We start from the raw sequence: 119,944 nt of genomic DNA, 5'->3' as shown, positions 1-119,944 counted from the left end.
AAGACCATATTTTTCTTTTTCTCTTTCTTTGGTATCATAGATTAAACCCAGAATGCTTTACAATGAGCCACATCCCCTTTTTATTTTTTATTTTGAGAGAAGGACCCAGTTGCTTAGAGCCTCACTAAATTGCCCAGGCTGGCCTCAAACGTGTAATCCTCCTGTCTCAGCCTCCCAAGTTGCTAGGATCACAGGCTTGTGCCTCCACACCCAGTTTTACATCATATTTCAAATTTAGATTATATGAACAACTGCCTGAAGCAAAAGGGAGTGACAAAGTTTTAAAACTTAGGTCTTTTCAACTTTAGGTGTTTTTCACTTTGTTAACATTTAAAACATGGTCAGACAATGTTCTGCAAATATAAATCTTCCAAATGGGTTTTAGTTCTGTATGGGAAGGAATTCAATATTCACCTCCAATTCTTTTAACATGGCTTTTCTGTTTCTGTATTCTTTTTTTTTTAAAAGGGAAAGAGAGAGAGAGAGAGAGAGAGAGAGAGAGAGAGAGAGAGAGAATTTTTAATATTTATTTTTTAGTTCTCGGCGGACACAACATCTTTTGTATGTGGTGCTAAGGATAGAACCCGGGTCGCATGCATGCCAGGCGAGCATGCTACCGCTTGAGCCACATCCCCAGCCTTGTTTCTGTATTCTTTATTTGGGTTCATTGAAAAAATGGTTGGCCAAATTTTATTGTGTAAGTTTTTTTGAAGGTCTGGGGAGTACACTATTTCCAGGGTGTAGAGTCTGGTCTAGATGGAGCACAATATGTTAAATGGGAATAATTATATATTATTATTAAGAATGGGGCTGGGGTTGTGGCTCAGAGGTAGAGTGCTCACCTAGCGTGCATGAGGCACTGGGTTTGATCCTCAGCACCACATAAAGTAAATTAAAGACATTGTGTCCACGTAGAACTAAAAAAATAAATATTAAAAAAAGAAGAATGACCGACTGCCTGTGTAGCTCCCTGGTAGATCATGTCCATATGTGTGAGACCTGGGTTCAATTCCTAGCATCCTGCCATTCTCCTGGTGGTGGTAAGGGCTGAAAATGACCAGCTATGATAAAGAGTGACTAGCTATAAGACATAAGAGAACTCTCGTGGTGCATGCCTGTAATCCTGGAGACTCAGGAGGCTGAGGCAGGAGGATTGCAAATTTAAGGCCAGCCTGGGCAACTTAGCAAGATACTGTTTAAAAGCCAAAAAATAAAAGGAGCAAAAGATATAAGGGAATTCTCTATGGTGCTGAAGGAGAGAACCCAAGGAAGGGCAAACTTGGAACATGTTCAGATCTCTTTGGGGAAGGTATTGGAAGTTCTAGTTCTCTAGAAATTCTCTAGTTTAGCCAGGCAGGAGCTGGCATCAAACTGCGGGGCAGATATTCCAAGTGCAGGTCAGGGTCAGGTGATTAGTAATTGCAAGTGAAAGGCAGATGATCTCCCTCACAGGATGTGGTTCTCCTGTGGGGAGGACATGGCTTCTTGATGTGTGTGACCCTCCAGGCCACAGGCAACCAAGCACAGACCAGCATGGGGGCTTTAGTTTCCATGTTTGAGATGCTGCAGAGATTTCACCAGGATGAAGCTACAATAGGGTCACAGTTCTATAGCAAGATAGCAAGTCCTCTTACTCACATAGCTCTTTCTCTTGTGCCAGAAATTGCAAGAAACTTCTACCTTCTGCAATGCCCCTTCAGACCTCTCTCCTGGGAAGGCTTAGTATTGCAGTCACTTCAAAGGAGAAAAAAAAAATGCTTAAAAGAATTCTTTTGGTTCTCAGGGAGCCTGTATTGAAGGGTGTATTTGGAGATGTGTCTCAATAAATGGAGTCACACACTGAGATTCTATTAGTCAGTTTTCTGTCACTATACCTGAGACAGTCAACTTATAAAGAGAAAAGGTATATTTTGATTATGTTTTGGAGGGTCCAGTTCATGATCAGGTAGATCATTGCTTTTAGACCTTGGTGGGGTGCTGGGTGGCAATGATGGGGGAGCACATGGTGGAGTAAACTGCTCACCTTATGGCCAGGAAGCAAAGAGAGAAAGAAGAAGGGGTTGAAGTCCTGTTATTCCCTTTGAGGACGCGTTCCCAATGACCTAAAGACCTCCCCCTAGGCCTTACCTCTTCAAGGTTCTACCAATTCTGGAGACCAAGTTTTTAGCCCATGAGCCTTTGGGGGCTATTCACTATCCAAGCCACAGAAGGTTCCTTCATGTTTGGGATCTTTGTGTGCCATTTGAGTGCTTCATTGGCCTTTTGGAATATAACCTCTGGTTATAACTGAGGAGTATGGCTTCTGGTTAAAAAACCTATGTGTGACCCTTGATCCCTGACCATGGTCAATGGCAGGCTTTCCCCGGGGGACCGTAGGGCGTTCTGCCCTCTGCATACACACTCGTCCCACTGCACTGAAGGAGCTGTGGTCAGGACTCAGGTGCCCCACTTGATCAGCCATGCTCTCTACACAAGAGCATCATTCTTTGGTCTCTTCCTCTTTATTGAGGAGAGGAGGAAGAAACTTTGGAAACACATTCCCTTCTCTGACTTACTACCCAGGACTTTTTCACTCTGAGTTTTCCTTCCTATCCTCTGCATCCCTGGGTTCATAAAACTACTGGAGCCTTTTGTTAAGGCTCCTTTCCCAATGAGACACCCCAGGACCATCTTGATTTACCTGACCCTTGATCATGTACCATTCCTTTAAGGACAAGGAAGAAGTGGGGAGTCAAAGCTTTCTCTGGTTTTAGCCACTTGTTTACACTGTTGGAGCAACGGATTATGGGCTTCCCTCTCCTGTTTGTGGTCTGCTGCTTTAAATCAGGAACTCGGACACCTAGCAGCTCACGTCTCTCCCAGCTCAGCTGAGTTTCTCACCCTAACATTCTTGGTCCACCCTAGTCCTCAGGGCTTTGTGGTAGGGCCTTGTGACATGAAATGTGGCTACGAAGAGGGCTAAGGGAAGCCTGTTTTTTTTTTTTTCCTCCCTTTGTACTGAATGTTTAGTTTGGAGAGGTGTGTTGTCAGCTTTTTTTATTCCTGTGATCAAAATACCTGACAAGAGCCACTCGGAGGAGGAAAAATTTATTTTGGCACACATTTTCACACTTGTCCACGGGGCTGACTTTGGGCCCAAGGTGAGGCAGAACATCATGGAGGCAGGGTGTGGCAGAGGGAAGGGGCTTGGTTCATGGTGACTCTGAAGCAGAGGCTGAGAGGGGAAGGCTCTGCTGGGAAGAGGAATCCCTCTAGGGCAGGCCCCTAGTGACACACCCTACAGCCATGATGTTCCACCTGCCTGCAGTTACTACCCAGTCAGTCCATCAAACCAGGTCACAATCAGGTCACAGCTTCCGTGATTTAATCATTTCACCTCCAAACATTCCCGCATTAACACGGGAGCATTCAGGGGACACCTCATATCCAAACCATAACAATAGGTGAAGAAATTTTACCAGGCTCTGTTCCTGTTGTTCTGTACAAATTTTCTATTCTAAATCTTTCTGGTGTGTGGTCTGCCCTTCACATCCACAATTCATTTGTTTCGAGGACTTTTTCATGGAAAAATAATTTTTCATATCCACGGGGGCTCCTCTTTTTCAGAGACACCAATTGTCCTTATTTTGGATCATCCTTATCTTTATTCCTTATGTATCATTTCTTGCAGGTTACATGAATATCTTTTTTCTTTTTTTAACCCTTGCATTCACTGTGATGTTTTCAAGTCATTCCTTCACGTTTTTAATTTTATTTCTATTCTACACCTGTTCATCCTATTTCTTGGTAAATTTATTAGGACTAGAGTGGAGTTCTTTTTCTTCTCTCTCTCTCTCTCTCTTTCTATCTGGGATTGAACTCAGAGGTGCTTAACCACTGAGCCATGTCCTGAGCCATTTTTATTTTTTAGTTTTGACGTGGGGTCTCACTAAGTTGCTTAAGGCCTTGCTAAATTGCTGAGGCTGGCCTTGAACTTGCAATCTTTCTGCCTCAGCTTCCTGAGTTGCTGAGATAACAGGTATGTACCATTATGACTAACTCTAATGGAGTTCTTTGGATGTCAATTATATCCATTCATCTCCTTTTCTGTTCTTCCTGTCACTTGATCCCTTGTCATATTCTCTCTCTTTTTTTTTTTTTTTTTTAACTTTATTTATTTTTCGGCAGTGCTGGGGATTGAACCCAGGGCTTTGTGCATGTGAGGCAGACACTCTACCAACTGAGCTACATCCCCAGCCCTCATTTATTTATTTATACATACTGGGAATGGAACCAGGGCCTGGCACGTGCTAGACAAGTACTCTATATCACTGAACTATATCCACAGCCCTTTTTAAAATTAAATTAAGTTTATTTATTTATTTATTGGTACTGCAAATCGAACCCAAGGGCATTTTGCCATTGAGCTACATACCCAGTCCTTTTTATTTTTTAATTTGAGACAGGATCTTCCTAAATTGCTGAAGTTGTTGCTAAAATGCTGAGGCTCGTTTTGAACTTGTGATCCTCTTGCCTCGGCCTCAATACGTCACGGATCACAGCTCTTTTTATTTTGAGACACAGTCTCCCTAAGTTGCTGAGGCTGGCTTTGGACTTCTGATCCTCCTGCCTTAGCCTCCTGAGTCACTGGGGTTAGAGGTGTGGGCCCCTGTGCTTGGCTTTTTTTTCCCTAGTCAGAGCACTTTTAAGGAATTTTTGGCTCTTCATTGGTTTTTTTTCTTTTTGTTTTGTTTGTTTGAATTTTGAGGTTTGGGTCTAATCATACACAAGCCCCCAGACTGTGTGGCTGAGCCATTTCTCTTTATCTTGCTCTAAGTTACTTTGGGCAACTTTCCAATTCATCTCTCCTGGGGCCTCGCCACATCCCCTTTCCTTCCATGTGAGGGAGAGATTCTTTCAGCATCTTGAGCCCTGAGAGGGACGGCTGTAAGTCCTGCTTCCTCATGGAACCTCAAACTTCTGTGCCTCCCTCGTATAGGAAGTCTTCCTCTCTCTCCCCCACTTCTCCCATTTATGCCCCTGAAATCCTGGGTTATTTAGCCTTTCGTCACTGTAACAAATACCTAAGATAATAAGCTTATAAAGAGAAAAGGTTTTTTAGCTCCCGGTTCTAGGGGTTTCAGTTCAAGGCCCATTGGTTTCCATCTGTGGTGTGGTATCGTGGCAGAGAGTGTGGGGTAGAGCAAGACCTCTTACCTCATGACCAGGAAACAAAAGAGAGAAAGAGGAAGGGGCTGGGGTCCCAACAAGCATACCTCCAGGGACCTGAAGATCTGCCACTGGGCCCCATCTCTTAAAAGATTCCATACCTCCCCATAGCACCACTCTGGGGACTAAGCCTTTAACACGTGGGCCTTTGGGAACATTCCAGATCCAAATATAGTGAGCCCTGACCTTCGTCCCCTGTAGATTCCTATCATAAGCTCCTACACGAGATTCATATGTCAATAAGAGAGAGTCCCTTCTAGCTTTGAGCCTCAGAAACTTCCCTGAGGGGATTCAAAGGGACTGGCTTCCCTCTGAGAAGTGTCTCGATGGGCAAACGTGCAACTTAGGCCGTCGAGGGGGAGAAATAAAGAATGTCTACGTGCTTGTGCCCTTTTCGATGCTTTATTCACTCAAATCACCCAATACAATTTCACTCTGTAGGTTCTTAATCAAGAAAATGTCAATCCTTAATGCTAGGCACTGCAATAGACACAATTAATCCACAGCAAAAAATTCTAAGTTAACTCTAAGCATTGCAAACACTCTTAATCATGATGGGCTCATGACAGACATTCCCTCTGCATGCTAAGCTCAAGTGTCAATCTCAAGTCTCAAGCCTTGGGTTCTAAGGCCAGCAGATGCACATTCACTCAGACCCCGGGGGTCAGGTCAGGGACCAATGGCAGCTTCTCCTGGGGTGGAGCTGACGGCCAGTGGAGGAGAGGGAAACGTCACCGTTCTCACTAGGGTCAAGATGTGACTCTAGAGTTTGAGAGTGGTGAGGATCATGCAGAGGATCAGGCAGATGATGAGAAGAGCTGGAATGTCAATCTAGGTCCTCGTCAGGCTCTCCGGCACGTGGCCGTCAGTGTCGGCTGGCTGAATGTCTGTTCATTGGCTCTATCATTTATGCTTAATCTTGGATCTTCTACTCACCCTTTCAATCCCTATCAGCCATTTCTGGGCTTCTCAGTGACGTCTTTAATTCTGGGGTCAGGACATCTGGTCTGGTGGTTTCTGCCCTGATCTGTCACCTCTGCCTTTATCAGGATGAAGGCGAGTGGCAGTGACTTCACTCTGAGTTTTATCAGGGTTGTGGAAAATGACTTATTTTTTTTTTTTCAGGCTAAGCCTGATGACAATATTGGAGGGCTCTGTAGGCGTGCCTGGTGGGGACTGCCGTTTTATTTTAAAATGGAGTTACTTAGGCTAAGGCCCTTCTTAAGTTAAGGGTGTGGGAGTGTTGAGAAGAAAACATAGACCATATCGTCTTCAGTTAGGGGAGATTTCAGGTTTTAGCGATCACAGGAAGTAGCAGTTGCAGGGATTGCAGAGATGGCCCAGGACCCTGCTGGAGCAACTGGGCAGGTGAGGAACCCTTAAGGAGATGGAGGGAGAGTGAGTTTTATCTGGGCTTCAGTAGATCTGAGGAATGTCCAGGGGGTGTATCCCAGGAAGCTCTACAGCAGATTTGTAGGGGTGCCAGTGGCTGTCAGGACAGTGGAGGTGGTTCCTGAGCTGTTACCCATGTCCCCAACCCAACCCCCAGAACAGCAGGCTTGGGTACAAGTGGCCTCTTCTGCTTTTCCTCAGGACACTTACCTGGGCAGGACTTAGGACCCTAGGTCTGGGACAGGGTGGGGCTCTTCTAGCAGGCTCTCTCAGCCCTGGAAGAATCTGATTCTCCAGAATTAATCTTTTCTTTATTTTTTTCCCCTTGATTAATGCAGATACATTTTTTTTAAAATTTTTAATATTTATTTTTTAGTTTTCGGCGGACACAACATCTTTGTTTGTATGTGGTGCTGGGGATCGAACCCAGGTCGCATGCATGCCAGGCAAGCACGCTACAGCTTGAGCCACATCTCCAGCCCCGCAGATACATTTTTGTTGATCCTTTCAAAAAACTGATTTTGTGTTTCAATTATTTTTTTTTATTTTTTTTGGAGAGGGGTGTGTGCTAGGGATTGAACTCAGGGACACTCAACCATGGAGCCACATCCCCAGCTTTATTTTGTATTTTATTTTATTTTTTAATATTTATTTTTTAAAATTGTAGTTGGACACAATACCTTTGTCGTCTTTACTTATTTTTTTATGTGGCGCTGAGGATTGAACCCAGGGCCTCGCACATTCTAGGCAAGTGCTCTATCGCCGAGCCACAACCCCAGCCCCTATTTTGTATTTTATTTAGAGACAGGATCTCATTGAGTTGCTTAGCACCTCTCTTTTGCTGAGGCCACTGACTCTGAACTCCTGATCCTCCTACCTCAGCCTCCAGAGCCACTGGGATTACAGGTGTGTGCTACCATGCCCTGCTCAATTATTTTCTTTATTTTCTACTCTTGACTTCTTAATTTCTGGCCTACTCTTTACTCTTTCTTTTATTCTTCTTGCTTTTAGTTTTTTTTTTTTTTTTTTTTTTTTGCTTGCTCTTTTCCTAGTGGAAAACTAGGTTATTGATTTGATTGTTTTCTTTTTTCCTAATGTAGGCATTCACAGATATGAATGGCCTTCTAAGTACCACTTTAACTGCATCCAATCATTTTGGGCTTCTTCTGTTTTCATTTTTATTTACCTCCAAGTCTTGTATGATTTCTCTTTTAATTTCCTCTATGATATATTGATTATCTAGGACTGTGTTATTTAATTACCGTGTATTTGTGAGTTTCATAGATGTTTTCCTGCCATTGATTTTTTATTTTTTTTAAAGACAGAGAGAGAGAGAGAGAGAGAGAGAGAGAGAGAGAGAGAGATAGGGAGAGAGAGAGAAGAGAGAGAATTTTTTAATATTTAGTTTTCATTTTTTGGTGGACACATCTTTATTTTATTTTTATGTGGTGCTGAGGATCAAACCCAGCGCCCCGCACATGCCAGGCGAGCGTGCTACTGCTTGAGCCACATCCCCAGACCCACCATTGATTTTTTATTTCATTTCATTGTGATTGGAGAACACATTTTGTATTATTTTTGTCTTTTTAGTTTGTTAAGGTTTTATGAACAGAGTGGTGCATGCCCGTAATCCCATCTACTCTGGAGGCTGATACGAGGATCATAAGGCTAAGACTAGTCTCAGCAATTTAGCAAGACACTGTCTCAAAATTAAAAAAAAACAAATTGCAGGGTAGTGGTGGTGGTGAGGGGGAGCTCAATGATACGGTACCCCTGAATCACAATAAATTTTTTGGTACAGATTTGTTTTATGGACTAGCATATTATCTATTATAAAAAATGTTTCATGTGTCCTTGAAAAGAATTCTTTTATTGTTGGGTGTTCCATAGATGCCTGTTACATATAATTGGTTTATAGTGTTAAGTCTTCTATCTCTTAATTGATTTTTTATATAATTGTCCTAACCATTTTGTAAATGAGTCATTGATGTCTCCAACTCTTTTTGTTGGATTGTCTTATTTCTTCCTTCATTCCTTTCAGTTTTACTTCATGAATATTTGTGCTCTGCTCTTAGGTGGATATTTATTTAAAATTGTATGTATTCATAATAGAATGTCCCTTTAATCATTATAAAATATCCCTCCTCATCAAGAGCAACATTTTTTGTTGTTGTTGAATATCTATTTTGTGTGATATCACTATAACCAGTCCAGTTCTCTTGTGGTGTTGTAATATTCCATTTATTTGTATCCTTGAATCTAACGGGTATCTCACCTAGAGAACAGTTTGATCTTTTTAAAAATTCCAGTCTGAGCCAGGCACAGTGACACATGCCTGTCATTCCAGTGGCTTGGGAGGCTGAGGCAGGAGAATCGAAAGTTCAAAGCCAGCCTCAGCAACTTATCAAAGCACTAAGCAACTCAGTGAGACCGTCTCTAAATAAAATACAAAAAAGAATTTGGGATGTGACTCAGTGGTTAAGTATCCCTGAATCCCTGAGTTCAATCCCCAGTACAAAAAAAAAAAATCTAGTCTGAATAGTTTCTGCCTTTTGACTGTATTACTTAATCCATTAACATTTAATGTTATTATTGATGTAGTTAGATTTGTCTAGCACTTTACTTCCTGCTTTCAATGTCTCATGTCCTTTTTGCTTTTCGATTCTTCCTTTATGGCTTTGTTTTGCATTAAGTGAATATTTTTTTCTTTTCTTTTTTTTTAATTCAATAACATTTATGAAGATCATTTTTTTCTATTTTGTGCAGCAATTAAAAAATATAGTGTTTTTCTTTAATTTTTTTAATTGATTTTTTAAAAAAATAAATGACAGCGGAATGCATTACAATTCTTATTACACATATACAGCACAATTTTTCATATATATAAAGTATATAAAGTATGGTTGACACCAATTCATGTCTTCATACATGTACTTTGAATAATGATGTCCATCACATTCCACCATCCTTACTAACCCCCTGCCGCTCCCTTTCCTTCCCACCCCTTTGCCCTATCTAGAGTTCACTTATTCCTCCCATTCTCCCACTCCCTACCTCACTATGAATCAGCCTCCTTATATCAGAGAAAACATTTGGTATTTGGGATTGGCTAACTTCCTTTTTTTAAAAATATTTTTTACTTAAATCCACAGTTATATATATATATATATTTTTTTTTAATTAATTAATTAATTTATTTATTTTTAAGTGTAGATGGACACAACACAATGCCTTTATTTTTATGTGGTGCTGAGGATTGAACCCCGGTCCCGCCTGCGCTAGGCGAGTGCTCTACTGCTGAGCCACAATCCCAGCCAGGCTAACTTCTTAAGTGAATATTTTTCAATGTAGCATTTTGATTCTGTTGGTGTTTTTTTTTTTTTTTAGTTACTTTTTCTTTTTAGTTTTATTTTTTTTAACCGTTGCTCTGGTTGCTTTTATATCTTATCTGAAACACCTCTTTTTTAATGTTAGTTTTTTAAAAAATAACTTTTTATTTATTATTATTATTATTATTATTATTATTTTAATGTGGTACTGAGGGTTGAACTCAGTACCTCACATGTACTAAGCAAGCACTCTACTACCGAGCCACAACCCCAGTCCTTGAAACAACTTCTGATTTGTATTAGCCCAACTCCAGTGACACAAAGAAATCGCTCTTCTATACAGCTATGTCCCTTCTACTTCTTTTTGTGGTATTATTGCAAGCATAGTTCTGTTTACAGATAGATAGAAACTAACAAGTACATTGTTACAAACCTAACAAGACATTGTGATAATTGTTTTTTTTTTTTTAAGAGAGAGAGAGAGAGAAGAGAGAAAGAGAGAGAGAATTTTTAATATTTATTTTTTAGTTTTCAGCGGACACAACATCTTTGTTTGTATGTGGTGCTGAGCGCGCTACCGCTTGAGCCACATCCCCAGCCCTGTGATAATTGTTATTTACCCTCTGGATTCATTTTCTTAGCCCTATTTGCTTTCTCCTATTTCCTTTGTGCCGTTATTGGCAAATGTATTACAGTTTTACCTGTTAAAGGCCCAACAATATGTGTGTATATGAATATAAATAAGTATGATATATAATAAGATATATATTTAATTTTACATATTTGCTGTGTGAATCAGTAGAAGAAGGGAGAAAAATATACACTTCCATTGCATTTTATAATTGTATAATTTCCTTTACCAGTGTTCTTTGTTTCTTCTTAACTTTTTGATGTGAATTCACCCTTGCATTTAAGATCACTTGCTTTGAGCCTGAAGTGCTTCCTTCGGTATTTCCTGTAGAGTCAGTCTGAAAGCAGCAGATTCTCTCGCTTTTTGTTTGTCTGTAAATGTCTTTATTTCATCTTCATTCCCAAGGGACAGCTTTATCGGGCATAGGCTTCTTGATGTCCCCCCACCTCCCACAGCCACTTGCCACCCACCAGATTAGCGCTTGAAATATGTCATCCCACTGCATTCTCCTTCAGAGTTTCTGTTGAGAAGTCAAATGTTTGTCTTACTCAGGTTCCTTGGTTAGTAAGAAGCCTTTTTTTTTTTTTTCCTCTTGCTACTTTCAATTTTTTCTTTGCGCATTTTGATTGTCATGTCTGTTTGGGGCTTGCTTCCTGTTTATCTTATTTGGAGTTTGTTGATCTTCCTGGATGTGGAAGTTACAGTTTTTCCAACAGTTTTCTGCCATCATTTCTTTGAATTTTCCCCCTCTTTCTCCGGCTAGGAGTTCTATTAGAAATCCTATGTTGTGTTTTGGTGTCCCATATTGCTCTGAAGCTCTTTTTATTTTTGATCATGTTTTTCTGTTTTTCAACTCACATGATCTCTACTATTCTTTCTTTCTTCCTTCCTTCTTTGCTCTTTTTTTTTTTCTTTCTTTCTTGCAAGGTCTTGCTAGGGGTCTTGAATCCTTGGGATCAAGGAATCCTCCTGCCTCAGCCTTCCCCTCCGTGCTGGGACTATAGATGTGTGCACCTGGCTCATCAATCTGCCTTCAGTCTACTTATTCTTTCTCCTGCCTGACAAATTTACTTTCCAACCCTTATAGGGAAAGAAAAAAAAAAAAATATATATATATATATATTGTACTGGGGATTGAACCCAGGGATGCTCCATTGAACTACTTTATTTTTATCTTTTATTTTGAGATAAGTTCTTGCTGAGTCTGGCCTTGAATTTGTGTTTCTTCTACCTTTGTCCCCCTACTTCCTAAATTGCTGGGATTATAGACATGTGCCAGCATGCTTGGCCCTCTTGGTGAATTTTTAAATTTTAGTTGTTGCACGTCTCAACAGCATAGCTTTCATATATGTCTCTTTTTAAAATTTCTCTATTTTTGTGGCTATTTGCTATTCGGTACAACATTGTCATTGTAAATTCCTTTACCTATTTATTCGTGGTTTTAGTTCTGAGATCATGTATACGATGGCTACTTGCTTGTATTTTATTTTCTCACTATGTTTCCCAGGTTGGCTTTGAACTTGAGATTCTCAGCCTCCTGAGTAGCTGGATGATAGTCCCATGCCACTGTACCTGGATAATGGGCTACTAAAGTCTTTTCCTGCTAAATCTTTGGTCTCTCTCAAAGGCAGTTTGTATTACCTTCTCCCTACCCCTACCCCCAGGGTATAGGTTATGTTTTCCTGTTTTTTTTTCTTTTCTGTTTTTTTTTGGATAATGTTGGAAACCAGACATTTTTAGATAATATACTATAGCAATTCTAATTTTGGACATGATTCTTCCCACTCTAGGACAGGTTATTATTTTCTAGTGTGTTTCTTTAGTGACTGGCTGGATCATTTTAGTGAGTCTATAGTGTGAGCTTCTCAGGCTGTTCCTCAGACAGGCATAGCTTTGGGTTTGTCCAAGTCATGCATATGGCAGGGATATTGGTAAGGCTCTCTTTGTTCCCTGACCACACCCAATAGTTAAGCTCCACTAATTGCTAACCGATTGCTATCATTTTCTAGAACACCTTACTCTTCAAACAAATCCAATCAAGTCTGCCTTCTTTGAAGAAATGATGTGTGAGGGCCATATTTGGTTTCTTCTTTTTTGAATATTTATTTTTTTTTTTAGGTGTAGATGGACACAACACAATGCCTTTATTTTTATGTGGTGCTGAGGATGGAACCCGGGTCCCGCTTGTGCTAGGCGAGTGCTCTACCGCTGAGCCACAATCCAGGCATCCTTTTTTTTTTCTTTTTGCAGAACTGGAGACTGAATCTAGGGGTGCTCTACCATCGAGTTACATAGTAAGCCCTTTTTATTTGGAGATGAGTCTTGATCAGTTGTTAGGCTGGCCTTCAACTTCTGATCCTCCTGTTTTGGCTTCCGGAGTAGCTGGGCTTACAGGTGTGCACCACCGTGCCTAGTTACATCAATAATTTTGACACAGTAAATTTTGGCTGCATGAGTCAGTAATAAGGATGGCATCTGTCCAAGTTTAGACAGGAAGTTTTCGGACAGATTTCTTTTCAGAAATAGTTTTTGTCTAAGTTTGCAGTGGCCTTTGTGGAAGGTCGTGGTGCCAACAGAGTCTTTGAGATCTTTCTTACCATCAGGCATGAGATCACCTTCTTCATAGCTCCCTGGCTGGCTGGTTGTCTTTCCTTTCTTTTTCTTTTTTTTTTTTTAATTTTTAATTTATATGTGGTGCTGAGAATCGAACCCAGTGCCTCACACGTGTTAGGCTATAGGGTAAGGATTCTACCACTGAGCTACTGGCCACCGCCTGACTTTCTTTGTTTCTCTCTCTCTCTCTCTCTCTCTCTCTCTCTCTCTCGCTTTCAGTTTGCTGAAAGTGACCTCTTTTTGATTCTGACAATGTTCACATGCTCTAGAACCTGCACATGTACTGGGTGAGGCTGTCTGGCTGAGGAACCTCCTTGTCAGCAGCAAGGTAGAGATGATCAGGGCTACACTTCTCACAGCATCCCGTCCCCAAGGCAGATCCCCCATCCTATCAGGGATCTTTGGAAGAAGGCTTTTCCACTTTTGTCTTTACTCATTCAGGACTTAGCTTCAGCAACAAGTAGCTGAGGGCAGGATGGGAAGAATTCGCATCCTGTTCTTCCTGGAAAGAAAATGCTCCTACCTGGAAACGATTTTCTTGGTCCCTGCGGGGAGAGTGGGCCCATGTTCTTGGCTGCTGCTTCCTGGGATAAAGTCTGGGCTGCACTGGGCTGGGTGGAGGGATATCGGTTCACAGATGCCAGTTTTGGTTTTTGCAACGCTGGGAATGAACCCAGGGCTGAATGAATGCTCTGCCACGGAGCTACGTCCCCAGCCCTTTTGATTTTGTTTTGAGACGGGTTCTTGCTAAGTTTCCCAGTCTGACCTTGAACTTGCAATCTTCCTGCCTTGGCCTCCTCATTGGGAGCAGCTGAGATTACAGGCCTGCACCACAGTGACTGGCATAGCTGTCCTACGTCCCTGACTGGCAATGGTTTGACTTACAATTTTTCAACTTTACAACGAAGTGAAAGCAACATGCGTTTAGTAGAAACCACACTTTGAATTTGGATCTTTTTCTGGACTAGCTGAACGCTGAATGACACACCCTCTGTTTTCTGAGCAGTGAGCCGCAGCGCCCACATATCAGCCTTGTCATCATGATCATGAGGTTCAACAACTGACGCTCTACAGGGTGCTGTGTGGCCACTATCTTTTGGATACAGATATTCAATAACCATGAGATATATTTGACACTTTATTATAAAAGATATATTTGACACTTTATTATAAAGTTGGATTTGTGCTAGTTGATTTTGATTTTTTTCCAATTTTGAGACAGGGTCTTTCTGAGGCTAAAGTGAGCTTCTGCCTGTGGAACTTCAGCAAGGCTTAGCTTTAAGATTTTTTTGGTAGCTTAGTGGATTAAGTGTATTTTTTTAAAAATTCTTGTTGTTTACATATGACAGTAGAATGTATTTTGACGTATTTTACATACATGGAGTATGGCCTCTCATTCTTCTTCTTGCACATAAATGTAGTTTTGACTTACAATATTTTCAACTTACAAATGGATCTATTTGTACATGACCCCATAGTAAATTGTGGAGCATCTATAGTGGTCTCTTTATTTTCTTTTCACAATCAAGACCATTTCCTGAGGCTTTAAATGGTTGTGTTTACACCAGTTTCAGTGGGCAACTGATTATGGAGACCTGCCAGAAGTTGACCTCTAAAGACAGAGATTTAGTCTCCCCCTGCCTTTCTTTCTTTCTTTTCTTTCTTGGGGCTGAGGGTTGAGCCCATGGGGTGCTCTACCACTGATATACACGCCCAGCCCTTTCTATTTTTTTTTCCCAATATTGAGACACGGTCTTTCTGAGTTGATGAGGCTGGCCTCCAACTTATTATCCTCCTGCTTCAGCCTCCTTAGTATCTGGGACCACAAGCATACGTCACTGATACCCAGCTTTTTATTTTTCTTTTCACTGTTATATACACAAAACCTCATGTAAAGACTGGCATAGAGGGGCTGGGGTTGTGGCTTAGTGGTAGAGCACTTGCCTAGCATGTGTGAGGCTCTGGGTTCGATCTTCAGCACCACATATAAATAAAGGTATTGTGTGCAACTACAACTAAAAAATAAATAAATATTAAAAAAAGACTGGCATAGAATTTATGTTCAAAAAATATTTATTTAATAAATGAGTAGCAGAAAACATCTTGACTTTTCTTCCCATTGTCTTTTTAACTTTCCCTGACAGCTGGACAAACACCTGTAATTTTAGCAGCTCCAGGGGCTGAGGCAGGAGAATCACAAGTTCAAAAACAGCCTCAGTGGGCTGGGGATGTGGCTCAAGCGGCAGCGCGCTCGCCTGGCATGCATGCGGCCCGGGTTCGATGATTCTCAGAACCACATACAAAGATGTTGTGTCCGCCGAAAACTAAAGAATAAATATTAAAAAAAAAAAAAAGACAGCCTCAGCAACTTAGTGAGGCCTAGGTAACTTAGCAAGAAACCTCGTCTCAAAATAAAAAACAATTGGGTTGGGAGATGTAGTTCAGTGGTTAAGTGCCTCTGGATTCAATTGTTGGTACCAAACAAAAACAACCCCCCCCCCAAAAAAAAAAAAAAAAAAAAACCAAACCTTTTCCTGACAAATGTGCCCTTTCTTGCTCCTCAATAGAAACTCTGGAGACCCATCAAATGGTTCAGATAAGCTGAACCCCCCACCCCCCCACCAGCCTCTTTAGAAAGCTCAAGCATCTAATAATGACAGAACTCCAAGCTTCACTGATATGGCAGTCCCCTCTCCTCCAGCTCCTGTTGCTGCTATAACAAAGTGCCACAAACCTAACATCTTGTAACACGGTACAGTCTTTCTCTAGAGTTCAGGACTGCAAAATCAGTTTCCCTGGGGTTGGTCAATGTGAGAGTGGGTTCCCTGCTTTCCTCGGCTCCTGACCCCTTCCTGCAGCTTCAAAGTCAGACCGTCTTGCTTCTGTGGCCTCCCTCTTATGAGTGATAAGGGCGGGCTGCCTAGTATCACAGACACCAGCACGATGGCACTGGGCTTTTGCAAGTAGGAAATGTTTTTCTGAGCAGCCAATCAGCAAAGAGGCCTAGAGGTCTTAGCCCAAATCTGCCCCCTTGATCAGTTGGCAGTAGGGGAATTTGTAGGAAGGGAAAGAGAAGTTGCCTCATTGATAAGATATGAGAAGGTGGAGCTGCAGCGTTCTTTTGTGCAGGAATAAATGGTTATCGTGCCTCTTTGTGATTACATGTTTCTTTGGGGGGAGGTTATGTTTTGCACAAGGAAATTTTTTTCCTAATTCAAATCTTTTTCTGTTTGTTCTAATTAGTTATACATGACAGTAGAATGCATTTTGACACACCATACATAAATGGAGTATAACTTCTCATTCGTCTGGTTGTACATGATGTAGAATTGTGCTGGTCATATAATCACGTATAGGGTCATAATGTTCCATTCATTCTACTATCTCTCCTACTCCCCTCCCCCCCTCCCCCTACACTTCCCTCTGCCTAGTCCAAAGTACCTCTATTCTTCCCAACTCCCTCACTATTGTGAATTAGCACCCGCATATCAGAGAAAATATTTGACCTTCGTTTTTTTGGGAATTGGCTTATTTTGCTTAGCATGCTATATTCTCCAGCTCCACCCATTTGCCTGTAAATGATATCATTTTATTCTTCTTTAAGGCTGAGTAATACTTGATTGTGTACATACCACATTTTCTTTATCCATTCATCTGTTGAAGGGCATCTAGTTTGGCTATGGTGAATTGAGCTGCTATAAAGGGGATGTGGCTATATTACTACGGTATGACGATTTAAAGTCCATTGGGTATAAACCAAGAATTGAGATAGTTGGGTCAATTGGTGTTCCATTCCAAGTTTTCTGAGTAATCTCAATACTGCTTCCCATAGTGGTTGCACCAATTTGCAGTCCCACCAGTAATGTATGAGTGTACCTTTCCTCCCACATCCTTGCCAACATTTATTGTTGCTTATATTCTTTTTTTTTTTAATTATATTTTTTAAAGTTATAGATGGACACAATACCTTTATTTTATTTATTTTATGTGATTCTGAGGATCGAACCCAGTGCTTCATACATGCTAGGCAAGCACTCAGCCACTGAGCTACAGCCCCAGCCCCAACTTTTTTTCTTAATATTTATTTTTTAGTTTTAATTGGACACAATATCTTTATTTTATTTTTATGTGGTGCGCTCTACCACTTGAACCACATCCCCAGCAGCCCCCCCCCCCACCTCCCGTGTCCATTCTTGAAAAGCCGGTTCCAAACCATCCTTGAGTGGATTCTGGAGGCTTTTCCTGAAAGACAACTTCAGCACTTTGCTATTCAAGGAATTTATGTCCAGTTGTGTCCAAGTCTTGTCAATTTCATGAGCACCCATCTGATTACATTTAGGGTCCCAAATTATCTCCCCTCTCAAGACCCGTAACAGAATCACATCAGCAAAATTCCTTTGGTTATGGGGCTGGGGATGTGGCTCAAGTGGTAGCGCGCTCGCCTGGCATCCGTGCGGCCCGGGTTCGATTCTCACACCACGTACAAACAAAGATGTTGTGTCCGCCAATAACTAAAAAATAAATATTAAAAAATTCTCTCTCTCTCTCTCCTCTCTCACTCTCTCTTTAAAAAAAAAAATTCCTTTGGTTATGTAAAGGAAATGTCACAGGAAGTAGGGATCAGGGTGCAGATGTCTTGGGGGTCATTTTTCAGCCTCCCACAGGGGGGTAGGGTTGAGCACTGGGACGTTGGCTAATTCTGCAGGGATATGGCAAGACTGTGGCCAACACTGGTATTTTTCTTCTGCGGGCAGGTTTTGAGGCCTGTTACTCTCCAATTTCTGGGTAATCTGTAAATCTGAGTTTGTACACTGTTAGCCCACCACTCCATAGATTAAGCAAAGAGAGATACCATACTTCCAGAAAACTGTAATTTAGGGAACTTTACAGTATTATCAGTATCATCTACTGATCAGATAATGGAGACCACGTTTAGGATCCTAAAAACAACCAGACTACCAGAAACTGCCTTGAGATCACCAGACTGATGTCATCCCCATCTACCTTCCCACACCCACCCCTCACCAATCTTTTTAAAAGAAGAACCAGAAGGCCAGGCATGGGTGGTGCCTGCCTGTAATCCCAGCAGCTCGGGAGGCTGAGGCAGGAGGATCGAAAGTTCACAGCCAGCCTCAGCAACTTAGCAAGGACCTAAGCGACTTAGCAAGACCCTATCTCAAAAAATTAAAAAATAAAATAAAATAAAATAAAAACGGCGGATGGAGTGGACTCCGTGGTTAAGCACCCCTGGGTTCAATCCCTGGTACCCAAAATAAATAAATAAATAAATAAAAGAAGAGCCAGGATCTCTAAAAAACACATCTCCTGCTCTCGAGATGGCCACGTTCTCCCTTGAATGTGTATTCTTTGCTTTCCTATGTTAAGGACTTGGCCCATAATAAATAAATAAATATATATATATATATATATATATATATATATATATATATATATATATATTTTTTTTTTTTTTTAAATCAAGAAATAAAACAGTTGTTTGGCTCCCATGCTCCAGGGGACCCATGCTCAGATTTCTAAGGGGGAGCCCCTCCCTCAGGCTCAGGGTGGGGTGGGTGGGTGGACGCCAGGCCTCTCACTGCTGGGTTCTCAGACTGAAACCTCAGCTGAAACCGAGGCGGAAAGAGGCGCCTTAGAACTTCCTGCCTTCCTCTGGGTCTGGGGCAGGCGGAAGGCAGGGAGGGGCTAGAAGAGAGGTGGCATGGAGTCCTGGGATGGGTCAGGGGTCTGAGGCCTCCAGAGCCGGCCATTCATTGGCTTGTTCTCTTCTCTTCTTTCCCTTCAACTATGATTTTTAAAAGGACATCTAACTTTTTTTTTAAAGTGATGGGGAGGGAACCCAGGGTCTCATGCATGCCAGGCAAGATCTCTACCCCGAGTCACATCACCAGCCCAAACCTTGTATTTTGGGATAACTATTTTACATAACATCTCAACTTTTTTTAAAAAAAAAAATATTTATTTTTTAGTTATAGGTGGACGCAATATCTTTATTTTACTTTTATGTGGTGCTGAGGATCGAACCCAGTGCCTCACGCACACCAGGCGAGCGCTCTACCTCTGAGCTTCAGCCCCAGCCCACATCTCAACTTTTTTATATAGAAAAAAAATTCAAAACTTCAGAAAAAGCGATGAAATGACACAAAACCACCCATCCACCCTTCAACGACAGTCACTGATTCATATTTGATTGAATTCATGTTTTTTAGTTTATTTTCCATCCACATCTACATTGACAAGTAAATATAGATATGTGGAAATGCTCTGTCTACTAGAAAATATGTATTGAAAAACTCATTTCAGGGCTGGGGTTGTAGCTCAGCGGTAGAGCACTCGCCTAGCACGTGCGGGGCCCTGGGTTCGATCCTCAGCACCACATAATAATAAATAAATAAGGGTATTATGTTCAACTACAACTAAAAAGAATAAATATTTAAAAGAAGGACTGACTCATTTCAGGGCCTGGGGGTGTAGCTTTGTGGTAATTGCTTGCCTAATATGCATGAAGCCCTGGTTTCAATCCCCAGCACTAAAAAAAAAAAAAAAAAAAAAAAAAAAAAGGAATATAGTTAGAAAGTCAGGATGTGTTCATGTCAGTTTGAAGGGATCCTATTGACCAAATTAGGAACAATTTGACCATTAAAATAAATAATAGGGCTGGGGATATAGCTCAGCTGGTAGAGTGCTTGCCTTGCATGCACAGGCCCTGGGTTCACAAAATAATAATAATTAATAATAATAATAAAAATATAATCAGTTCATGAAAATATGAAACCCTAAATCCATGTCAATATTTGTGAAGGAAGAAAGAAACTTCTTCTTTTTTTTTTTTTTTTTTTTTTTTGTACTGGGGATTTAATTCAGGGGTGCTTTACCACTGAGCCACAACCTCTGCCCTTTTTATTTTTTATTTTGAGACAAGATCTCACTAAGTTACTGAGTTTGGCTTTGAACTTGTGATCCTCCCGTCTCAGCCTCCGGAGTTGCTGGGGTTACAGGCTGGCACCATCATGCCCACCTAAGGAACAGTCTTTCTGCAGCGCTGGGGATTGAACCACCACTGATCGACATTCCCAGACCTTTTTTTAAAAAAAAAAAAAACAAAAAACAGGGCATCACTAAATTGCCTAGGCTTGCCTCAAATTTACAATCTTCCTGCCTCAGACTCCTGAGCTGCTGGAATTACAGGCATGTGCCACTGAACTCAGTTTATTTGCACTTCTTTTTGACCTTACAAAGCACAGATACACAGCACAGATAGTGCCCAGTGTTTAAAGCAGAAGACGTTCCTTTTGAGTTGTTGTTGTTGTTGTTTTTTAAATTTTTTTTGGATGTTGATGGGCCTTTATTTTGCTCGTTTATGCGGTGCTGAGAATCGAACCCAGGGCCTCACACAGGCTAGGCAAGCGCTCTACCCCTGAGCCACCACCCCAGCTCCTGAGTTGGGTTTTCATGGATGAATAAGAGGAGTCCTCTGGGAACCGAGGAGAGGAACAGCAGGCAGGGGGGTGGTGTGCAGAAGCCTGGAGAATGGAATGAAAGTGTGGTGCGTCACCTACTGTGGCCGGAGGAGCCCCGGGCCGAAGGATGAGTGTGAAAGCTACAGGTGGTTGTGATTCACAGGTGGCTTGCCTGTCAGATAAGGAGATTGGCCTTAATGGGGCAGGTGCCAAAGAACTATGGGGGCCCAAGGTTTTAGAAAACAGGAGGTGACAAGACACAGTGCAAGACGGATCTGTGGGATTTATCCTGTTTGATCATGTGTGTGACGTGGGTACAAAGGTACCCCATTTCCAGGCTGCAGGGGGATGTTCCTCCGGGGCTGCACCTGGCCACGGGGGTTAGAGGCAGCGACTGGGTGGCTCACACATCCTCCCTGCTCGGTGACATGTCTCTGCTTCCTGTTTCTCCCCCATCAAGGGCAGTTTCGGTCTCAGCTTCAAAGAACAAACACACACTCAAAACAAAGGAAGACAGTCCTTGACTGCAGAGGAAGCAGGAAGCTGCCGGCCCGGCTCGGAGGGAGCCCAGCTGCTGGAGCCCGGGGACAGCGGGATGGAGTCCGTGGCCCTGTACAGTTTCCAGGCCACGGAGAGCGACGAGCTGGCCTTCAACAAGGGGGACACACTCAAGGTACGGTGGTGGGGGGCTGGAGCCAGGCTGAGGTGGCCCTGCATGGGGTGGGGGGGTGGGCTGGGGCACTGGGTCCCCAGGACAGCCCCCCCGCCGGCAGGTCTCTGGAGGACGGGTTTGGCTTCTCTAGTTACAGACCAGGTGATTCGGGATAAGCTACCCGCCTCCCTTGGAGCCTCAATTTCCCCATCTAGGAAATGGGGAGATCGTTAGTGAGTCCCCCTTTGGTGGGGGGGACTGTTGTGAGTCTCCAAGGAGGTGTTATTAGAGTGGCTGCCAGGGGTTGTTGGTTCAACCCCTCGCTCTCCAGGGAAAAGAAATTTGAAAGAATTGTGGAGAGAACAAGAGATTCAGCTAGAGAAACGAAGAGACAAAATGGGGGTGAGAGAGCGAGGGGGCGCAGGCGCCGTGCACACACCAGAGGAGGTGTTAGGAAAGAAAGATCACCTAGTGGGGCTAACATAGCTGACTTCACTGTCAAGGATGAGCTTCCCGGCAGTGTGGAGAAAAGGGAAAACGGACTCATCCTCAATCCATTTCTCTTTGTTTGGGCTCCTTTTGAAGGAGATGGTAGGCTTCAAGATGTCGTGACAGATGGGTCTGTGGACTCTCTGTCTCTCTGGGGATGTTCTTGCTTATCTGTTTGAATCTGACAACAAGAACCCAGAAGCCAGGTTTCATGCCAAGATTTGGACACTGGAGCTGCCAGGGTCCGTACTCATCCTAAGAAGTTAGAGCCCTTTCCTGGGCCTGGAGCAGTGGATATTAGATTGGATGCCCCTCCATTCTGGGCCGTTGGCCATGTTCTTGGCTGCAAGCTCCAAGCATGAGAAGGGGCAGGAAATCTCTTTTTGCTCCTGGGCCCATACACTCTGCAGTGTAACCAATAGCCCCTTTAAGTCATTGGGGTGTAGAGGACTTGCACCCTCATTTTGTGAAACTGAGGCCACGGGAAGTGCTCGGTGTGGGGTCAGATTCGAACCTATAAATCCCTTTGACTCTGCGACCCACATCCAGTCCCCTGAGACACGGCACAGGCTGGGCTGGGAGCTGGGGAGGTTAGCGTTGGGGTCTAAGAGGTCCAGGAAGGACTAGCTGGAGGTGGATGTGAGCAGATCTGTGGGGTCCCCCCAGGCAATTGCTGAAAAGACTGGGGCATCTTTCCTTCTCTCCCAGATTCCTGCGCCCTCCACCTCCAGCCCTAGATTAGTCAGGTTTCCCACTCACCTTCGCTAAGTGTTACCGGATCCTGGTGGGTTTCTGCTAAGGAAGGAGTGAGGTCCTGGGCTCCCTTCTCTGACTGTAAGCCCCAGGAGGGCAGGGGCCATGCTGGAGCAGCAGGACCCGGCACACAGAAAGCTTCCAATAAGATATGGGAAATGTGGATGGGAAAGAAGAGGCAGGAGGAAGACATTAGCTGACATTGGGTATTAACCCTACCAGGGCACTTGTATCCTTAGAGAGAGGTGGTAACTGGGGTAACTGCAGGCTCAAGGGGGGATGGCGGAGTGACAGGCAGTGGGAGGAGCCGTCTTTTCCTTCATGCATTTCACAAACCCTGAGCTACTGAGCACCCACAAGGCTTCAAGCTAAGTGCTGAGAGTATACACAGGGAGATGGCTGTAGAGTAACAGTGGGTAGGAGAAGGGACAGAGGCCGCTTTAGGTGGGCTGGTCAGAGCAGTTTCTTAAAAGAGGTGCTACCTCGGTTGAATCCCAAAGGATGAGCAAGAACTGACCACGCAAAGAGCCGGGGGGAAGAGAACGGCAGACTGGGGAGAGAGTGGTCAGAGGCTCTGAGGAGGGGCTGTACTAATATGTTTGAAGATTTGGGGAAAAAAAAAAAAAAAAAAGACTGTGTCTGAGAAGGAGGGCATAAGGCTGAGGTGGGGAGGCACGGAGGTGGGCAGGAGTCAGGGCCTGTTGCAACGACAGGTGAGAAATGAAAGTAGCTCCGAAGAATTTAAAAACTTACATCAGCCCAGCATGTAATCCCAGCAACTCAGGAGGCTGAGGCAGGAGGATTGCAAACTCAAGGACAGCCTCAGCAACTTGGTAAGGCCCTAAGCAAGTGTTCTATCACTGAGCTACAACCCCAGCCCCAGCAAAATGTAATTTTAACGAGAACCTGTCTTTAAATAAAATATAAAAAGGGGCTGTGGATGTGGCTCAGTGGTTAAGTGTACCTGAGTTCAGTCCCTGGTACCACACCAACATCACTACCACCACCACCACCACCACCAACAGCAACAAACTTATAATAAATATTAATGTCTTTGATATGTAAATAGATGGTATAAATCAAACGAAAATCGCAAATAGCATAATGGAAAAGCGGACAAAGGATAGGAACAGGAAAATTGCATGAGCAATGTGAGCAATTTTATCCACAGAAATGACTATCTTAAGACAAGTAACTCTTTTCCATTTGTCCAATTAGCAAAATTTAATTAAATTTTAATATAATTTAAATTTAAATTTTAAATTTAATTTAATTAAAAAATTTTTTTTTGAGTTGTAGGTGGACACAATACCTTTATTTTATTTATTTATTGTTGTGTGGTGCTGAGGATGGAACCCAGTGCCTCACAGGTGCAAGACCAGTGCTCTACCACTTAGCCTCAGCAACATGTAATTTTAAAAAGAGTCTCTAAGGTTGTTGAGATTGTGGGGAAATGTGTACTTTCACATGTGGATGGTGAACAGGTAGAGTCGTGCAATCATTTTGAAGGGCATCTGGGAAATATATAAAGAACCTTAAAAACATTATCCAGGCATAGTGATATGCGTCTGTAGAGGTGGCTTCCGAGACTTTTGTATTTTCTTCTTTATTCTTTCTTTATTCCCCAGATGTTCTGCAATAATCAAGTACAGTTGGTCCTCCATAGCCACAGGTTCTGTATCTGGGGATCCAACCAACCTCAAATGGAAAATATTTGGGGAAAAAAAATTTGCTTCCATACCAAACATGTGCAGAACTCTTTTTCCTCCTCATTCTCTAAACAGTACATTATAGTAACTACTTACATTTTATTAGGTATTGTAAGCAATCTAGAAACAATTTAAAGTATTCGTGAGGATATGTGTAGGTTATATGCAAATTCTACACATTTTATTACAAAGACACTTGGGCATCTATGGTTGGCTGTCTGTGGGGTGGAGGTGGGGTCCTAGAATCAGATCTCCCTGACACCAAGGGGCAATTGAATTCCCTCCAGGGAGCCAGGATCTTGGTGAGGCAGAGGATCTCATTCTCTCAGGTCTGTGCAAGTACAAGGTCAAATTTCGTCATTATTTAAATCTTTTTTTTTTTTTAAGTGTAGTTCCTCCCCCCCATCCCCCCTCCCATTCCCCCCCCCCATTCCCCTCCCCTTGCTAGGGTTGAAACCCAGGGCCTTGCACATGGGAGGCAAGTGGCTCTTCAACTAAGCTACATCCTCAGCCCTTTATTTAAGATTTTGATGGAATTTTTGTATTAAATTTTTTTATTAGATTTACAGAAAAATGGAGACAACAGCCTAGTGGGATTCCCACGTGCATGTTCCAATATCTAGCTTTCCCCTTTATTAACATCTTACATGAGCATCGTGGTACGTTTCTCACCAGGAGTGAACTAATACGGATACACTATTATTAACTAACGCCCACACATAGTTTTGTGTTCATTTTTATTTTTTAACATACTGCCTTAAAACATTATTTATCTTGATTCCTGGGGTTTTTTTCGGCATCCTTTTAAATTATGCTAGAGAACTCACCTGCCTCTTGTAAATCACCCACTTTTTTTTTTTTTTTGGTACCAGGGATGGAACTCAGAGGTACTTAACCACTCAGCCACATCCCCAGCCCCCTTTTTTAGTATTTTATTTAAAGACAGGGTCTCTCTGATTGGTTTCAGGTCTCTATGTTGCTGAGGCTAACTTTGAACTCGTGACCCTCCTGCCTCAGCCTCCCTAGCCACTGGGATAACCCGTGTGCCCCCGGGTCCAACACTACCGCCCACTTTTCTAGAACCATTTTGCCCTATTAATGTTCCTGCTTTGTTCGCGGCACAACAAAGCCTAGGGTCACAGTGAGTGGCTGGTGGCCAGCCCTTCCCCCACTGGGGTCTGGGGGAGGTTGCGAATTCCTGCAAGGGTCCTGGTCTCTGATCCAACCAATGCCTCCTGAGTGCCCCCCATGGGCCAGGCCCTGCTCCTGCAGCATCAGCCATGCAAGTCAAGTCCCACTCCAGCGCCCTGCAAGGAAGTGGGGTTGTTCCCATTGGAACCTTGGTGGCAGATGGACTCCCTCTGGACACATGAACGTCACTTCCTGGGACAAGGCCTCCCTCTTTGAAAGGTGAGGCATTTTTAGGGGGACAGGACCCCACTGCTTTTCACTTAACTGGGAAGTGCACTCAGAGCCCGCCCCTCCCAACTCTAGACCTACTGGTCTCTTTTCAATTCAGGCCCAGACCTGGTTCCACCTCAGGGCCTTTGCACTGGCTATTTCCCTCCGCCTTGTACTCTGCTCCCCACATCTTCTCACTGCTGCTTCCTTCTTATAATTCAGGGCTCAGTCCACATGTCACTTCCCCAGAGAGGCCTTTCTTGACCACTATAGCTGTTGACACTCTCCCTGCCTCCACCCGACGTTTTCCACACGTGTCATCCCGGTGTACAATGTTCCCGAGCACTTACCCCTACACTAAACCACCTGTTTACTCGTTCCTTTCCTTATTGATGTCTGCCTCTGCCCTCTACAGCGCAAGCTCCCGGTTCCTGTTGCATCGCCAGGGCTCGGCACAGCGCCAGGTTCACAATAGGTGCTCAGTAAAGAGCTGTTGAGTCAACTCCACGAGTCAGGGAACAGTGAGGAAGGAAGGTCACCTGGGCGGGAGGCCCCTGCCGGGGCAGGTCAAAACCTGAATCATCATGGGTAGTGATATTTCATTAGCATGGAGCCAGTCCCTCTCTTGTGGGAATTCCCGCGTCTCCAACTTTGGAGCCATGTTGGCAGAAAGAACTGAGCTCCCATCACCATAAGAACATTCCTGGGTCCTCTGAGGTGACAGGAAAACAAGACAACATAAGACAGGGATACATATAAGACCTAGACCTATGACATTCCTGTGTCCACACAGGGTGTTGTAGCCCCTGAGAGATTGCCATGTCCACTGTAGGCCATGGATGTGGCCATTTAACAGAAGAAGAAACGCAGGCCATGGCTACAGAGGGCGTCAGAAGCAGATAGAGATGCAGATAGGTCCCTGATTCCTGGCTCCACTCCATCTTTCTTAGAAGCCATGGTCGGGGCAAGTGGTGCACAGGCCCTGATTTTCTCGTATGGTCGGGGAAAATCATTTTGTTTTGCTTTGAGGGAAAGTTTTCCTGAGCCAGCCACCTGCTTCCGTCTGTCTCTGGGGCTGCCACCTTGTTCAACCCCAGGGCAGGAAGGAAGGGCTCACCCTGGCTTGGTGGCCCGACAGGCCTCAGGCCTGAGCTGAGGGAGTGAATCCCGGCTCCTCCTGGCAGAATTTCACTAAGTTAGGACCCTTGCATTGGCCTGGCTGCCCTTGGGTGTATGATTAGAAGTGGGTTCGTGGAAAAGTCCCTGCTATTGTATTTGAATGTAGAAGAGCTGAGACTGGTGTAGGTCCTTCCATGGCTGATGGTAGTCATGGGTGGAGACCAAACTGAGCTGATTTTTTCCAGTCTAACAAAGAGAAAGAGATCAGGTCTAAAATTAGTTCTGATATTTGTGGAGAGCTGGGGTGGCTCCGTGGTAGAGCCCTTGCTCAGCATGCCCAGACCCTGGGTTCAATTCCCAGGACCACAGGAAAGAAATGGAAAAATCAGTATTTGTTGAAACTCTCATGTGTTAAATGTATATTACTAGTAGAACAAATCCCATACCCCCAATTCAATTATATAAGATACTCGAAGAACCTTTGTTTTGCATCTGATTGACCCAATCATCATACAATTAATAAGAATGATGTCATACCTACTTCTTCCCGGCTAACAAGGAGTTGAAATAAATCGTTGGCTGTGACCAGAATTTGCATAGTGATAAGGAATATAAGTTGACTTATATTGGGATCTGAGTGCATACATCCTAGAGAAAATTCTCTAATAGATCATGTGATAAAAAGTGATACTGGGGGTGCTGGGGTTGTGGCTCAGCGGTAGAGCGCTCACCTAGCACGTGCGAGGCCCTGGGTTCCATCCTCAGCACCACATAAAAATAAATAAATAAAATAAAGGTATTGTGTCCAACTACAACCAAAAAATAAATATTTTTTTTAAAAGAGTGACACTGGTATCAATATTATTGAGAAGTAATTTAGTTTGAAATTTAAACCAAAGAGTAAGTCAGGTGTGGAGGCATGTCTGTAATCCCAGGTATTCAGGAGACTGAAGCAGGAGGAGCACAGGTTCAAAGTCAACCTCAGCAACTCAGGAGACCCTGTCTCAAAATAAAAAATAAAAAGGCTGGGGATGCCGGGCCCGGTGGCATGCACCTATAATCCCAGCAGCTCAGGAGGCTGAGGCAGGAGGATCGTGAATTCAAAGCCTGACTCCCCCACAGCAAGGCGCTAAGCAACTCAGCAAGACCTTATCTCTAAATAAAATACAAAATAGGGCTGGGGATGTGCCTCATGGTTCAGTGCCCCTGAGTTCAATCCCTGGTAAACCCCCCCGCCCCCCCCCCAGCCAAAAAAAAAAACAAAAAAACGCTGGGGATGTAGCTCAGTGGTAGGGCTCCCTGGTACAGTTTCTGTTTCTCAAACAAACACCTAAGAACAAGATTAAAGGTTTGAATAGTTATTCAGTGTCAATTGGAGATGATAATTTGTATCCAGTGAAGGAATAAGGCTAACTGTGAAAGCAGAAAAGATAAAAAATGTCTACGTAGTGTGAGTGCAAATGATTTTCATGTAAATTAGTAAAAGTTATGATAATGGGAATGTATGAATAAGGAATGATACTAAAATAAAAGAGGAGAATATGTACCCAGTGTTTGAAGCCTGCTCCAAACAGGAGCAGGAAAGTTGTACCCTTTGTCCAGAGACAAAGTGGGAGGTAGAGTGGGGATAAAAACTGGTAGGCCAGGGGCTGTGGTGGTGGCTCAGTGGTAGAGTGCTTGCCTAGCATGTGTGAGGCACTGGGTTCGATTCTCAGCACCGCATATAAATAAATAAAATAAAGGTCCATTGACAACTAAAAACTATTAAAGGAACAAAAACAAAACAAAGCAAAAAAAACTGTAGGCCAGGGTCCCCCTAGACCAACAGAACCCAAAGCCACAGGCTGACCATAGAGGTTCTGCCTATCCCCTGCTGTGTGGCCTTGGCTGAGTTACTTCCCTTTCTGGGCTCATCCATAAAATAGCATTTTAGGTAAAGGTTGCTTGGGAATTGGAGTGACCCATGGAAATTGTGCCTAGGAAATGTAGGCAGGAACCCCAATTTCATGTGGTCACCCTCCCAGGCCCAGGCCTGCTCCTCCCCTCTGCCCCTTGGTTGTTCACCCCCAGCGACTCGCCACCCCCACTCTGGTGGTTTCAGTTCCTCTCTGGCCACCTGTGAGGCAAAGGAGGCTTCTGGGGCCTGAAGAGGAGCCCGTGGGACCCAGCAACCAGCTTGTGCAGCACACAAACCTTGTTCATTTGTGTCGCAGTGCCTGTCCCTCCCCGTCCTTGCCCCTGAGCTTGAACCGTAGAGCGTTTGACATGTCAGTCCCCCTGGGTAGCCACTCAACCCCCTGCCCTCCTCTGTGAATGGGCTCACAGGCTGGTCCAGATGAAGCCCCACCTGGAACCTTGCAAGTCGAGGGTGACAGCCATTTCTTCTCAGTGACTGAGGGGCTGTGTCTGTTCCCCTTGCAGATCCTGAACATGGAAGACGACCAGAACTGGTACAAGGCTGAGCTCCGGGGTGCTGAGGGTTTCATCCCCAAGAACTACATCCGGGTCAAGCCCCACCCGTGAGTAGCCTCCACCCCTGACCCTGAGCCTCTGCCAGGAAAGGCCTTGGACATCCTGAGGGGATGTGGACACTGGCTGAGCAGAATCTGGGGCCTGGGGCAGAGTGGGAGTTGTGTCTGGGCCCTAGGTACCCCGGTGCCTGGCACCTACTGGCCCCTGGGAAGTCCTAGGTCAGGTTCCCGGCAGGTAGCACCCAACATCGCTGCCCTTAGAATACTCGGGGCAGAGTCCAGCCCAGAACAGCCCAGGGAGTTGAGAAATCTCTGGGAAAACAAACAAACAAACAAACAACAAAAAAAAAACAAGTGGAAATGCTTTAAGAAACAGTCATTCAGCAGACATGGCCCTAGCTCCTGGAGACATAGAGGTCAGAAGAGCCCTGCTCCATGGGAGACACAGGACACGAAGGACACAGCACATGGGAGGGTGACTAAACAGGCAACGCTTCTCAGGAGAGGTGGCAGTGAGTGGGATGTTGAAGGATGGGTAGGAGTTGGTTACGTAGAAGAAGCACCCACCCTTGGGTAAAGGTCAGAGGGAGAATCCATGGTGTGTGGGTCGGGCAGGAGGCCCTCAAACGCCAGGCCAGGTAGCAGAGAGTCACAGAGGTACTCAAGGAAGGAAGAATGCAGTCAGAAGTGACTGCGGTGACGAGGCTGGTGGGACAGTTGGGGAGCTCTGGTGTGTAGCTGGGGGTGGAGGATAAAGGAGGTGCAGGGCCAGGGTGGAGCCCCAGGGGTATTTCCTCTTTATCTTCTTTTGAGTTATTTTTCCAAAGCTGCCACCACCTCCGCGCTTCCTGTGCTGGGCACAGCCCCAACCCGCCCAGGTCCCCAGGCACCCCGCCCCCAGCTATAGGCATTCCCGGCCTCCCTCCCCGGCAGAGCTGCAGCCTCCAGTCAAGGGAGGGGACAGGTGGTGCGCGAGGAGGGAGAGGGGGTGAGGACTCCACCAGGGCCCGAGTCCGGGCCAGAGGAGCCCCCAAAACAAGGACAGGGGCCCGGTGATTGCCCTGGGCCAAGTGTCAGGCTTCAGGTGGAGGCTAAGGCCTGGCCGAGTTGGGAGGCGGAAGGCCTCACGCTGCTGAGAAGCCCTGAGCAGAGGGTTCCACTTGCTCAGGTGAGGGACAAAGGATGAGAGGAGGCCATGCTGCTGAGGCACCACGGAGGGATCCAGCCTCCCCTGGGGTCAGCTCAGGCTACTTGTGCCTGGGACAGAGCCGGGCTGGGGTCAGGCTCCGGAGGCCCAGGGCTGGTCTCAGCCTGGCTAACCTGAGCACCTGCTTGGTCCCCAGATAGCTCTGGAAACGCTCTAGCTCTGTCCCTGAGTCAGCCATGATGGCCTTAGTGGGGAAGATGGGGACCTGCAAGGCCTTGTGCCTGTGACAAGTCCTCTCTTTCCTTGAGCACCCAGCGTCACCCCCACCTCCCCCCCCCAGGAGACCATGATGCAGACCCAAATGCTCCCAGAGCCGGCCACGTAGGTCAGGGAGGCCCCTGACCTGGCTGAGTGGCCAGTGGGGGCAGGGAGGGCTTTCCTGAGGAAGACCATGGTCCACTGGGCCAGCTGAAGGGCATGGGGGAGGAGGGGCCTGAACTACTTGGTCACCAAGTAGTGGCAGCGAGCACCTGCGGGCAGCCGCCATTTATCCTCCCAGGCCTCTAGGAGGTGCGTACTATCAAAATGGTCTCACAGGCCGGGAGACAGGGGCGCAGAAAAGTTGAGTGACTTGTGTAAGGTCACACAGTAGATGGAATTGCAGATGGGGTAAGTATGGGACCAGGGTGGGGCCGGCCAGGAGGCGGGCTGGGAAAGCTTGTCAGAGCAGCTGCAGGGCTGGGGAAAGTGCCCGACGTGAACCTGTGGGGCAGCCTCTGGGAGGGGCATCTCTCTGAGCCTCTGAGTTGGTTTCCACATCAATGAAAGGGGGACAAGGGCTGGGGTGGTGGCTCGGTGGCAGAGAGCGCTGGCCTAGCACGTGTGAGGCACTGGGTTCCATCCCCGGCACCACATAGAAATAAATAAAGGTGTCCACCTACAACTAAAAAAAATTATTGAAAGGGAGTGGTGTTGGCGTGGAGAGAGGAGCTGAGCTCTGGGGCCCTTGAACTCCTTCCTTTAAGCTGCCACGGGGGGGGGGGGGGGGGGCAGGGCTGGCGGGGGGTGTGGGGCCTCCCTGGGGTGTGACACCCTCTGAGGGCGATGGCCGCCTACGCCCTGACGTCTCCTGTGGGGGTTTTGAGGGTTCTTCAGAGACATCTGGCCCCCATGGGAAACTCCCATCCAGCCACCGTTGGAGGAGGGGCTGTGGCACCTCCCCTCCCTGGTCACCCTGACCTTGGGCCCGCCCCTTCCCCATCCTCTAAGACTTGCCCAGGCAGGAGATGGCTGGCAGACTCCAGCCTCCGGGTTTCCCCGCCAGTAGGGGGACAACCGTGACCTAGAAGCTCGTATCTGGAGGTGTGGGCTCCCCTACAAGTAGCCCCTGAGAGGCCACGTGGGGAGCAGGGATGCAGACAGGGACGGGAAGGAGCCCCTTGCTGCTGGGCAGCTGGAATCCCATCCCCTTGTGGACGTCAGGGAGATGTGTAGAACGTGCTCCTAGGAGTCACCCCCCCCACACACACACACCCAGGGGCAGGGAGCTGGGTGTCCACCCCGCTGCTCCAGACCGTCATCACTTGAGAATGTTCCAGGGCCTCAGCCTGCCCTGCACATGGCAGGCCAACTTTGCTCCTGACAGACAGAAGCCCCGGCACGTGCCCGGCAGCCTTCACTGAGTGGAGGCAAGAGCAGGGACACGGGCAGGACCCAGAGTAGTACCCTGGCAGCCCTCCCGCCCTCGGCTCTCATCTTTGAGGCCTCAACATCTGGAGACGGCAGGAAAGGTCGCACCTTGCATCTCCACCCATGCCAAACGTGCCCTGGCTCAGGAGATCCTCATGGAAGGAGGCAAGAGGCTCAACACGAGGGGACAGAGGCTCTGGACCCTGCCCTGGCCTACCGTGGTCCCACCATGAGACCTCCAGCTGATCTGGACCCCCAGTTTCCCCATGTGAACAACAAAGGGGTCGGAACTAAGGCTGGGCTAAGGTCCAGGAGTCAGGAAGCCGGTGGGGACCCTCTAGCCTCCCTGTGCTGGGTGTCTTTGATTGGGCTGCTGTATGGGAAGACCAGACTGGGCGGCTGGTAAACAACAGCTGTTTATTTCTCACTGTTCTGGGGACCAGGAAGTCTAAGATCAGGGCTGGCAGGTTCAGTGTCCGGGGAGGGCCATTTCCTGGTTCATAGATGGCCATCTGGTAGCCATGTCGTTATGTTGTGAAGGGACAAATGAGCTCTCTGGGGTCTTTATTTTTCCCCCTTCATCCATTTTTTTTTTGTGGCTATAACAAAATACCTGACTCTGGGTAATTTATAAAGCATAGGGGTTTATTTAGCTCATGGAAGCTGTGAAGTTCAAGTGCATGGTGCTAGTATCCACTTGGCATTTGGTGAGGGGCTTCTTAACAAGGCAGAGGGCATCACAGAGCAAGTGAGCTTGAAAACATTCACTTTTATAACCAAGCCACTTCCTCAATAATCCACTGATCCATGAGTGGATTAATCTATTAATGAGGGCAGAGCCTTCATGACCCAGTCACCTCCCGGTTGTCCCAAGTCTCAGCAGTGCTATGTTGGAGGCTGTTTCTAACACTTGAGCTTTGTGGGGACATATTCAAATCAGGCAGGCACTAATCCTACTCCTGTGGGCTCCTCTTCACCTCCCAATGGCTCTACTTTTAAATGCCATCTCATTGAGGAATGGATTTTAGTATATGAAAGGTGGGGAATGCAAGTTGTCAGTCTATACCCGCGGGTGAGACTCAAAGAGGGCAGGGGAGGCTGGGTGAGTAGGGCACGCCTGCTTTCCCAGTAATCTGGGAGGCCGAGGCAGGAGGATTGTAGGTTTGAGGCCAGCCTCAGCAATTTAGTGAGGCCCCTAAGCAACTTGGCGAGACCCTGTCTCAAAATAAAAAATAAAATGGGCTGGGGATGTGGCTCAGTAGTAAAGCACCTCTGGGTTCAATCCCCAGTATTAATAATAATCATAATAAAGTGGGGGGGGGCAGGGCTGCCTGGAACCGTCTTAGGGGGAACTGAAAGAGAAGTTAGATTCCGGTTTCCCTGGGGATCTTCAAGAGACTAGGCATTTATGAGACACCTTCTCTATACTCTTGAATCCATCATCACCGGCATGGTGCTTGTGGTTCATGGGAATTTAATTTTTTTTTTGCTCATCTGGGTGCATATATACCTGTAGGAAAGGTTGGTGAGATTCGGGTGCCAAAGTACCGGGGCTGTATCCCAGCTCCTGCCTGCTTCAGCTGGCTTTGCTGCTCTGGGCCTCGGTTTCCCTATCTGTGAAATGGGAACAACCCCGTCTCCCACATCTTGGGACCGTCTTGAGGATCAGCGACATTGAGCACCTCACCATCGTGCAGTGTATGGGGACGCCTGGCCTGCCACACTGCCTTCACCAGGCCCCTTTCTCCACAGGTGGTACTCGGGCAGGATTTCCCGGCAGCTGGCGGAGGAGATTCTGAGGAAGCGGAACCATCTGGGAGCCTTCCTGATCCGGGAGAGTGAGAGCTCCCCTGGGGAGTTCTCCATCTCTGTGAAGTGAGCTTGCACCTTTGGGGGCGTGCCCCGGAGGTTGAGCCTCCGAGCCTGGGACGGGCTGCAGAGTGAGAAGGGTGGGGAGGGCATCTCTGTAGGGGTGACCCCAGTGGAGCACCCCCGGGTGCAGCCCAGAGCAGATTCAGGCCAGCTGTGCAAAACCTTGAAGGTGGAGAGTTCCAGATGTTACCCCCCGAGCAGTAAGGAGCCCTCAAAGCTTCTTTGGGAGGAGAAAGGAGGATGTCATTGGGCAGGGTGGTGAGAGATGGCGCACGGCAGAGAGCACTGAGGTGCCCAGGGCGGGTGTCTCGAGGGTGCTCTGGACAGGATCCCACCCATACGGTGATGTTGAATGGATGAACCCTGAGGCCAGGCTGGCGGCCTGGGTTCTCATTCTGGCGGTGACAACTTGCTGGCTCTGTGACTTTGCGCCAGTCGCTTAATCTCTCTGTGCCTGTTTCCTCACATGTAAAATCGGTTATTTTGAGAATGAATGAGGCTGGGAGGCGGAGGCAGGAGGATGGCAAGTTCAAGGTTAACCCGGGCAGTTTAGGAGACCCTGTCTCAAAATAAAATAATAATTTTTTTAAAAAAGATCCAGAGAGGGGCTGGGGATGTGGCTCAAGTGGTAGCGCGCTCGCCTGGCATGCATGGGGCACTGGGTTTGATCCTCAGTACCATATAAAAATAAAAATAAAGATATTGTGTCCATCTAAAACTAAATATTGAAAAAAAAAAAAGATCCAGAGAGCCTGGCACAGTGGCGCACGCCTGTAATCCCAGCGGCTTGGGAGGCTGAGACAGAAACATCAGCTAAGCAACTCAGGGAGACCCTGTCTCTAAATAAAATACAAAATAGGGCTGGGGATGTGGCTCAGTGGTTGAGTGACCCTGAGTTCAATCCCCATTACCCACCTCCCAAAAAAGATCCAGGGATGTGGTTCAGCAGTAGAGTATTCCTTGCTTCAATCCCCAGCATTAAAAACAAAACAACCCTCCCCAAAAGAAAAAGAATGACTAAATGAATCAAAGTGGTTAGAGGTGAGGGCTTCCACAGGCTCAAGCAGGGGAGAAAATATTTTACCCTATTTAGAATAGTGGCATTGCGGCAGGTGGGCGTGATAGGGATTATTTGGAATAGTGGCAGGGTGGCTTCTCTGTCCTGGCATGGTGTGGTGGGAATAGAGGTGGAGGTGATGGGGTCAGGCTCCTGGCCGGTCTCTGTCCTTCCTACTCCCAGGGCCCGGAAGAGCATGGTCTAGATGCACAAATCCAAGGACTAGTTACTGAGCCCAGAGCCCTGGTGTGCCAGGCTACTCGGGAGCCGGGGAGACAGCATTAAAGAAGACACAGCTGTTGTCCTTAAGGATCTAAGTCTTGGCAAGGGAGACAGAGAAAAGAAAACAAATAAATGCAGAATGAACCGAGGGTGGTCAGGGGAGGACTCTGAAGAGGTGGCAGCAGCATTTGAGCCAAGAGCTGAAAGAGGAGGTGGAGGCTGCTCAGGTGCCTTCGAAGGTGGACCTGGGAGGAGAGGCTTCCAGATGGAGGAACAAGCAATGCAAAGGCCCTGAGGTGAGCAGGCAAGAAGGCCCGGGGAGGTGATGTCTGAGTGAGGCTCTGAAGCATTAGTAGGAGTTTGGTGCCCAAGGAGAGGGGAGGATATTTCAGGCACAGGAAACAGCATGTGCAAAGACCCAGAGATGGGGCAGTGAAGGGTGTGTTTGGAGCCAGAGTGAGCAAGGGCTAGGAACCTAGGGGTTCGTCAAAGAGACAAGCAGGCCAGATGGCAGAGGGCTGGTGATCCCCAGGGACTGACTGGGTGGCCCTCTCTGAGCCTGTTTCCCCATCTGAAAAGCAGGGCGCTGTCAGCACGTCTGTGCGGTGGGGAACGGAAGGGGGAGTCCTGCGAGTAGGTCCTCGGGGCCAGCCGGGATGGCTGTGGGCGTCTGGAGGCCTCGCAGGTTCCCAGTCCCCACGCCCCCGCCAGGCTCCCTGCAGACCCCGGGGAGTCGCTGCTTCCTCAAAGGCAGGAAATGGCAATTTCCCAAGTGGTGGCTGTCCGGGGGCCTGGTCATCTCCAGGGTATGGCGCCCGCCAGGCGGGCTAGTCTGGATTCGAGTGACTGCTGGAACCCCCCCCCCACACACACACACCCAAGCCCAAGGTCACCCAGCAAAACAGGGGCTCAGGGGACTCAAACTGCTCCTGGCGCCTGAGCCAAGCGGGAGGCATTGGCCATTGGCTCGTGCTGCCCTCTTCTGGCGGTGCTCTGTAACTGCAGCCCCAGCCGGGGTCGGGGGTGGGACCAGAACATCTCAGCCTGGGAATTCTTCCTCACCACACCCCCCCCTTTTATTTTTTTATTTTTTTCTTGGTACCGGGGATTGGACCCAGGGGTGCTTAACCACTGAGCCACATCCCTTGCTACTATCAGAGCCAGTATTTATATTTTATTTAGAGACAGGGTCTCCCTGAGTTTGCCTAGGGCCTTGCAAAATTGCTGAGGCTGGCTTTGAACTGGCGATCTTCCTGACTCAGCCTTCCCAGCCGCAGGGATTACAGTCCACCCTCTTTTATTTTAGCATTGGCTGCGTGTGCGGGAGAGGAGTCCGATGGGATGGGAAATAGACACCCTTGCCCAGAGGGTTTCTGTGACAAACAGATGAATACAGGAAATGCAATGTCAGTAGACATGCTCTGCAAGAAGGCCCGGGGAGGTGATGTCTGAGTGGGGCTCTGAAGCATTAGTAGGAGTTTGGTGCCCAAGGAGAGGGGAGGATATTTCAGGCACAGGAAACAGCATGTGCAAAGACCCAGAGATGAAGCCGTGAAGGGTGTGTTTGGACAGCAGGTCCCACCAGGAGGGGAGACGGGCAGTGGTAGGGAGCGATTCTTGAGTAGGGGAACCAGACCAGTGTGTCCTGGGAAGACCGCTGAGAGCATAACTCAGAGAAATCTTGGCACATGGCCCCGGCTTCTCTCTCAGGGCACCCTGACTAGGTGCCCCAAGATCAGAACCAGCAGGAGCTTCCCAGGCTGGATGGCGGAGGTTTGTGCACAGCACCACCAGGTGACGATCCCGACCCTCAGTTCCTCGCAGGCTGGGCTCAGGTTTCTTGGGTCCCGCTCCTCCTCAGTACCTCCTCTGTCTTGGAGCTTTTTGTGTTCTTTGGAGGGCCACAGGCAAGGGGGTCAGTGAAGGCACCTGAGATTTCAAGGGGACTTGTAGTTAGGAATGTGAGATTTCCAATACCTACTTTTAATGCTGGGCAAGTTATCCTCTGGGCCTGTTTCCTCGTCTACAAAATGGACATCTATAGGAAGAGATTAGTATGATGAGAAGTATATAGTAAGTGTTCAATTAAACACCATTCAAAACCCTCAAGGGCCGTACCATGTGCTGGCAGCGGGGAGTTGGGAGTCCCTTCTGACCTGGAAGGCGGCTCCCCCTCCTCTCTCTGCCCACGAATCCAGGGCTATCGGAGGAGAGACAGTGACCTGGGGAGCCAGGGAGCCCAGGTCCCCTGCTGACTTTTCCCTGGACCTGTTGTGTGACCTCAGGCAGGCTCTGGCCCTCTCTTGTCTCTAACAGCCTCACCTATGACATGGAGAAGACCATGATCCCCGATGCTGTGAAGTCTGGTAACTCAGTGGCCATCCAGGAAAGTCTGGCAGATTGCCCGGCAGATTGGGTTGTGAGGAGTCCTCTGCCCTCGCTGGCTTGGTACTCGGGAACTCTGACCCTGCTACGTGTGGCATCTCCCGCACACTCATGACAAGCCCTATAAAACTGTAAGAGACGAGGTTTATGAGCCTCACGCTGCCTCGCAGAGCAAAAGGGACCATAGCTAGCTGCCCTTTATGAGTTTTCAAAGGATTGGTCCCCCCGCCACCTTCAAGGAGCACATGTGAGCTGGCAGCTAGTGGGGGCCGAGGCTGCCATGTAATGTCTGAGCTCCTATCCAGGTCCCAGGGAATCTCCGGTGTTCAATGACAGATTGTCTGCAAGTGAGTGTTTTGCTTCCTTTTTTCGGTCAGCAGTGCCCTGGAGTCAACGGATGTGTGTTTGCCCTGCACGTCCAGCCACTGAGCACCAGCTGCGTGCCAGGCCCTGTCCTAGGTCGTAGCTGCTAGCAACTCAGCCCCCTAGAAAACAGGCTAAAGCTTCATGACCTCGATCGAGGCACTTGTGTTCTGCTGGGGTGATCTTGGATGATGATAGAGGCTCCAGAGGAAAGGAAGCAGGGAAGTCGGGGGTGCCCTTTTAGACATGGAGGGACTGGCTGCATGCACAGATAGGGAAGAAGGGAGGGAATGTATTTGATTCCTGGGAGCTTAGTTTGTAGGGAAGGAAATGAAGCTCAGAAGGATGCAGTAATTTGCCCAGGGTCACACAGCAAAGAATGGCAGAACTGGTGCCTACTGACTTTCTGTGCCCTGACAGACGCTTTCCCTGAAACCTAAACACCCGGCCGGGGTCTATCTCTGTTAGCTAGCTGTGCCTCCACTCCCTCTCAAGGTCAGCTGGATTCCATTTCCTGTCTGCTGCAGTCCTTTTTCACAGATGGGCAAACTGAGGCCAGAGAGACCACGTCCCATGGAAATCCTCCACTGGGCAGTTAGCACCCAGAACTCTGCCCCGTTGGACCCACAGCCCTGGTTGGCAAGGGCGGGGGGCGTCCTGGACTCCTACCCCCACCCACTCAGTCTGGTTTTCCCAATCTAGGCTGCCACAGTCATTTTTTTTGCTTCTGCTGCTGCCACTAGGCCAGAAAAACCCGCTGGGCAGGACCGGCTGCCCCAGCATTAGACCTGACTTGGTCCCTGGGGTTTTCCTGACGGTCAGGGCTTCAGCCCAGACCCTTGTCCCTTTGGGTAAGTGGGTGTCAGGGTCACAGGCAGAGACAAACGTACCCATGACTGCTCCTTAAGGGACCCACGCATGCAGTCACTCCCCCGGGGCAGGAGACAGGCAGAGACACAGGCCTGAAGCACACACCCTGAAGGTGCTCCGTGGAGACTCAGGAAGCCCAGCACGGCCCACTGCAGGGGTTCACACTCACCCCAGGCCCTGCTCAGGCTCCTGTGGCCTCCCTTCCTATTCCAGCTGCCCAGGGCTCACTGCCCAGAGCCATCTGCACCCCAGACAGACCAACAGGGCCACGGTCACCTGCACTCAGATCCCCTAACTCCTGTAGGCTCTGAAGTACCCCTGGGTCCTGGGGCGGGGTTCTCCAGAGAGCAGCTGTGGTCCAAGAGGTCCTTAGATGCCTCGATCCTGGCCTGGAAGTATGTATGACGAAGGCCGAGACCAGGCAGAGGAAAGGGATGAGGCATTATGTCTGGTGAAGGTATGAAGAGTCAGGTCAGGCTGGGAGAGAGAACTCTCAGTTGCTGAGCGTGGGGGAGTGGGATGGAGGCAGCCCTGCCTGGCCTCCTCTACTGCCAACATGGCTGCCCATGTGGCTGCCCATGTGGCTGTGGGCCAGCTGCTCCGCCCTCTGGGCCTCCCTCTGCTCAGCTGTATTTAGGAAGTGTGAACAAGGTGGGGGGAGAGGACAGGATCTGCCAGTTGTTGACAACCTACTGTGTGCTGTGCACAGGCCAGGGGCTGGCGTGTTCCCCAGATTTGAGAAGTTCTGAATTCTCAGGTTGGAAAGTTCTAGAATTCCCAGGTTTCTTGGCTCTCCGCCTTATCTCATTTCCTGTTCTCTACTCCCTGACCTTCCTATGTGATCAGAATATGCTTAGTTCTGGCTAATTCTCCAGGCCACTGAGGATGACTTTCAAACTCCAAAATGCTCCCAGTCGTGGTTATATTTGGGTCGAGATCTCATTCAAACCTGCTTACCCCTTTTGTTTCCTTACTCCGTGGGGGGCCTCCTCTACCTCAGCCTCCTCCTTAAGGCCTGCACAGAGTCAGGCCTTCTGCCTCTGAACTGGGCGCCCCAGACAGAGTCATTAGTTCCCTATTTCCTGACCAGCCTTAGAGGGACAGCCCTCCCCGTGTACCCTAGCCAAAGTCCAGGAAAACCCCCAGCTCTTCCCGAGCACCATGTTGAGGAGCCGTTGGGCTCACAGGCTGCCTTCGGGCAGCACACGGCCTCTGGGAGGCTACAGCAGGCCAGACAGGGTGGGGCCCCCGTCCCCGTCTGCCTTCCTCAGCATCCCGGGCACATGGATACACGTCCCACGCCCGGGACAGCACCACCAGCTTAGTCACCAGGAACAATGCTCAGTGATGCCACCGAAGAGACTTTGCCTCCGGTTTGGGGACCATTGCTCCACCTGCTCCAGAGCCTCTGCTCCCACAGGGAGAACTGGCTCCTTTTGAGGGGAGCTGCCCTAAATGTTGGGTACATCAGAGGGGGGTTGGGCCTGCTTCAGGGCACCTGCTTCTGGGTCACGGTGCCTGGCATCTGGAACCCCAGTTCAGAACCTCCAGAAGCAGGTTTGAAGAAAAATGTCTTCTGCTGGGCACGGTGGTCCATGCCTGTGATCCCAGCAACTTGGGAGGCTGAGGCTGGAGGATCCAGAGCTTTGAGGCCAGCCTGTGCAATTTAGTGAGACCTTATCTTGTTTTGTTTTGTTTTTCCTCTTCTCTATTCAGCAGCAGTATCCATTGGTCAAACACCTGATGTGGCTCATTTTGGGGGGTGGAAAATGGCCTTTCTCTCTCTCTCTCTCTCTCTAAGATCCTGTCTTAGCACTCTTGGGGAATGAAGCTTAGGTAGGGATGCTCCATTCCCAGAGTTCCACCTAGAAGGGACCCCAGGGCCTACTCTGCCTCCCTGTCCTTTCAGAGCCCAGTCTGCAAGCCATCGGGAACAGTGTGTCACAAAAAGGCTGCAGGAGGTGCTTAGGAACCTGAGGAACCTCCCGTCTGGAGGTGCTGAGAGGTCCTCCCCTTGACTCTGGCCAGGTGGCGGGAACCCGAGGGTACCTTAGAAGCATCTCTGTCTTCTCCTTCTCCCCGTGGTGCTGGGATTGAACCCAGGGCCTCATACATGAGAGGCAAGTGCCCTACCACCAAGCTATCCCCACAGGCCTCCATTTTTATCTCAGATCTTTCCTCTTAAACCTGTAACAAGGCAGCACACGGGCCCCAGGGCTGAGAGGTGTAGATACTGAACAGAAGGCAAAGGCAGGACTGAGCGAGCACGGGTCCAGGTAGCTGAGGGACTCCGCACTCAGGCCCAGGAAGACTGTAGACCTGAAGGAGAGAACCCCATCTTGTAAACGCAGTGCATCTGGATTGTTTAGCAGAATTGTGATTCAGAACCCGGGAGGCATTTTGTTGTAACCCATCAAGTCTCTGTACAGAGAGTTGGATCTCACTCATTTTAGCCCCAAATGAGAACAAAACAAGGCGCACGCAGCCCATGGCTCAGGAGGCAGAGGGGGTCAACTCCCTCATAGTGGCCGTACTGCGCATTCCCAAGTGGCCTTGTCCCAGCACCCACAACTCTCAACCACACCAGCCACCTGCACAGTACACCTGCCCTCCGGCCTTCCCCTGGACAAAGCTGTTCTGGGTTTTCTCTCCAGCCCCCAGCTGGGGCCCAGGACAGCCATGGCAGTGGCCTTGCCTGGCCCTGGTCCCAGGCTACCCTCCCCTCCCCTGTGAGGTGTGTGGCTAGGATCTAGGTTTGTTAGGGGAGGACATCACGGTCCATAGAGGCAGCTGTGGAGGCCAGGGAGGGACAGTTCAGGTTTGGCCTGGCAGAGAGAACGAGGGAGGGCGGGCCTGCCTCTGGGGGGCACAGCCCAGGGAGCAACATGGCACAGCAGAATTGGACTGGGAATTCTTCTATCTAGGACATTATTAATATCATAATTGGAATAATGATCGCTATTGTTCTGTGATGCTAATCAATCAGGAAGCACGTTGGAGCCAGTGTGAGTTCCGACATGGCCCCAGCCCTGGCCTTCCTCGCTCTGTAGCTCTAGGCAGGTTGTGACTTGTGACTGAACTTGGGGGCCTTCGTTTCCCCATTGTGCAAAGGGCCTGACCCCCCACCTCCTGGGTAGCGAGGCAGGCCCTGCTCTGACCCTGCGTTACGGAAGGAAATCACAACCCACGTCAGCACCATCCTCAGTCCCGGCCCTGCGCGGCCCATCCTGGAGTACAGATGTGCCAAGTGTAGGAGGCTTGGGGCAGGTCCCTCTGCCCTGTCACTGCCAGATGGGCTGTGTCCTTCTGACAGTTTGGAGGACAGGGTATCTGCCCAGCTGGGCTGGAAGGGACTCAGTAGTGGGCTGGGAAACTTGGAGATGAGAAAGGAGCCTATTGGCTGCATCATAGAAGACATGAAGGAAAAGAGGCTGGATATGTAACCAGAGCCAGATCTTGAGTCTGAAGGTGCTAAGACTTAATCCTGAGGGAAATGAGGAGCCACAGAAGGTTCTTGGGAGAGGGAGAGGGACAAAAAATATCCAGTATACCTGAGATCCTCTCCTAGTAGTAGATGATGAGTAGTAGATGAGTCGGGATGATCTTAGGATTCACTCCTCAAGGGACTGCAGGGACTTGGAATGGGCAAGGGAGGGAGAAGAATGTCACATCTGTGGGGGATAGTGAAGAGCTGTGAGAGAGAGAGTATCTGTTCCGAATGCTCTCAGAGGTGGCCATTTAATGTTGCCAATCAACCACAGCCATTTTCTGCTCACTTACCCTAAGTGAAGTGCTGTCACTAAGAGGAAACTGAGGTTCAGAGAAGTTCAGGACTAGCCTAAAGACTCAGCAAGAAAGCGGCTTGGTCCAGAGCCCACCCCCTTCACCCCAGAGTCCGCTGCTGAGGGGGTGGGAGACACACTCCTGGGCTCTCCCACGGAGCCAGGTCAGTGAGCTCTTCCCCATCTGTATTTCCCTGGCTCCAGGTCTCTCCCTGAGAAAGGCCAGGTTCTGGGTGGGGCTGAGTGGAGGGTGGAGGGCGTCAGGATTGAAACCGCTGTGGCCCTCTTTGCTAGCTACGGGGACCAGGTGCAGCACTTCAAGGTGCTGCGGGAGGCCTCCGGGAAGTACTTCTTGTGGGAAGAGAAGTTCAACTCCCTAAACGAGCTGGTTGACTTCTACCGCACCACCACTATTGCCAAGAGGCGGCAGATCTTCCTGCGAGATGAGGAGCCACTTCTCAAGGTAGGGGTCAGGAGGCAGGGTGGGGTGGGGGCAGGGAGCAGGGGGCAGGGGGTAGGGGGCGGGGTTTGAGTAGGGGAGAGATTGGGGTAGGGGTTGGGGTTGGGGGCGAGGTTGGGGTGGGAGGTTAGGGCGGGGCCGGGGCGGGTCAAGGGCGGTGCCAGGGTCGGGGTGGGGGGGGCAGGATGGGGTTGAGGCGGTGCGGGTCGGGGTGTTCTTCCTGCCCTCTGTGTCAGAGAAGATGCCCACCATGTGCAGCACACAGGCCTGGCCTCCCTTCCCACTCCAGCCTGAGGAGGGGGCAACCCAGGTTCCAAAGGGACCTTCTGGTGGCAGCTGAAACAAGCAAATAGGGAAAAGGGGAAAGACGAGGGACGCCAGGTAAAGCCCATGGGACAAACGGCAGTCTGGCTTGTTGTCAGCTCCTAGAATGGTCTGCTGCTTACAGCTGGTGCTCAATAAATGTTTGTCGAGTGAATGAGGTGAGCCTACTGAGTGCCACACACCCCGTCAATCCCATTATGCACATGAGGAAACTGAGGCCACATACCCAGAAGGCTCAGTCCTGGTTTCTGCTCCCCAAGGAGGAGGTGGCCTTGGACAGGGTGTCGGGCAGTATGAGCACTTGTGGGCGAGGACCTGGCTGGGCACAGAGTGTGTGTGTGTGGGGGGGGGGGGGCCCATCACACCTTGTCCTCACAATAACAGCAATTTGCCAGCCAGCCCTTTCATCAAGGGGCCCCAAGGACTAGCTGTCACTCTCATTAGGATGACAACACCAGCCAACGGGGTTATTAGCCCTGACATGCTGTTTTTCTTGGAAATAGGGGTGTTGGCAAAGCCTGGGGCAGGAGGTCAAGACATGAGGACATTTGAACTTGGGCTCTGCAGAGTATATATGGAGAGCATAGGCAGGGCCTGGGGAGGGGACCGAGCCAGCCCTGCAGAGAAGTTCCAGTCCTGCAGTTCCCAGCCCCCTCAAAGGCCTTGCCGTGTGACCTGAGGGCCAACTCAGCCCTCAGTTTCCCCTCTGCCCAATAGGATGAACTGAAGGGCTTCTCTGCCTGACCCTGAAGAATGCCCAACAGTGAGCTCCCAGCCCGGGGATTCCTCTCTAGCTGGGGCTCTTGCTCCCAGCTATCCCTCCTGCTCACTGCTTGGATCAGCTCTATCTTGGGAGCAGGATGGAGGTGAGGGGCCTGCTGAGGCTCCGGAGCACCCACAACCTTGCTCTGGCTTGGACCCCATCTGGGGGTGAGTGCAGAGCTGGCTTAGTTCCCTGGTACCCAGGACACCTCCTCCTCCCTGGGCAGAGAACCGCTAATTAGAGTCTCTGCTGATCCTATCACCCATCCTGGATGAGATTCTGTAGGCTGAGATGAGATCCTGGTGGGACAGGCAGGGCCAGGGTGCTGGATGCCATAATCATGGCACCAAAAAGATGTATTGTAGAGAGCTCCTGTCTGCTGCTCTTCCAGAAATGAGGCCCACAGAGGACAGGGATGTGCCCAAGGTCATATTTGGGGCAGGACTGAACCAGACCTGAGAGCTGGGAACAGCGTAAAGGGGCAATCATATTCCTCAGAGTCTGACCAAGGGCAATAGTAGTAAAGACCACTCTTAGCTGGACATCATTTTGCAGTTTATAAGGCCCCACCTGTGGTTTCCTGCCTGGAATCAAAAAATTTTTTTCTTTTCTTTTTTATTTTTCTTTTCTTTTTTTTTTTTTTTGGTATTGGGAATTGAACCAGCACTTAATCACTGAGTCACAACCCCAGTGCCTTTTTTTTTGTATTTTATTAGAGACATGGTTTCGCTGAGTTGCTTAGGGCCTTGCTAAATTGCTGAGGCTGACTTTGAACTCATGATCCTCCTGCCTCAGCCTCTCCAAGCCTCTGGGATTACAGGTTGTGACACCTCCCCTGGCTAGAATCAAAATTTCATGTCTGTTGTAGAGACGGGGAAATGAGGCCAGAGTAAGGCAGGTAGGGACCCTCTCCACCCTAGGACTTAGCTGCCCTCCCCCACCAGCCCTGTGGTCACAGAAAAGTTGGGTCAGTCTTTGTTGAAGAAGGGTCTGTGAAGCAGGCAGGCCATCAGGGGTCTGACCCAAGTGGAACACCCATTGGGTGGGCTGGTCACCCATCTGGCTTCAGTCAAGATCTGGACGTAGTCGACTGGGATGCTGCCCCAGCCTGCAGAGCCCACTCACTTATGGGGACCCTCCTGGGGAGAGTCTCCATCAGGACAGCTGGGTCTCAGAGCTTCAGAAAACACCCCACTAACCTCTTCTTCCCCTCACAGTCGCCCCGGGCCTGCTTTGCCCAGGCCCAGTTCGACTTCTCAGCCCAGGACCCTTCACAGCTCAGCTTCCGCCGGGGTGACATCATCGAGATCCTGGAGCGCCCAGACCCGCACTGGTGGAGGGGCCAGTCCTGTGGGCGTGTTGGCTTCTTCCCACGGAGCTACGTCCAGCCGGTGCATCTGTGACCTCATGGGCGGCGGCAGAGCCGGCAGCCCCCTCGGCCAAGAGGTCTTTTTGCAGGAACTGGGGTCCAGAGAGAGGACGTGGACAACCCCACTCCAGGTCACACTGGGCTCAGCGGGAAGCCTTGCATTGAACTTGGCCTCCTAACTGCCTTGTGCCTCTTCATACAGATTGGGGCAGGCTCCCAGCACCCCAGAACTAACGACTGTGCTTAGAGACCAGGTTGTTCTTGAGGACTTCCTATTGGCTGCCAGTTGTGTGGCATCAGGGGGTGGGGGTCTCTGGAGGCCCCACCCACATGCTACTGTCAATGGCTCAATTCCTAGGTTGCACAGACTGGGGGCTCAACCCAGAGAACCCTAGGCTTGGTGCATGGGTTCACCTCGGGCAGACCACTGCTGGGCCTGTCTACCCCTCCCTCAAAAGGCACTTGGATTTGTACAGGTGGCTCAGCCCAGAGCACCTGGAGTTACTAGGTAAACAAGAGCTTCTCTGCAGCCCCATGACTTTGGGCTCCACCTGGGGCATCCAGCCCCCAAAGATGCTTGGGGGTGGTACGAGAGGACCTGAGGACACGGGAAGCAGCTGGAGGAGGTAAAAGAAAAGAAGTAGGTCCTCTTCAGTTGGCCTTGTGCACACAGACAAGCTCTGAAGAGCCAGGCCCTGGGCCCAGCCACATGGGACACCTGGACTGCACAGGATTATGTTTGCACAGGTTCTGCCTGGACCAGGGCCCCTGGAACCCTGGGAAGGCAGGGCAACCTGCAGGCCAGATGGGGTGTTGGGATTTTTTTTTTTTTTTTTTTTGATGCCCTACAGGACCAGAGTTGGCAGGCAGCCTAGGTAGGGGCCAGCCTGAGTGAAGATGGAATGGGCAGCCAGCAAGGCGTCCCAAGTAGAGCCTGCACAGAGCCTGGGCACCTTTGGGAGCAGGAAAATTGAAGTGGGACTTAGGAAGGCCCTGAATCCCAGGCTGATGGAGGCACCATGAGCAGGGGAGGAAGAGAGGAGGTTCCTTCCATTCCCTGGAAGCAAGCGGAGGGAGGAGCCCTGAGGGAGGGGTGCCCCCCCCCCCGCCCCGTGTTGTAGGCAGGTGGGGTTCTCCCTCCCTCCAGGGCTGGTCCAAGACCCTTCAAGCCCAAGACCCTGGCAAACCCCACTGCTCCTGACCTGGACCTGTGTATTCAACATAAAAACCATGAAACCAATATAAGAATGTCCATCAGAAATCTCATTTTCTTTCCAATTATGACTATTTGGGTGCTATTTTTGAAATATCATGTTCTTTTATCCCCCTAATTTTTCAGGGCACCTACTTTGCTAGCCCCAGAGAGTCACTGAGCACTGATGCACAGGGTAGCCATGAGGGGAGTCCGTCCCCTTCTGGGGTCAGCGTTCACTTTGAGAGGGGGTGGCCCTGAGGACTCTGGGCCCCCACCTTCCTACCTAGGGTGGCACTATCAGGCAAAATAGGCATAAAAGAAGATGTTGACGCACATGAGCAGGATGGCGTTGAAGCCACACACACGGGCCCAAAAGGTTCGTTTCTGGTGTGGTTGGCTGTCACCTGGAGGGGTTTGTGGAGGGACAGGTGAGCAACACAAGGCTTCCTCAGGCACCAGGCCTCTCTCTGTGGTGCTGAGGGTCACCCATTTACCTGCTTTGGCTGCCAGGGACAGATCCCGAGCCAGGGTCCACCAGGTAAGATTCTCAATCTGCAAGGAATGAGTGGGGATTGGGGGGTGTGGCAAGGGCAAGGGCAAGCCCCAGGCCAGTCAGGGGTCAGAGACAGAAAGATGAAAGTCGAGTTCAAAAAGGCCACAGAGGAGCAGGGTGCAGCGGCTCAGGAGGCTGGGGCAGGAAGATTGCAAGTTCAAAGCCAGCCTCAGCAACTTAGTGAGGCCCTGTCTCAAATAAAAAAAAATAAAAATAGCTGGGGATGTGCTTAGTTAGTTAAACGCCCCCTCCAAGTGTCCCCCTACCCCCGCCCCCATAAAAGGCACAGAGGTCAGGGCCATCCAGGGGTAGGGATCAAAGGCTAGAAAATTCTGGAGTCAGTGAGGATCAGGGATCGGAATAGGACCAGAGTCAGAAATTGTTAGGCGTCAGGTCAGGGATGACCTGTGGGGCTCAGGGGTCAAGGCAGGCTCACCTGGACAGTCTGCGGGGGTGAGGTCAGTAGGCTTGCGACTGCCACGACAGCACTCGTGAGCACAAACAGGGCAATGGCGAAGTGCAGGTAGTGGATGCTGCTGAGGATGGCTGGCCGCGTGTCGGGGTCACCACAGGGGGGCACTGGGTTCAGGAATTCTAGCACCAGTCTCAAAGCACCCAGCACCAGCCCTGCCATCAGGCCCCAGAAGGCCCCCTGGGGAGGAGGGAAGCAGGGCTTGTGGGAGGAAGACCAAACCCCCACCTCCTGCCCCAGGCAGCCAGCAGAGATCTGAAGGGACTCTAGCCCATCTGCAGGCGGGCGGGAGGTCTCCTGGCTGAGCCTGCTGGCCTGCATCCTGTCCTTCCCACCCACCTGCTCATTGGCACGTGGCCAGAAGATGCCCAGGATGAAGACTGCAGTCACTGGGGGGGCCAGGGAGCTGGTCACAGACTGCATGTAGATGAAGAGCTGCCCGCTGTTGGAACCCTGAAGGATGGGAATCCAGGCCACGCTCACACCGATTAGCACCACGATGACCAGCCTGCGGGCAGCAACAGGTGGCTCCGGATACCCTTCCTTAGTCCCTCCATCTGCCCCTGGTCACTAAGACTCTTCCTTCTGTGCCCTGAGGCCCAGCTCCTGGCCGCTGGCCTGTTCTACCAGGAACAGGGTTTGTTCGGCCCCTGTTCCCCACCTTCTATGGTTTCCTGCACCTGTAGGTCCAGTCCCTGGGTCTCTGCTGAGTCAGTCCTTAGGGCTCCCTTGTGCCCGGGGGACTCCCACAAAGCACCTGTTCCACTTTCATGTGCACATCAACCTGGGTAACCCCTTGTGTCCCGACTGGAAGCCCCAGGAGGGCAGGAGGCCCTTCTCTTTTGTTCGTGACTAAATATTTGGGGACTGCAGGAATGAGCTGCTCCCCTCACCATTGGGCCAGACTGACCTCATGGTGGTTCCTGAACACAGCATGTTCGCTCCAGCTGCCTGGCCTTTGCAGAAGCCCAGCCTTCCAGCATATTCCTCACCCCCTGCAGCTCTATGCGGCAGACCCCCACCCACCGTAGGACAACTTCCATCCTAGGAACATAAGGGTTGAAGCCAGACGGCCTGGGCTGGGGCTGGGGCTGGAGCCTGGACTCCTCAGATTTGAAGCTTAAGTCCTTTTGAATGGCCCGTGGGAACCCTGTCCCCTCCCTGGTAGCAGCCACTCTCCCTGTTCGTCCAAGCACCCCTTCACTGCCAGGCTTCATTCCTTCCCTGGACAAAACGCTTGGGAGCACAGCACCTTACCAGGAGCCCTGACTCAGCAGGGAATGGTGCCTGGCTTTGGCCGAGTGCTCAGACCAGCAGAGAAAACCATCAACGATGCAACCCAGCAGAAGCAGTAATCCAGGAGGGCTTCCAAGAGGGGCATGCCCAGAGCCTTGAAGGGGTGTGGGACCCGCTAAGGAGACAAGCAGAGGCGCTGCGTCCCACCTGCTCCTTCCTGGCTGAGCCACCCCTCAACCCTATGTCCTGAGCCAGTTGGCACACAAGGTGGGAGGTGGTGGGACTTGCTGGATTCCCCAGCAGGACAGCAGGGTGTCAGGGGCTGAGTGTGCATCTGGGATGCTGCTTCTCTGTGGCTGTTGGCCTACCTGCCTGACTTCCTTTTTTCCCCTTCTAAGCCTGAGGGAGAGGGTGGAGGAAGGAGGTGCCATCTTGATTAAGGCTAATTAACCCTCACCCTGGCAGGGCAGGTGCTACCTACCCTCTTCAAAGGCCCAGGCGGACATCCATTAACACGGCCGCCCCACCCTCTCACACAAGGCTCAGCAGCTGAGGGCCCTGGGCCTCTGCAGCCAACGGGCTGGGCCTGGGCCCTCCCCTTTCTCTTGTCCTCCAGAGTTTCTGATTCAGCCACCAGCATCAGCAGCCAGCGGGACCCCCAAACCCAGAGGCTGGAATGCCTCTCTCCCACTTCTCCTTAGTCAACCCTCCTCGGCTCCACATGGGACTCTCCCTACCCATCCCATCGACAGGAGGAATGGGTCCCTCCATCACACTCCCTGGGGGATGCTGCCTCGAAGTCACAGGGAAGGTCTTCAAGGCAGCCGGGTGGGAGCTGAGTTCTCAGAGTCCTCCACAGTGCCCAGCTGGACACAGGATCCCAGGAAGGGGGGACAGAAGGGGAGGGCAGGGGAGGGAAGGGAAAGAACGGAGGTTCTGTGGGAGGGGGGCAGGAAGAGATGGGAAGGAAGGCCAAGGGCAGGGTTGGAGGGAGTGAGCCGACACAATCAGAGACCAGGTTGGGACTCTGGCTTCAGGCTCAGCAGGGACAGGACCATCCCGGGCCACATAGCAGCTGAAGAACCACAGGAGGAACAGGGACCCAGAAGGGGAGAGGCAGGCAAGGGGGCTGGTGCCCAGGATGAAGGGACACGGAGGACCCTGCACCAGGGAGAAGAGAGTCCGCCTGTCTGCAGAGGTGCGTGCTCACACTCGCCCGCCGTCTGACAGGTCCCAGCAGGCCCTTCTGACAGAAGCCCGTCTGTTTTGCATCACTGGGACAACCGCCTGAAGCTCTGGGGGAAGATCCCACCCCAGGGACAGGCACCCTGAGCTCCTGGATAGAGGCTGCTCTGTTGACAAGGGTAGTGCCCGAAGGATGCCACCCCCCCCCCCGCACCCCTGCTAGCAGGTCGGGTTTGCAGGCTTGGAGGGATAGGAACAATGGAGCCAGAGGGGTGGAGAGGGTCCAGACAGGCAGGTGTGCACCCTTAGAGACCCCTAACCCAAGACCAAGTACCTCCCTACAGGATTTCCAAGGACCCAGCTGGGCATGAGGATATGGGGATGGGCCAGACACTGAGCCTGTCCTCACAGAACACCCCGTGCCCCCATGGGGAGGAGGTTTGGGAAGGTCATTTGGTCTTAGAAAGACCCCATGTGCTGTGGCAAGAATCTGGTAACAGCCCCCGCGGGAATGGGAAGAGGGCTCGTTCCTTGGATGGGGATATCAGAGTGGGCTCCGTGGAGGAGGGGTATGGAGGCCAGGGGGAGCCCTGTGGCTTGAGTATGGGCATCCTGAGTGCTAGATCAGGGACCCTCTTTGAAGCAGCTAAAAACCATCAGGAGGGGTAAGGGGCCCATATTTGGGGGGGGACAGAGAGACCTCTAGTATGGTTGGGGGAGGTAGTTCACCCCAGCAGATAGGGTGAGAGGTGCATCCCAGATGAGAGCCGTGACCCTGAGAGGCTGGACAGAAGAGCCACATGGGAGTTGGGATGGAGACACTATCCTCCTCTTCTCTCCCCTCCCTCCCAGCCATCTCTTTCCTCCACCAGGCAAACTCCTACACATCCCTCAAAGCCCTCCTCTGGGGGTGGGGGGGGGCTCGTGAGCTGGTCACGTGGCTGCACGATTCGGCTGTCTCCTGGCTCCCTGGCGCCCACCACCCGTACCGTCCCACCATCAGCAGCTCCCGCTCGCTAGCCCAGGGTCGCAGCCTCTTCCAGATGTCCATGGTGAAGAGAGTGCTGCTGCTGTTGAAGATGGAGGTCAGCGACGACATGAGGGCGGCCATCATCACTGCGATCATCAGCCCCCGCAGACCTGGACACGGGGATGGAGACTCACTGGGAACCCCGCCTGGCCCTGGCCCTGGTCCTCAGAGGCCCTCCTGCCTGGGCCCTGGGTTCCGTGGCGGGTTTGCTGCGGAACTCCTTGGCATCCCAAGGACCCCCTGTCTTCACTGGAGGGACAGGAACAATGGAGCCAGAGGGGTGGAGAGGAATAGTGGGGCCAGAGAGGCTGGCTCAAAGGGAAGCCAAATAAGTGGTCATGCCCCACTGGTGTTGTGGGGTCCACACCGTGAGACCCCCTCCCCCCCCAAAAAAAAAATAGGAGGCCCCAGGGAGGCCAACCGATGCTGAGGACTTGTGCACTCACTGCCTGAGCTCGCAGCTTGCTGGCCACTCAGGTCCTGACTGCGTACTCCCGGACTGTGGGTGTTATTACCAGCCTCTCATTTCTGCAAGTCTGTGAGCTGACGAGGCACTTTCCCACCCATGACTTCATCCCAGGGCAAGATCATTAGCCCCGTTGGACAGATGAGGAAATGGAAGCTCAGGGAAGGGAACAGAGTCGCCCAGGGATTCACAGCGGGGCCAGAGGCAGAACCTGGGGGCGGGGTGGGGGTGGGGAAGAAGGCTTGGGGTGGGATCCTTGGTTGGGAGGTCACACCCTGGGCAGGGCACAGGCCTCATCTCCATGCACAGTGGCCCAGGCTCTGGAATTTCCCGCCACTTCCTGTGTGTGTGTGTGTGTGTGTGTGTGTGTGTGTGTGTGTGTGTGGCAGGCCCCAGCAGGCATGGTGAGTCCCCTCTGGTTGGCTCTGTGGGCAACAGAGGAAGATTCCCAGAAGCAGGAGAAAGACATGCTATTATTGTCAGGCAAGGGGTGAAGAAGTTCCCCTAGCAAAGCCAGGGAGGCCTTCTGGCAAAGGCTTCTGGGAGTAAGAGGCTCAAGAAAGCCTGAGGGTTAGGGAGGCCTTAAGGAGAGGAAGAAGTGCTTGACTGTGAACTCAATGGCTGTGTGGCTTCAGGCTGCTCTTCCATCCCCTTCCACCTCAGGGCTTTGCTCCAGGTCGGTCTCCAAAAACTCCTGCAGTTCTACCTCTTGCCCAAAGATGGGCCTGAAAGAGGACCCCTCCCCTGAGGGCTCAGCCTTACCGCTGCCATTTATTTAGCCTGCCTGGAATGTCTGGTCTTGACTGTGCATCCGACTTGCTGTGTGACTCCAGGCATCCCACAAGCCTTTCTGTGTACTGACTGGGATGGAGCTCATAGGAAAGTTAGTTAAATTATGGTTTTTCTCCCCCAGACATTTCTCAACCCTCCTCATCTTGCTCAGGGAGGTAGATAAACTTGGGACTTATTCCACTTCTCAGAGAGCTCAAGGACTAGAGAGGAGTGTTGGGTGTTGCACAAGGGACTTAGTGGGTCCCCCTCCCCAGAATGGATGGGGCAGGTGAAGCCCAGAGGTGGGAACCCACAGAGTGGCCACAGGTCTTATGCTGGGGCAGCTTCCCTGGGTTATTATGTTTAATCCCAGCAACAACGCTGAGGGGTGGGTAGATGTCATTATCTGCAATTTACAAATGAGGACACGGAGTCTCCAAGCAGGCAAGTGGCATGCCCTAAATATTTCAGCCAGCAAGTAGCAGGGCCACTATCGGTTCCCAGGCCTGTGCATTGCTGTCCCCTGGGCCTGGACTCTGCTGGAGGAAGGGAGGGAGCAGGGATGGGCCTGACTGGAAGACCAGGAAGCCTCTGGAGGCAGGAGCCGAGGACCTCATCATCCAGAGGAGAGGCTCAGGCCGCTCAGAAAGCTGACTCTCCTCTTTGCTTCAGCTGGAACCTCACACAGCCATTGCTCAGTTGCTTTGGCTTGCACACCTCCAATGACAAGGAACTCAGTACTCCACATCGGACCAGCAGGGTTGTTGCCACCCGGAGAAATGTGGAAACAGCCAGACCTGCCCATGTTTCTACCCAGGGGCCTGCAGGATCCTGGGGGAGGCAGAGGATGGAGTTCATGCTTGCAGATACAGAGGGACCGGGGAGCCTGAATTTCTAATCTCAGCAAAAAAAAAAAAAAAAAAAAAAAAAAAAAAAGCAGAGGACCTGGGTTTGTGTCTCAGTTACTCTGTAACCTCCAAGAAGTCACTTACCACTCTCCGTGCCTCAGTTTCCCCATGTGTAAAATGGAGCCAGTAACTAGTATCACATGAGTTGGTAAAAGAGTTTGGTATCAGAACATAAGAGAGAGAGGGAGAGAGTACAGCATCGGTCAGAGGACTAGCTCTAGGGGAAGATGAACCAGGTTCAAATTCTAGGCTGGTGGCCTACTTGCCATGTGACCTTACAGGGTCACTGCACCTCTATGGATCTCAATTTATCGTTATTTATTCAGTCGTACTTGGGATTGAACCCAGGTGTGCTTAACCAACTAAATGAGCTACACCCACCTCTTTTTTTTTTTGAGACAGGATTTCCCTAAGATGCTTAGGGCCTCGCTAAATTACTGAGGCTGTTGGTGAACTTTTGATCCTTCTGCCTCAGCCTCCCGAGCCACTGGCATGTGCCACTTTGGCAAGAATTTCTCCATCTTTAAAATGGTGCTGATCCTAACGGAACTGAGGGGTCTAGAGGAGGAAGTGAGTTCACCCCATGGGAAGCGTGGACAAGCCTGACACCCAGGTACCAACGTTTTGGTTCATGGTCACTTCTCTCTAGAAGAAGGGCCTCCCAACTGGATGTCACACAAAGTCACACTGAATCCAGAGTGACCTCCACCGCCCGCCCCCCCAGCACCCTTCGCCCTCATGGGGCCTGAGGTTCCATCCCCACTCCAGCTCTGCTCAGAACCCCCAACCCCACCCAGCCTCACCTATGGGCATCAGCTCCATGACCAGCTTGGGATAGGCGATGTTGGAGCAGCCGATCTCAACCCCACAGGCCCGCAGGCACTCGGAGGGCACCACGCAGCCAACGTCATCTGCAGGACACAGATATTCGGTGCCCAGGTCTGCTATACACCATCCCTTCTCTCAGACATGGGCACCTGGGGTGGGAGAGACCAGGCCAGGGTCGCAGTTTGGCTCAGACCTGCTCTGTCTGTCACCACCCCTGACTACTTATTGCTTGATGAGCCCTGGAGAGAAGATGGCATTGGGGACCCTTCTGGCTCTTGACATCCTTGCCCCCTTGCCCTTCTTCCAGTTACCCCTACTCCCCACCCTCAGGCCAGGGGGCTTGCCTGTGGCCATACCAGCAAGAGCAGCCAGCCTCCAGAGCTTATTGGGCTGCTGGTCTTCCCTGTCCCCTCCTCCTGCCCCCAGTCTTTTCCATAAAGGGGGAAATTGAGGCCTGTGGTAAGGGAGTTGCTTGTGGCAGGGTCCTGCCCAGCTCCTTACCTGCCCCTGGTTTTCCTGGGGATACTAGAGATTGAACCCACTGAGTCACATGCCCAGCCCTTTTTATTTTTTTATTTATTTAAAAATTTTTTTTAACCTTTATTCTATTTATTTATTTATTTTTATGTGGTGCTGAGGATCAAACGCAGGACCTTGCACATGCTAGGCGGGCGCTCTACCGCTGAGCCACCACCCCAGCCCCTATTTTTTTTATTTTTATCTTGAGGTAGGATCTTGCTCAATTGCTTAGGGACTGGCTAGGTTGCTGAAGCTGGCCTTGAACCTGTGATCCTCCTGCCTCAGCCTCCGGAGCCGCTAGATTATAGGCGTGTGCCTCAGCACCCAGCTACCCTGTTTTTTGTGTTCAGTCAGCAATACACTGGAGGAGGGGACTTCAGAGGACAGCTTGGAGCCACTTGCTTGCTCCTCTGCAGCTAGCCCAACCCGAGCAGGACCATGGTGAAAGTTCAGGGGTCCACACGGCCTGCCTGCTTGACCTTTCCTGTTGTAAGGTGTAGGGCCAAAGTCTGTCCATTCCCCTGTCCCCTACTGTGGGGATCAGGCTGCAGGCCAGGCCACTTCCTGCTGCTGTGCCAACTCCAACATGACCAGCCCTTCTGACCCTCTGGCATCAGAACCACCTGACCCTCTGCTTCACATCTATCTTCTCTCCCTTGGCCCCGGGGTTCAGGACCCATAGGCCTCCCCTTCTGCTCCTGCTCCCCAGCCCCACACCCATCTGAGGCCTGTGTACATTTTCCCCAAAGCCTCACCCCAACACTGATACCTTCACTTACTCCAAGCTGTCCTCAGAAGTCCCCTCTTCCAAAAAGGAAAAGAAAGGTGTGTGTGTGTGTTGGGGTGGGGGATGCCATAAAAATCAAAGGGAGATCAGTGGGTTAGAGGAAGGGGACCGGGGGAGGGAGGGAGGAAGGGAAAGGAGAAATACTGGGGAGTGTTATTGGCTGAGTTATATTGTCATGTTGTGTGCATGCACAAATATGTGACAACAAAGTCCACCATTACGTACAACTCTAATGCATTATCAAAAAATATGGGAAAAGATCAAATTAAAAAAAAAAATCCCCTGGTCCATCTAAATAAACCCATCCTGCTCTCCCTTTGGTCCTCTCACTCCTCATGGCTTTCCCTCATCTCTTGTCACCCGTGGGATGTCTTGGACAAGTTTATTGGACTCGTGTCTCTTTCCTTGGGTGGATGGGCCTGGTGAGGTGGGGACTGTGCACAGTGGCCAGCCGTTGAATGGATGGGCCAATTCATGAATTTAAGCCTCACCCGAGACTTGGACGGGACCTTAAATCCAGGTATTCCTAGCGAGGTGCTGAGCGGAGTTCCCGGCCCTGCATTCAGACTCCTGGGGTAGTTGTTGTTGCAGAGCTGTGGCCCTCTGTGTGCCCGCTCTGGGCAGTCATGGATCTCCTGTGCTCTGCAGGACCAGATATCCGGGCTTCCTGAATACTAGCCCTGGCAACACCCGGGTTACCTCCGGCTCAGAGTGTCCTCCTTCTTCCTTGTCCCACCACGGGGGCCTGCCTCCCTCTCCTCAGTCCCACACCTTGGTTTACCCTCCCACACCTCTGGGGCCTGCCCTGCCCACTTCCCTCTGCAACTGCCCCGGCTCCATTGTCTCCTGGCTCCTTTCCAGATCAAAGCTCTCGTGACACAGCTGACTTCTCAGGAACCTCCCTCCGACCCCCAACCCTGGGAGCCCAGGACATTCTGGGGAAAAAGAAAAAAAAAGTCCTTTTCTATGACACTCAAGGCCTTTGAAAATAGGTCCCAGAACCCCTGTCCCGACACCCCAGCACCTGTGCACCGGCCACCCTGACCGGCCTTGTATTTTCTCAAACACGCCCAGCACTTGGATGCCTCCAGGCTTCTGCAGACACCATCCGCCTCCCAGGGCAGCACCCTCTTTGGAACACCCACCGCCACCCTTGTTTACCTCTTGCTTCGAGGCCCATTGCAAAGGTCTTGTCCTCTGAGGCCCTCCCTGGCAACCCCTCAGCAACCCCCACCCCCAGCACCCCAGGCAGGGGCAGGTTCTTCCCTGGGGCTTCTAAGACCAAGGTCTGAATCACTGGTGTTTGTTTACATATTCTACTCCCCCACCAGACCTACAGCTCGCCAAGGGCAGACACTAGGTTTGAATCATCTCCCAGTTCCAGTATCACCCAGCCCAGGGCTGGGCCCGGAGGAGACAGTTGATGAACAACTGTTGAATGAATGAATGAGTAAGTGAAAGAATGGTGGGGGGAAGGAGGAAAGGGAGAAAGGATCCTAGAAAGAGTCACGAAGGAGTTCAAGAGCGGCTTGATCCAGCTTCCTATCCCACCGTTTTTACCCTCACAAATGTTGTAGCATCAGAAAGGGCAGAATTGCCCCATCTCAGATCCAAGACCCTTGTCCGGCCACTGAGGTCCAGGATTCAGAGAGCAGATAGGAGCCCCTACTGAGAGACTCTGGGCCTGGACTGTCTGGCTTGGGCACTGGAGTACCCAGCCCTCCTGGGAGGGACGGGTGAAGCATCGGAGCCACATAATGGCTCAGAAAGCCAGAGTCAGGAGATTCTTCCCAAGTTTATTCAGCCCAGTTCAGGCTCCTGGCATGGGTACCGCCTCTGGGCATTACAGGTTGGACCAAGTGTTTGTGCTGAACACAAACGGCTTTATGACCGTGGCAGCAGCATGTCGCCATTTAAACACAGTCCCCTGGCATGCTAGCTCGGGGCGAGCAGCCTGGGGCCTCAGAGAGTGGGGAAGCTGGGCCTGCAGGCTTTCTCCTGCACGCCTGGGAGCTCCCTGGCAGGCTCTGGTCTAGCGATGGCAGCCGGCTCTGCCAGGACCCACACCAGAGCCCTGGAATTTCACCTCTCCTTGTCCCCAACACCCTTCTTCCCCACGACCAAGGCTGAGTCTGGCTCAGTTACTGAGTAAACTGGGCCATATTCTCACTGCCCCTTCTAATGCACCCCTCTTCTAAACCCACCAGTCTCCCTGTGCCCCTCTCTGCTCCCAACCATCTGTGGCTCCCAGGACCCAGCCAGGAGATGTCCAGACTCCGAGTGTGTCAATCAAGGGCCCCTGCCCTCCTCATTACCCTTGCCCCCACCCAATTCCACCCAAACTTCTGGAGAGCACCCCAGGGTCTCTTGGACACCTCTGGGTCACTGTGTTTGTTGTTAACTTTTCCCTCCTTCATAAGCCCAATACTAATTCCTGACAACTCAGAGATCTCTGGGCTTCCCAGGTTTGGGGAAAGCCATCCTCCATAGCAGCATCAATAACTTTGTATCCTCTGTGTGTCCTGCCTCTGTATCACATCATGATTATGGATATCCTGGAAGAAGCCTGGGTCCCAGGAGTGCCCAGCACATGGCAAAAAGTGGTAACTTGGTGCTAGTGTTTGTTGACTGACTGCATGATTCTCTTCCAAGGAGGCTACTGGACATACCACCTTGAGTGGGAGTCAAGGTTCTCCTTATGCCTGGTTCAGGCCTGGAAGCCAGCCCAGACACTGGTGGGCAGCAGGGCAGCAGGAGAAAGACAAACAGACCCCAACCCAAGACCAGCTCTCCCAGCCCCTTGTCATGTGATCCTGAGTGATTATTTAAGGTCTCTGAGACTAAATCTTGCTCTATGAAAACTTCTTGGGGGGCTACCTATATTCCCCAGACGTAGCCTAAATTCCATACCGTCTACAAAAAAACGAGCTCAAAATTTATCACCGAATTAAATGCAGAATGTTAACAAGGATCCAATTTGGAACAATGGGAGAAAATCTTCAGGACCTAAAGCTAGGCTGAGTTCTTGGATGTGACACCAAAGCATGATCCATAAAAGGAAAAATTGACAAATGGACACTCATTAAAATTCGAAACCTCTCTGTAAACAAAACAACCCTCATCAGTAAAAGGAATGGTCCATTAGAAGATGGGCAAAGGACACAAACAGACATTTTGTCAGAGGGCATGCGGATGGCGAATAAGATCTAGAAGTTCAATAACAACCCTTAGGAAAGTGCGAACTCAAACTGCAGGGAGAGGGTCAGGACCCAGGCATAGTGGCCCAAGACTGTCATCTCGGAGACTCAGGGACTGAAGGATCCCAAGGAAAAGCCTTCAGGAGGATTGCAGATTCAAGGACAGCCTTGGCACCCTAGTGAGATCTGGTCTCCAACTAAACTCAAAAAGGGCTGGGGAGGGAGCTGAGTGGTAGAATGTCCCTGAATTCAATACCCAGTACTGTGGGGGGGAAGTGGTAACACCAGGCTCTGGCAAGGATGAGGAGGAATTGGATCATTTGTGCACCGTTGGTGGGAATGTAAGGTGGTGCAGCCACTCTGGAAAACAGATGAGCAATGTGTTTATACAACTACCAGGAATTGTACTCTGGGCCACTTAGCCCCAAGAAATAAGACCTTCGGTTATATACAGTAGCTTTATTTGTAACGATTCAAAACTAGAAACAGCTACTATGTCCTCAACGGTTGAAATGTTTAAAAAGAACAAGAATGGGCAGTGTGACTGCTATGGATCGTCAGTTTCTTTTTTCCTTTGGATACTGGGGATTGAATCCATGGGTGCTTCACCACTAAGTTATGTCCCCAGTCCTTTTTTTTTTTTTTTTGAGACTGGGTCTTGTGAAATTGCTGAGACTGGCCTCCAACTTATGATCCTCTTGCCTCAGCCTCCTGGAATTATAGGAGTGCACTGTTACACCCAGCTCTCAGTTTTTTTCTTTTTTAAAAAATATATATATTTTAGTTATACATGGACACAATATCTTTATTTTGTTCATTCATTTTTATGTGGTGGTAAGGATTGGACCCAGTGCCTCACATGCATGAAGCAAGTTGCACTCTGCCACTGAGCCACAGTCCCAGCCCTTTCAGTTTCTTTCTTCTTCTTCTTTTTTTTTTTTTAAGTATTTTTTAGTTGTTGATGGATGGACCTTTATTTTACTTATTTGTATGTGATGCTGAGAATTGAACTCAGTGCCTCACACAGGCTAGGCAAGCACTCTTCCACTGAGCTACAACCCCAGGTCTCTGTGTTTCTTTTTAAGTGATGAAAAGTTGTTCCAAAATTATATTGTGGTGATGGTTTTTTACAACTTCTTGTATAACAAAATACACCAACTATATAATGTAAATGGGCGAATTAAATTACATACGCACTATACTTCAATAAAGCTGTAAAAATAAATCCTGACATTTAAAATAAGACTTTAAAAAAAGTTTAAGAGGACAACCTCCATACATGGACTACTAGTCAGCAATAAAAAAAAGAGCAAACTAGAGGGGCACAATGGTGCATGCTTATAATCCTAGCAACTGGGGAGGCTGAGGCAGAAGGATCCCAAGTTTGAGGCCAGTCTCAGCAACTTAGCAAGACTCTGTCTCAAAATAAAAAAGTAAAAGGGCTAGGGATGTGGCTCAGTGGTTAAGCACCCCTGGGTTCTATCTCCAGTTAACCCCCCTCCCTGCCCACGGCAAACTACAGATGGTCTCCAATTTATCGTTTGACTTAAAAGTTTTTGACTGTGTTGGTGAGAACATGATATGAGTGCTAAAGAAATTGTTCGCCAAATCATGGATCTCAAAATTTTCCAGGGCTAGCAAGCAATATGTGACCCCATCTTCTTCAGTGATACTGGACAGCAATTGCCAACCGTGGTTCCTACTTAGCCTGCTGGTCACAAGAGGAAACGATGGGCACTGTGCAGTGTTCTGCTGCTAAGTTGTGATGCTCTGAGGCAAGATGTGTCCAGGGTGTATTCAACCTACAGTGTTTCCTCTTTACCATGGGTTTATCAGAACCTAACCCCACAGTAAGTCAAGAAGCCTCTATACCAATACACACAACTCCCTGGATAAATCACCAGAGAATTATGCCCCATGGCGAAGAAAACAAAACAAAACAAAACCCCACTCCTCAAAGGATATATACTGCATTTTCCACTTATACAGCATTCTTGAAAAACAAAACCATAGAGATGGAGAACAGATTAGTGGTGGTCAGAGGTTAGGGATGGCAATGGTTGGTGGGCACATGCCTCTAATGAGGGAAGTCTTGGTGGTGATGGGACAGTTCTGTATCTTAATGGTGATGGTTACACAAATTGGCACCTTACAGGCTGAGCATATGCATGCACACACATGGACTACAGTGTGTGTAAGACTGGTGAAATTAGAAGGAGCTCTGTGGTTTCTATCAATATTGGTTTTTTTGGCTGAGATACTATGCTGAAGCAAGATGTTACTATGGGGGAAGTAAAGGAAGGGTCCTTGTGAGCTCCCTGTTCAGTTTTTACAACTTCCTGATGGGCAGGTAAGAGCAGGAGTCTGAGGGCCTGAGGCCTTTCAGCCCCAAGAGAGAGCTAGGTCTCCACTCATGAACCCCAGGGCCTCCATGCATTGATAATATCAAAAGGAGAAAATGAGGATAACTGAGGGTCACGCTGGGGATCCACAGTGCTAGGGGGTATAAACGGGGCTTCTGGACTTGCCTGGCAGAGCTTTCCCATTAGGACCACTGTGCCCCTCTAGTTCTAGGGAGCACGTGGGTATGTGTGTATGTCCTTGGGAGGAGTGAGGGGCCTGACCTCTGGGGCCACTCCCTTTGGACAGAGTAAAGTCACTGTGACTGGGGTGGATGCTCAAAGGGAGTGCAGGCTTGAGGGATCAGTGGTGGGGACTCCAGGGGTGCTGGGCATGGAAGAAAACTGCAGTCACTGCTCAAGTCTTTTCAAGGCAAGGAGGCCTGATCCAATGGGGGTGTCTGGAGGGTCTTGCGGGAGGAGCAGTGTGACGGCCAGGCCTCAGCAGAGCACAAGAGCAGTGTCCTTAGGGCCTCAAGTCAGCTCTATTCAGAGTCCTGGGGGCTGGGAGGGAAGGACTGACCCAGGCGCCTGGTACACTGGCTGAGGCAGGTGACAGAATCGGAAATGTTTGTTGGGCCAAGTTTAATGGGCTTTGCTGTCCCGCCCTGACAGTCTGCCTTCAGATGTGGTCCCCACGCTCCCCCTTAACTAGGGTCCCAAGCCCCAGGGACGCTGAGCAGAGAGCTGGGTCTGACTCCAGCCAGCAGCAGGCGCGTCTCCACCCCTCCCTGTCCCAAGGTTCTGATGTGGCACTGCTCCTGGTGCAGGACAAGTCCCCAGGGACTCCTCCCAGCAGTCAGTAGGCTCATTACTAAGAATTGCGTACATCAGGCTTTGTGAAAGCCCCTGGAGTGTGTGTGTGTTTGTGCGTGTGCGCGTGCCCTGCCCCTGCCTGGAGGCTTCCAGCCCAGGAACCCAACTCTACTTGCACTACTGGACAGCTAGGTATCCACAGAGTCGCCCGGACTTCTTGTCCCACCTGCGAGACTGTACACAGCCAGTGTTGGATCAGGATCACCCACGGACCCTGTGCGCTCGGGGCGGGACGGGGTGGGGGGTGCCCATTATGTGACCAGAGGGAGACCACTGTCCCTCTTTGAGAGCTCCTGGTCTTTGGCCCCTGGAATTTTCTGAATGCAGGCACCTGGGGATGGAGGTGGCGCAGGAGAGGGGTCGCACAGCCTTCAAAGACTTCTGTCAAAGACTTCTATCTTTGAGTGTGTGTGTGTGTGTGTGTGTGTGTGTGTGTGTGTGTGAATCAGCTTCCGGCCCCGCCCCCGGGACCGCACGTGACCTCAGGTGGTGGCGGCGGGGTGGGCGGGGCAGCACTTAGTCAGCGGCCCGCCCCCGCCCAGCCCCGGGCTGCAGCCGCCGCCTGTGCGCCTCGCTCTGCCCGCGGCTCCTGTGGCCAGCTCCGCGTTGCGCCCGCGCCCACGCCCACGCCCACCCGGTAAGCGAGTTCCGGCCGCGTCCCCCGCGATCCCGGCACCCCAGGGTCGTGGCGCCGGCTAGTCGCGCTCCCGGGACTCCTGGACCCTTGTCCGAGTCCCCGGCCTCCTCCGGGCAGGCCTCTCGGGTTTGCCCGTGGAGCGAAGACCCTCCCTTTCCGGAAGCCCTGGGAGCGCAGGGAGCCAGAGCGCAGCGCCAGGTGGCTCCGTTTCTTGCCTCCTACTCTTGCAAACTTGTTGGAAGTTCCCTGGCTGCGCCAGGGTTCCTCCGGCGGTGCCTGGGACTTGAGGCAGCTCGGGGACTCTGGGATGTTGTCCCCTGTGCCCTTCAGGCACAGGCACAGGCACAGTGGGTCCTGGAAGCTGCCCACGGCCCCTCACCGTCGCTTCCCATCGCACCCCCCACCCTCAGCCCGGCTTCTCCCTTCCCCACCTCCTTCCTCCAGCCCCACCCCCAGCTCCGTCGCCGGTTCCCGCCCCTCCTGCCCTCTGACCTGCGCCTTGCGCTCATCAGTTTCTTCCCACAGGATCCTTATGGGCAGAGGAGCTGAAGCCGCTGGGAGGCCCCAGAGCGCGCTTTGCCCCAGCCGGGGCCGGAGTTAGGATCCTGACCTTGCAGAGCGGTGTCATCCATCCACCCCCAGCCCAAGTGCTGGAGCAGGTGACAGCATGGCCTTCTCCCAGGTGCAGTGTCTGGACGACAGCCACGTGAACTGGCGCTCCAGCGAATCCAAGCCGGAGTTCTTCTATAGCGAGGAGCAGCGGCTGGCACTGGAGGCCCTGGTGGCCCGTGGCCCCGAGGCCTTCTACGAGGTGCTAAAGCGGGAGAACATCCGCGACTTTCTCTCGGAGCTGGAACTCAAGCGCATCTTGGAGACTATCGAGGTGTACGACCCGGGCTCTGAGGATCCTCGGGGTACCAGCCGCTCCCAGGGGACCCAGGTCAACGGGGTGGGTGATGGAGAGGAAACCAGTGGGGCAGATGGGACCCCCACAGAGGCGGAGCCGCTGCCACTGCCCTCGCTGGAGTACTGGCCCCAGAAGTCCGACCGCTCCATCCCACAGCTGGACCTAGGCTGGCCCGATACCATCGCCTACCGCGGAGTGACCAGGGCCAGCGTCTATATGCAGCCCCCCATAGACGGGCAGGCCCACATCAAAGAGGTGGTGCGCAAGATGATCAGCCAGGCCCAGAAGGTGAGGGGGCCCCTGAGTGGGAGTTCTTACAGAAGTGCTGGACTGCTGACCCGTGCTCACTTAGAGCACAACATGGGGACCCCACAAGGTCCCCAGTGGGTCTCTGCTGCTTTTCTGTCTGACTCCTGGAAGGAGGTTTCACCTGCACCTTCACGGCATTCCTCAGTTTCTTTGCAGAGGAATGGGGTGCCTGGATCTTTTGGCAAGTGACACTGGGCTGCCCCTTTTCCAAGGGCCTTTGTGCATTGTTAAGGGGTGTATCTGGTTTCCTCAGGCCTCATGAGTGGGTTCCCCAGGAGGCAATGCAAGGAGTAGGGGGTGGTGGAAAAAAAATGGTAGGGCTCTCACTCTCCCTTAGGACGATTCACATCACTTCTGAGAGTCTAGAGGCTCACACACAATTGGAGCTCTCTGGTGGGGTTGGGGGACTAGGCGAGGAGACTGAGAAGCAGCCTAAGCCATCTGAGGCTGGCCTGGGCATCCACGTTCAGTCCCATCTGCCTGTTTCCTGACTGTTGAGCAACTGAGTGAGTTCTGGCTTACCCTCTCTGAGCCATTTTGTAAGCTTTGTCACGGCAGAACTTTTTTGGACCAGGATCCCTGCATGGGTGTGGGTAAAGAGTCCAGCTGAAGGTTGTCCGCCTGGGTTGAATTTTACTTTTCAGGCCTTGTTTGGAGTTCCTCCTCTTGACTCCTGCATGGCTGTGCAGTGTCCTGGCTGTGGGTGGCCATTCCCTGCTGACACACTGACACACATTCTGAGAGGCAATGCATGCCACTTGCAGAGATAGCCAGGCCAATCGCTGGACAGCCATGACCGTCAGTGGGTGCTTTTTCCTAATGAGCGCCTTTTGTGGTTTCGGAGCACACCCCGGTGTGGTGGAGAAGGCCTGCCTAGTGAGCTGTATATTGAGAAGGATGCTGAAGCTAGCTAGCCGTGGCTTCAGTTTGTGGGACAAGGTGTCCTTACCTGAGTCTGACCCTTTCACTGTTCCAGTCCCAGAGTGGGGTGGCTAATTGCACAACATAAGAATGCTAGTTTGGGGGACCATTCTGGCTGATGGGAGGTCTTAGGCAGAGAAACCAGAAGTGGGTCAGGAGGGGATGAGGTGCCCCTGGCTGAAGTTTCCAGAAAGGTGGAGTTGCTGCCCTCAGATAGCCATGTCGGGGAACCTGGCTCCCAGCCTGCCTGCTCCCCCGCGCCCCCATTGGCTGACCAGACCAGGCAGCTTTGAGGCTTCAGGTTTCTAGTCTGTAAAATGGGGTGGTTTGGACAAAAGCTGCTCTCTGGCTATTGTGAAGAGGGAGTATCGGGTGATGGGAGCGAGGAAGGAGTTGGAGGAAGGGGGCGGAGGGGGGCGGAGGAAGGGACCTGCAGGCTGAATAATCCATCCCACATCTACCAAGGTGTAGGCAGGTGCTGACGTTAGTGCCCTCCCCGCTCAGAGGACTTACTATCAACCCTTGACCCAGCCCCTGCCCTCTTTTTTTAAAATGGAAGACTGAGGCCCTGCTAGATGCCAGGGTTCCCTTCCTCAGTGCCATTTCCCTGAGTGCACCCCCTACCCCAACCTCAGGAAAGGGGCAGATGGCACTTCCCACTGGTGGCATGGCAACAGCCAGAGGCTCTGATCTCCCAACAGACAGAATGATAGACGGCTCTACCCAGTGATGGGGCCAGATAAGGTGTGCCCAGGGCCAGGCTGGGCACTCAGGGCTTCCCTTGCTGACCCGGGTCTCTCAGCCCCTAGCTGAGATCCCCACCCCCACCACGTGGGTCCTGTAGCGTCATTTCCATGCCACAAAACTCCTATGAGGTTATGGGTGTCATCAGCCCAGAAGACGCTGACCTCTCGTGTGAGGCCCGGTCTCCTGTGTGGCACTCTAATGGGGCATTGCCCTGTGCTGTCAGAACCCTCTGTCACACAATAAGCACCAACTCATGGTCCCACGGGAGGGAGACCAAGCCCCATTTCTCAGATGGGGGACAGGGATGGCTCCAGGGTGCTATTTTTTGAGCCAGGCTCCCACTTTCTGGCCTTTTGGGCTCCCCGGCCACATCCGTTCTGGATGTGTGACCAAAACTGTGTGGGCTTGGATGATGACAGTAGCTACTGCTGATGGAGTGGAAGGCACTTCGTAATCTCAGGTAGCATTACCTACATGCAGAAGCTGAGGCCAGACTGGTTAGTTTCTTCCTAAGGTCACCTAGCTAGTTCTTGGGTGGAGGGTGGGGACCGGGCCTATGTTGTGCTCAAACTCTAAGACCTAACTCTTGTGCCTGGTGCCTGGGCAACAGTAGCAGGACAGAGTGACAGGCGGGGCCAGGGAGGGGCCCCTGATCCAGGCAACCTGCAATCCTCCATCTTCCCTGCCCTGCTTGCTGCCTGCCTCTCAGTCTCACAAGGGGCAGGGCCGGGACGCTGTGGATGCTGACTGGGCACTTTGCCTGCCTGCCCGCTGGCCTGCGGGAGCTCTCCCTGCCTTATCTGTCCCTATGAATCACCTCTTGTCCCCTGGCCCCCGCCTTCTCTTCTCACCTAGGACCAGTGCAGAGAATAGTCTCAGTCCCCTGGGCCTGGGGCAGGGATTTCACTAGCCCACTACCTGGGTCCCTTCTCAGGGATTCTTCCGGGCTGTGGCTGCTGGTGCTGAGTCAGGGCAGCCCCAGCCTGCCACCTCCTCTCTTACCTTGCCTGACATCAGCACCACAGGCCGACCCCAGGGCAGGGAAGTGACACAGCAGGCACTCAGCCCATACCAACTTGGCTGCCAGGGAGTGGCTGAGTCTCCATCAGGACTACGCCCACTGGATCCCCTTTCCCAAAACACTCGCGTGGAACTAGTGGGTGATAGTTTCAGGAGCCGGGAGAGCCAGGGTAAGGCCCCTGCTCTGCTTCCACCCGGCTGTGGGACCTGGGACAAGCCCTGGCTTCTCTGGGGGCTCCAGTCATCCTATCTGTAAAATGGGTACAGGCCTCGAAGACTGTTAGGGTCCCTTCGGCTCTGACACCCTGCTGTCCTGTGATTCTGGACTTCTTCAGAACAAGGGACGGGTGGGTCCTGCCTCTGACCCCTTAGCGGTCTGGCCCTGAGTTGGCAGTGTATGCTCTTTGAGGGGCCCTCCGGTCTCAGTGGGTTCTGACTCCAAGGTGGAAGGTCACCTGCCTGCCCTTCCCCCAGCCTCTCCGAGCCAGTGATTTATCTGGGGGAAAAACCTGCTGTGGGGTTCCAACTGCATACCAGAGGCTGGGCCTGTAGAATCACGCCTGGGAGGGACGAGTCCCAGCCTCCCTAGCGGCTGCACTTCGGCCTCAGAGAGGGGTGAGGCTGAGCTGGAGAGGGGTGACTTCAACCAGAAGTGAGTCTAGATGTTCTAGCAAGTGACTCTTTCAGCACATGCTGAGTACCCCCACCTTCCTGTGAACATGGGGGTGAGCCTCTAGCAGGATCCCTTTACCAGTCCCCAAACAACCCAGGGGAACAAATCACATGGTCTCCTTTTTACAGTTGAAGAAGCTGAGAGAGGAAATGCCAGAGGTAAGACCCAGACTGAAACCCAGGGCTATGGAATGGAGACCCAGAGATGTTAAGTTTCTTGCCCAAGGCCACACAGCAGGCAGGAAGTTGAGCCCAGGTTTCATGATGCCTGATTAACCCCCAGATCTTTTCTGTCAGGTCCCCGCCTTTACATGCTGAAGTTCTGGCCTACAGCTTGGCTCCAGGAGAATAAGAGCAGCTTAATGAGGCATTTATTAAATGCCAACTATATGCCAGGTGCTGAGAGGGCACTTTATTGACACTATGTAATCCTGGCCACAACTCCATACAGGGTGTTGTCTCCATTGTCCAGAGGAGGACACCAAGACTTGGTGGGGCTCAGAGAGGGCGAATAACTTGCCCCAGGCCACAGAGCTGAGAACTGGAGGAGTTGGGCCCAGAACCCAGGTCTGCAGGTTCTGAGAAGCCCCCCTTTTCCCTGCGGGAAGTGGCGAGGGCTGTTCCTTCTGAGCCCTGCCCTCATTTCCAGTCCCCAGCTTGACTCAGGGCAGTAAAAGCATTTTCACAAGGGCTCCTTGGCACTCAGACACTGGTCTGTGGAGGGAGCGGGCAGGAGTCTGACCACACTGGGCCCAGTAATGGGGAGCCATGGTAGTGCTGGTCCCAGTGGCCTGGGACCAGGAGGGAGGGCTCTTACTTATCACATCTATTGCTGGGCCGTAGTCACGCACCATATCACAACATTTTGGTCAACCATAGCCGCCTGTATACGTGGCCTGGTGATTTCACAGCTGCCTTATTTTGTGTGCACATGCGGCTCTATGAAATCTAATAATGCATTTGAATACGCAATTGAAATCTAATAATGCATTTCTCAGAATGTACCCCCTTCACGAAGCCATGCACAACTATATTAGGATAGCACCCACCACAAAGAGAGGGGCACTGCACTGGGGATGGAGGTGGCCTGAGGGGGCAGCAGCAGCTAGCCTGGGCTCGCAGCACAACAGGGCTGGGAACCTGCCTCCTGTCTGCTCTAGCGGCTCCCAGCCTGGGGCCCTCACCTGTTAGGGTGGGGAACAACCATCTGATATCGTGATCCCAGGTGTTGGCTCCTGTCTTCTCCAGAGGCTCCCTACCCCACGGCGCTTGCATCTTAATTGAGAGTCGAGAGTCAAGAGCGGCCCTGCCAGGAAAAGAACCTTTGGACTTGGGCATGTGAGTGCCTCTGCTGTCACGCAGGTGGTAGCACACCTGCCGCTGTCCTCCCTCTCACCACCCCTCAGAGTTGGGGACGGTTCTCCTATCGCAGATCAGGAAACTGAGGCTCAGAGTGGGCCACAGCCTTCTCAAGGTCACACCAGGGTCTTTGTTGTGTGGGGACCTGTAACTGGGTTCCCCGGAGTTGCTTGCTGGTCTCCCTGGTTCTGGAGGATACCCTGAAGCGGAGGGTCTCACCCCTGTGGCCAGCAGAGGGACTGGTTCTCCAGAGAGGACATAGGCGTCTGGTGGCCCTGTAGCCTGTACCCTGTCCCGTATGATCTTGGGCAGGTCCTCTCCAGGGCTTCCTGAGGAACAAGGACTCTCAGTGACCCCAGTGCCTGTCTGTCACTCTTGAGTCCTGCGGAAGCGGGGGCTTTCAAGCCTTTCCAGTCTGTGATTCTGAGATTTCCGTTTTGATTTTTCACTGCTTACCGTGAATGCTCTGCCTGAGCAGGTCTTGCACTTACAGGCCCTGGAAGCCCTGAGAACTCTCAGGCCCCACATGGCCGGCGGGAAGAGGGAGAGATCTTGCCCTCTTGCCTCATCCACAGGGCTCGGCCGGTGTCACCTGACATCTCTCCTCAGGCTCTGCCGGCCCCTTGTCTCCGCATCATTCCTGAGCCCTGGGGAGGCGGCTGATGTCTCTCTGGGGACAGTGAGAATAAGCGCCAACGCACCACTGGGTTAGGCTGGGCTCTGGTCAGAGGGCTTTGGGTGTGACCAGCGTGGTGCCTCCTGACGGATTGCTGCAGCCGTTTGGCACTCAGGAGGCCCCAGCCTCCTTTCATTGGCCTTAAGGAGGCTTCTTCCATCTACCAGTCAAAGTGGAGAATGTTTCACATGTCAGATGGGAGAGGGAACAGGGGGACCATCCAGCCCACCTTCCTCTTTAGCAAGAACGGAAAATGAGACCTAGAGGCGGGGCGGGGAGTGATCTGTTGGACAGGGCTAGGCGTCCAGGGGCATTGACCATCTGGACAGTGCTGACGCCAGGTCGGAGGAACCCCAGGGTGTGCTCTGGGAGGTGGTGGGTGGAGTCAGGGCTGGGAATGGGCATGGGATTCCCTTCCCTGAGAGAGTGACTGCCCCCTGCCAAGTGGGAGTGGCCATCACCATTTCCCTGGGTTTCCAGAAGAGGAAACCCATGCATGCGGGTTGAGAGTCAGTTGGCTGGCCCTGTTATCCTGGACAGTGGCTTGGATCAGACTCCCTCTACCCTGGGAGGCAAGAGTCCCAAAAACCAGTCCTCTGTCAGTGACAGGCCTGCAGAGGATAGGATGGGAAAACTGGTTTGCAGGGTGCCAGGACTCGGAGGGAAGCACCACCCAGGGGGATCCCAGGAGGCCTCCCTAGCACCCTGAGAACCTCACTGATCCTGCCTGAATGAGGGGTGGGTCGGGGAGCAGGGTGAGAACTCTCGGTGGGAACTGAGACAGACGTCTGGCCCAGCCCTGCTGCTGGAGGAGAGGGTTTAGGGCAGAAGAGTAACTCTGATCTTGCTGAGCCCATTCCACAGCCCTGGGAAGGGAGGGAAGCAAGGCACCCCACCCAAGCACACTAAGCCCAGTTGCAGTCTCTTGGACCCTCAGTTTCCCATCTAACCAGGGAGCGGTCACTGCAGCACGGGGTCTCCTTGGGCTGAATTCTTGGGGCTTTTGTACGTCTGAGAAAGTTTTTATTTCATCTTTGGTTTTGAAAGATGTTGTCCCTGGCCAGAGAATCCCAGGTGGACCTTTTTCTCCAGTTAAGTACGTTGAAGATGTTGCTCCATGTCTGTGGCTTGCCTTGATGCCAGCGTCTCGTCTGCTTGTCTCGGGTCCTTCCTCTGTAGTGGTCTTCTTTCCTTCTGGCTGCTTTTAATTATTCTCCATTCTCCATTCTGATTTTTTAATGTATTGGGTTATGATGTGTTTGGTGGTTTTCTTCCGGTCTTTTCTGCTTGGAAGTCATTGAACTTCTTGGACTTGTGAATTTAGTTTTTATCAAAGGGAAAAATGTTTTGGTCATTATTTAAAAAAAAAATTTTTTTTTTTTTTTTTTTTGTTGTTGGTCTCCCACCCTAACCTCTGCAGCCTTCTGAGACTCCAGCATCTGACAGCTTAAAATTAACCCACAGTGTGCTGATGCGCTGATCATGTTTCTTTAGTCCCTGTCTCTCTTTATGTCATGTTGGGTATTTTCTATTGATATGTCTTCATGTTCACTAATTTTTTCTCCTATAGTGTCTAATCTATTAGTTCCACCCAGTGCAATTTTTTTTTTTTTAAGATAGAGAGGGGAGAGAGAGAGAGAGAGAAAGAGAGAGAGGGAGAATTTTTTAATATCTATTTTTCAGTTTTTGGTGGATTCTATTTTTATGTGGTGCCGAGGATCGAACCCAGCACCCTGTGCATGCCAGGCGAGCGCGCTACCGCTTGAGCTACATCCCCAGCCCTCCAGTGCAATTTCATATTTTTTTTCCTGGTATTGAGGATTGAACCTAAGGGTGCTTTATCACTGAGCTACACCCCCAGCACCTTTAAGTTTTTTTTTCAATTTTGACATGGTCTCACTTAGTTATTCAGGTTGGATCCTCATACCTCAGGCTTCTGAGTGGCTGGGATTACAGGTATGCTCCACTGTGCTCCAGCCTAGTTTTGATCTTAAACATCCTTTTGCAGCTCTTGAGATTCAACTTGTTAGCTTTTTTTTTTTTTTTTTTTTTTTTAATCTTCCGTGTCTCTACTTTTTGAACACATGGAATATACTTACATATCTTTGCCTGCTGGTTCTAATATCTGTGTCAGGGTTTGGTTTGTTTTGATTATTATTATTTTAATGTGAGTCTTGTTTTCCATACTTTTGCGTATCAAGCAATTTTCAAGTGAATACCAGACATGATAGGTTTTATGTTGGGGGCTGCTGGTGTTTGTTTATTCCTTTTAAGTGTTTTGGAGCTTTGTTCTGGGATGCAGTTAAGTTTCTTAGACACCTGAAGGGGACCCTCCACAGGTCTCTGGAGTTCACTTTGTACAGTTTTCTCCCCTCCAGTACGCTGTCCTAAAAATCCCAGCTGCCACCCTCTGAGCAAATCCTGTCTTCTCAGCTCAGGGAGACCACTGATCTCCCCCGGGGGAAGCCACCTGGAGATAGCTGGTGTGTTTTGGGGGCTCTCCTTGTTGGGTTCTCCCTGGGATCCCTGTGCCACGCTGCCTGATGTCTCTGGCTTCATAGTTCTGCCTGAATTTTTTTTTTTTATTGCTAAAGCAGGAGGGTAAAATCAGTCTCTGTTGTTCTGTCATGGCTGGGAGTGGAAGTTTATCTCAGGTCTTGATGGCCATTTCCCCAGCCTTTAAGACTGTGTGACAGTGTTGTCATTCCCATTAGCAGCTGCAACTATGTATCAGTCCCTGTTTCCCGGGCTTCCAGCTGGCCTGGAGAGAAGCAGGAGACAGGGTGGTGGGGGCTGATAATCCCTGGCCTGTCCACCCCTCAGGGTTCTGTGGTTCTGGTTGTTGGGAGGAGGAGGGGCTGAGTGGAGCTGCTGCTTGGCCCATCCATCCATATGCACTTCCTCACCCCAGTGTCCTTGTGCATGGGGATTGTTACTGTCCCCTTGAGAACTAAGGCACTTGCCTGATGTTCCAGCTTCTCAGGAGGAGCTAGGATGGGAGTCAGGTGGTCCTGAGGCCATCCATCATCAGAGCAGATAATTGCAAACCCAGACTCTGTCCCATCTCCCGCACTTCCCAGGTGGGGAAAGTGACTTGTCTGCAGTTGTGCACTGAGTTGAGACCCCTCCAGGGCTCCAGGCTCTGGGGAGGACTGGGATGTGTCTCTCCCCTTCCCCTCTGGAGCACTTTGCCTTCTCGGGAGTCTTCAAGGCCTGGGAGGGTAAGGCAGGTGGGGCTGTTCCAGAGGGCTTGTCACGTACAGGAAATTCTCTTCCTTCACTCCTATCTCAGATTCCAGGCCTTGGGGAGACTCCATCGCTGTGTATCTCCAGAAATGCACCAGTGATCCGAGCTCAAGCCAGACAGGCTGGAGTGAAGACGGGGGAGCCCGGCAGGAGGAGCACTTGGGTTGGGTTTCGAAGGATGGATGGGAATTGTCCCGATTGAGACAAAATCAGCAAGTGGCCCACAAGGAGACAGCCTGTATGGAGTGCGGGTGGCTTGAGGCAGGACAACTTGGGGAGAGGGACTGGTGGGGTCAGAGCGCCGCAGGAGAGGTGCTGCTGCAGCCGCTGGGCTCATGCACCCGTGGTTTCCAACTGTTTCTAACCAGCCATCTCACCCTGCTCTCCTTGGACGGGTGCTTTTGAGGAGACCTGTTCCACCCACTCTGTAGAGTGGAGTCTGTGGTCAAAGGGAGGCTAGAAAATAGTTGTTGTGGGTGCCGGGAGTCATAGACTGGTGTCGGCGCCTGGTGGGGCCTTTGGGGGTGCAGGGAGGTGGGGTGGCCACTGGCACTTCCTGTCACAGGCCCATGGGTGTGGCGAGATGTGCCAGCCAAGCCTAGACAGGCTGTGCCGGGCCGTGGGCAGGGCACAAGGGCATAGAAAGGTGGGGTCCTTCAAAGACATCAGAGAGGAACATCCTGGGCATCTTGTCTTAACCCTCTGTTCTACCGATGAGGAAACTGAGGTCTAGGGAGGGGGCTGCTCATTCACTGCCCCAACCAGAGCACCAGCGCTGGGCCTGCTCTCCCTTTTGCAGGGGGCTCCGTCTGGGGTTGTGGAAGGTGACTGGTGCTCTCCTCTGCAGGGAGGGTCTTCAGACTGGTTAGAACTTAGGGGTGAGCCAGGCCCACGCTCCCATTAGGCAGATGGGGAAACCGAGGGACCAGAAGGGGCTGTGGCCTGAGCCCTGATTAGTGCAGTCACTCATGTGGGCCGAGGAGCCACTGAGTCGCCTTCTCACTTGATCAAAGCTTTCTGAGACCTGCCTCAGGCCATGCCCAATGTTGGGCTCTGTGTCACAAGTGAGCTGGGCCATCCAAACAGATCATTAGGCAGGGGAATGAATGCCACCATCCCTCGGTTTCCTCATCTGCAAAACAGAGAAAAGAACTGCTGCTTGCGGTGTGTTTGTGAAGACCAAATGAGCCAGTCGCGGTTCTCAAGGTCAGTTGGTAAACCTTCAAGCCAGGCGAGGGCTGGGGACTGGCAGAGGGTGGGAACCCAGAGCCTCAGGTGCTGACTCTGGTCCCAGCTTTCCCGTCTATAAAATGGGAAGGCATGATATGTCTCAGGGACCTCTAGGAAACCTTGGTGGCCTGACCAGGGACAGGTCAAGCTGAGAGGGTTGCTGGGAGCACCAGGTACCCCGTTCCTATTCTAGCAACATCCCAGGGCCCAGGGAGCCATGTGGCTGGCTGGCCCTGTCACCACCATCAGCTAGCACCTGTTACAAGCCCTCCTTTGACCACTAGGCACATAGCCTAATGCTACCCTGGGGAGAGCCAGCCCCCAGCCATGGACCTGTGGGGGATCCCCGTTGGGGGGCAGGCCCCAACAGAGCCAGCCTCCAGCACATGCACCCTGGAGCAGGTACGCTGCTTGGCTAAGGACAGCATGGGGGAACTGCACGTGGCACAGGTCCTGCTGGGGCATGTCCCCCCGCCCAAGCCCAGGGCTAGTACCCATCCGCCAAGGTGCGCAGGGCCTGGAACCTGCCCTGACCGATCTAGGGGTGGGAGGGGGCTGGTGTGCCTCCAGGGAGAGGCGTCTTGGCTGTGTCCCATCAGGCCCCTTTCCAGGGCAGCACGTGAGGCCATTTGCCTGCCCAGGAGCGGCTCATTCAAGGGCGTCGTGGGGCTACAGCAGCTGGAGCTGTGGAATCCCCGGCAAGGAGCTGCCTGCTGCCGTCCTGCCCCCAACCTCAGGGTATCATTACCCTCAACTGGTGGTAAAATCCGAGGTCATCAGAGCCACTCAGCGGACATGATGTCTCCTCTGCCCTCTTATCTACCTCCTCCCAAGCAATCTCTGTCTTTTCTTGAATGCCTCCTGGGTTGGGGAGCTCACTCCCTCTCAAAGATACGTGCTCAGCCCTGGAAGCTCTGGGGGGGCAGAAAGCACTTCCTCACCTGGTGCTCCTACCTGCCAGTCCTGGCCTCTGCATTGACTGTACCCAAACAGCCCTTCAGACTCGGAGACGGTGACTGAGTCTGTTCCTTAGAGGGTGGGGAGAGGACAGCCTCTGCATCCAGGGAGGACTGACAGGTCCTGCACCCTCACTCTGTGCTTTAGCAGAGAGCACCGCAGGGACCATGTGTCCAAGGGAAGAGGCCCGAGACCAGCTCTGGCCCGGCTGGGGGTTGGTCCAGGTTCTGCCCTGACTTTCTCTGTGACCTCCAGCAAGTCTGTTGGCCTCACGGAGCCTCAGTTTATCCAGCTGCGTGTGGGAGCTCACTGCTAGGGTGCTTGCTGGTGCTGGAGGAGCAGGAGGATTGCCTGTGGCCTGGAAGGTGCAGGAAAGGTCATCAAATAGGTATCCCTGAGGCTCTCTTCTGTGTCAGGGTCCTTCACACAGTGGCTGTATCTGAGCATGCTCAGTTCTCTTGAGAGATGGAGCCTGTTACATTGCTGAGAAAACTGGATGCCCAGAGGGGTTAAGGGTCTTGCTCAGGGTCACACAGCAAGTTCATAGCAGGGTAGGCATGGAACCCTTCTCTGTGCAGGAGTTTGGGCTTTGGTGCCAGATGAGCAGTGGGTGTAGCAGGGGCCTGCGGCCCAGGAGGAGCCCAGATGGGCCTGCAGGGGCCAGCCTGGTGAGCTCACTGTGGGTGTGCAGGCACGTCCCTGGCAGGCTCCAGGCTGCCTCCCATCACCTGCATGTACAGAGCCTAGTGAAGGGAGACCTCCAGGTCACTCTTATGGGCAGGGGTAGGGTGAGTTTGGCTCCCCGGCAGGCCTGGGTGAGTTCCAGCTTGACTCCCCAGCTTGCTGTGTGGCCTAGGGCACGTTCCTGGCCTCTCTGTGTAAGGTTCTGGGCAGTTCTCAGACTCAGGATAGTGGGGCCATCCTGGAAGCGGGGGAGGAGCAGGCAGCCCAGAGAGCTGGACACCTGCGTGGTTCAACAGTGACTGGCGCAGGCCCTGGTCTGGCTATTGGCCCATGCTGCCAAGTGGCCAGGGAGGAGGTGAGGCTCCAAGGGCAGACTCGGGGTCTGTCCCCAAGTCCACTCTGTCCTGTGCCTTTACTCACCTGGCCTCCTGCCCAGGCTGGGGAAACTGAGGCCACTAATTGGCCTTGGACAGGCCGAAGATCGGTAGATGCACTACCCGTGGTGGGGACAGATGTTGTCAGGTGACAAGAACGATTCCAGATTCCATGCTGGTCTGGTCTCTGTTCAGACCAGACAGGAGTGGTGGCAGGGGAGGCCTGCAAAAGTCTGCCCCAGCTCGGGGACACGGGGACCCCCAGCTGCTGCCCTCCTCCCCAGCTCTCTGGTTCATCTCAGTGTCGCCAGATGTTGGGAAGAGGCAGAGCCTAGCAGGTCCTGACCCCAGCATGTGACCAGGAATGGACCAACACAGAGTCCCTGGGCTGAGCCCCTAGTCTCTCTGGGTCCTCCTGAGTGCTGGTCAGAGCATGTGCCAGGGGTAAAGAAGGAGGTGCCCTGGGGGGCCACTGGGGCATGCACAGACCGACGCTTCCCACTCCTCTCTCAGCGCTCCTCACTGTGGGTCAGCTGAGCCATTTTCCGTGGTCTCATGGAACAGAAAGGGCAGTGCATTGGATGGGTTCTGTTTCCTGCTGTCCCCATGGAGTCCAGCCCAAGGCCCCAACGAGGATCTCTGTGTTCTGAGTGTCCCGTCCTGCCCATCACTGTCCAGTCCTGTTCCTGTGGCTTCTGGGCCAGCATGTGCCTCCGCAAGACGGGGGGTGATCTGCTGAGGCCCCGTCTACACTGCTGACCCGGTCTCTCTCTCTGTCTCTGCTCCCAGGTGATAGCTGTGGTCATGGACATGTTTACCGACGTGGACATCTTCAAAGACCTGCTGGATGCTGGCTTCAAGAGGAAGGTGGCGGTGTACATCATTGTGGATGAGAGCAACGTCAAGTACTTCCTGCACATGTGTGAGCGGGCCCGCATGCACCTGGGACACCTCAAGGTGAGCTGGCTCTCCACCTGCCCAGGTGGCTGGAGGGTGAGGATCATTCAGCCAACAAACACTTGGAGCACCTTCCTGTTGCGGAGGAGTCCAGTAGGTGCACGCTGAGTTCAAGCACCTAGAGCCTGTGGCCCAAGCAGTCACATAGCTTGAATGGCCAAGGGACAAGATGGTACCTCCAACAGGTAAACACTGATTAAGTGCCTACCGAGCAGGTGCTGATGCTCGCATCAGGTACCCTATCACGTTAATATTCCACAGCAGCCTGTGCTACACTTGTAACCTTAGGCAGCTCATGGCTCTATGTAGAGAGCTTGGACAACAGGCAGCTCTCTCTTAGGCTAAATGCAAGTCTGTCTCAGTTGCTAAACGCAACTCTGCAAGGTCAGAGTTGAAATGGATTTGAGGTGCATGAGCACAGTAGAACAGATGTTGGGGGTGGGAGAGATGATGGAACAGAGGTGGAGAAGAGAGGACCCCCCACAGAACCGAGAGGTGAGGCCCAGGTTCTCAGCATTGCTTCGCTGTGTGTCCTTGAGCTAGTTGCTTCCCCCTTCTGGGCTCCTGGTTCAGCAGAAGGGCAGATGAGATGGTGTGGCTGGGCTCTTCTACTCATGCCAGTACCCTGGCATTTGCTGTCGCCTTTCTGGGGGGGTAAAGGAGAGTCCTTCTTTCATCCAACCAATACTTGACACCTACTGTATGCAGAACGTTTCTCTTGAGTCCAGATCAGCATGCCTAGAAACAGTTAATGCTTCTGTAGCCTTCGATGTGTGTCAGGCCCCAGATGGGGCGCTTCTTTTGTGTTAGCTTATTTAATCCCCCTGATAACCCAGTGGGATTGGTCTGTGTTGTTCCCATTTGGCACATGAGGAATCAGTCCTGTGCCTAGGTGCCACTGCTGCAAAGCTAGAGATCAGAGGCTAGGGGGGCTAGCCCCAGGTTCATACCAACCTCTGAGGGTCCCACCTCTCAGAGCTTCAGGCCTGTGATTGGAGCCCAGATAGATGCAGGAGGGTGGGCCGCGCTGGGGTGGTTACCCAGGAGCCGGGCACCAGGCTTGTAATTTGCCGGCAGTTGTCAAAGCCCCCCACCCCCACCCCAAGCCGAGTTCTTTCAAGTCGGTGTGAGTTCTCTGCTTCGAGTCTCTAATTTCAGGAGTATTTTTCATGTGGTCTCTCTGGTAGGTTGACCCCCAGCCCCACGCCTGCCCGGTGTGTAATTAGTGCCATGATTCCACTCTGGTGGCATATAGCTCATGCCAGAGTCACAGCGTGGAAAAAGAGAGTTTGGGAATTGGACCGCACAGGCTCCAGCCCTGCGGGCAGCACCTGTCTGTCCAGCCCTTCCTGCACCCGGGAAGAGACCCTGGCAGAGCCACATGCCCACGTGCCCGTGCCACATGCCCACATGCACCTGCCACATGCCCACATGCACCTGCCACATCCCAGTGATTGCTTCACACCCATCGTCACTCAGCCCGCTCATCCCTGGGGTTAGAGGCAGGTACAGCTGGGGCTGCCAAATGGGACCCTGACGCAGAACTGGCCACGGGGGAGGCTTGGGGCCCCGCCCTGTGTTCCGAGGCCCCTTCCCAGCTGAGAAGCCCTCACTGCCCCTGTTCCGAACTCTCCGGAAGTGAGCGGTGAGGGTGGCTGTGATGCCACGGGAGTCTGGAGTGCTTGAGCTGCAAGGGGTCAGTGGCCATCTGGACAGGGCTCCCACAGATGAGGAAACTGAGGGAGGCCAAAGACCTTCCGCCAAAGTGGGCTGACCCAAAAGCCAGTAGAGAGAAATCGACTCTGGCAAGGAGAGTCTGAGAAACACCCTGGTGCACACATGGTCTCCCGACCACCGAGTGTGGCTCCAGTCTCTGGGCCTCCAGTCTCTGGGCCTCCAGTCTCTGGGCCTCCAGTGCCTCATGGCTGTGACAGTGTCTCCTAGGGCTACTTGAGGCTAGAACTGAAGGACGGTGTTGGTTCCAGCACTTTGAGAGTTGAGAACAGTTATGCAGCTGTTGGCAATAACAATAAATTACAAACCCCAGGCCCTGGGCTTGGGTGTGAAGCCATCCCCGCCCCATGTAGCACAGGCCTGTCAGCGGGCCCCCTGACCACTCAGGGCAGGGGAGGGGCAGCTCACAGAGCTGTTCCTGGGCTTCTCCCCCTATCCCACCCCCCCATTTGGCTGTCTCCCTCTCTGGGAAGGCGGCAGGGTTTACAGGGTGGACCTACCCAGGAGCCACACACCTTCATGAGAAAGTGTGAGCCTGGCTTCCTCATTCTCACCTCTAAGCTGCCCCCTCTGCAGCCCTGGGCATGTGGCCAGAGGCTCCTGTGGGCCCAGCCCTGGCCAGGTGTCACCTTGTTGAGGTCCTGCCTGCCCAGCTTCCTCCCTGCCCGCCGGCTGGCTGGGCCCAGACCTGTCTCGGGACACTTCCTTTGCCGGTAATCCCTGGGCCCGCCCTCAGCCGCTTGTTGCCCTGGCCCAGCTCTGCACCGACCTGCCCTGAGTTCTGTGGGGCCCAGAGTGCAGGTTGTGCCTGGGGTGGGGGGTCATATGAGTGACTATAGGGTATCTGGAGGGACAATAAGGGCCATGTCTGAGCCTTACTTTCCTGTCTTTGGGGACAGGCAGGATCCTTCCGATCAGACCCCAGCTGTGGTCTGAGTGCTGGGAGGCTTCCATTTCCATCTGTCTTGAGATTCATCCTCACTTCCTTCCTTCCTCCTGAGCTATGAGCTTGTACGAGTACATTCTGGGAAACAGCCACCGTGAATGCTCAGACTGACCCGCTCCTGGTCTCCCAAGTGTGAGCAATACGTAAAGCCCCTGCCCAGACATCCCAAGCACCCTAGCCTGCTGCTAGGGGGACGATCCTTCCATATTTCAAATGGAGAACAGGCCTTGGGAAGAAGACCCAGCCTGTCACCCAGCTTCCTTGCCTCTTCTAGGGTCACAAGACCAGACCAGTGACTAGGCCCCATTTAGGGGTGCTCAGGGGTGCCCCAGAGCCAATGGTAGCCAGATTGGGCCTTGAGGCTCGTGGCCTACACAGACTGGGTACTGTGAGAGGCCCAGCTGCTTTGCTTTGTGCAGCCAAACTGGAAAAACCAGCAGCCACTGGGGCGAAGGCTGGACCCATTTCTACTCAACAAAGAAATGTCAGCCGGATGACGGTGGGAAGGCACATGTGAGGACGCCAGGCTCAGCTGTAGTTCAGGTCCCTCACTGGACAGGCCTGCCTGCCTCTCCTGGGCTGGAGGAGGGGTGGGGGAGGCCCTCAGATGCATCCCAGTCAGTGTGGAAAGCAGGGCACGGAGCCCGATGTGGGAGGCGGGCTGAGACCCCCTCCTCCCTTCCCTCTTGGGTACATCTGCACTCTGTTTTCTCTGGCCCAGGCCTGGATCCGTGATAGATCCAGGGTATAGGGAGGGGTCTTAAAGAGGAGGTGAAGGGGTGGGGGTCTGCCCTGCTGAGGGCAATGTCCAGAGACATAGTTTACTGTCACAAATCATTTGGCATCTAGGGGTAGAGGCCAAGGATGTTGTTCGTGCCCAGACCTTTCCCCCTGAGAATTTCCTCACCCACATCAGTTGTGCTGAGGCTGAGCAGCCCTGGTCTAGAAGACCCAGGTGCCCCTCAGATAAGGGCTTGGAGCTAAACTGGCTCAGCCCTGTCCCATCCCTCCCATCCCCTGTCCCATGAAGAGGGGGGTTCATAAAAGACGTCCCATAGCCACATTATAGAGTGAAACCTGTCCCTTCGTGGAGACTGGCTGAGGTCTAGTAGCTCAGGCATGCGGGCTCCCCTGTCACATCGGATTCTGTCCTCTAGCTTCTGCACACTTGTTCCCTGTTCTCAGCCCAGGCCTGGTCAGGGCTACATCTGTAGGCCTCCACTCCTCCTCTGACCCAGGATACCACAGGCCTCTTGCAGAGGACAGACAGCTGAAGACCTGTCCTCAATCCTCTAGTCTGGGCTGAACCCCGCCCACTTGGGAGACTGTGGGAAAGTCATTTCCTCTTCCTGAGTCCACCTGGCCAGCTGCCATTCCAGATGTTTTCTGGTCCCCTTTGTAAGTCACCCATTGCACTATACAGTTACAGCCTTTGGGCCACCTGGAGCTCCTGGGTCCCTCGGTGAGAGCCAGACACTTTCCAGGACGCTTGCACGTGGCTTTGCAGAGGAGAAATCAGGTGTGGAGAGGCCTTGTTGGTAGCAGGACTGGCGCCACACCTGACTAGAGCTCAAGAGTGCCCAGGCCCACCCTGCACTAGGGGTCTGGCCTCAGTTGGGTCACGTGGTCTTATGAGCATAGGTGGCCTGGAGGTAGTTTCAGGGTAATGGGCTACAATTTGCCCCCATATGCACTTGGGGAAGAAGCTGCCTCTGTCTGACTGTCTTCCACTCCCCTGCCCTGCTCCTACTTGCCCTTGACCTTCTGAGGTTCCAGAGGCTCCAAGGATGTACCCAGGACACCCACTTGGGCCAGCCTGCCTGTCTTTCCATGCATCTGCCCATCCTATGCTGGGGGTATCCCGGAACCTCGGAGACAATGCAGCTTTGTGGAATCATCCGCCTCTGCTCACGCGAGCCCAGACACATGAGACGTTACTTCATCCAGGACAGGCCTCATGGGGTGGGGCCCACCCAGAAACAGCTGGGGACAGCCCGTGAGGCAGAGGATGGGGGGCCCTGCTGCAAGCCCCCACCTGCTGCTGAGCCCTAGAGTTAGATGAGTCTTTGAGTTTAGGGCCAACCCCTCAGTGTGCAGACAGGGAAACTAAAGACCAGAGAGGGCCAGCAGCTTGCTTAGAGTCACACAGTGGGTCAGCAGCACAGCCAAGGTCTGCCTTATGTGGTAGTTGAGTCACTCCTAAGACGTAAGCGGTGACTTTCTGAGCCTCTCATCAGGACAGAGTTTTGCGGGGAGGAGTGGCACTGGTGAGAGGGGCGTAGAGGCTGGTGGCTGAGGACAGGTGTATGGCCCCAGCACACACCACTGGGCGTGGAAACCACGGGCGGCTGCAGAGCTGGGCTGTGGTTGGGCCCAGGTGACAGGAGAAGGCCTCTAAGTTCTTTATTCTGACCTCTCATCCCCAAGTGTGCTCTTGGGTTGGGTACAAAGTCGCGAGAGCTAATTGTCCTGGGCCGTGGCCAGCTGTGCAGACGGGCAGCCTGCGGGGCGGGGGCCTAGAGAGCCTTCCCTGGGAACAGAGGCTTATCTGCCTTCTGGGTTGGGCCCAACAGCAAGACGATTGTTCACCCCACGGCTGGGTGAGCATTGCGCGAGGACCCACCCAGGGGCCCATTCCTGTCATACCCTCTGTGGCTCTGCTTGGGGCTGCCCCAGCCAGAGGGGTGTGGGACACGGCAAGGAGCCCTGGAGCAGGGGACTGGGTGGATGGTCCTCTCCCTCTTTCAGGTCCGCCTCTCCCTCGCCTGCAACAGCCCCCTCCTCTCTCTGCCTCCTGTCTCCACACTCGTCTCTTACATTCTCTCCTCTAGAAGAGCCGGAACGGTTCTTGACATGTGGTACTTTTGCTCTAGATCCTTCCATGGCTCCCCGCTGCCCCTAGTGAAGGCCCTTAAGCAGGTGTAGGGTCTTTCCTCAGCTTCAGGCTCTGCCGGCCGTGCAGGCTCCCTCACCCACCATTCCTCCCTGAGGTACTCCTTTGAGCCAGGCCTTTGGAAGTCCCTCTGCCTGGAATGCTTTCACCATTCTCCCACCCTGACCCATGCCATCTCTCCTGGGAGCCTCCCCCAGGTCACTCCCGGGGTTCCTCATCCTGAGTGTTCCCGATTGTTGCCGTGTTCACTCATCTGCTTCCCCCATAGCAGGATCCTTGCCACGGTCATCTCTGTCCACCCCTGGGGGCCTTAGCAGGGGGTCAATGAACAATTGAACCTGTGGGCAGTTAATAAGCTTGGCCTTGGAGTGGATAAGGGACAGGTAGATAAGTCACAGCTCAGTCTGACGAAGAATGTGTCACACTGCCTGATGCCCCGAGCTGGTCGAGAGCGAGACTCCCATTGTAGGGTGTTCAGTCAGACCAGTCAGGATGCTCTTGAGGTGTCAGGATCCCTGAAACCTGTGTTAAAACTAAATTCCCCCACCAGGTGTTGTGGTGCACATCTTTAAACCCAGCCCCTCAAGTGACTGAGGCAGGAGGATCCCATGTTCCAGGCCAGCCACTGAGCGAGGCACTATCTCAAAGCAAAAAATAAAGAAAAAAGAAAAAAAAAATCAAAGGGCTTAGGCTGCAACTCCAAGGTCGGGTGTCCCTGGGTGTGATCCTTAGAGTGAATGAATCAACCGGCCACACCAAGAACCCCAAGCCTCAACACAGGCCTCCTGAAACAGACTCTGGGGACACCTGGAGGCCTTCATGCTAGCGCAGTGCCCTGGTGAGGCTCGGACCCTATGGCCCCAGGTCCCCTGTCCACCTGAGGCTCACTTCTGAAAGTCCTTGGCTATCTATCCCTAGATGCCTGGGTCTCAGCCAGGCTCACTGTGCACTTCCTGGGTCCACATGTGCAGCACTGGCTGGAGGGACCTCTGACGGTTCCAGAGACTCCTCTCTGGGAAAAGAGACCCCCTCACATGGCCAGGGACCAGGGAACGAGCAGCAGCTATTTATCCAGCTCTGCTTCTCATGCCTGGGAGAGTCCTCTCCTCTCTCTGGGTCTCCTTTCCCCTCCTGTGGTCCGAGAGCCTTTCTGACCTGCTTCTGAGCCCAGCCCTGCAAGCTTGGTGAAGAATTGAATCTGAGTGTTTATTGAACCTGTCTGGGGTGCCAGGAGGTGTCCTGGCAATGGGGCAGTAGGAGAGTTTGCTGAGTCCTGCCCTCAGGAGCAGAACTCAGCAGGGACAGGCATGGCCGGTCAACTCATCCGGAGGGACCATGGAGTTGATAGAGTAGAAGACCCAGATTCCTCAGGGCCATTCATCCCCCTTCCTGCCCCTCACTCTCCTCCCTCCTCTCTCATCTGCATAGCCACTGCTGTCCATGGGACCTTGCCAAAATATCGCCTTCCCATTTGATACCGTATGACATAGCTGGACACGGTGACGCACGCCTGTAATCTCAGCTACAAGGTCGGGTGAGGCAGGAGGAGCCCAAGTTTGAGGCCAGCCTCAGCAATTTAGCAAGACCCTCAGCAACTTATGAAACCTGTCTAAAAATAATAATAACAATTTTTCAAAAATGCTCCAATGGCTTCTGCCCGCCACCGTGGAATTTCTCAAACAGGCCTGGCCACTTAATTTCCATCCTGTTTGGTGCTATTCTGTGACACTAAGCCCAAGACCATCCTAGCTCAGACCCTTCATCACCAGTGTTGGATCCTCTGTGTCCCCCCTTTACCTGGACCCTGCAGTCTCAGACACACCAGCCCTTTCCCCAGATCTCACGATCTCTTCTTTATCCTTGTCCCCTGCAAAGCCCTCCCTGAGTCCTGGGCAGTCTCCTCTCTACCCAGCCCCGGGAGCCCAGTGTGATGGTTGACTGATTCTGCCTCTCTGTTCCCCCAACACAGAATCTTAGGGTACGCAGCACTGGGGGAACTGAGTTCTTCACACGATCAGCCACCAAGTTCAAGGGCGCCCTGGCCCAGAAGTTCATGTTCGTGGATGGAGACCGGGCTGTGTGCGGCTCCTACAGGTGATTTCTCCATGGCCGCTGTGAGGAGTTGGCGCCTTTGGTTCCCAGCTGGTTTCTGCCCTTAATCCGGACACCCTGGTTATTCCGGTTCATTGGTCCTAAAACTGCTAAGGTGTATGCAGAGCTGGGCACACCTGGCTGCTTATGTCTGGGGGCGGGCAAGGAGGCTTTTGTCCGAGGAGACGGTTGTTCCAGCCTACAGTGTGAACCTGCCTGGAGGTGAGGTGGGGGCCAAGCTGCCCCCTCCCAATCCCACAGGATGGTCGTTCTGAGAGTCATCAGTGGGGACAGGTGCAACCTTAGGTACCTTTAGACGGTGTAGCAGGGCAGGGGCTGCCTATAGTCACTCCAGGGGTGGTGGTAGCTAAGACCCGTGATGGCACTAGCCACCGGGTACTACTGGACATGAGCGTCTCAATGAATCCAGTAGCAGCCGGGACTCAGTTTTGACTCCACAGCTGTGCCCTGCCCTCTGTGCCCCACAGGCCATTTCTCAGTTCCAGAACCCTGCAGCCACCATCGGGTGAACACCAGCCAGGGGATACACAGTGGACTCTTTGGATGTCCGTTGCAGCAGGGATCAGGAAGGCTCACTAGAATGGGGTTTCCTGGGCCGGAGGGAAGTCCCTGTCCCTGACCAGAGCTGCCTCTGCCTCTGTGTTACAGTTTCACGTGGTCAGCTGCCAGGACAGACCGGAATGTGATCTCCGTGCTGTCTGGCCAGGTGGTGGAGATGTTTGACCGGCAGTTCCAGGAGCTGTACCTCATGTCTCAGAGCGTCAACCTCAAGGACATCCCCATGGAGAAGGAGCCGGAGCCAGAACCCATCGTACTACCGTCTGTAGTCCCCCTGGTATCCACGGACACCGTGGCCAAGAAGCTCGTCAACCCCAAGTATGCGCTGGTCAAGGCCAAGAGCGCTGATGAGATTGCCAAGACCTCCTCCGAGAAAGAGGAGACCAAGCGACCTCCAGGGCTGCGGGGCCCCATGCTGGCTGAGCGGCCAGGGGATTTCCCTGAGCTGCTGCCACCTGTCCATCCAGGACTGCTCAACCTGGAGAAGGCCAATATGTTTGAATACCTGCCCACATGGGTAGAGCCGGACCCGGAGCCTGGCAGTGACATCCTGGGCTACATCAACATTATAGACCCCAATATCTGGAACCCCCAGCCCAGTCAGATGAACCGCATCAAGATCCGTGACACGTCCCATGCCAGTACCCAGCACCAGCTGTGGAAACAGAGCCAGGAACGACGCCCCTCCCCAGAGCCCTGCCCACCCCCAGGGCCCAGTGACCCCCACGATGGGGTCCCAGCTGAGAATGGCCTTCCCCGGGGAGACCCCGAGCCTCAGCTCCCTGTGCCGAAGCCCCGGACAGTCCCCGTGGCAGACCTGCTTGCCCAGGATGTCAGTGACGTGGACTGGGCTCTGGAGACCCCAAAAGAGGAGACACCTCCAAATGGGACAGACCTCAGGCTACCCAGGACGGTGGACCCAAGCCATCTCCCACTCCAGCGGCAGCTGTCTGTGACCCAGGATGACCCCGATGGAATTGGGTCAGTGTTCCCCAATGGGCTGGATGGTGGGGAAGAAGAGGAAGACGATGATGACTACGTGACTCTCAGTGACCAGGACAGCCTCTCGGGCAGCTCCGGCCATGGCCCTGGACTCCGGCGGCCCTCTGTGGCCTCTTCCATGTCAGATGAATACTTCGAGGTGAGGGAGCGCTCAGCCCCTCTTCGAAGGCGCCACTCAGAGCAGATGGCCAATGGACCAGCCCAACCACCCCGCCGGCAGCTGAGCGTACCCCACATAACCCGAGGGACTTTTGGTGGACCCCTGGGCAGCTCCCCATGGGCACATGGTCGGGGGAGAGAAGAGGCAGATGCATCAAGGAAGATGCAGGCCCAGCGCTCTTCAGACAAGGCGGCACAGGTGGGTTGGGGTCCCTTGTCCTGGGACTCACAGGAGTCCCCCTTGCAAGTGACCTGAGAGCCACCATCCCTTGGGCTACTATGTTTCAGACTTGGAAAGCTGTCCTTGTTACAGATGGAAAAACTGCTGAATGGGCTGGGGTGGGAACCACCCAGAGCCAATTAGCAGGCTGTTACTATGCTGGGGACTCTTAGTCTCAGGGTCCCGACAAAGCAACTTCAGGAAATGCACATGTCCACATCCAGAGGTCCAAACACTTGGAGTTGTAGTATCGTTCTGCTACCTGTCAGGTGGGTAGTTAAGTCCCCTAGTTTGAAGACAAGGGAGTGGCAGAGCACAGAGTATAAAGGTTATACAACCATACGTGGTCCTCATCTGGACCTTGTGCCAAGTCATATCTGTGTCCATCCCTTTGTGGCCCGGGGGATCACTCCCCGCCTCCTTTCATTCTGGGCAACAGCTCACGTACCACTCCTTTGCCTTTCCTTCTGGTCACCTCTGTAGGACGAAGCCTCAGAACCCCAAGTACCCTGCAGCCCTGGCTCAGCACCCGAGCCTTCCTACCTGGGAACAGTGCACGGCTGATCATGCCTGGCATGATCATCAGGCCCATGGGCAGCATCTTGAGGTAGCTGGCAAGGATGGAGCCCGCCTTGGCGTGGTTCAGGTTGCGGGCAGATAGAGATCGCTGCACGATGACCTGGGGGCATGAGCAAGAGGGAGTGAATCCCAGCCCGGGGTGGGGGGTGGGTTCCTGTGTTAGGGTCTCTCCCAGTGGGCCTCAGGGAGTGGCATGAGACAGGATGCCATCCCGTTGGCCCCAGACCTGCCCTAGATAACCACACAGCGCTGTCACCGCCAGCATCCCCCACTGGAACTCACCCTGGTTGGCCACGTATCTCCTTGTCCCCAGGGACTCCATCTTCCCATTTGTACAATAGGGAAGCTGTGGCTCCTGCCTGCTCGCCACCTCTGGCAATTGTCAGAGCTGGAGAAGACTGTGGCCTGATGGCATCAGGGTCACAGCCTACCACCCTCATCCCCTGGACCCTCACGAGAGTGGCTGGCCATTCATGCATGTACCAGGAGCAGACATTGGTGCCAATAGTATGTGCCACAGGCAGAGGTCAGGAATGCCAAGACCTGGGATTTAGGAAGCTTGGAGTTCCCTCCTGGAGAGTCTCAGAAACTGCCTGAGATAACCAGCTCCTCTGGGGGCCTTAAGCAAAATTTTTTTCCCCGCTTTTTCTCTGTAGGGCTAGGGATGGAACCCAGAGCCTCAAACATTGCTAGGCAAGTGCTGTACTACTGAGCTGTACCCCCAACCATGTAGACAAAGCCTAATAAGCCTCAGTTTCCAGTTCTGCAGGATGGGAGAAGGAGGGAATCATAATTCAGACTGATGAATCCCTCCCAGCTCCAAAATTATGTTTTAACTTATTAAAAAAAAAAAAAAATCCAGGCATGGTGATACATGCCTGTAACTCCAGTGACTCTGGAGGCTGAGGCAGGAGGATTGTAAGTTCCAGGCCAGTCTGGGCACCTTGCAAGACCCTGTCTCAAAATAAAAAAAGTAAGACAGGCGTGGTGGTGTACGTCTGTAATCTCAGCAGCATGGGAGGTTAAGACAGGAGGATTTTGAGTTCAAAGCCAGCGAGGTGTTAAGCAACTCAATGAGACCCTGCCTCCAAAATACAAAAAACGGACTGAGGATGTGGCTCAGTGGTTGAGTGCCCCTGAGTTCAATCCCTGACACTCACTCCCCCTCCCAAAAAATAAAAGGGCTGGAGATATAACTCAGTGGTAGAATGCCCCAAGTCTGGTATAATCCCTAGTACTGTCAAAAAAGGAGGAGGGGAGCTGGGGATGTAGCTTAGTGGTAGAGCACTTGCCTACGATGTGTGAGCCCCTGGGTTCCATCCTTAGCACTGGGGGGGGGGGGAAGAAAAATATATGTGTGTGTGTGTGTGTGTGTGTGTGTGTGTGTATATATATATATATATATATATATATATATATATATATATATATATTTATGTAGGGCCCCATATTTTAAAGTGGACTCTCTGATGGTTTTTCATGTGTTCATAGGGTTGCACAACCTATAACTCTGAAATGTATTTTTTTTTCTGTGCTGTTCCACAGTTTAAATCTCCTCTGCTGTCTGCAGCTCAGAAGCAGGAGATATCTGTGATTTAAACTTCTTTTCTAAGCATGCTCATTCAATAGATAGTTCCCGGCATTGACCCCACAGGTGTGCCTCTCCTGAGACATCCATTAGAGGGAAAGTGTGCGCAGGCTGCAAGGCAGCTGATTTCTGCCCTGCCTCTCTGCCAGCTTGCTGTGACTTGGAACCAATTCTTGCCTCAGTTTCCCCATCTGGATAGTGAGGGTATTAGAGGAGGTTCTGTCTAGACTCTTCTCTCCTCTATTGTCTTTGGACTGATTGCAAGAGCCCCAAGGCCTCAGTGTCATGCACATCTGTCATCTTTCATCATTGACACGACTCATTGTTTCTCTCTATTATTTCATCCTGTGCTCCAGGACAGGGGCTGTAGCCCCAGGTGGAGATGCTGAGGCTCAGTTTCCATGAGCCACAGGGATGCTCCCATGCGTGGCTCCTCCACCCCTGAGTGTCAGGGACAATGTGTGGACCGTCCATGGTCTCAGTGGGGAAACTGCCTCATAGCACCTATCACAAGGGACATCAAGTCCTATCCTGGTCCTCCCTCCCTCCCTCCCTCCCCAGGATTGGCCTTTTCAGTTCCCTGACCCCATTTCTATCTGCAAAATAGGTTACTGCTGCCAATGCAGGGATTGCTGCAAGGACTAAGTAAGGTCACTGGTGTGGACAGCAGAGCTTGTGCCTGTCTGGTCCAGGGCCTTTGGTAGATGTGAGTTCTCTTTCCCAGGATTTTTTTTAGCCTTTTCTTAGGGTGTGGCCACTAGCCAGTCATGGCTGACTACAGAGACTTGCAGTTCCTGTTAGGATTGGGGCTGTTGCTGTTGACCGAGGGGAAGATACTCTGGTTCATACCACAGCATCAGCAGGGGACAGTTTGGGGAGCTACCAGAGCTGGCAGGACTCTAAGAGTCATTCCCATCTGTGCACCATGTGTTCTGCCACTGAACCCAGACCAGGCCAGGACTCTGCCTTCTGGCCCTTCTGCCTCATTTGCTGTTAGTTTTTGTCTCTGATCACAAAACTGTCACTTACTCATTGTGGATGAGGCTAGAAACAGTGAAAAGTTTATAGAAGAAATGAAAAGCCCCCACGGACCCAGCATAGAGAACAGAGCATAGTCAGACCCCTGGGTCCCCCAAAGTCCCCAGGGGCTAGTGTGGGACTGCCCAGAGACTGGGGAGCCTTGACTCAGTCCTGTGCCAGGGGCTGGACCAAAACCCCACAGCCTCCAGGCAGACCCAGCCCAAGGGGAGGAAGACAGGGTGGCAAGGCTGAGGCCCTGCCCTGGACCCATCGGCTGACCATCTGGGGCCTGCAAGGTCCTTCCTTTGACTCCCTGGAGGACCCTTTTTGGGTCTTAGGCTCCTTATCTGTGCAGTGAGGCCCATCCAGTCCTGACCCCAAGGGCCTTCAAGGGAAATTCTCCTGGATGGCATCCCACTCGGAAGCCTGTGCCATGCCAGGCCTTGCCACACGGAAGGAGACAGGAGGTAGCTGAGATATAGGGACTCAGCCTGGCAGGGGTGCCCACACGCCCTGCTCACCCTCCACTGCCATCTTTCCTCTAGTCCATTGCCCCCCTGGGCTGGCTGTCAGCCTTCCCAGGGGAGCTGGGCAGACATCTACCATGGGCCGCACGTTCCCTGGAAATCCAGGCATATTGCATAACTGATGTGGGCATCTAAGGGGCGTGGGGTTACAGATGGGGAAACTGAGGCCCAGCTTCCCAGGGCCTCTGTCACTTCCAAGTCTGTGTCACTTCCCACTGTTAAAACCCAGGGAGTCCTTGGGCAGACACTGATGGAGCCCCTCTTGCTCAGGAGTCCCAGAAATTCACTCCACCCTCCACGTCTACCTCTGTGTCTAGGCCTCACTCAAGAGGTCCCCGAAGTGGCTTTTCTGAGGTCACCTGCAGGGTTCATGATGGGGGGGGGGGGCGGGGACCAGAGTTGTCTTCTGCCCTTAACAGAAACTTAGGTCTCCAACAAACCCGTCCAGTGTTTTTAAACCTCATGCAGCCCTGTGCCCAGGTTGACAAGGCTTGGTGGGGGTGGTGAGGAAATATGGCAGGAGCTATAACCCCAAAGGCTGAATGATTCTGTGTCACAGATGAGGAAACTGAGACACACAAACTAGTTAAACCCAATTTGTTGAGTGGCCAAGCCAGAAATCTGTTGCTCCAGGTCTGGCCCACCCTGCGTGCCTGGCAAGGGTCCCTGCCCAGTCCTTACTCTTGTTTCTGTCTTCCAGGGCCAGCAATTCCACCGTGATGGCCCTGCCTCAAAGACCCCAGGAGGTCCCCGGTACCGCCCTGCTGCTGATGGCGCCCAGAGCTCTCCCAGGAAAGTGACCCTGGCCTCAGTAGGCCCCCAGCACTGGCAGCCCAAGGGCAGCCCGACAGCCCGCATACTGCCCGATCCCCGGAGCCCGAGGCCAGGACGAAACACCCGCATCTTGGCTGATAGCAGAGCCACTGAGGAGCGTCCGAGTCCCTTTGGAATCCCATTTTCCAAACTGTCCCAGTCAAAGCACCTAAAAGCCAGGTCGGGGGGCAGCCAGTGGGCCTCGTCTGATTCTAAGCGGAGGGCCCAGGCACCTCGGGACCACAAGGACCCCTAGCAGCCCCGTCCGGGCTGGACCCACCAGAGCCCATGCTTGGAAGGCAGGAAGGTGGAGAGGGTGGGCGTCGCTGGCACTTGCCTGGTCGGTGCACCAGTACCAGGTGGCCATGATGGTCAGGCCGAAGGTCATCCCGGTCCATGGGAGGTCCCCTGTGTAGGGATCCCGGAACATGTGCATGGCATCTGTGCGTGGCAGGTGGCAGGTGGTGTTGGCGATGGTCCTGGAGGGGATGGCCTGGGCATACGCTGCCTCTAGCTGCCCATATCCACCGATCTGGTCGAAAGCTGGAAGGGTTGGGCAGGACAGGGACAGTTTGATTGGGTGGCCCTGACTCCCCAGCTCCTGCTGCACTTCCTCATCTCACAAATAACATCCTAATGCGTCAAACTGGAATTTTTTCTACCTTGCCTTTCCTGGCATTTGGGAAGGTGTGGTGGGTAGAGGGTTTCAAAAAAAAAAAAAAAAAAGGTGAAATTAAATAACTATTTTATTTGTATTTAAGATAATACTATTAAATGAGCATTTTGCACATGGACACCACTGTGTCCACTTGGCCTGGTGGGAATCACTGCTGGTCTCCAGATGCATGTGGGCCTCCGCTAAGGGGCTCTCCGCCAGGTTTTGAACTGCCCATTCAAGGAAGCAAAACATTTTTTCTTGGCACTCAAAGACTTTCCTGAGGCATCTAAAGTGTTAAATGTCCTGACCCAGGTTCCAAAAGGTTGTGATTTTAGTAGAGCCAAGAATTGGTGGCAGTGATGTGACTCCTCCAAGATCATGCAGCCTGCTGGGCAGGTGGGGGCTCAAGTCAGGGGTCTTTCAAGTCCAGAGCAAATCTTTCCCCTCATTGTTTCTGTCTACCTCGGGGTCAGGACTCTGCATGGCCAAGCCCTGGCCTGTCTGTGATTTGGCCATAGCCGTGGTCACTCCACTCCCATCCAGACTGGGCCTAGCTGTCTGGGTCCCTCATGTGCAGTGAGGTTTGTGGATGTAGGGTCCATGGGCTAAGAGGAGGAAGCCTGTCTCTGCCCCAAGCCCTGTTCCCCAGCAGATCATGGAAGAGGGAACCTGGGCCAGGATCTGTGTTCAGGGACCTATCTGAGTATCAAAGCAAAGGTACAGATGCTACACAAGGGTTAGAGTTTGCTCAACTGCAGGATCTCAGATTCTGAGTCTGGAAATATTTAAAGGCTTCCATTTGCCCTTTGTGGGATCCTCCCGGCTCTGCTTGCGTACTTCAGGGACAGGGAGCTCACTACCTCCACCCTACCCCCCAGCCCCTGGCAGCCCTATAAGCTATTCCCAGACTAATGTCATCACTCTGTCTAAATGCTCCTCTCCCCTCCCCTGCCTCTAGCAGTAGGTAGCATCACCTTTCAGGATTCTGTTCCTGATCTTAAACAATTGGAGGAGACGCCTGGGCAGTGTTGTGGTCTCCTAATTGCTGCCTCCACACCCTCCGGCAGCCCCACCTTGCTGTCAGTCCTGAGCCAGGGCGGCACACGGCAGGCCCTGTGTTCCTGAGTCAGCTCCTTACCCGGCCCACAGCTGGTGACAGCTGGGCAGCGGGGCAGCCAGGAGAGGCCTGCAAGGGATGGTTGCCTAGCAGCACAACCTCATCAGTCCTGCAGGTTGCTGGGGCAGCCCACCCCCCTCTATAGCCATGGCCCCCAGCCCTTACCTTTGACCGCCAAGATGACAGCCCCCACCACCATGATGATTGTCTGCAGGGCATCCGTGTAGATCACAGTGGCCAGGCCCCCTGTGGGGAACAAGGTTACTGGAGGTGTGGGGTCCCTTGGCCTCAAAGGAGCCAACTTAGTGAGCTCTTGTTGGGGCAGCTGTTCCCAGATGTGCCCCCTACCCTTTCAGAGGTGGGTGAGCAATGAGCTGAAGCACCTGGTTGCACTCCTTGGGAAGGAGCCTCCCCGCCGGAGCCCACGGTGCTTCCTGTGCGTCTCCTGGCTCTGCCCAAGCCAGTGGTGGGCAGGCCCTCCCTTCAGGCCCCTACCCTTACCCTGTCAGAGGAACCATACCTGCAATGGTGTACAGAGCGGTAATGATAAGTGTGAGGATGGTGGAAAGGTAAAAGTTCCACCCCAGGCAGATGTGCACGAAGAGGGCCCCGGCGTACAGGTCGATCTGAGGAAGAAAGGTTTTGGGTAGAAGTCCAAGGTTACCAGGACCCGATGGTCAGAGCCCTGGCGCTGCACTGACGGGCCATGTGACCTGGGAAATGCGCTTTCTGGGGCTATTGTGAAGGTGGGAGAAAGAAGTGGCCTCGGCAGCTGTGAGCCATGTGCAGATGTACCAGGGATGTACTGTCATTAATAAAGTCCAGGGTGGCCAGTGCCCACCAGAAAGCATGGTGTTGTTGAATTTAATCACTTCCCAACGGATACAGAAGAGCCCTCTCCCCTCGCTTCCTAGAGTGACCTTAACAAGGAAGAGTCCAAGAGGAATCCATGGGGAGGCTCATGAAGACTAGTGGGCCTCAGAAAACAGGTGCTGGGGGTGGGCGGGGAACAGAGTGGCTTATCGTCCACTCCTTCCCGTGAGGTTGGACCTGAAGCCAGAGTGCTCACAGGCATGTCACAGGCTAGGGCTGGTTAGAGGTCTGGGCCTACAGCTGCACTGTCCCAGACATTGGGCCACATGCGGGTAGGAGTCTCAGTCTGGGGTTAGGCAGCCTCGGTGCCGGAATCAGCCTTACAGACCATACATAATCCCATTGGGACCCGGGGCCAAATAATGGGCTTCACCCTGCCCCACCCCTGTTGCCATTTTGTGTTGGCTCAGTAGAGGGGGGGGGATTGCCTGAAATACAGTGTTGGGACCCTGAGAAAGCTGGGACAGGACTGTGGGTCACTGGAGCCCTCAGCTGTGTGCAACAAGTTTGCACAAGACTTGGTCTTCCTAGAGCCCATGAGGCATGGACCCGAAGTCCTTTGATCTCCCCCAGAGCCTGGCCCAAGTTGAAGTAGCCAGCACTATCTTGAGCCAGGGCCCGGGGACCAGAGCCCCTGGGACAGAGTCCAGGTAAGAACAAGATGGACTCCATAACCCATGTTCCCTACACTGCTTCCTCTAGCTCCTCCTTGCTCCTGGAGAGTACAGCCATTTGGGCTTGTGGCTTTAGCGGTGTGCATGAGTGTGCATGTGAGGGGTGGTTCAGAGAGAGATTGGGGAGGGGGAGGTTGGCCTCCAGCCTGAGCCGAGAAGCCCAGAAATGCTAACCCTAACCCTTCCTTGAAGGATTCTTCAAGTCCTCACCCCATAGGACGAGGAGAAGTTGAGGCCCCAAGTCAGTAAAGGGACTTCCCAAAGCCAGACCCTGGGACAGGAGGTCTCTAGAAAGCTCACAGCAACAGACTGCCTGCCACTGCCTGGCTGCCCTACAGCTGCTGCCGAGAACCCCTCTGGACCCCACATCTCTGGAATGGAGCCCTAGTCTATGCACCTGGTCTCCAGGCCCTGGTCACACCAGACTCACCACCCAGCACTTTTGCTGACTCTGGCCTCAGCTCACTAGCCCCATCTGCCCTGGACTGTCCCAGTCTCTGCCTCTCATTTTCAAAACTCACCCTCCTGGACCCACACCTCTGCTCCTGGTGGATAGTCGGTCCTCCCTCCCTTCCTTCCATGGGAGCAGGCTTTGAAGAGGGCTGAGGAGTGGGGAGGACTTTAGCTGAGTCCTCTCTGTAGGACCCTACATGACGTAGGTCCCACAAGGGCACAACTCCCTGCAACCCCCAAAAGTCCCCTGGTGAGGACCTGCACACATCTATTCCTGCCTGACTCTCTGTTGCAACCCAAGCCCTCTTTGCTGAGGGTCCAACAAACTTCTGCCTGGTAGAAGCTAAGACCCACATGGCCCTGGGTCTGTTTTCCTGGTCTGCTGTGTCCCAGCCATACAGTTCTGAGCAGGTCACTTCACCCCCTGAGCCTCAGTGGGTCTCATCTATAAAAATGCAGTGGATGTGGAGTGAACAGTCACTTCTGCCACTTCACTTCAGCAGGAGCAGTGGCTTCTCCCTCTGCATAGCCCTCCCCAAGGAATGCTCTAGAAAGCTAAGCAACCTCTGAGGGGGCTTCCTCCTCTCTGGCCCAGGAGCAGCTGCAGAGTCAAACCCCTGAAGACATGAGTGGAGAGACCAAAGTCAAGAGTTTGACCAAAGTCAAACTCACCCACTGTGGGCATAACCCTGGGAACCAATCAAAAGGACAACACCAGGCAGCTGCATCCCTGTAGATAGGACCTCGCTCCACCACCCAGCAGGACCAGAGCCACTGCTCAGACCCATGAGAAAGTTCCAGGATGATGTCCAGGGTCCCAACTGGCCCACACTCAACCCCACCACTGCCCTGCTCCTTCCCCGAGCAGGACTCCAACATGTCTGCCTGGAGAGCGCCCCTGACCCCTCTCCCTCTATCTTATACCCAGAGACTCTGCTGGTCCTCCGCATCCCCGGTTGTCCCCAAGGAGACCTTTGTCCACTTGCCACCTTTGATAGATGACAAGTGTTCGTGTCTGTAGGCACAGTCCTGAGCATGGTATTCAGAGCCTCATCTAATGCTGTGGCCCTCTGGCGGGTGGCTGGGATGGCCAACTGCACTCCTTAGATGAGGACACTTTGACACAGAGAAGTTCATATCTTGTTCAAAGTCCATGAGCAGCATGGGGGCTGATCTGTGGGGCTCCCACAGCTTGGAACCCTAAGCTTCCCAGGTTCTGGGGTCTTCACTCCATTTCCCAGTTGGTGGACACTGTCCCCTACAAGGCGCATCAGCAGCCAAAGGCTAGAGACGGCCTGGTGCTTCTGATCCCTTCATCTACTCCCTCTCCCTGTCCCCACCTGGCCGCCATGGAGCCCTGCACTGATATTTATGAATTACTGCGTGATGGATTATCCTATTAAGTTGTTCCCTGTGTCCCCTGCCCAGGTCCTCGCTCATTTCTATAGAGACGGTCACTATCTCTTGAGGGCTCAGAACAGAAACTTCTGGCCACTGCTGTGGATTCTTTCCCCAAACAGCCCTGCACTCTTCCCCACCCACTGTGCTGCCCCTGGAGACCCTCACTGCTTCTTCCTGAACTGCTTGTTCTGGAGAAAACTCAGGGGATGCCAGCATTTACACCACACAAGGAATACAGACCACCTGCCCTGCCCAGCCCCAGGCCCTGTGTGCTGCTGGCTACCCCCCCATCTGTCCCATCATGCTCCCCTTTTCCCCATGCCCCTTGCACTCCAGCCCCACCAGCAGCTCCCTGACTCCTTGTGTTTGCCAAACTCTTGCCCAGATAATGCAGCAAAGCTTGAATCTCCACCCCAGAGCGCCCCTGTCCCCTCCCCTCACTATCACCTCCCGAGTTGTCTTCTTGGCTCAGATGTTCACCGTTGCTGTGATGGTAATGCTCTGTCCGGGCTTCACACCCATCTGGAAAGTGCTCATTGGGCTGGCCTGCTCACCCAGAGCCAGGCACACAGTAGGTGCACCATAGGTAAGTATGCTTCCAGAGACCAGAGGAAACTGCAGGCCAAATCCAGACCCACCTTATTCTACTATTGGCCACTGCAGCAGAGTTGAGGAGTTGGAACAGAGACTAGATGGCCCCCCCAAATCCCAAAATATTTATAGAAAAATATCAGGCTCTTTGTAGAAAAAAATGAGCCGATCCTGACTTATATTAACTTATTCAATTCTGGGAGGTGTGCCAGGCACCAACAGCCCTGGGGATGCATCAGGGAACAAAGAGAAAAAATGGGGGAGACGGACAATAGACATTCTAAGTCAATGATTCTGTGTAAGGATAGGAAGGAGAGAGAAAAGGTAAGGGAGCTGTCTCCCTGGGGCAGGGATAAAGAATTTAAAAAGCTTAAGAGAGGTGAGGGAGCCAAGGGCACAGCTGGGGAACAGGGCTCCAGGAAGAGGCCACAGCAAGTGCTAAAGCAGGACTAGGCCTGGCAGGTTGGTGGCAGTGCAAGGAGACCAGAAGGAGAAGAGGGAGAGGTGAGGCTGGTGGGGTTTTCAGTCCAAGTGGCACAGGGTATTGTGCCTGCCTTCCCTATTTTCCACAGAAGTTAAACGGCCGGCCAGAGCTCACAGTTTCTCTAGATGAGTGCAGTGGGTGATTCTCCATACCCTCCCATGATAGGTCCTCCTGGCAGGCAGGTGCCCCCGCCTGAGGGGTGGCTGCAGGCCAGTTCTAGGACCTCTGTCAGGACAGGCTGCACCTGGGATGGCTTCTGGATGGGCGGACACATGAGATGTTCCTAAAGCTCAGCCTGGTGCCGTCAGGACCTCTGGGGGCCCCCGTAGAATGCGTGCACTTGAAACGGCTTTACTCCAAAGCCAGGAGCAGGGCAGCCCTAGTCCCCTCCCAAACCAAGACCAGCAATTAGCCTTGCTTCAGCTTCGCCCTCTGCCTCATCTAGGCAGCTCCCGCGTTGGTTCTGAAGCCTGGCCTTGATGTGACTGCTCACTCCCCTTTTCATAGCTGGGTCCTTTGAGTCACCCCATCACAAGGTGGAGTTTGGAGTGCCACATCCTGGCTATTTGGGGAGCAGTAGTGTAGTGGTCAGGCCCTTGGGCCTGGTGGCAGAGACCTGGGTTCTAACAGAACTCTGCCTGGTGGCTGTGATCTTGGCCAGGGGTGCAGTGTGGGTCTCAGCGGTCACATCTGTACATGGGAGGGAGGGAGGAAGGGAGGGAGGCCTGGAGATGGTAGTCTCTAAGGAGCTCTCCCCTCTGCTGCTCGGGAAGTTCCACCTTAGCCACTCACTTGAAGCCAGCTCCATGTGACATCTACTCTGTACCGCATAGGGTAAACACAGGGGTGGTGATGGTGAAGCAGCCTTGTGCCCACAGCTCACCTTCCCTCCTTCACTAGACCCCACCGGGGCCTCTCACATGCCTCCCCTCCTCTGTCTCTCCCCTGAAACCCATTCTCTGGTTTGCCTCAGTCTCCAATACTCCCACTCCCTATTACCTCCCTTCCAGTGTCTGTCTGTCTGTCTCTCTCTCTCTCTCTCTCTCTCTCTCCTCTCTTTCTCTCTCTCTCTCTCTCTCTCTCTCTCTCTCTCTCTCTCTCTCTCTTTGATTCTGGGCAGGGATTGAACCCAGGGACACTCAGCCACTGAATCACATCCCCAATCCATTTTCTATTTTTATTTCGAGACAGGGTCTTGCTGTGTTGCTTAGGGTATCACTAAATAACCCAGGCTGGCTTTGAACTTGTGCTCGTCCTGCCTCAGCTTCCTGATTCACTGGGATCACAGGCCACTGTGCCTGGCCCAGCTTCTCTCTTCCCTGTTTTCCTATCTGACCTCTAAAGCATCTGACTGAGAGTGGCTGTTAGAATCCAGGCCTCCTGATCCGGCCACCCCCAGGCACGTCCTACACACGGCCTGTCTCCCCTTTAGCCATTCTCCTCTGCTCCTCCACCAGCACCTCTTTCTCTGTTGGGGCTCAATTGAGATGCCACCTGCTGAGTTCCATCTGGCTGTGCCTGTCATTCCTATTTATCCACCTCACTGTAGCGAAGCCCAGGGCAGGTTGGGAACAGGGTGTTATTTATTTCTGTATCCCTTGGCTTCCAGGGAGGAGGGGTTCAGGAAAGGGACAAGAGGGAGGAAGAGTAGTAAAATTCAGAACTTGGTCTCAAGGGCAGCCCAAGGCCAGGTCCCTCCAGACTCGAAAGGAATCCCTGGAGGAAGAAAACCTGCTACGGTTCTCTCAGAGTATCTAGTGAAGATGGTGGTGTGATGGTGAAACTCCCCCTAAACCGGACCACAGTAATAACAAGATGCTCTGAGGACCTCCCCCAACCCCAGCTGCTGGGTGATCCCCCAGCACAGAGCACAGAGGGAGGTCAGGCTGAGGCTGCAGAGGGGACACCAAGGAGGGAGAGCAGCAGACCAATGCCCAGTCCCACCACTATCACCAGGGCCCCTTGAGGGCTCTGGTGACGCTCTCAGTGTCCTGTTCTCAGGTAATCCTTCTCCCCACAGCTCCTGCTGACCAGAGAGGCCCTGGCCTCCATTCCTTCCACTAAATCATGCCAAGCTTCCCCTGAGGAGGAAGCCAGATCTCACAGAGCACAGTCCCTAGAGGAGACATCAGCCCTCATCCACCCTTACTGAAGTCCTGAGAGGTGGGCTCTGTCACCCTTTCTTATAAGGAAGGAAACTAAGGCTAGAGAGGCTCAGTGACTTGTCAAGGTCGCTACCTTAGCCCGCATCAGGCAGCCCCAACTCAAGCTTGTTCAGAAGCCTGGATTCCCCCTGGGAAAGTTAAGAGAGAGTCGAAAGTCTGGTAAGAGGTCAAGTTCCTTTCTTTCCCTGGGCCTCAGTTTCTCTATCTGTAAAATCAGGGTCTTGGACAGGGAAAACACCTCTGATCGCCATCCCATTTAAGGTGGGATTATTGCTCTTTAATATTCACAGATCCAGGCCCTGAGGGAAAGCTGAAACTACCCGCTGCCTCCAGCAGTCTGGGCAGGAGGTCTCCTGGGTGCAGTAGCAGAACCGGCGGGGACCATGCAGGCTTTGGGCGCCCTCTAGTGGGAAATCCTGGCTTACTTTGCTGCTGGTTCCAGAGAAGATGCCCAGGTCTAACCCCTCCTGTTCTGCCCCACTAAGGCAGGATGATGTCCTAGACTGGCTGTGTGACTCTAAACAAGTCATGGGACTCTCTGGGCCTCAGTTTCCCTAGCTGTTCAACAAAGCAGGGGTGAATGAGGTGGATGTCAGGTCCGTTTCAGGGGCCCCGGATCAGGGATGTTTCCAGGATACGCTGGTAAAAGGTGGGGCTGGGGGGCAACTCACCGATATCTTGGTGAAGACAGACAGCAGCAGGGACAGGACAGACAGGTACATGCGTATGCGCTGGCCTCCAAAACGTTTCTGAATGTATTCAGGCAAGGTGACAATCTGGGGGACATACAGGCAAGAAGAGCTAAACACTCCCCAGAGACCATGACAGGTGTCCAGGGCAGGGGCCCATCCCAACCGCTCTCCCTCTCCCTGGACACACAAAGTGGCCATGATCCTCTCGAGGGCAAGGCCAGGAAACTTGCTCCTTACAGTCCCAGCCCCAGGCCCTGAATTCTAGGCTGAGTTTAGACAGGTTGAGGTTGGCTCTTCAGGGCTGAGATGAGGAATTGATTGGAGGAGCCACAGGTGGGAACAGAGGGACAAGTTTGGAGGCTGTTGCAACAAACCCAGAGGATATATGATGAGGATGGACAGAGAAGATGGCTGTGGGGGCAGAGCAGGGGAGAGCATGGAGGTGAAATCCCCTGGATTCTGTGGCTGTGGGACTGGGGCTAAAGGGGTGGGTGGAGTCAGGGATAGTGAAGGCAGGTGTGCCACCCAGCTGTTCTGCCCCAGTGCCATCCTGCTATGCCAGCCAGGTGTGCAGTCCAAATGTGCCACTCAGCTGTACTGTCCAGGTGTGCGATCCAGGTGTCCCACCTGACAGTGTCAGGGCAGTAGAAACTAGTCACAAAATAAGCAGGCAGAGGTCTAAGTGGGAACAGCCTTACCCAGCTGGTAAGAATCTCAACTGGTCTAATAGGAAAAACACAGCTCCGAGGGTTCACCAGCTGGTCCCAGAGGCTGGGGAGGACGGGCCCACCACTCACCTCTGAGGAAATATAAATGGGCACGAATATCCACGCCAGAGCCAGCAGCACGTATGTGGCCTGTGGGGATAGGGGAGGTAAAGATCATGTGTGCAGATCCCCAAAGCCTTGTCCCTGAGACTACTAGATGACCTAGGGACCCCAGATCCATCTGACTTGTGAGAACCTGGGTGGCCCCTCCCTGTCTCTGGGCCTCTGTAGGCAGATGAGTGGGGCCAAGGCCAAGAGCCCCCTTCCGGCCTCACTACAGCATCCCAAAGACCATGTTGCCCAAGGAACACCACTGCCCAGAGCCTGCCTGGACAATGGCTGACACGTGTTCTTGGGAGTTGCCCACCTCCAGGGTCTAGCCAAAGTTGCTGGACTCTCTGCCCCAGCCCTCCCTCAGGCTGCACACGCCCTCTCCACGTGCTCACATTCCACTCAAAGCCTGCCACAGCCAGGCCTCCCGCTGCACCAGAGCCCGCCAGTCCAACAAAGAGGCCAGAGCCCTCACTGCTGGCGAACAGGGAGGCTCCAATCTGGAGGGGAAAGAGGAAAACCAATCAGCACAGGCTTCAGCCACCAGCCCCAGCCTGGACCCAACAACATCTCCTTTTACATCACAACCTAAGTGGGGCTCCAATTCCCACCGTATACATGAGACTATGCCCAGGGGTATGCGTTGATGTACCAGCCACGCTGCTAAGGAGCAGGCAAAGGGTTCAGACTTCAGAGACTACCCTTTATGCAAATTCCATCTGCTTGACCCTACCCGCCCACCCCCAGTTTGAGGATCTCCTGCCAGCCTTAGGCCTGTCCCATGGAGCTGGCCCTGGGCACTGAACCTTGGATTAGGAAGACAGTAAGGTGATATCAGGGATGCAGATGCCAGCTGACCTAAGGCCAGATACAGCCCCACGGACAAAGGGAGGGGTGTGTGAAAAGTCAGGGTTCACTCACTGGCCACCACGTCATGTCTCGGCCTGCCAGGAAGTAGCCGTCCACTGTGCTCCTCCTAGCTCGACAAGATGACTGCAGGAACAGAAAGAAAAGGCGAAAATTGGGACCTTGTGCATTGTTGGTAGGAATGCTGAATGCTGCTGCTGCTGATTTAAAAAATTAAGCATAGGATTGCCATGTGACCTAGCAAATTCCATGCCTAGGTATATATGCCCCAGAAGAACTGAAATCAGATGTTTGCAGTCAAAACTTATCTAGAAATGTTCGTTAGTAGCATTATTCAAAATAACTGAAAGTGGAAACAACCCAAATGTCCATCAACTAATGAGCGAATAAATAAACTGTGGCATACACTTAAAATGACAATTCGGTCAGCGAAATGAATAAAATTATCCCGCTCCTGACACCAAAAAGGGGAGGGGAGTAGCTGGGCACGATGGCACATGCCTGTCATCCCAGAGACTTGGGAGGCTGAGTCAGGAGGATTTCGAGTTCAAAGCCAGCCTCAGCAAGGGCAAGGTGCTGAGCAACTCAGTGAGACCTTGTGTCTAAATAAAATGCAAAATAGGGCTGGGGATGTGGCTCAGTGGTTGAGTGTTCCTGAGTTCAATTCCCAGTACCAACAAAGGGGTGGGGGGGACTGGAATGAAGTTCCGACACAAGCTACAACTTGGATTTTATGCTAAAACATTATGCTAAGTAAAAGAAAGCACACATGAAGGCCACATATTATATGATTTCACTTACATGAAATGTCCCGAATAGGTAAATCCAGGAAGATAGAATGTAGATTTCCAGGGGATGGGGAATAGGAAGAATAGGGAGTGATGTCTAATAAACACAGAATTTCTTTTTGGAGCAATGAAAATGTTTTGGAGCTAGATAGAAGTAATAATTATACGATTTAAATGCACTAAATGTCATGAATTGAACAGGTCGATACAGGTAAATGACTCGGGTGGGGTACAGAGGATTGAACCCAGAGTCACTCTACCACTGAGCTACACCCTAGTCCTTTGTATTTATTAAAAAAATATTATTGGTGCCTTATATTATACCTAATGGTGGGATTTATTGTTAAATATTCATAGATGTACACAACGTAGCCATATCATTTGGTCAATATCCTTCCCCAAACATTTTTTTAAAAATTTTTTTCAGTTGTAGTTGGACACAATACCTTTATTTTATTTATTTTTATGTGCTGCTGAGGATCGAACCCAGGGCCTTGCACGTGCTAGGCAAGAGCTCTACCGCTGAGCCACAACCCTAGCCCCAATTTTTTATTTCTTATTTGGAGACAGGGTCTCTTGCTAAGTTGCTGAGGCTGGCCTTGAATTTGTGATCCTCCTGCCTCAGCTTCCCAAGTCACTAGGGTTACGGTAGTTCTGGAGGTTAAAACCACAGCACCTGCTTCTGCTCAGTGCTGAGGAGGGCCTTGTGGTAGAGGGCATTGTGATGGCAGGAGCACGTGAGAGAGCAATCCCCTGTGAGGCAAGACGCCAGGGAGCAGCTCAGGGCAGGCTCACTCGCTCTCTAACCACCCATTCTCATGAGAACTGACTGCACAAGACCAGCATTAATCCCTTTTGAGAGCAGTGCCCCCAATCATCTTAGTACTTTGCACTAGATCCCACCTCTTTGATCATGTTTATAGTCATTCTTCGGAATTCTTTGTCTGATATTTCATCTACTTCAATATCCTTGGGGCCAGTTGCTGGTGAATTATGAATGTTAGGAGGCGTTGTATTACCCTGATTTTCTACATTTCTTGTATTCCTCTGTTGGGTTTTTATGCATCTGTTGGGACGGATTTCTCTTCTACTCCTGTGTGGGGGCCTTTTTAGGGCAGAACTCCATCTTACCAAGGTGTCCTAGTGTGATCTAGATTGAGACCCCCTCACAACCTTTGTGTTAATCTTCTGTTTTTTGTTTTTGGTTTGGGGTTTTTTGGTCTGTGAGCGGAACCCGAGGCCCCCCAAAAGTTTGAGTGTCATTAATTTGTGTGTGCAGCGAGGTGCACTGTCTTTTGGCTGAGTTTGGTTCATCGGCAGAGTCTCTACCCTGTGAACCTGTGTCCTTGTAGGTTCCCAGCACTTCACAGAAGAGGGGAAACAAACAATAGCAACAACTGATGCAAAAATAAAATAAAAATACAGCATTCAATACCAAGTTCCCACTATGACATCTACAACATTGATTATCACCAAAAACAAAACAAAACAAAACAAAACAAAAAACCCAGGAATGGCGGGTAGAGTCCACCTCTTAAAAGTTCCACCAACTGAACACCACCACACTAAGGACCAAGCCTCCAACACATGAAGCTTTGGGAGACTAATCACACCTGAACCATGTCAGGGACAAAGTCACACGTGGCTAGAGGCTGAGAGAACCACAATGAGGGTGTACCCATCACCTTGATGATCCTGTAGGACCCCTGGATCACAGTGCACCTGAAGCCTCCCCTATTATCAGACTTCTCTGTATTTCTGCACTTTGTTCTTAGAGCTCATTTGAAAGTGGTTTTTAAAAAATCACTTGTTAACAGATACCTTCATGATTGCAAAGGTTCTGCTCGAAATTTCTCCCTCCAGGGCAGCATCTCCTCCTTAAGGCTACCCTCCTTGGGCTCCCTGAATCATACCATTCAAGCATCTGTGCAGAGCTTCACCTGACTGGCTTGCTCCATCTGCTTCTGAACTGTGAGCACTTGGGCTGCCTCTGTGGGAGACAGACCCAGGACCTTCCCCGTCTTGTTCTTTTCTGCATGCTCTGTGGCCAACAGCACCCAGCTCAGCCAGTGTGACCGGCCTAAGGGCCAGGGAAGAACTTCCAAAGCCCTGATGCTGGGGGGCATGGAGCTACATCTCAGAGCTGGGAGAGGCGAGTCCTGGGCAGCAAGGGCAAAAGGAATAATATCACAGGTATCCAGAACATCCTTCTTAGGTGTGTTCTTCCAAATAAATACCCTCCCTGGGCTGGCTGGGAAAGCCGCTCTCCTCTTCCCTTCTCTATGTCTTGCTGACCTCCAGCACCTGGTCCTCATTTTATCTCCACCAGAAAACTGCCACCACCTGTTCTCCTCTACACGCATAACTTTCTCTGACTTTGTAGCCTTCAACTCTTCCAGGAATGTAGTACATTATAGAGCCATCCCCTCCTACCCACAGGGTATACATCCAAAGACTCCCAGAGGAAGACCCCCAGAGGGGGCCTGAAACCACCGTTCATTGGTCATTGCTCTATATATTCTATGTTTTTTTCATATACACACTCTTAATGTGTTTTCTATCTTAGCTAAGCACTGAGTCCTACTGTGGCTATAACTTTTGCAGTATGAGGTGTGGCAGCAAAACTAGTAAGAATTTATTTTTTCTCCACGATTCATGGATGCAAAATTATTTTTTTTATATTTTTAAATTTATATATATATATATATATATATATATATATATATATATGACAGAAGAATGCATCACAATTCTTACTACACATATGAGCATAATTTTTCATATCTCTGGTTGTATATAAAGTATGTTGACACCAATTCATGTCTTCATACATGTACTTTGGATGATGATGTCCATCACATTCCATCATCATTGCTAACCCCCTGCCCCCTCCCTCCCCTCCCACCCCTCTGCCCTATCTAGAGTTCATCTATTTCTCTCATGCTCCCCCTCCCTACCCCACTATGAGTCAGCGTCTTTATATCAGAGAAAACATTCGGCATTTGGTTTCCTGGAATTGGCTAACTTCACTTAGCATTATCTTCTCTAACTCCATCCATTTACTAGCAAATGCCATGATTTTATTCTCTTTTATTGCTGAGTGATATTCCATTGTGTATATATGCCACATTTTTTTAATCCATTCATCCACTGAAGAGCATCTAGGTTGGTTTCACAGTTTAGCTATTGTGAATTGTGCTGCTATAAACATTGATGTGGCTGTGACCTAGATAAAGGAAAGGGATAGCTGGGTCAAATTGTGGTTCCATTCCCGATTTTCCCAGAAATATCCATACTGCTTTCCATATTGGCTGCACCAATTTGCAGTCCCACCAGCAACGTATGAGTGTACCTTTTCCCTCACATCCTCGTCAATACTTATTGTTGTTTGTCTTCATAATAGCTGCCATTCTGACTGGAGTGAGATGAAATCTTAGTTTTGATTTGCATTTCTCTAATTGCTAGAGATGATGAACATTTTTTCATATATTTTTTGATTGATTGTATATCCTCTTCTGAGAAGTGTCTGTTCAGGTCCTTGGCCCATTTATTGATTAGGTTATTTTTATTTATTTATTTCTTTTGTGCTTAGCTTTTTGAGTTCTTTATATACCCTAGAGATTAGTGCTCTATCTGATGTGTGAGGGGTAAAGATTTTCTCCCAAGATGTAGGTTCTCTATTCACCTCACAGATAGTTTCTTTTGCTGAGAAGAAACTTTTTAGTTTGAGTCCATCCCATTTATTGATTCTTGATTTTAATTCTTGAGCCAAAGGAGTCTTATTAGGGAAGTTGGGGCCTAATCCCACATGATGGAGATTAGGGCCTACTTTTTCTTTTATTAGATGAGGGTCTCTGGTTTTATTCCTAGGTCAGCAAAATAGCAGGATATAAAATAAACACTCATAAATCAAATGCATTTCTGTATATCAGTGCCAAATCCTCTGAAAGGGAAACGAGGAAAACTACCCCATTTACAATAGCCTCAAGTAAATAAATAAATAAATAAACAGATACATAAATAAACAAATAAAATAATTGGGAAAACTTAATGAAAGAAGTGAAAGATGTATATAATGAAAATTACAGAACCCTAAAGAAAGAAATCAAAGAAGACCTTAGAAGATGGAAAGATCTCCCTTGCTCTTGGATAGGCAGAATTAATATTATCAAAATGACCATACTACCAAAAGCACTATACAGATTTAATGCAATTCCAATCAAAATCCCAATGACATTCCTCATAGAAATAGAAAAAGCAATCATAAAATTCATCTGGAAAAATAAGAGACCTTGTAAAGAATCCTTAGCAGAAGAGTGAAGCAGGTGGCATTGCTATACCAGACCTTAAACTGTGCTCCAGAGCAACAGTAACAAAAACAGCATAGTATTGGCACCAAAACAGACTGGTAGACCAATGGTGCAGAATAGAGGACACAGAGACTAACCCACAAAATCACAATTATCTTATATTAGACAAAGGTGCCAAAAGCATGCACGGGGGAAAAGATAACCTCTTCAACAAATGGTGCTGGGAAAACTGGAAATCCATAAACAACAAAATGAAATTAAACCCCTATCTCTCACCATGCACAAAACTCAACTCAAAATAGATCAAGGACCTAGGAATAAAACCAGAGACCCTGCAAGATTAATTTTCTGAAGATCTTATCAATTTCAGTGCTAGATTTTTTTTTTTCCTTATTGAGAACTTTCACTTAAAAGGAGCACATTATGGCTTCTCTTTGGCATGTACAAATTGCCAGCATCACTACTTTTTTTTTAATATTTATTTTTTAGTTTTCGGCGGACACAACATCTTTGTTTGTATGTGGTGCTGAGGATCGAACCTGGGCCACACGCATGCCAGGCGAGCGCACTACCGCTTGAGCCACATCCCCAGCCCAGCATCACTACTCTTGTGCTTTGGGGCCATCATTAAATAAAATAAGGGTCACTCCAACACAAGCACAGTAATACCATGACAGTTGGTAAGGTAACCGAGACAGCTACTAAGCAACAAATGGGTGAGTGTCATGGAAATGCTGGATGAAAAATGCATCACCTTTTGGGCAAGATGGAACGGGACAGCCTGAGATTTTGTCACACTTCTGAAATTACATACAAATTTAAAACTTACAAATTATTTATTTATGGAACCACCCACTTAATATTATCAGATCACAGGTGACTGAAACTATGGAAAATGAAACCTCAGATGAGGGGGGAGTCCATCGTAGTTTGCAACAAATTTTCATATCCATTGTCCCCTGGATCCTTGTAACAGCTTTGAGAAGTGAGTGGCACTGACACCCACATTATGTATTTGAGGAAATTTAAGCCCAGGGAGTTAGTTAACTAATTTGTCTCAGGCACAGGCATGGCCTGCAAATTGGGTTTCCAACCACCACAACCAAGCAATTACAGCAATAAAGAAAGTGGAATGATTTTTTTTTTTTTTTTGGTTTCCCAGTGCATATAAAAGTTATGTTTACACTATTAGGTGAACAATAGTATTATATCTAAAAAAACCAATGTATATGCCTTAATTTAAAACACTTTATTGCTGAAAAATGCCAATGATCATTTGGGTTTCAGCAAGTCCTAATCATTTGCTGTTGGAGGGTGCTAGGGTTTGGATACTGAATGTCTCCCTAAGGCCCATGTTTTAAGTATGGTCCCTAGGATGCTGCTCTTGGTGAGGCCTGGTGAGAGGTCCTTAGGTCATTGGGGATGTGTCCTAGGAGGGGATTGTGGGATCCAGATTCCTTCCAAAGTCCTCGTCTTTGTTCCCTGGGCTTGCAATATATGAGGATTTGATCTACCACCCATTGCCACCATGCCGCAGGCCAAAAGTAATGGGCCAATTAATCATAGACTCCAAAACTGTGAGCCAAAATCAACCCTTTTTTCTTTATAAGTTGGTTATCTCAAGTATTTTGTAATAGTGGTGGAAAACTAACGCAAAGGGTCTTGCCTAGATGTTGGTGGCTATTGACTGACAGATAAGGTGGTGGTGGTAGCTGAAGCCTGGGGTGTCTGTGAAAGTTCCTTAAAGTAAGACAACAGTGAAATTTGCCATGTCTGTTGACTCTTTCTTTCACGAAAGATTTCTCCTTAGCATGTGATGCTGTTGGACAATATTTCACCCACAGTAGAGCTTCTTTCAGAATTGGAGTCGATCCTCTCAGACTCTGTTGCTGCTTTATCAATTAAGTCTGTGTAACATTCCAGATCCTCTGTGGTCATTTCAACAATGTCCACGGCATCTGCATCAGGGGGGGACTCCATCTCATGAAACCACTTTGTTTGCTCATCTATAAGAAAAACTCCCTGTCAATTAAACTTTCACCATGAGATGGTAGCAGTTTAGTCACATCTTCAGACCCCACTTCTAAAATCCCAGTTTTGCCACTCCCCCCCACATCTGAGTTCTTCTTCCACTGAAGTCCTGAACCCCTCAAGTCATCCATGACGCTTGGAATTGACTTCTTCCAAATTCCTGTTACTGTTGATATTTTCGACTTCTTCCCATGAGTCACAAATGCCCTTAATGTCATCTAGGATGGTGAGTCCTTTGAGGTTTAATTGATTTTTCTCAGATCCATCAGAGGAGTTACTATCAACGGCAGCTAGAGCTTCATGAAATACTATTTAAATAAAAATTGCACATCAAAAGTACTCCTAGAACCATGAGCTGCAGAATGGATGTTGTGTTTGTAGGCATGAAGGCAGGATTAATCTTGTGCCTCTCCCTCCGCGCTCTTGGGTAACCAAGGGTGATGTCAGTCAATCATATTATGGAAAGGGTCTATTTCTTTTCTGAGCTGCAATTTTCAAGCGTGAGATTAACTAAAATACTCAGTAAACCGGGATGCACACCGATGTCCCTTCATCTGGGCTTTGTGGGGGGGCAGAGTGTCAAGCAAGCATTCCCTTGGGGCCCAGGATGGTCACAGTGGTAAGGGAGCATTGGCTTCAACTCAGGTCACCAGCTGCATCAGCCCCTACCAAGGAGTCAGCCTATCCTTTGAAGCCAGGCGTTGACTTCTCCCCGGCACGAGAAGGTGGCATCTTCTTCTAACCTGAGGCTGTTCCATCTCCATTGGCAATCTGATGTTCAGAGCAGCCTCTTCCACCAGCTGTGTGAGCTGGATCCTCCGCATAACTGGCTGCAGCTTCTCCATCAGCACCTGGCACTTCTCCTGGGCCCTGGGTGTCATGGAGACAGCTCTTCTCCTTAAACCCCAGGAAGGGTTTGCCTGCTTCTAGCTTCTCTACTGCAGCTTTCTTGCCCTCTCAGCTTCACAGAATCGAAGAGTCGTGGGTCAGCCCTTGGTATGCAGTGGTTGGCTTGATCTTCTACCCAGACCTCTCATCCTTTCTCCATATCAGCAACAGCCTGATCCACTCCTTGTTCGTGTGGTCCCTGGAGTGGCCCGCTTGATTTTCTTCAAGAGTTTTTCCTTGGTGTTCACGACTTGGCTGGCAGCTTGGCACAAGAGGCCTTGCTTTCACCCTAGTTCATGCCCTCCTTGCAGAGCTTAACTATTTCTAGTTTTCGATTTAAAGTGAGAGATGCACAGGGCTTCCTTTTACTTGAACACCTAGAGGCCATGGAGGGTTATTAACTGGTCTCATTTCACTTCTGTGTCAGGAATAGAGAGAGGGAGAGAGAGACGGGGAATGTCTGGCTGGTGGAGCAGACAGAATACATAATATTTATCCATTAAGTTCGCCATCTTATCGGCACAGTGATGGTGCCCCAGTTACAAGAGCCACATCAGAGACCCTGATCTCAGATCGCTGTCAGAGGGACGATCACGATGAGAAAGTTTAAGATATTTCAATAATCACCAAAATGTGACACAAAGTGAGCACACCTGCTGTTGGAAAAATGGTGCCCTTAGACTTACTTGCTCAACACATGTTGCCAAACAACTTCATTTGGTAAACAACAACAACAATAACAACAAAACCACTTTTCCTAGGAAGTGCAATAAACCAAGGTATGTCTACACAGAGCAGAGCCAGGGCCAGAAACCAGAATCACCAATGGCCATCACGAGGCCACTTGGGATTTAGTATTCAATCACTTCATAATTAATTTCAGTCACTGCTGCTGCTAACCACTACCACAACCACAGGACTACTTCCACTACCACCAACCATTACAATCACCATTACCATTTCCACCATCACCACCACCACCACCTCTACCACCTCCAACCACCATCACCACCACCACCACCACCTCTACCACCTCCAACCACCATCACCACCACCACCACCTCTACCACCTCCATAACCACCACCACCTTCACCACCACCTCTACCACCTCCAACCACCATCACCACCACCACCACCACTACCACCTCCAACCACCATCACCACCACCACCACCTCTACCACCTCCATAACCACCACCACCATCACCACCACCACCACCTCTACCACCTCCATAACCACCACCACCATCACCACCTCTACCACCTCCATAACCACCACCACCATCACCACCACCTCTACCACCTCCAACCACCATCACCACCACCACCACCACTACCACCTCCAACCACCATCACCACCACCACCACCTCTACCACCTCCATAACCACCACCACCACTACCACTACCACCTCCAACCACCATCACCACCACCACCACCACCACTACCACCTCCAACCACCATCACCACCACCACCACCTCTACCACCTCCAACCACCATCACCACCACCACCACCTCTACCACCTCCATAACCACCACCACCACTACCACTACCACCTCCAACCACCATCACCACCACCACCACCACCACTACCACCTCCAACCACCATCACCACCACCACCACCTCTACCACCTCCAACCACCATCACCACCACCACCACCTCTACCACCTCCATAACCACCACCACCACTACCACTACCACCTCCAACCACCATCACCACCACCACCACCACCACTACCACCTCCAACCACCATCACCACCACCACCACCTCTACCACCTCCAACCACCACCACCATCACCACCACCTCTACCACCTCCATAACCACCACCACCATCACCACCACCACCACCATCTCCAACCACCTCCAACCACTTCAACCACTCCTACTGATACCCCTACTAACATGGATCCAATGGCACCAGCAGAGTCCTCTCCCATGCAGGCCCCTTTGATAGGACACCTCACCCTAGGAGGTAGATGGTGACTTCATCTTACAGATCAAGACCCACCTTACACCAAATCCCAGAAAACTGGAGAGGATATGGCAGATCCCCCATGCCCCAGCCTCTTAGACCAGGGATTATGGAAGAGAAGAAGGAGCACTCGTTTTTCTTGGGAAAATGTCAGAGCTCTGGGATACCATCTGGGGAACTCTGGGGGTGAGGAGGTGGAGCCCACCTCTCCCAACCCTAAATGAGGGGCAGTGAAGCATGGTTCACGGGTGTCACCTCCTTACCCAGGGGGAGAATCTCGAAGGTCAGCGTCACAAATATCCTAAAGAGGAGCTTCCTCCTGTCAGGCAGGCCTCCTAGGAAAATCCCAGCCTCCCAAAGACTCAGCTTCTTCAACTGCACATGAGGTTGGTCTTTTCTGGGGGCCGTTTGGTGGATGGGGTACGGGGAAGGGCCTGCCCCTGTGCCTGCATAGTAGGGACCCTGCTGTCATTATAATCTGCAGATGGGGTCAAATCACCTGTCTCTTATAGAGGAAGAGAAAGGGCTTATGAACTAGGGTTTTCCTGGGGAACTCATTAAAAATGAAGAGTCCCCAGGCCCTCATAGTCCTCCCTGCCTTAGGATTCTGACCCAGCAGCTCTTGGGTGCAGCTAGATTCTATTATCCAGACAGTGGGCAGCAGGCCCCAGGGACACACGCTCAACCTAGGTTCCCATCCCGAGCAGCCACTCTGAGAGCCTGGCTCCCACAAGTTCTCTCACCCATATGCCCACGGCTACATTCAGGGCAAAGTAGACAGCGATAATAACGATGTCAGTCACGCTCAGTTGTGGTCCGGGAGCCTGGAGGTCGCTGGTGGAGTTGTCAGCCATCATTCTGTAGCAGGTGCCAGCTCCGAGCCTGAGTGACTAAGGACAAAGCAGGTTGGAAAGGGCTTTCTGACCAAGAATGAATTGATCATTAAACCAAAGGAAGACAGTGGCATCTCCAGCCCACAACGTCGCTGCGTGCAGAGCGACTGCTTCCAAGGGCACTTCTGTCTCTTTTGCCCCCCTCCTAGGGGGCCAATCCCAGAGTGCAGGAGTGGGGACGAGGAGTGGAGCAGCAGGAGGGGCTTCCTGAAACTCAGAGGGAGTTGGGGGAGAAGAAAGGGAGCTGAGTGGATCTAAAGGAAATCTAAAGGAAATCTCTCTGGGATCTAATACTCCCAGAGAGCAAGGGCCATTGCCTAACAGATGGTTTGGGCTATATTTAATTTGTGTAAGAACCATGGGGAGTTGTTCCCTCTGGGGACATCACTGTGATGGACAGTTATCAGAAAGAGTGCACTGAGGCGCGCTAGGAATGGTGGCTCCTGCATCATGCTTCACTTTCAGCAATAATGGCCCGGTCTCAGAAGTGTCCCCATGTCAGACAATAAGTCCTGTTGTCAACATTTCAGCTCTTTTCCTGGCCCAGTGAGACAGGCTTGAGCCTTTCCATCTGATCATTCATTTGGCACCCTATGACCAACAGGGCGGGGCACCCACTATTTATCAAACCCTGAGGACTTTGCTTCACTTTTCTGTACTGTGTCCCCCCATGCCATGCTCAAGGCCACAACACAGCATAGGTGACATCTCATCCTAGATAAGGAAACAGAGGCCAGGAGACTGGGTCATCTGAGTCATCTGTCATGACCTAGCCATTCAAAGGGGTAGAGCTGGATTCAGCTGCAGATCTGGCTCCAAGTCTCCAAGTGGTGACAATGACAGCTCTGGTTCCATTTGCACTCTATCAGGGCTCCCTGCTGAATCTTCATTTTTAATGAGTTCCCCAGGAAAACCCTAGTTCGTAATTCCTTTCTCTTCCTCCATGCTTAAATTCGTGTCTGGGGCTGGCTGGCCATATCACACCTCTGTGTAGCGACAGACTTTGCTCGTGGCTTTGCAAAGTATTTGGAGTTTAACCAGACACGGACACGCAGTACTTCCAGAAGTGTTAATGAGTGAGAGGCTGTTGCCGGGAACACCCTGGCCTGAAAATCCAACTGTGCCGTTACTTGGCAACACTGAGGGGGGAGTAAAGGTTAATCCTTCCCATGTAGGACCAGAAATGGGAGTGGGGAATGAGTCACTACTGATAGTAAATCTCAGGCAGGCTCCGCTCACCCTTCCCTAGCTTGCCTTCAACCAATGAGTTTCAGATGAGGTTGACTTCCAAGCGATTGCTTCAAATGTCGTGTAAATCAAAAGCTCAATTTGCAATGGTCTGAAGGACCCAGCTGGGTCATACACAGATTTATTAAATCTGTCTCATTAAGATGAAGTGCCTGAACCAATAGCATTTCATCTGCTTTCCTTGTTGGGTCTCAGAAGGAAATAAGCCACTTACCGATAATTGTACTGTCTTCCAATCAAAAGTCCTATGGACAGGAAGCTGATTCTGCCCTGAAGTACAGGGACAGGAAGAGGATGGCAGAGGAAGACCTGGCCACATCTGCAGGGGAGAAATGCTACCCCCACCCCTGAGCCCAGCCACATGCATATGCTCTCACTCCAGGAGACTGGGTATGATCGCACTGGGGACCCAGCCCTGCTGATTGACTTGGGCCCCCAAAAGATGAAGATTCTCTTAGCCAAGAAACCATTCGTATCACATGTTTTAGTCTGTTTTCTGTTGCTATAACTAAACACAGGCTGAGTAATTTTTAAAGAATAAAAGTTTACTTAAGCACACAGTTCTGGAGGCCGGGAAGCCCAAAGTCAAAGGTCTGTATCTGGTGACTTCCTTCTTGTGGTGTGGACTCTGCAGAATCTGGAGGCAGTGCAGGGTCCCACATGGTGTCAGGGGTGCATTCAAGAGTCAGTGCTACATTCTACTGTAAAATAAATAAATAAAGTTAAAAAAATGAGTCAGTGCTAGACCCACCTTTAGAACAGCCCCACATTATGACCTAATTACCTCTGAAAAGTCCCACATGGTCCCAATATTACCATATAGCTTTGAGAAATTAAGCTTCTGAAACTTTCAAACCAAAGCACCATGCCACTTTAAGTTGCATATATCCCAAGAGAAAAATCCCCTGGACTTGGGGAGAGCCTTCTCCCTGGACAGGAAGTGGGGTATGCAGAGCTGATGGGGCCAGAGAGGATGGTTGTAAAACAAAAAAAAAAAATGGTTTGTCCCTTGGTGGGTACAGAGCAGTAAACAAAAGCAGGAGATAAAAGAACCAAGAGAGGTTTATGACTTGCAGCAAGTAAGGAGTGTCCCAAAGTAGTGTCTCCCCAAACACCAGAGATAAGGGGTTTTATTGGGGCAATTTATGCATATTCATACTGGGGAGACTTTGTCATCCCATGTAGAAACTGGTACGTTCCTGAGCAGGCTTCGTTTCCGATCATGCTTCTTCAAACATTGCGTGTTCAAATATGGTGGACAGGGATGCCCCCAGGGCAGAACATTTAGCATTATAAAAATATTATATGACAAGCAAAATTTATTCCAGATTGCTTGGAAGAGGGACTGGGAAGCCTTGGCTGGTTTCACCCATTCCTTGTGGTCTTTTCTGGAAGGAAGAAACAACTTGAAGAGATGTTGGCAGTTAGCAGCGTATGCTCCCATAAACACAGGTGCTTCACCCTGTGAGTTCCTGTCTAGCAGATAAGAGTTGAAATTATTCTTATCTTTTGTAGGGGAAGGAATGTGTACAGGCTTATCTTCTCTGTTAAGTGCTCAGAATTGACAGAGGCATGACCAGCAAACCATGAGGATGAGCTGGAAAGAGATGAGAAGGTCACATATTAAGGAAGTCAGAGCGGGTGAACTGAGCCCCCAGGTCCTCTCCTAGGTCTGGTTACCAATCCAGTTCCAGCTTATCTGTTGCCCTGATTTTGGGATAAAAACACAAGACTTTTCATTCATTCCTGATAATTACCACCTGCCTATCTGTCCTGTAGAAAGATACAAGAGTTCTGGGCTACAAGTGCAAAGATGCTCAGGGCAGCAGAAAATGGGAAATATCCTTCATGACCACCTAGAGCAGGTTGAGGGGATAATGGAAATTCCACGCTACAGAATACAACGACCATTAAAAAACGTGAGGTGGGGGGGCTAGGGTTGTGGCTCCGTGGTAGAGAACTTGCCTAGCATGCGTGAAGCACTGGATTCGATCCTCAGCACACATTTAAACAAACAAACAAACAAACAAACAAACAAATAAATAAATAAAATAAAGATGTTGTGTCCATCTACAACTAAAAAAATATTTTAAAAAGTGAGGTGGCTCTATGTGATGACACAGAAGATGATACATTGGCAAGTGAAAAAAGTGAATTGTAGAAATAGAGACTTATGGTTTGCATGTGAGGTGTCCCACAAAAGCTTATATGTGAGTGTGATAGTAAAAGCAAATGTGACTCCATTTTGTTTTGTGACTCCATCCTGTAAAACAACCATGCCCAGTAGAAGGGTCATGACTGGGGCAAGATGTTCTTTTCCTTTTGCTATATTAACCTTTAAGAACATGGAACTAGGGTAATGGGGCTCTGTTTCTGTAACTGGGGTAACTGGGCTAACTGTGATTGCTTAGGCTTCCTTCCGCTTGACTGCACTGTCCTGCTTCTGTAACCTGGCTTGCTTGCATTGTCTAGACCCCCGAACATCCCTTTTGCGGTTTTCAGGCTTATAAGGAGCGCCCTTGCAATTGTTCGGGGCTGATCAGGGGAACAGCTTTATGTTCTGGTCAGTCGCCACTGGTGTGCTTCAATAAAGACTTGATTCGATTATACGTGAGTGGTCTGGAAGTCAGTTTATGAAACCTTGGGACGAAGCTTTAACTGTAACATGAGACAATGCAAGAAAATTTAGAAGTGAAATAATTGGGTTATGAGAGTCTTAACCTAATTAGTATGTTAATGCACTTGAGTGGATGAATAGGGTGGTCACAGGTAGGGTGGCTGGAGGAGGTGGGCCTCGGGGGTGTGCCTTTGGAGTATGTATTTTGTCCCTAGTGAGCAGAGCTGGTGTTCTCTCTCTGTTTCCCGATTGTCGTGTCCTGAGTTGCTTTTCTCCCACACACCCTTCCACCATGATGTTCTGCATCATCTCGGGCCCAGAGCAATGGAGTTATCCATCTATGGACTGAGACTTCTGAAACCATGAGTGCCAAGTAAACTTTTCCTCTAAAATTGTTCTTCTCAGGTCTTTTGGCCACAGTGGTGAAAATGCTGACTAAAAATATATAGGTAGGTAGGTAGATAGATATATCCTCTCAGTATATAGAAAACGAAGAGTCTGAATGGCTGAAATGTTCAGAAGAATATACACTGAGCTGCTAAGGAAAGGTAATGGGATTTAAGGAGTGAGATTAAGGGGGAATCATCACTTTCTGTGCTTCTGTGCAGTTCAAGATTTTTGTAAGGCCTTAGCCTTGGTCATGGCTCTGATGGGCAGACCAGACTGCAACAGTGCCCCCCAATCCTTCCTAGGCTCACCCCATGTGCCATTTTGGACATAGAGAACCTCTGAGGAGAGCCAGGCTGAGAGCTTGGTGAAGGGCAGTGGGAAGTCTTTATCTCACATGTCCAACCCGAGACAATTAACATTTTCTGAATGCCTACCTGCCACCTTTACCTGGTACCTAGATCTGCATGGGTTCCTTCTCTTCCCGCCATCCCTTCTCTTCTATTTCTCTGATCCATGGCTGAACTCAGGATCCTCACATCCAGTTCCCATCTGACAGCTCTCTGAGAACCTCTCAGGCTCAAGGACCTAGCCCTCATCATCCCTCCATCCAAACCTCCTCATCCCAAAGGTTGGTGGGATTGGTGGATTCCAGCAGCCAGCTCAGGCCCTTTATCGTCTTTGTGGCTGCTGATGCTTACTGAGTGATCACCATGTAACCGGACACTGTCCATCCTTAACGCTCTCAACTCTTTGATGGATGGAAAATCTGAGATTCAGAGAAATTGAGGACCTTGATCCAGGCCACACAGCAACTCAGAGGCAGAGAAGAGCTTTGAACCCCAATTGTCTAGCTGAGTCCACTTCCTGGTATGGCCCACTAACAAAGGCAGTCTTCTTGATTGTGCTTGAAAGGACACGCGCAGAGTCCACGCAAAGCCCAAAGACCACACTACACACTGTAATCTCACACAAGAGATTTATTGTCAGTAGCCCGAGGCAAATGACAAGGCTGTCCCTCTGGGGAGAGCGGCAGCGTGTGGGCACTCACTGAGCACCTTTAGAGCATGCAAGAGGAATTCCATAAGCTGCTTAGGAGTGGCGTCATAAACTGGGGTGGGGTTGATCGTTTAGCAGGCACGGGTTTTTATGGGAAGTTAAGCAACTTTGCCTCAGAATCCAAACTTTGGAGCCTCTAGATAAAATGACTCCCGACCTAAAATGGCAAATCTGATGCCATTTTTGATCTAAAGCCAAGAGTGCTATCTAAATATTTCTTGAATCTCACTTAGATTTTGTAATGATTAATCTGAATTTTCAATTTGATGGGATTAAGAGATGCCTAAAATTAAGAGGTTTCTGGGTGCATCAGTGAGGGTGTGTCTAGGAAGGATTGGCGTGTGGGATGACAAACTCAAGTGTGGACAGCACTATCCCATAGGTTGGAGGCTTGGATGGAGTAAAGTTGGAAGAACAAGGAGGCAGCAGTAGATGTCACTTGATTCTTCTTGAATAGGTTCTTTGCCATGTGATCACCTGAGATCCTCAGACGCCAGCTCCTTCACTTTTCCAAAGCGGATTTGCCCAGCGACTCTCCAGAGAGTTTGGTCCCAGACGGGGGCTGCATCATGGATCCCTCTGGTTCTGAGCCTTCAGCTTCTGGGACAGCTCAGCCATCGATTCCTCCAGCTCTCCAGCCTATAAAATATCCAGCTTCTGGTTGGGTAAATTAATCTAATAAATCCCCCTTTTTTATAATCATATGTACATATGTATCCTGTTGGTTCTGTCCCTGTGGAGAACCCTGACTAATATAGATCTTGAGGTCTGACTGGTCTCTCTTCCTGTCTAACACTTGTCAATTCACCCACCACATACAGGATGCTCTGACAACCTAAAAACCTAATCCTTGATATGAACCAAATGCATCAATTTTGTTTATGTTTTCAAAGAATCAAGTGTGTTGGTTTTCTCTTTTGGTATTCTATTTCCTTTCTTTATTGCTTGCTTTTTACATCTACTCTAATCTTTAATATTTCCTTCTTTTGGCTTAAATTGGGACATAGTTTGCTGTTCTTTTTCTGGTCCTTTAGGTGTTGATTTGAAATCTTCCTTTTTACGTTAGGTGCTATTGATTGATTGATTGTGGTGCTGGGGACTGAAATCAGGGCCTTGTGCATGCAAGGCCAGCACTCTACCAACTGAGCTATATCCCCAGCCCTGCACCATTGTATTTTGAAAGTTCTAGCTTAGCGTTTGCCTTGAATCTCAGAGGAGACTTTGGAGTTGAAGTTTTGAGCAATGCTGGAAAAACTAAGACTTGGGGGATTCTTGAGATGGACTGAATGCATCTCCAAGTGAGATGGACACGAGTCTTTGAGAATCAATGTAGAATGCTACAATTTGGATCTGTAATGTCCGTCCCCCAAGGGCCCACATGTTAAATTCTTGGTTGTGTTGAAAACCTTTAAGAGATAGGATCTAGTGGGAGGTTTTAGGTCATGGAGAGAATGTCTTTGAAGAGTCTTGTGGGATGACAGTCTCTTCCTTTTTCTTTTTTTTTCTTTTTGCTGTCCAGCTGTCATGAAGTGAGCAGCTTGCTCCAACATGTGCTCCCCAGGATGATTCTCTGCCTCACCCCAGGCCAAAAGCAACAGGCCTCCCAACCATGGATTGAAACCTCTAAAACCTAGGCCCAAACCAACCTTTCCTCTCTAAATTGGTCATTTCAGGCGTTTTGTTACACAGTGGAAAGCAGATTAACACAGGTATTTAAAATTTAAAATCTCCCATTCTGCATTGCTTCATTATATTGCACAACCAAAGGGAAAAAAAGAGAAGGCTCAAAGTACTAAAATTAGAAGGGAAAGCAGAGACATTACAATTGATTTTATGGAAAGAGAAAGGATTATGGAGAACTTGATGAACAATTTATGCCATTAAAATTGGATAACTCAGAGAAAATGTACGGATCCCCAGGTACACACAAACCACCAAGACTAACTGAGGAAGAAACAAAGTTTGAATCAACATATACAAGTAAGGAGATTGACTCACTAACCAAAAACTCTGATAAAGAAAATCCCAGAACCAGGTGGTTTCATTGGTGATTTTTAAGATCTATTTCAAGAATTAACACCAATTCTTCACTAATTTCTCCAAGAATGGAGAACTCATTCCAAGGGCAGCATTATCCTTTCAACCTATTTGTGTCTTGGGAGCTAAACCAAAGCTAAGGAGGTATTGATTGTCCC

General features: G+C 51.1%; 3 protein-coding genes and 1 non-coding gene across 7 annotated transcripts; 2 read left to right on the top strand and 2 right to left on the bottom strand.

Moving 5' to 3' along the window:
• Positions 1-4,161: 4,161 nt before the first annotated feature.
• On the bottom strand, positions 4,162-4,234 carry Trnav-cac (transfer RNA valine (anticodon CAC)). Its single transcript has one exon. It is a non-coding gene; the product is annotated as a tRNA-Val (tRNA).
• Positions 4,235-21,158: 16,924 nt separating this feature from the next.
• On the top strand, positions 21,159-46,771 carry Grap (GRB2 related adaptor protein). 2 transcript variants are annotated; one of them, XM_076869872.1, is made up of 5 exons: positions 21,159-21,324; positions 29,196-29,293; positions 33,834-33,956; positions 42,927-43,095; positions 45,397-45,684. In XM_076869872.1, the coding sequence occupies exons 1-5, from the start codon at positions 21,247-21,249 to the stop codon at positions 45,580-45,582; spliced, it is 654 nt and encodes a 217-aa protein (XP_076725987.1). In that variant the 5' UTR covers positions 21,159-21,246; the 3' UTR covers positions 45,583-45,684. The 2 variants fall into 2 exon arrangements, with proteins under 2 accessions (XP_076725987.1, XP_076725988.1); XM_076869873.1 differs by lacking the exon at positions 42,927-43,095 and having other exon boundaries at positions 45,397-46,771.
• Positions 46,772-47,040: 269 nt separating this feature from the next.
• On the bottom strand, positions 47,041-112,402 carry Slc5a10 (solute carrier family 5 member 10). Of its 3 annotated transcripts, XM_076869869.1 has the most exons (15): positions 112,289-112,402; positions 101,605-101,676; positions 101,079-101,183; positions 100,663-100,722; positions 99,845-99,949; positions 93,053-93,158; positions 92,698-92,778; positions 91,095-91,300; positions 86,774-86,909; positions 54,168-54,275; positions 51,179-51,329; positions 48,108-48,276; positions 47,733-47,948; positions 47,238-47,295; positions 47,041-47,147 (listed from the first exon to the last, which is right to left on the bottom strand). In XM_076869869.1, exons 1-15 carry the CDS (start codon positions 112,400-112,402, stop codon positions 47,041-47,043), a joined length of 1,794 nt encoding a protein of 597 aa, XP_076725984.1. The 3 variants fall into 3 exon arrangements, with proteins under 3 accessions (XP_076725984.1, XP_076725986.1, XP_076725985.1); XM_076869871.1 differs by lacking the exon at positions 54,168-54,275 and having other exon boundaries at positions 112,289-112,399; XM_076869870.1 differs by lacking the exon at positions 92,698-92,778 and having other exon boundaries at positions 112,289-112,399.
• Positions 63,215-91,013, top strand: Fam83g (family with sequence similarity 83 member G). Its single transcript, XM_076869867.1, has 5 exons — positions 63,215-63,742; positions 76,439-76,606; positions 84,149-84,273; positions 84,940-86,209; positions 90,645-91,013. The coding sequence occupies exons 1-5, from the start codon at positions 63,215-63,217 to the stop codon at positions 91,011-91,013; spliced, it is 2,460 nt and encodes an 819-aa protein (XP_076725982.1).
• Positions 112,403-119,944: the final 7,542 nt, after the last annotated feature.

This window comes from Callospermophilus lateralis, chromosome 11, assembly GCF_048772815.1.
Source record: "Callospermophilus lateralis isolate mCalLat2 chromosome 11, mCalLat2.hap1, whole genome shotgun sequence".
Classification (NCBI taxonomy): domain Eukaryota; kingdom Metazoa; phylum Chordata; class Mammalia; order Rodentia; family Sciuridae; genus Callospermophilus; species Callospermophilus lateralis.
This window is presented reverse-complemented; position numbering and strand designations above follow the sequence as displayed.

Excerpts from the sequence above, each read along its gene's own strand:
- Grap (XM_076869872.1), top strand. The coding sequence starts at position 21,247 with ATGGAGTCCGTGGCCCTGTACAGTTTCCAGGCCACGGAGAGCGACGAG. Across the intron at positions 21,325-29,195 it reads ACAAGGGGGACACACTCAAG|ATCCTGAACATGGAAGACGA; the intron begins GTACGGTGGTGG and ends TTCCCCTTGCAG. Across the intron at positions 33,957-42,926 it reads GAGTTCTCCATCTCTGTGAA|CTACGGGGACCAGGTGCAGC; the intron begins GTGAGCTTGCAC and ends CCTCTTTGCTAG.
- Fam83g (XM_076869867.1), top strand. The coding sequence starts at position 63,215 with ATGGCCTTCTCCCAGGTGCAGTGTCTGGACGACAGCCACGTGAACTGG. Across the intron at positions 84,274-84,939 it reads GCTGTGTGCGGCTCCTACAG|TTTCACGTGGTCAGCTGCCA; the intron begins GTGATTTCTCCA and ends TCTGTGTTACAG. Across the intron at positions 86,210-90,644 it reads CTTCAGACAAGGCGGCACAG|GGCCAGCAATTCCACCGTGA; the intron begins GTGGGTTGGGGT and ends TCTGTCTTCCAG.
- Slc5a10 (XM_076869869.1), bottom strand. The coding sequence starts at position 112,402 with ATGATGGCTGACAACTCCACCAGCGACCTCCAGGCTCCCGGACCACAA. Across the intron at positions 47,949-48,107 it reads GGCCACGTGCCAATGAGCAG|GGGGCCTTCTGGGGCCTGAT; the intron begins GTGGGTGGGAAG and ends CCTCCTCCCCAG. Across the intron at positions 47,148-47,237 it reads GTCCCTGGCAGCCAAAGCAG|GTGACAGCCAACCACACCAG; the intron begins GTAAATGGGTGA and ends AAACCCCTCCAG.